A 123,552-nucleotide genomic window follows, 5' to 3' on the forward strand; every position below is an offset into this window, starting at 1 on the left:
TTGACCAAATTATCTGATCAGGATATAAATAAATTGGGAAATACACTCGATTTCAAGCATTGTCTCCAGCATGGAAAACTAAAACATAAACAGAGGTTGACTGCTTCCTGATTTGATGATGTCTGTAAGTTATCTTATGAGAGAAACTTTATCAAACGGGCAGTCAATAGATAAGGCATCAAGAATTTTATCTCTACTATTTCCCTGGGAAGGGGCATAAGTGTTCTTGTAAAACTAAATTTACAGAATTAACCAAAAAGTGCTTAGCAAATATAGGCCATTTAATTATTTAGAATATTCCCTTTTGTCTACATCTCCCAATGTACTTGGGGAAGAAGACTCAGTCATTGAGGTTCAATCAAGTTCCTATTCAGGACGTTATGATAAAAATGCTCTAGGATCTAAGTTTATATTTGGAGATTCGTAGTGGCAATTTAAATTTAATAAGCAAGTACAATTTTTTTACTAACAAATTCAAGGTTAGCTACAAGAAGCAAACAAATCAAATTGTTTTTGTCACAGGATACTTTTATTGAGAAAATTATTTTAAATGATAAATTCCTTAATGAGGATTCTTTAAATTATATAATGATCATTATATCAAATACATTTCAAATCAAATTTGACTAAACATGTTGATTTCCTTGCGCAGGTAGTAGTAGTTGTATCATTTTCATTTTGATTGGCAAATCAATCCTGAATCTCTTTATTTGCATGATAACATATATTGAATACAGTCGTTTTTTGTTTAATGGGTCCAATGCTTCTATTATTAGGCGGTATTACAAGAGCTACCATATGCAGGTTATATGATGGTGACTACACCTCTCGGACTAATCTTGTAGGAACTCCATGTTTCTCTTTGATCTGCATTACTTTATTTCTTGATTTTGATCTCAGTTGCATCCAAGATCATTCTCGTATTTCGGAATTTCTACTTAAAGTCCTCATTTATAAATATTGTGAGTTGCTAAGAGGTATTCAAGCTCTTTCGATCACTTTCCTCTGAATGGAGGGTGTGATTCTGAAGACTTATTCTTCAAGTTTTTCTCATTACAGAGGTGTCTAAATGGACCCTAATTCAATTCTAATAGTTTTATACTGGGCCTTCCCTACTCTACTGTTCGAGTGTAGGAAGTGAGCTCCATTTTTTGTTTTTTTCTTTGGCCCTTCCATTCGAGAATTTGGATCTGGAGAGTGATATAGTTTTTTCATAGCAACTCAACAACAAAGTTGAATAAGCTACGGTGTTGTGCTTTAGGTTCACAACTCAATACTACTAATTTCTGTATTCCCACGCGAAGGCTATAATTTTTATGAATGTGATTTCGATACAGAAGACTCCTTTTTTTGTTTCATAATGAATCTAATAAGAGAATAATAAATCTTTATGGTTTCAATTAAAACTTTTCATTTAGAATTGGAAATTATCAGATTAAAATTTTTTTTGACAGTTTATATTGTATAGCAATACTTATTAATTTACTCATATTTTATATTATTTTGAATTTGTTTTTATGTGAGAAGGAAGTTTGGTTACTTCATAAAATTATAAAGAAAGTAGAAGTATGTATAAAAAAAGGTAATTTTAATTCTGCAATCTCTATTTTTTTTTTTTTTTGTATTTTTATGTAATATGAAATCTAAGGCTTGATTAATGATGACCGTTTAAAACTATTCCAAAATATATGAATTTGTATTTACCATAGAAATATTCAACAAGATCAAGCTTGTGAACGGAACACAAAATTTAGACGCTTTCAAAGAAAGCATTAACCACTCAAAAATGAATTATTATGTATTAGCGTGTGTAATTGGTTCGGATATGAAATATACTCATATTTACAAAGCAACGTTTGTCTGTGGAAGACTCATTATTGACAATAGGACAATATTGCATAGGATAAGCTCATTAAAGATAAATAATATGTGGTGTTTAACATAAAAAGTGGCGATGGTGTACCCCAGTATTCAAACTAGTTTAAACATGAAAAATCTCCAAGAATATTTATTTTTTATTATTCTTTTTGCGAACGACGCACAAGAGGGTCTAAGTTAGTGGTCCCTAATTTTTCTGATGTCGTGACCCCTTGATAAAATTTGCCAAGTTGCATTGATTGGATAAAATTAATCGGGTTGATCCTCCTTTACTTAATTCTTGGAGCTAACTAGTTCAAGGATATATATTAAATTTGACTTCTAAATATCTGAAACATTATAGGCACAGTGTTTTTTTATTTACAAATTTAAATAATTGAATAATAATAATTTTATCAACACAACCATTTGTTTAATTACCAAAAAGTTTGAATTGCGTACACCAAAAAGTGTCAGTAAGAAGGCTGACCTTGTTTCTTTCTCGTCAGATCTGAAATCCTTGTTAAATTCTGTGTAAGAGCCAAATGCCGGTCATCTTCTGGAACAAGTCTGCTCCTGCATTTAGATTTGATAATCAACAAGCTTGAAAAGCCTGTTTCAAACAATTATGTTTGTGGAAAAAGAAAAATCAGGCGCAATGTAATCTCAGACAGAACATGATATGACTGCAAACTATTTTTACTCCAAAAATTGGTAACTGACATTGAAGAAAAAATAGTTTAATTGCCGGGAATGAGTTCAATGAACTCCTCTTGTCCATTCTCAGGGGTATCTTCAACTCCGACGTTTAGTAAGCTTCTACCAAAGGCAAATTGTATTTCATGTAAATTAAGAACATATCTTGAAATTTTATTTTCATGAATTTTTAATTGTTCTATATATTTTTTACAGTAAAATATCAGCTGAAATATTCAGATCTTTTTAGACAAATCTAGGCATGTTGTATTTTTTTTATAGAGACAAATTTAACTCATTTAACATTGCAAATTTCAGTATGCAATTTAGTGAAATTGATTTTTGTCGCCGAAAATGGCTTCAAACTATGTCTTAGATTTTTGATTCAAAAATGTTTATTCCATCACGAAGATCAAAAACACGTATTGAAACTTTCTCTCTGGGCAACCATCTGTCATAAGTATGAAACAACAGAACGTTATTTGATGAATTCAACTCTCTGCGAAGTTTTAAAAATAGGCAGCTGTTTGATGCACTAGTTTATACAAAATTCAAAACACTTACTACGCTTTTCATTATATTTATTAATTTTTCAGGTCATGTTTTGGTTGCTAGCACTTGTCAATGAATGACCCAATGATGTATTGATTACCACACGTTGAAATCTAGAACTACACTCTAGCATTCCTGGGAGCGCCGCCTTTGCATACATTACATAAAAGAATGTCATTATTTTTCAAAAATAAACCAATTTTGTTAAAGGCATTGCGTGCGTGCTGTAGTTGTCTTTTCAAGTCGTTTTCAAAAATATATCTCAGGTAAATCAGTAATTGAGAGCAGTTTGCCACATTTCTTGATGTATCAAGCTGAATTATAAACATTCCAAGTGCAGCTGATTTCATTTCCTGGAGTACTAGGTCCATAATATCAGTAGACATATCTTCTATTCTTTGACTGGCAGTTTTATTGGACGAATATAATGTACTCAATTTATTAGGTCCAGCTCCAAGAATAACTCGAACAATGCCTTTGGTTGCTGGCAGTAGCAACTCTTAGTACCTAGGCAATGGTGTGAGTTTTCTTCGCTTTGGCAATTCTGAGAGCAACAAATACTAATCTGCAATGGTTGTCATATTTTGCTGTTGGTACTTGCCACCAAATAATTATAATGACAGCTTTCTTCTTAAAATACTGAACGTCCTTACTTACAATGTTATTGTGGTTAGTGTCGAAAGGGCATTTCATCTAAAAAAAAATTACCAAGGTAGAAGTATCAACTGAAATATTCGGATCTTTTTAGACAAATCTAGGCATGTTGCATTTTTTTTTATAGAGACAATTTTTTGAAATAGGTAGTATTCATATTTTTTCTAAAAGTTTATCTACTAATTCTACATATTAAGTAATCATTACGTATTATTAATAATAAATTTTGTGCCTTGATCCATTAAATCGTTCATTTAATGAAAAATATGATCGTACGGTATATTAAAATTAGCAAGAATTTTAATATATCAAACAACGTAATACATTTGCACGTGTAGAGAAACGTGAATGGTTCAATACACATGTGGATTTGTACACATGCAGTTGATAACTCTTTATAAATGTATTTTCCAAGAAAAGCTTTTAATGAAGCTAATTTTACGGTATAAGGAATGGAAAAGAGTGGGTTTTTACGTTTATAAGCAATATCAATTTAATTAATTGAATGCATGATTATATATATATATAAATATCACATAAAACGGTTCACACTTATTTTTATGATTAGACTAGGACTTATGGTTGGTACTATTGTTTGTTTTAAATTAGGGTAATTTTTAGAGTTGAAAATCGTAAGCAGTTGGGGTATGAAACAAATAAAGCAAAAATTATATAAGGTCAACCTGACAATTAGAAGAATGTTTTGGAAAGGAGCAGTTTAGTTGTCATGATGTTTCACTGGATTAGCTACAAGTAGCAGCTATGAGAGGAAAGTAAATAGACACAAGTCTATCAAGCCAGTATATAAACAATAATTACACAAATGTCAATCTTTAATTCCATTCTGATTTCATTGAAAACTTACGCTTATATCTAGAATTGAATAAATAATTATCTGTACTTATCTAATAAATAAAAAATCCAATTTGAATTTAGATTAACAGATTTTCATCATTCAAGAAAAATATAAAAATGTTTTCACTGAATGGCACAATAATGATAACAGCTTTGAAAAATATAAAAAACTGTATAGAAAGCAACATAAAAATGTATCCGTTCTAAGCTATATTTCTTGCTCCTCTACAGATGATTTCCCCCTCAAAGTAATTGAAAATGCAATTATTAGTGCTGTGACTCTTGTTGAAGTGAGTGAGAACACCTGAAGTTACTATCTGGTTGATATGTTTAAATATATGATCTACTTGTTATTGACAATATATAATATTGAGTACTGTTGGAACTAACCAAAGTATTTGTATTTGTAAGTTGGGTATTTGTTCTTTCTTTTCTTCTTAAAATCAACTTTATTTAGATATTTCTCGGAACCCTTGGCATTTCTTATTATTTTAATTCATGATAAATTGTGAAAGGAACTGGAAATCTAGTTAAAGTTGTATTAAATAAATTTACTTCTGTTTAGTAAACATTAACTTCCGCAGAGCAAGTCTTGTCGCTCAGGGAAAATATTATAACGAAGAAAAATCATCAAGTTTTGACGATAATTTTAATCAATTAGTTGATCTAACTTAAAGAATTAAACCTCATTGTAGACATTGTTAAACTATTATATCTAAAACTATTTGCGAAATGTTTAATGTTTTATAAGAAAATGGATTACTTTTGTTACTCAATTGAAAAAAAAAAAAAACTTAGAATATCAAGACATTTTTAGGATTCTTGCATCTCCCAAATATAATATTATGATTTAAAATTGTAGTTTATAAACTTTTTAGTATTTGATTGATAATTTTAAAAGTGGGTTGATAGGGCTCAATGTTTGGCAAAGTCAGTTTTTGTATTGTTTCCAGCAGAGTGTTTTTAACAACAACTGCTACACCGAATGCTTGTATTATGGGGTACTGGACCTAGGCCTTGCCCTTTAACGTATAATATAGAGACCCCTAACTAAATATTTTTTTGTTTCCACTCAGTGTAAAACTAGCCCTCACAAAGGCTCCTTCTTTGATAAACAAATAAAGTAAACTTATTATTGGTACAATTTTACCATAATGAAGAATAATAATATATTGTTAGTGTAAGTGACACTTTTCTTTGAAGTTTTTTTTCAATGCAAAAAGAGTTATATAGGTATATATTTGATTTATATATAGTGCATATTATAATATTTAAATAAACGATTCTTTTTTGTTGAAATAGATACACATTTATAAAATTATTCATCCAAATACAAATAAACGTCATGTATTGAAAATCAAACTTTTTTTGGGATTCCAACAAAGATATTGATACAAGTTTTGCGAATATTTAACCATCTTTTATCAAGTCTTTGTAATATTTTGATAATGCTTCTGTCACATTTTTAAATTCTCTTTCAACAGCTTGAGTACTTGTTTGGGATGATAACTCTTTATTTTTGATGTTTTTATCAATCTTCTCACCCAATAAAGATTTTATAACGGTAGGTTCAGTTTCCTCTACTTTGGCCCAGTCAATAATTTTATAATATTCATTAAAATTAAAATTTAACTAGCTATTTTAAACACTCTAGGCACATTTTTCAATACTTAAGTATATAATTGCATATAAAGATCCAATTATCTCCCATTCAGTTTTGTCAAATCAGAAGTTATACTAAAAATAACATATTCAGGATGAAAAAATAGTTATTTTCTTATAAAACTGATTGATCAATTTTTTTGAACTATTTCTTCTTTCTCATTAATCCATTTTTTACCTTGAAAAACAAAAAAAAAAATACCTCGTTGATTCTTTAAGATATAAATTCTTTTTTTATGGTGAACCGGATTGAGGTATCGACAAATGTTACAAAATTTACCAGAAAAATACAGATATCAGAAAGATTTTCTTCAAAATATGTATATGTACAGATGTAGAATTCTATTAGTAGTAATATAATTCTTGCATGATCTATATTTCCTGGAATTTTAGATAGGTTATAAAAATGGCTGTTGAAGACTGAAACTTTTCAAACATCTTTTTTTCATCAATACAAAACAGATTAACAGATCATCCAAAATATAAGATACCGTTGAGATAATTATACAAAATCTTGATTTTATTCAATCTATTAATTTATATTTACAAAAAAAAATAATAATATAATCTATTTCGATTAACTTTGAGGGATTTTTTTAAAATTACCCGCCAATTTAATTTATAATAATTTTTGTCATGAATACGTCTACAATAATATCTTAGGAATGGCTAATGTTTGATATTTCGGCAGAATCGATCGCCTAATATCAAAAGCTCCATGCAAATAGATCAGTTGTACTCTGACAATTAAATTTCGTTTCGACTACTTTGGAGTTATTGGTGGATTACGAAGAGTGGTGAGTCTCACCAATAAACTTTCAACCTTAGAGTTGGAGACTGAGAAGCATGGGGGTATTTAACTCTTTTTTAATAATATTCTTCTATGACAGTAGCCAGGTATTTAGTTTAAATAAACCTATATCCTTTAAACTTATTTATCGTCCACGAATATTCCATCAATACTTGATAAATCCACGATAAAAATGGATACAACAGTTATAAACACACAAGATTGCAAGATAATTTACTCCTGAGGCAAAGGGGAAGGGTCGAAGTGAACACAGCACAATCTATGATTGTGATAAGTGAATGAACTATTTAGATATGCTTAATATTATATATCATATTCAGAAATGCATAAAGATTATCATGAACGAGGTCCATATCTTGATATAGATCTATAACTTTAGTACAATCCTCTTCATGGGCTTTTGATGCAGAAAGGGACTGCATATGAATGTCAAGTATTCTTCACAACTGACAGTAGCAATGGTATTCCGTGATTCCTTTCAAATGCTTTGAAACCTCCGTATTGGAGTTTGAACATTCGTGATGAGAAGGAGGAGGAGCGAGTAGTAATAGATCGATGAACAGGAGAAAGATTGTCATGAAGGGATTTACTTCTATTTCCCAGGATATAAATAATATCCACGGATCGGGATTCCATCCCTAATTACTATCAAAGGTTTATTATGACATCATTTCTAATCCATAAACACCGTAATTCATTCATATTCGTCTCCCATCCATCACTAGTCATCATTCATCTCCAGTACCGACACCCCACTGTCCATCCCTCCCTCCCTCTACAGCCCGACACAAAAACTACTAAATAATGTGGAAACATAAACCGTATGACGTTAATAAGTATCCCTCTTCAAAGTGGGAATGAAATGTCCGGGAATGAATTTGACAGAAACCTTATAACTATCCCTTTATTACCATTTGTACCATAACATCCAACAGCTACATCATAAAGTTTTTTTTGCCTTAAAAACCTAATAATTCCATCACACAAGCCACGAATTTTTCCAGTTTTGGGTAGAACGGCCAAAATATATGTTACATACCGAGTGGTCTATTAAAATCTGAACACTTTGAATCTTAAACTTCAACAAAATATATTTTATTAATCAACGATATAATTTCATCAAAGTAAATACTATAAATAAATGTGTGTATGACCTCTCTTAATCATTAATGTAGCCAACTTTAGCGGCAATGATAGCTTCCAGGCGGTGATAAGATACTGTCGATGAGGTTGGCATTAGGGCTGTAGAGGGGACCAAAACGTCAAAAAAGAGTTGAAAAGAACTCAAGAGAATCATTCAAAAGAGTCAAAAGTAGCCTCTCTATCCTCACAGGGTTCTTTCCATACACTTTTTGATAGCTCTCTGGAAAGCCTAGCGTGAGACCCCGAGATCACATGTAAGGCCCTCATAGACTTGAGGATGGTTCTTTAACACCTTGGTGTCCAATTTGCCCTTTTTGACAAAACCTTTCTTCCTTTCCAACGTTTCAGACCTGCTGACGGCGTAGACAGGGGTCCTAAAGACGCCCAACTGCTTGGACTACACGAATTTTAATTCGTTAATCACGTTCAAGTGACATTTTTCGACTTGTAGTTAAGCTAAGTTTATTTTTGTTTTAATATATCGATAAAAGAATTAATTTAAATCACTCAACCTTCATTAATTATTGAATAAGTAACTGTTCAGATTTTAATTGAGAACCCGCTAAAAATGAGATATTATAATTGAATATGAGACATTGAAATTTCAATTCAGCAGCTTAAAACATTTTATCAAGTATATGAAATTTGGCATGTAACACATGGTTTGAAAAGTCTTGGGCTTAACAAATAAAACACTTTTGTTTGTTCAAAAAATTGGTTACGGAGTGGTGTCTCCCTAACACTTTTTAAGCCATTCCTTAGCTTTTTTTTCCCCATCAAGAAGTAGTGTAAAATTAAAACAAGAAATTTTTTTGATCAATTGTTTTAGAAATAATAAGGGTAGCGTCAGACTCAGCAAAATACCTCAAAACTAAACAACAGATTGTCATGAACTTTTGGCAGCTGTCTTTTGAAGGTTCGCACTAACTGAAAATGAATTGAATAAATAAAATTTCTATCATCTTTAAATTTGAGTTTTACTTTAAGAATGTTTCTTGTCATAATTCATAATTAATAAGATAATATATTGGAGAGTTATTTGAACAATCCTATAATTCATGTAAACAATATAATAGTAAAGATAACTTTAGAAACACAAATGACTTTAGATCCTAATAATATTTAAAGCCATATATAAATGTAAGTACAATACATTTAACCTATTCCTTATAAGACTGTAAACATATTTTTGGGTATGAGTGATATTTGGTCTGATATATCAATCAAAATAGGAAAAACCGACATATCAAAAAAGGGAGAGTATGAAAGAAAGATGTTGTTCAATTTCAGTAGCCTAGGAATGCACAATACGCCCAACATCTAGATGAACGACTGAATGCATTGAAAGGTACTTTTTAAAAGATTACAACTGAAATTAAACAACATCTGTGTCTACTTTATATATATATATATTTTTTAAATACATTTTCTCTCACAAGTCAGCTAGAGATATCTTGTCACGCAAAAGCTACTTCTAAATATTTTGTTTTTGATATTTAAAAAAACTATATGAATCTCTTGAGAAACAAAACAAACTAATTGTGACAAAAAAAATACTACCAAGGATACGTGTGGAAATATTTTGATATATTGTAGGGGCGTTTGCAGGGGTGTAAGCTGGAGGGGCTTTTGATTTATACTGGAAATATTTTTCGTCATTCGGGCAAATTATGCAGCAAAGCAATAAAAATAATATTTGAATTTTTTTTTTTCCAAAAAAAATAATTTTTGTGAATAGCTACGAATTAGCTACTGGAGTCCATGGGTAAAAGTAACATGTCTTTTCAAAAATTTTAATCTAATTTGGATTCTTATTTTTTAGAAAATGAAATGCAGACTTTTCTTTTCAATGCCTTTTTTTATAATATATTTTAAATCATGCATGGGATCTAATGAAAGTCCAGGGCTTACAGACTTGATCTTTAATAATTGTAAAAGAGAAAAACTCCAACTTTTTAGATTCCAATGCACTATTTGCTTTAATTTAATTTTTTTTTTTAATTTATTTAAAAAAAAATATATTTGTAATGCTGCCTTCCCGAATAAATGATGAATATTTGCAAGATTGGTGAAAGTTTTTTTGGGGGAAAGAATTTGGAATCTTTTTCCAAATTTCCGACTAAAATATGGCATTTTTTACGATACCATATCATAAGACTTTTTTTTTAATAATCATTTTATATGCTATAGTATTGAATTATGTTTTAAAAAAAATATTTATTATTATTTTTTAAAGCACATTTTTTTAAGAAAACACCAAGCCTCCTTCTGGCCTTTTTAATAAATTGTATCCATATTTTAATGACTTATCTATAGAAAATAATATTTTATTTTACCCAAATGAAAATTCATTTTTAAGAAAAAGTATAATTCCATTTTTCTAAAAGACATCATTTATTATTATTATTATTGATTTATTTTTACTCAAGTAAAAACATTTTTTTAGGGAAGACATTCAAATTTTTAATCTGTTTTTAAATAATTAATCCAAATTTCCCTTATTTTGCCCCCCCCCAAGTGATTAAAAACCTGAATATTAATAGTTCCCACATAATTTGGGGACAATTTTTCCTTCGCGCCTCCTACGTCTATGCCAATGTATGGCAGTCAAGAGTACAAAGATATCCCCCTTTTTTTAGCTCTCATCTTTATTATAATGCCTTATTTCTGTAAGCCTTGTCAAATTATGAATCATTTATTAAATTTCTAAAGCTGTATCATGTTTTGGTGTCAAAGCATATTTATTGATCACATAAATAAATGAATAATAAAATTATATTGACAATATAAAATAATGATTTCCGTCATCCATCAATTTCGCTCGAGTATTTTCTAATGTGTTTCTATTAAATGTGGGTAGAATATAAAATTATGAATGAAATTTATTCAACCTTCTGATGTTTCTCTAAAATATCACCTCAGACGAGAACAATATTCCTTGAACTTATATTATTTTATTTTCCAAACTTGTACTCATTATTCTTATATTCTTGGAAGGAGAACATCTAATTATACAATAATCACTTGTATGTGAAATACGAAAAGGAATACCGAGGATTTGTTGCAGATTTATAAGTATTTTTGTTAATCTCCCTATTCTTCTAGCTGCTAGTCATTTAGACGTCCTGACAGCTAAGTTGCTCTTCTCAAAAATATTCTTGAAATTCACGTTGATTTTGGCTTTTTTTATTTTTTTTATTCAAACTTTCCTGGAATATATTTTCTGAAGAAAGTATTGAAAACAAGTCTGTACAACGAAATTAAAACAGAGTTCCGTTGCATACCATTAATTTCAATTAATGTTGTTTTCCTGCCTTTTACCCAAGTGATGTCATTACTAATGTAAATAAATAATGATGTTTTTTATTATAAAATGAAGTTTTTAGCTTCCATATCAGCAGTAAAGACAACTGGAGCGGAAAAACGTCAGTTTCATCCGATCATAGACTGTATTAAATCATTTCATTAAAATTAAAAATGCATTTTAGGAAGTCCCAATCTTTTGTTGAAATTTAAAATAGACTCATAATGTTTTCAATAAGATATTTATAAAATGGAAAAATTTCTTTTTAAGTTTAAAACCCTAATTTCGGAGTATTTTTGTTATAATATCATTATTGAAGTATTACTCATTATGTGTTTGTAACCCAAGCACTCAACCAATTGATTATTTATACAACATTATTATTTTTCCGATACTTGAATGTTGATGAAGGATTTCCTGAGTCAACCAAAATCTATTAATGAGAACAAATAAAATTTGGATCTAAGTATTTGATCATCAACCTTATATTTGATAAAGTATACTGTTTCCACCATTGTGAATGTTCGAAAATGATACGGAAGGAAAATAATTTATTTTTTTCCAAAACAGTTTTAATATTTATGAAAACAGAAACTACTTTTAGTTACTGTGAAATAGTTACCTTTAACCAAATGATTCATGTCTCTAAAAATTTGGTTTTTCATAGTTATATCATTATTCTTTGATGCAAATATTATTAATAGGAGATCATTGGGTATATTCGGCTGAACTGATAACAAAAAACTTTGTATTTAAAAAATATGGAAAGGATACACTCTTTACACAAAAATATTTCCTTCCCTTGAAACAATTCACTTTTTCAAGTCTCTCAGCTAAGTCGAAAAAAGTACATATTAAGATCCTTTATTAAAATTATCAACTTGATTGGTACCTACATACATTAAATCAAAGGTCATTTGAGACCATTATGGAAAATCGCCCGTCTATAAACCTCCACTAGAGGATCTTCAACACCAACAAAGAATAGTATTTTATATTATCAGATATATATCATAATCATTATCCAAAACTTTGTTTCTTTTGCAGATCTTTCTTAATATCTATCTTGGATTGTATGACTTTAAATCAAGAATGTAATTTTAAGAACCTGTAGGTGAATAAATAGTGATAAATCTAATTTTTCAATTGGCTAAGAAGAGGAAACTTCCGTTTTTCTCCGGATTGACTTAATCATTCATGCATTATGTGTAGTTAAAAACCTCAATATCAATTTTTTGGTACAAAAATTGACTTGTTTTTGTTATACTCAAAAATATATAGGGATTTTCAAGAATAAATAGTTCAATTCTGTCCAATATTGCCTGAAATATCCTCTTTAACTTGCACATTTGATTACTTTCTCTACTTGTATTTCAAAAATTAGTATCAAATTTTTCAACGTTGTGATGAAGAATTTTGGCGTTGTTTAATAATGATTAATTCAGGGCAATTATCAATACAACAGAAGCAACATTACATAACTTTTTTTTTTTGATACTATTATCATTCATTTCATTACAATAACCATTTATATATATATTCAAAATAATAAATTTCATTAAATTATTATTCATAACTAATCAAATCTTTACCATTAGTCATTACTTATCTACTCTTCAAAGAATAATATAAAAAAAACCAAGGGAAATAAAAAAAGAACGTGTAGATCTAGAAAGGAGCCAGTTGTAAAAAAAATGCTGATAAACATTTTTAATCATTTGCAATTCCAAACAGATTGTCCCTCGTCCAAAAAAACAAAAAATCGTATGTGCATCTTCACTAGCTCTTCCAAACCTCTAGGTATGCCTTACCTTGAAGACCTTACACTATACGTTATAAAGAGCAACTTTGAGATGATTGCTTCAATCTTAAATCCATCTTTGCCCCTTGGATTGGCGACCCCCAGCCAATCCTATTTTTTTGGCTCAATACCTTACACAACCCGAATAAATGTATTAATTACAGTCTTTAATATCATTTCTTTACAAAAATATTTGGAGAAGATACTTTTGAAGTCTTCATCAAAGTTCGACGGACAAATTGGGAGTTTAACGCTTCTAAATGCAGGTAAAATGGAGTTGGTGGTCCATGAACTATATCAAGGGTTACTATTTTTACTGACACTATTCTTTTCAAATAAATGAAATTTTGAGTTGTGGTCGATGTTTTAGCAATCTGGATTTGTCCAATTGTAGTCTGATGATATTCTTTAAATAAGACATCCCCCTAAAATATACAAGAGTTAAAATTTATTTTCTCATCTTGTCCTAGTAAAGGAAGTAGTACTTTAAGAGTGGAAGCCCATGAGCTTGAAATTTGTCCCCAATATTGTATGTTCAGCGTTCTTGCACATTTTAATAGTTCGTTTGGACCGTAGCTATTGAAAAAGAGTTTTAAGAGGTTTGTGTTTTATTCAGATTTCCCAAAAACTGTTACAAGCTCTCATTCTTTTTAACTATGTGAGATTCAAGTTTTTCCATTCCCTTTCAAAATTTCAGAGAAACAATCCCCACTTTCCTATGATAGTCTCCCTTCTGGTATTTAAAATAGGACTATAAATTCAAATTATAGCCACGAATTATTGCAATTGAGTTAATAATGCAGTTGGGAATGTAAATCGTCTCGAAGGTGACTGCACCATGGAAGGTTCGAAGATAGCTACTACATTGGCCCGTTAAACTTCTAATATATCTATTTTACAACTAATTTATCTGATATACAGGGTTGTTCAAAATTTATATCTAATTTTTTTTATAAAAGTCTATAAGTATATTCATATCTTTAGTTTTTATTTATGACTTATTTCAAGGTATCTAGAAATACAAGGTATGTCAATAACATACATTGGGCCAGCCCTCCTTTTCAAAAAATTCAACATACCGACCGCTGGTCAACCAAATTAGAACAATTGGTTTTGTGACGTCAGAGTCTATGTGAAGAGTTCATAATATAATATTGTTTAGTCATCTTTTTAATAGTAATTAGTAATAAATTACTAATATATTACACTCATAAATCTTCCTAGTTGTCTAAGGATTATTTTAATATGTTTACATAAACAATCATTTCATATTGTGGTAGAATGTATGTGGTGGAACTCTTCAAATGGGAATACAAATTGAGCTAAGTTGTTGAGTATTTTTGCTGTCGTGTATACTTAACCATGAATTACTAAAGTAATCCATGACTTAACTATAAATTACAATATATAAATATGTACTAGTTTTTGTTTTTTTTATAACATTTGCTTCAATGACGTTCAGTAACAACTAATCAATAACAATTATATACAATAAAAAGTAGTTCAATATATTTGCTGGTATTACAAACATTTAAAAAATAAATTATTTTTACCATAAAGTTATAAATTCAATCACCTATTCATTGAAAAAAATCCATTAATTTTTCCGGATATCATGAAAATTTATATCGATACTATATTGATGCAATATTTTATTTTTTGCAGATAAATACTACTACTTTCATTTTATGTCTCGAATTTAGGTTATACCTAATCATTCGTGGATTGATTTTTTTTTTTCGAAGAACAAGAAGACCACAAGGGCCCAGAATCTGGTAGTGAAGATGAAAATATAAACTACAATGTAGGAGATTTTGCAAGTATTCTCAACAAAATCAACTGTCAGAAAGAAAAATTTATATACGTTGTGGGGTTTGTGGCTAAAAAATAAATAGATTCAACAAACTAGTAGCGACAGATATAAATGATATGTATACAAAAAATATATACTTATTTCTTATAGAAGTATACGATGTTTCCGTCGCAGTTATAGAAAAATTTATGCATTCTTTAGCATAGAGACACTAGGTTGGAATTCACTATCCCATACCTTGCTGTGAAGATAATCTGCAGTCTGCACAATGAACAATCCTTCCATTAAAGATCCACTGAGTAAGGCACAAAGAGGCGAAATCCCTTGAACAGAACAAGGATTTGAAAAGAAGATCAGAAGAATTGTGGCTTGAATATCCCAATCCGAAAATATGAATTCAAGGAACGAGGTGTAGATGCAGATCTAATTTATTGCAAACAAGGCGTAAGGATATCTTTTAAGGTATGTCACTATTAATATTCAATATTGCACTTACGTAGACGGTTAACAACATATTTTTTTTATGAGAGAGAGACGATGATTTTGCAAATAATTAACAAAAAATAGAAAGAGCACAAGCATCAACCGTTTTTCCTTTTCTAATCGCTAAACTTCCTTTTTTCTTTACACATATCCCTTCTTTAATCATAATTCATTTGCACTTAAAGTATATTTTAAGATTTGAATCAAATATAAACGCTAATATGTAAAAATTCATCAAATCTCGCAGGTATTTTTTGATGTAGAACACAGGAAGCACTGGATTTTTAGTGAGCATTCTAGAGACTAAAGTACTCATCAGTCATCCCATAATAATAATTTATTTCTTCAAACTCTTATTATTATTTTTCTTTCTTTAGGAGAACATATATGAGTTGATTAAGTATTAAGTTGTTACGTGTGAGTATACCCATTGAAAAGCTTAGAGTAACACTGATGATTTTTTGGCGTTATGTTCTATATTATTAAAGAAAAAACTGTCTTTTAGCAGACACCTAATTACCGTCGGTAACGCTGGGTACTACCACCAGTTAAATAATAACAGAGTTTTTTCATTATTCATCGCAAGTAAAGTAGCGCACCTATTAAAGTTAGGAGTACCAATTACCAAAGCTTCATTTTTATTTAGTAGGATATTTTCGTAATAATTACTCAAACTATTTAAATTACTAAATTCATATCTTTGCTGATGATAAGGTATTTAGCATACTCTCTTCATTTGCAAATATTCGCTGATCATTTTTTTAATAATGGATTTCCATGGAGTTATCGTTCTTATAGTACTCTATTGATCTGGATATTTGAAAAAATGCATCTGTTAGGACAAGATAATTTAGCACTGACAGTTCACGATACAGTACAGATCAAGGCTAGCAATGTTGAAGAATCCCTTGTAGGCACTCTTTGTGTGTTGGTAGCTAGAAAGGAAACGAACTGGCCCATTATTTCATTTTTCAATGCAAGTGATTACATATTTATCCTAATTGACATTTTTGGATTAAAACAGCAACTGTCTACTTCCCATTCTTACCACTCGGTTGTTCTTGGTGCTTCGTAAACATGCGGCTGACTCGTATTTGAAGCGTGTGATAAATTGGGAGGGAAAACAAGATAGCGAGCGGGTGCCTTGCTGCGCAAGTTACATACAAAAGGGCGGATCTGTCTTCTCTTAGCCTCAGCCAACAAAGATATTGGTTTTACTTTTATGTAACCCGTTAAATAAGGAGTGTAGAAATTTAGTAGTACAAAGTAAAAAAAGTATATAAAAGGCTTCTGTCATATGTTAGGCATGGCACTTAATGCCTTAGCCAGCAGCTCACCTTGTTCATTCAGAACCCATTTCTCATCACAGATGTGAGGAAGTTTACAAATGAAATCACGCGGCACTTCAAGTAGGCAACAGATGGTCCTCTTCAGATGCAACTGGTGGATTTGTAATCAGATATGGCAATGAAAAAGCATTTTGTAGGAACTGCCCCTGCCACTTTCTGGTTCCAAAGGGTCTCGGAGACAGCCTTCCCGGGTCGGATATTAATAAACATCTTAACCATGTTTGGCTCCACATACAGCTGTGAGGCAGTTTTCTCCCCTTAAACATGATCCAGACCAAATATCGTTCCATGCTCACCAATGAGCATCTTCACATGTTTATTAGAATGACCCTCACACCATTCTAGTCCAGATTTTAAATCCTGGTGGAACAAGTTATATCTCACTTCCATCGCTGAAAAACACGAAGCAATTTATTGTAAATTTTTTTCTCCCTCGAATTAAACACTTTTCAAAAGCTCATTGTTAAATATTTTATTTTTAAAAACAGAAGTTATTTTGCTTGAAATAAAAAAAAAGTGTATTTATTATTTAGAAGCCCTCCAGTTCAAAGTGAACTGAAAATAAATATTTTTCAAATATCATTGTATTGCTCTTTTTTTATTTGATTTCATAATCAGTTGTTGATACATACATATGTACTAGGCTACTTTAATAAATATGGCTCTGAATCATAACACAATTTTTTAAGATTATGATACTCCGAACTTCTGCTTCAGGAAATTTTCTGTAACCGGATGTCTTTCAATTTTAATCGAATATCCCAATACTACAGTGCTAGAGATAAGAACCACATATTAAGATCCAATAACTGCATTTTAAGATCCATTACATCACTAGGATTATACAGAAATTAATTTTTTTTTTTTTTTCACAAATTAATTAAAACTTTATAAATTAAAAACTTTGTTTATTTATTTATGATGTATGTACTTATATTGAATATAAATATTTGATTTATTATTAAAATGCATTCTTACGAGTAAAATGATATAAAAAGGGAGGAAGGGAAATATTTTACTACAGCTGCCTCAAGTCGTTGCATGCAAAGAACCAAAGAGTCTCAGTACAAATTTAATCGGACCAGTACAATCCAGACTTAGGACAGGTCATTAAGACCGTCGTTTCATCGGACTGCCAGTATTATAACTTATCAAGTTGTGTGACGTCCTGAAGGACCGAACTTGATCAGTTTTTGGACAAACAGGCATGAGTGAACTTGACCGGACCAAGATTGGACTGTACCGGTGAGCAGTCTTCAGTCACAAATAAGGACTGACAAAACCCTTCCAAGGAGTGTGTTATTTATATGAAGTAGGACAATTTGTATTTTTTTTACTTGCATATTAGAGCAAAAGCTATAGACCAATTAGCAAACAAAAAAAATGTGCTCGTGAGATTATCGCTAGAAAAAAAAAACCTAGAAGGAAATTAAAATCGGTATATTCTATAAATTTTTTCCAATTTTTGTTTCATAAGAAAAAAATAACTATTCTTGTAGCACGAAACTTCATAATTTTTGATATAAAAGTCTACAACCGTGAAAGTTTGTGTCATCCCTTCAAGTTGCGAAAATGGTTACTTTAAAGGTCTAGGATGTATGTCAATTACATATTGAGGAAGCCCAGTTCTATATAGATAATTTTTTACTTTCATCGAGTAAAATAAATCAAACTCCTTTCAAATCATTTGCTGTTCTATATTATAACTCAATGAAAATTTTGTATAAATATAAAAAAACGAAAACTAATTTTGCACTCATCAAATGTAATTTTTTTTGCTATGTATTGTATATAAATTTTTTTTATACGACTTTATTGGGAATTTTTTTTTACGCTGATCAAAATTATTCAAGAAATTTTAATCTCTCATTTTTCCGAATTATGCGTAGAATTTACATAAATATTACACAAAGTAAAAGCGAAAAGAAAAATTCATTTTCAATTAGGATAGATACTTGAATTTCAAACAGAATTTCATTTTGATCTATATCTCAAAATCGATTATTTACAGGATCCATTTATAAATCTGCAAAGTATTCAATAGTACTTGATTAAATTGAGCTTTCATGAGAATTAAAGTATTTGAAAAATATAAATTTACGATTAGTATGGCTATGTTTCATTCATTAATTATCATTATAACTACATATAAATAAACTATGATTTGTTTGTAAAAAAAGAAACATTATTATTTATGAGTGTTTATACAAGTTATGTATTTCACAATTATACAAGCCCAAGCTCTACACAAAAATAATCTCATTCATTATATACTCTTTAAACTTTTTTCTTGCATTTTGGATCGGGTTATAGAATCGAAAAAGTAGGGCTCCAGCTAAAGAAACCCCACGAACATGACTGAGGAACGCGAAGTTTCTACCTATAAAATGAAGCCGAATTTATCGTTGAGTGAAAAATCCAAAACTGATCTGAGTTTTTATCTATGTCGTGAGGTTTCAGAAATATCTGAAATTATAGTAATTTGAGGGCTATTACCGTCCAGACTCATTTTTTATCATTCAGACAATCACCCCACAGAAGTACGATGAATAAAACTAATATAAAAGGGTTTTTATGATTATAAAAAAGTTTTTATTGATTCTGTCTCTTGTTCTGAACTCGACATATTTCCATTTTAGGCTAAAAAATGATGAAAAACGATGCTCTTCTTTAATCCCTTATAACTTAATATTTCATTATTTATGTTGGTAAGGAATATCATACCTTATATTATAAAAAATATTCCATGCTTAATGTCTTTTTTCGTACAAATTCAAATAAAGGAAGTACCAAATATGTTTGAAATATTGAAATTCCGTACTCATTGTGAATGGATTTCTTCATTGTTACACTCCTGGAATTTTCCTTTTCAAGGAAGGACTTGACTCTTCTCTATTATAAAGGCTGGTAGTTTTTCTTAGAGGAATTCTCCTACCTTCGTCACCCACGGAATACGGAGTTCCAAATAAGATAAACTCTTGAGATGGATGATCAAGTTAGAAGTAATTTCCTTCGATTTCCTCCAACTACCTTTGGTCCTTACTCTTAGAGAACGTATCTCCAGAGTTTTCCTCTCATCAAAAACACTGGCCCTGATTTTCAAAGTTAAGTCTGGATTTAGGAATATACATAAAATTCATATTGTTTATCCAATTTTGTGTTCGGCAATATTTCTCATCCCTCACTCTGATGAAATTCCGGTACAAATATATGATCTTCCTCTAGAAAATCAAGGGACAGAAAGAAGTGGTCCAGACTTTAAAGTTTTAAAAGATATATATTGGCACCTTAAAGAATTTGATCAGCAAGAACAGAATAGATTGAAAGGTGATTTGGGATTAGGAAAAAAACATTTGAGCTCCACTTTCACAGTTGATTCGGAAAAGATTGCTTAAACCGAAGTAAACGTCTCATACATTCGAAAAATAGAAATTAAATTCCTGGAACAGGGTGTTTTTGATGGGTGGAAAATACGAAAACTCATCTGACATGAAAAGTTGATCAATAAAATGACAGATCTTGAAAGTTATGCTTGTTTTTTGTTTTTCAAATATGTAGATAACTTCTTAGAGAATTACAAACCAACTAACTAGAAGGAGTTAGTGCATATACAGACGGAGGAATACAGAGCAACAAAATGTCAAATGAGTATCAAACTTCATTTTCTTTATAGCCATCTTACAACTTTTCATGATAATTTTGGTGATATAGGTGATTAAAAGAAAGAAAGATTTCATCAAGATTTAATAGTAATGTAAACAACTTTGTGGTGGAAGATAGGATGTGTATAAAATGACTGACAATTGCTTGAGCGTAAAAAGAGATTGTATTGAAGTTGAACATACAAAAAAAAAAAAAAATGAAATAAAATATTTCACATAAAATATTAAATAAGAATATGAATACATATTTAAATGTCTGTACTCTTTTCAAAATTATATATTTTGTTGCTATTAGTATATCTGAGATATCTCTGTGTTCATATAACGGCTTTTTCTAACCTATTAAGAAAAATTTAGTTGCTAAAGAGGATTTACAGAGTGATAAATGTTATATATATTAATAAGTGATAAAATATATTGGTCAATGTCAAGTCATACGTCCTCTTCCAGAAACTAAAATTATAAATTGATCAAATAGAGACTGTATGTATCATATGTTAATGTAATAAAGTAAAATACTAGGTGTTATCCAAACATGAATATTTTACATAAGTTATAATCATAAATTTTAATTATATTAAAAATAACAGACAAAAACATTTGAGTAAATGGAGAAACAAATTCAACATTTATAGGTGTTTTTCATTTACTTCGATAGGTGTTCATTAATTAAAGACAGAGAAATAAGAATGTTCTATAAGAATAAGGAAAAAAGAAGAGATCAGAGATTCTTTATCCTCAACAAGAGTTGTTTTTATTCCGATATTTACGGGGAGGATGACCGAATGAAAACCTATCCGAAGACAATAACTAAACCAAGCTAAGCCTCATACGAGAATAGAGTCGACTCCTTTCTTGACTTGGAATCTACCCATCCATATATAATAATGAATATATTCAAGGGTTGAAACTACGACAGGATCAAGTTTACTTTCAGATTAGGATAAAATGCTATGGATATAAAATATAAAGATGTTAATTAGATGCTACAAAAATATGAAATTATAACCAAAAAACTAAAAATATAACAATTTGAAATTTCGCTGTAATTGTTAACACCTCAGATCATTTTTTATTCGTTAAGACCGAAAGAAAAGTAAATCTATGTTTTACAAGAGTATTTTTGAAACCTCACGACCTATATAAAAACTAAGATCAGTTTTTGATTCGGGACTCAACGATAAATTATATTTCTGCCCTCATTTCATGGGTAGAAATTTTCAGACTATAATTGGTCCACTATGTAATTGAATAACAATTGACAATATATTATAAGTAGAGTTGACATTTTTGTAAGGAAAAAAAGAGTGCAAGGAAAAGGCGGGAGCGAGACATATGTTACTACTAAATTAAGACTTTTGTTAACATTGGCTCTCTGTTACATGATTTTGACAGGAAAAAGTGAGTATATTTTTAAACGTAGTGTTTTTCATTACAAAAATGTCAACCTTAATTATAGGTTAGACTAGCTTATTCGTCTTAACCAGTGGTTAACCAATCAAATGGTGTTTTCATCAATGACAAGTAATTTGAGGAATTCCTTAGGCATGAAGAGATATTTATTCATTACTAGCGGTAGTACAGAGTCATTGATTGGAGTTATTAGGCGTCGAAAACAGACAAATTTTGCTTTATTGGTATGGACAGATCCTTCCGTTTCTGCTAAGCTTTAGCTACGCACCCGTTGCTAAATGGTTATTCCTTGAATCTTTTAGTCACACAGTTCGAAAATACAAAAAACTCGGTAAATATTCACTCTTGTCTTTAAAAATCCAGACGAAGATATTTGAAAGAAACATTATCTTTGGTTTGAAGTATAAAAATAGATCCATAAATTTTATTAGTATTTATAATTTACTAACAGATTCTAAAATTCCCGGGAATTCTGTCATTTAACAAGAAAAAAGTCTCCAACACTACTCAAAGACAATTTACAAGGAAATAAAAAAAACCCTAATATGTATCTACGTAGTAGTAACATGTGAGTTTGTACCATTAAAATTTATATTGTATAGCATCAAATATGACGCATTTATTTTTGTAGGAGCATTATAAGATTACTTTTTTGACAAGTAAAAAAAAAGGTTAGCATACATATTTGTTCTATTAAATGTATAAAGATTTGAGGAACTTTTATTTATGAGTTAGTAGTAGGAATTAGTCCTGATAATATCTGAACCCGTGAACTTGTACATCTTCCGTCAATGTAAAAAAATATTAATTGCAAAAATGGATACCCAATGGTTAAAAAGCATTCGGATTTCTACTTACTGTGACGGGTACCCATTTTTACCCAGATTTAGTCATATATGTATCCCTATTGAGGGGTAATTCGGAGTATTCCCCTTCTTTTACACATGCGATGAGTCATTACTTGATATAATATTTGGGAATCTTGGGTCCCCTCCTCGTCTACTAGTAGGCTGTACCCTTAGAAGTATTTCAAGATTTCCTGGAACAAAATGTCAGTGAAGCTACTCACTCTCGGGGCAATATTCTGGATCTGGTGCTCTCCTCCTCCAATTCTACTGTTAATACTAAAGTGTTGAATGATATTAATCCATCCAATCATTATCCCATCTTAATTTCCACCACTAAAACTATCCTTCATAAAAAAATAGCAGCTCTAGAGGATACTCTTCCATTTTACCAAGGGTGACTTTCTCTCAACGAATAAAATACTTCGCACAATTGACTGGGTCGGACATTTTACGTCTTCCGTCCACTGTTGGGGGGGGGACAAAGAAGGTCATTTGATACAATTTTGGGAGTTAAAGTCTCTTAATCAATAATTTATCTGTATTTATCGGGCCATCCTTTGTCTAATTTAGTTCGGCAAATCGTTATCATTTCCAATGTTCAAAGTAAAGACACGGCACATTTTGAAGTGTATTTGATATTTATTTCAATTTAAACCGATTTGAATGATATATATCTATGTATATTGATGAAAATCACTTGTATTTTGGGTTTGTTAAAAAAATCAACATAGTAACACAAACAATTTGAAGAATATTTTGGAGGAAAGAAGTTTAGTTGTCCAAACGTTTCATTAGATCAGCTGTAACAAGAGAGGAGAAGAAAATAAACAAGGACATTGGCCAGAAATTCTATAAATATCGATCCGCAATTATACTTTGATTCCAAAAAGGACTTACAATTATTACCCTGCAACAAATCTTTAAGCCTACCCTCCTTCCTTTATGAGCACACACGAATGTTCAATCAGGGTTTGAATATAATTGAATGTAGTAAAAAGGAAATTCACTTCTCAGGAGTTAAATAATAATGACAACTGCAAAGGATAAGAAAATTCCTTCTTCAGATTATCAATTCTAGAAAAAACGGGAAAGTTAAAAAACACACCAGATTTTCATCTCTATATATGTATGCAATAGGGGATCTCTTCTGGATCCCATTTCTCGGGAATCTTGGGATTTTACTAAAACGAGAAATTGCAAGGAAATCCTGCATTTAATTTTTTCATAATTTAATCATATATAGTTAATGAAAGTTAAGCCGGGTATACTTTCACTTACGGGCTACATTGTGTCAAACAGAAATGTACATTTTCAACTTCTCAAAAATTCCCCTTTATTCATGAGCACATTCACACGTCGTTGCTTTACTCTTAGATATTTTCTCCTCAAGAATGAAATCATTAACTAGTATTTTACCCCATTGCGTGTATATTGCTCAGTTGTATTTAAGGATTGATTTTAAGGACTGGTATTAGACTGTACTAGACCGACAAAATAGGACAAATACAACACTAATGACAACAGCTTTAGAAAAAGAAAATAGCTCTTCATTTTTCTAAAAAACAACAAAAATTGCAATCTCAAACATTGCTTAGTATTTACAACTATATTTATATGGATTGATAAAGACAAATTATCAGTAAGCAAAAGGATTACATTACTCGGTTAAAAAAATATATTTGTGTAATAGGGCATTAGTAAAAAAACAAAAAAAGCTTTAGAATAAAAAATTACTTTTCATGTTGCCAGCAACAAAAAAATTTACAGGCTTAAAATCCTCAGAATTTACAACCCTAAAAATAACAATGTGATATACACACTAAAATATATTTGTGGCGTCCTTGAAGTTTAAAATATTTAAATTTAAGAATAATATTCATATTTTTCTTTCATTTTGATTATTCTTACTTCGTCAAAAAATAAACTTATACTTCTTGTTGTGATTTCTGTTTCGTAGTCGAGAGCTTCTTCCAATATATAATTTAGCAAATTTCAACATAGATTCTTTGTCTTAGGCTCATTGGCTTTTTTTTTTTTTTTTTTTTTTTTTTTTTTGGTAGGGACAAATAAATCTAGCTTTGTTGTGAGACAAAAGTCCTTTAGTATTAATTTCTTACACGTTTCTGCCTTCATATTTTCAAACGATCTTGGATTTAACATCCCATCCCTTCGAATAAGGATTCTGGACCATGACATTTTCCCTTCAGCAAAAGATAGTTCAACCCCTTAGTGGGTAAATCAGTACAGATTTGTCTACCATACATCAATAATGAGGGTAAATCATTTTCAGCAAAAGTGTGTGTTTCGATATTCTCTCAAAAGCTTTTCTCAACTTTCATCAAATTATATCCGACTTTTTTTTTTAAATAATCCATATTTTTAACTTGAAATTTGGCATGAAAATTTTACAAATTGTATGTGAAACTTATTTCAATAACAATATCATCCTTGGTACAAAATTTCTTTAAATGAAAACTAAATTGATATCTACCATCACTTTAAATTAATTTCGGATTCTTAAAAAACATGAATATATTATCCAGTCTTACTATTACTTATATATATATATGAAATGTGAATAACGATCCACTGTTTCTAGATACTGTTTCCACTACATTTGAATAAGTCTGTAAATATAATTTCCATTGCATAATTTGCCATTGTAGTGTTCAGTATGGTAGGCAGAGATTTCGAATGTATAATTTAAAACATTCTAAACAAGATTTGAAACACTGTTCAACTTCATTCGACATTCTTGGCAAGTAATAACTTTATTTTTCCAATTTTCGGCTTCTAACAATTTTTCACGTGAGCAGCATGTTATTCAGTAAGAATATTTTTCCTATAATTCCCCGAAATAATAATACGACCTTTATAAATCAATAAATCACCTTATATCATCATATTTCTTTCCAAATTATCTTCTATAGATTATCAACATGAGCTTTTGTTACTCCTTAATGAATTCAGTCTCTTTGTAAAACTTTTTACATGTTTGAAGTGTTTGGGATCTTTCAACGCGGCATCTTGTATTTCATTTAACTTTGGTATACGTAATTGCAATGATCACAGCAGTATCAGTTTTGAGATTGGTTTTCGACAAGACATCAACAATAAGATGTTCGTTTTTTGGGACCCATTTCACTTCAACATCGACGCATCTGTCAGTAATTATGTTCTTTTTCTGCAAAATAAAATGATCCAAGGCTGAAAACGATTTTTGATGACTGAATAACAATTGGTAACATATTCCTTTCTGTAAAAAGGTTCTTAACGGTTTTTTAACTTTTGTTAATTATCGGCAGATATATGGCAATTGATTAGCGAGATCAAGAAATAAGCGTACTTCTGTAAGATTCTTTGACTCTAGAAACTTTGTAACGGCTTCAGTATTCGACGAGTCAACGTAAACATCTTCAGAGGAGACCACAAAACTAGCAAGCTTCACTTTTTAGCAATTCTAATCTTTTCTTTGGTTAGCTGAATACTATATTGAAAGGATCTTATAAAAATTTGCTCGATTATTTCACACAATTATTCAATAGACTTTGCTGAAGCTAAGACATCATAAATAATGTTATTTGTAACCGAAGTACCCTTTAATGATGTGTCTGTACGTGTGCGGAATTCATGATTGTAGAAACATAGTCCCATTGGAGCTCAACAATACCCATAAATTCCATATTAAGTCATGACCACTGTTAAGTCTTGGCTTTCTTCAACATCAGCTTTAAAAAATATACTCATGGGGTTGCCCTTCCTCAGCACTGTCAAATATATAATCGTTAATTAGATCCAAAATATTGAATTTATTACAAATAATAGTTGAACAATGTACATAACAGTAGTTTATTCATTACAGCAGGTCCCACCTCCTCTACTTAAAATCCTACATGAAAAAGATCCCATAGACACTCTTATGTTAGATGAATAATTTAACTTTAATATATTAAAGTGTGAACTTTCTAACATTGACGTATTACTCCAAATTGTATGTATATAACTGAATCCATTATCGCTTAGAAAGTATTGTAATGAAATGATACACGAGCAGGGATTGAATCTCGACTGACTTTATTTGTATCACACATACTCGATATGAAATGTTGTAAGTCCTAAGCATTTTTGAGGGACGACTTTTGTTGTTGTGGTAATCAGAATTGGGTTTATATTTTCCAAAGATTGTTCTTTAATTCTTGAAGAGAAGTATATTTTCAACCCTAGGTATACTACACGGCGTTACCTCACTAACAGGAAAGTAGTATATTTTATCGTCAACTGTCGATTGTTTTACTTTTTTTCTTATTATCAGTGTAATGAACATTGGTTGGTTGAATTCAAATTAGATTTTGTTAAAGTGTGAACAATTATTAAATAAAAACTCAAAATTAAGATAGAATTGACTTTGTAACAACTGATTTTAAGTCCTTTTTTCTTTTTCTTTTTAGAAGAAAAGTTATCAAATACAATTAAAGTTACAATGTGAACTGCATAATCAGTATTTTTATGTCATCTGTTGAATTTTGCACAACCAAAAGCTTCATATTTGTGTTGTGAACAACTTTGATTACTATTTGAGCATGAACTAGCTATCATTATTAAGGAATTGTCTCACATTTAGAAAAAAATGACTAAACTAGCAATCATCTAGGCGGAAAATATTCATATTTCGAAAAGTAAAATAATTTTTCAATGGATTTATTTTGTTCAGGCCTTTAATCACAAGATCAGACCAGCCGCAATGAAATTTGTCCTTTTTAAACCAAAATATTTTAAATTATATATAAAGTATTTATACCAACATACCGGACTACTTTATCTACTTGATATCAATATCAGTTTAAAATTGATCTGTGAATAACACAAGGGAACAATTACAGAGGGAATTTTTCTAGCCATAAATTGACGACAATAATATAATTTATCTTTAAACGCAGAATCCAAAATGGATCTCATTTTTTCTCTCAGTGGTCTGAATTTTTAAATATCTGGAAGAATAGTAATTTGGGACTATTACTGTTTGAGGGCCATTTTTCACCCCTAAGACAATAACTAAATTAAAAGTACGAATAATAAAACTCAGGTAAAAGTTTTTTTTTATGATTATAAAACAGATATTTGGCAACATTATCAAAATATTGTTTACAATTTCTATGTCAATTCATTGATAGGTATCATGTTTCATAATAAATAATACCATAATATAATACCGCACTTTGTTCAAATTCCATAAATAATTACTAATTATATTTGAAATAATATTAAAACTCTCCACTCATCGTAAATTGATCTCCTCATTGTTTCGATCCTGATATCTCATTCCCAAAAAAGAAGTACACTTCACTCCCTTATTAGGTGTCTGGTAGTTTTCTTCTGATGCATTTTAACCCTATCGCCCCTTGTAGAAGTTGAAATCCGAATTCGAACATCTCTTGAGATGGGTGGTCAAGTTAGAAGAATCTTCCTTCGATTCCCTCTATCTTTTTTTGGTCCTAATTCTTGGGAAACATGTCTTAATGATTGAAGAATTATCTTAGTCCTTAGTAATTGTCTAATTAAAAAGACATCTAAATATCTCATTAGTCTTTCTTAGAATGATTTAAATGTTTATTGTTTTAATATAACAACTAGAGATGGGACGATTAATCCGAATCGGAGAATCGGGTGGTTTTCTAGAAACGGTATGGGGGAAATAACATTTTTTTTGCAATTCCCATTTCTTAGTTTTCTAAGCTATGAAAAAAAAAATGAATATATCCGTCAAGATATACAAAACGATCATGTGAATTTGTTACTTGAATCTTATAATTTTATAAATAATTTAGGATAAAAAATGCTCCAAAACTGAGAAGAAACAAATTGAACACAAACTAAAGATGAACAAAGTTTTCTAAACACATGCAGTTTGTGCAAATATTGTTCTTTTATGGGGATAACTTTTGCAAAGGGATTTAGGAAAGCTCGTCTTTGTAAAATTGGAATATACAAAGAATATTTCCTTCCAAATATATTTTAAAAACTAATTCTTGACGTTAAATGCAATGAAGAGCATATTTGCATCGGTTAGTATCATTGATAGACAGTCGAATTTGGAACTGCAAAGTAAAAAATTTAGTTTTGAAAGTAAATAACATTCACAAAAAAATAAAAAGATCTCCTATCAAAATGAAAACTGAATTGTTGGGATTAAAATGATGATTAGGAATATTAATATTGTTATTAGTTAAATATAAAAATCTCACTGGTCTAATTGTATTGTCCAATATTATTATTGGTAGATAAATTTACTACAATCCACTCTCATTTAGACTTAGGTACCTATCTTTGAAGCAAAAGCATAACTGATACCCATTTTGGATCCCTTCTTTTCAGCATTCATTAATGAATAAAATTAAAACAATAAGAATGTTTTCGGTCTACAGTCCACTTACGACGATATGTATATCTTTCCTCATTAATTATAACATCAATTCTATTTTAATTAATCAATGAACTACAAAAAAATAGATCGATCAATAAATTTGATTAATCAGCAATAAAATATATGCTTATATATCAAAATCAATTAATTAATGTAGCTGAAGATGTAAGACTCACTTTTTCTATATAAAGCTATATATATTACACCATAAACGTGTATAACTTCATTGATAAATATAAAAGCAAAGGAACGTTTTTGTATTTGAAATAATTATTTTAATGACTCACTGCTGTAATGAATGGACAATATTATTATTTTCTTTGTCATCCTTTTGCAAAAATGGTTGTATGGTTTGTTTTCCTTTTTAAAATGTCAATAAATAGTTTTAATTACTTTTTTTGCAAAATTAGTAAACACATTTTTTTTTGCAATTTCTTCGTGAATTTCAATTTCCCCATTTTTTTTTTACAAAAATAGAAAATTGACTTTTCACTTAGAATTTGTTCATCACATTGAACAAATTTTGCTAAAAGAGGTTATCATAGGTATAAGTTAGGGACGTCATCATCAGTCAATCTACATTATTTTTTATAAGTTTAATAATAATACTTTATTTCAGCCTGAATTGTGAATATGGCTAAACCATTATTGTGCTTGAAAAATTAATACAGATTTATTAAACTAATTCATAAATAGGTAAACTTAGTTAATGCTTTTCGATATTCTTCGATAAGATGGGATTTAAAATTTGGGACTTTATCCAAGGACCAATGTCATGGACTCGAAGGAACGGGACAAGGGACACGACTCATACAGTCTTTGTAATTTTTATAATCTTTTTTCTTAGATTATGTACAAATTTCCCAGTAAAGAGAACGAATATTTATTATAATTCATTATGCATTTATTTGATTATTATTCTATTCTAAAAAAAAAAAAAGAAACAACAGAAGTACTTTTTGTTTTATTAATAGTTCAAATTTAAATTAATAAATACGCATATGTTCAAAAGAATATTCTTATTTAAACAAATTTCATTAATTCATTAAACTTTTTTTAAATGATTGCTAAATAACACATGGGATAAAAACTCCAGGGATTACCAAAGAAACCACGTTATTTTTTCATTCAAAAATGTATTTTTTTAAACTATTATTATTTTATTAGCTTTACGAAGCAAAGTCCGCATACCACTTTTCCAGCCATTACTTAGCTTGAACAGTATTTTTCCGCATCAAAAAGCAGTATATAATTTTTTTTTAAATATCCATTGTTTTGTAAATAGTAAAAGTAGCGTCACACTTTGTACAATAACTTACAAACTAAAGAAGATATTATCGTGAAATTTTGACAGCTGTCTTTTGAAGGTTGTTACTAACTGAAAATGAGAGGAATTAAAAAATATCGCCATTTATGTTTGAAGCCCGGGGAATTTCCAGCCCATGTGTTATTGTTTAGCATTTAATTACGGTCAAGTTTTAATGTGGCAAAGATTCTCACCAAAACTTATCTCCAGTAAGAATAAGGTAAAACTTACCATAGCACAAGTTAAAAACTACAGTACATACATAGGTATAACCACGTACATCACACACAAACGTATAAACTATTTTAATTATTTATATAGGATATAATTTCAACAAAATTGATACCATAAATAGATGTGTGTCTGAACTCTCTTCCTCATTAATATAGTTTCCCTTTCGCAGCAACGATGGCTTCCAGGTGGCAGAGGAAGCCCTGGCACCCACTTAGGATGTAATCCTCTATCATGGTGTCCCAATGCTGCCGGACAGAGGCTTTGAGGGCCTCGGTATTTGGAGGACGGACGCAGTAGGCTGTTTCCTTTCACTCTTCCGGGTAAATTTTGCCTGTTTGACAGAGTCATTTTTCCACTCCAACGTTTCGGACTTGCTGACGGCGTGGACAGTGGTTCTAGAGTTTGGAGTTTGCGAATATAAACTCGTCGATCCGTTCAAGTATTATTTTCATTTTCTACGTTAGCCAGAGAGCTCGGGTTCATTTGGTTTTGTAACTAATTGCTTATGCTTTGATATATAGTAATATGAGTTGATTTCAATCACTCAGCCTTAATTAATTAAAGAATTAGTAAGATTCTAAATTTCAGTGGACCACCTTATATGTGAGCTAAGTATGCAGACTAAATATCGAAGGACAAAGTGGCAAATGCATTTGCAAAGAGACTTCGAAATTAAAAATAAACACAAATGGTAGTTACTTGATAATTCTTAAAATAAGTTTCTATTCTTTGGGGGAAAAATATATTAATTAAATATAAAAAGTTTTTTTTAAAATATATTACAAATATATATATTTTTAAATTTTACTTCATAAATATGTTTCAATATTTTTTTGAATGTATAAAATAAAATTAAAAATTTCGTGCAAAAGAATTAATATGTATTCTAATACGTCCATGTTTTCAATTTGAATGCAAAATTGTCTAAGCCTTTGATTATTGTTAACTTGCCCTTCCTCAACAATATGATGTTTTACTTTTAGTTCGAAAGAAATACATTATTACTAATCTAGAAATATGGCTTTAATGGCTTAAGAAAGCCAAATGAAAGAAATTGCATCACTTCAGTAGGATTCAAAACTTATGGGTACTATGGTGCATAAAAACTCTACATGATTTAATAAATGTTTTTATTTTGTTATGGCGGTATAGCGGCATAAGTGTTTTACCTCATAAAAAATGATTTTTTAAAATTTCATAAATTTTGGTTAACATTTACCAGCCTCACATCCATGTTAAAAAATGGGAATATAAATATGGCCATCAAATAAATAAAGGAGACAAAAGTAATTTAAATCACAAGAAGTATATTTTCAGTTTATACTTTCTTACACAATATATAAGACATCAAATAGTATTATTTGTTTTCGATGTCAATAAAGAAGCACTAGAATTTCGTTTTTTGATGGCCAAAGTCCAAAATAAAGAAATCAAAGGTAAATACATAATTTACAAAGTAATAATCTTTACACCTACTCCCTATAACATGAGCTTTCTCTTGCGTAATCCGATCTGTACTACTTGTAAAACATTCTGAAAATATTTTTATAATTTAGTTACACCAGTAAAGTCCGAGCTTAGCTTTACGCCTCTTTCTGCACAGTCATTAATGACGTTAATGGAATTAATCTTTGATTTGAAAGATATATCAGACGAAAAGTGTATCCACTTTATCAAGCCTATCAAGTACCTATGTGATTGAATAGGTAACAAATTCAAGTTCTTGCAATTGCAACTACTTGCGAACAAAATTCAGCTTTTGGAACGCCAGGCAGCAAAACCCCAGTTTTTTCATTAGCTATTTAAACCATAGATAACGAAAAGTTAGGCCTTTAGAGCCATTGTTAAAAAAATCACTTTTTTAGAGTACTATTTCGATTCAGATCCCTATTTGGAATGAAAATAACTATAAAGATGGAAATTAAAGGTACTAAAAATTGATAAAAATAATTTACCATTCGAAAAGTAAAGTATTTATTAAGTTATCTTGAATACAGTTCTTAAAAAAAGGTTATTTATCTTACAAAGATCAAGTGAAATGAAAAGTCTTATTTAGTAGCTAATATATTTTTTTCAATTGTATTGTTATAGTTATATCCAGCATTTCCTAATGTGGGAGATATTCGAGGGGTGGTGCTTTGATCTCGGGCGCGGTATGCGAAAAGAGCGATTGGTGCAGTAGAGCAAATAAGCGGTGATTACATATTATTACATTAAAAAAAAAAAAAAATCGACCTACAAAATTTAAGAAATGTGACTACAAAGTATCAGCAATGAATGTGTTAAAATTCTGGTAGATAGAATAGAAGTACACAATATGGAGATTGTATGAATGTACTTCATTATTGGTGCCTTTATATTTTATCCTATAGTCAGTATACTATTATTTTCAAATACAAACAGACTACTTAGAATAAATACTCATACTTAAGTTAAAAACTATATTAAAACCCAAATTATATAACCAAAAACTTCAAGCAAGTACTTAAAGGACGTCCAGTAATTATAGAACTGTATTAATATATTATTTGCATCTATAATCTTGTATTTCTTTAACTATTTAAACCAAAAGTCCTTGAGAGTCATGACACCAATTTGTTTGTAGATTTTAGAAAAGTTCAAGGCAAGAAAAACTTTTGGAAATATGGCGTTGATCACTTAAGAACAATCTAATAACGGTTTGCGTCTTTCCTACAACATATTTTTGCTACTTTCTAGATGTGGTTAGGCTTACACGATTTGGGAGTAAGACAGACATGTGCACAGTTGTACGTAAGTCACGAGACCAAATTTATACCTCACAATAATAACTCAGTTTAAGGAAGAATAATGAAATGACTGAAAATATATAACCGTACCTCGTGTACGTGCAGTGGTTTGTGTAATCTAAAAGCAGCGTCTAGTAGCATAAAAATCTTGTTGGTAGACTTTACAAATAAATTAATACTGTTATCACATTAGTAAATAAGATCAAGGCACACTTTCTCAACTCCAGACTGTTTTTACAGCTTGGTATTGAGAGTGATGAAAAGTTTTGACGTTTATTGCTACACACAGAAGTGACATGGTTATCGAGGGAAACTTCCAGAAACTTAATTACTCTTTGAGTAACTTTAAACTTGATCCTAATTCAAAAGATACGTAAAAGTTATTTTAAAATTGAATCTTGTATCAAAATGAACAACTCATGTGAATAATATTATTCACATATTATCCTCTATAGTTAGAAACAAAAAGGACTTCAGATCCTATTAAGTCTCAAACCCATTCACAAATCTATTATATATTATGTACATTTATTAGTTTTAATACTGCCAAGTATATTTTTGGGTAAGAGTGTAGCTAAATTTTAAATTTTCTATAATAATTAAATAGTCTTATTTGAAACCATATAGATTTGTTCCTCTCTCATTAAATTGGAGCTCAAATATGAAAGAAAAGAGAAAACTTTGTTTGATCGAACAACGTGGGACCCCAAACACAACGGTATCAAGTTGTGAACCCCAAACACAACGGTCCACCTTTACGGTTCCTTCAGTTACTAAGGAGATTCACCGTGCAGTAGAGTAAATTAAGGCCGGTAGAAATAATTTGAATTGAATTTGAGTCTTTTTAAAAAGAACAGTAGCCCAACCTCCACTCGAGAGGATAGATGGCTTGATGGCCTCTTAACGACTGGCGATTAAATTTGATTTTTGAAATTAATACATAACCTCCCTTACGCCTAACTCGTATAAAAATCACGCCTGAGATGTCATCCTTACTATTCATATATAAATATGGGAACTATTGAGTTGCAATAACTACGCTCACAAGTATTTTTTAGTTATGAGCAAACATTACATGAATTAAGAGTCGATGAGTAAGGATGAAAAAGTTGTCTAAATCCTCCCTAGTATAATTTAAAAAACAAAATTAAATGTTGGGAGCTTTGAAAGACGACATACGAGGTGAGGCAACTAGAAATGCCCCCTGAAGGATTTTTCCTCAAAAAGTGTGGAATGGATTTGTATTCTTCAACTAATTGTCTTCCGTTTCTTTTAAATTATTTTGATTAGCCCTAATCAGGCCCCGTTATTCCTACTTAAAGATTGCAAAAAGTTAAAGCCAAAATAAAATTGAAAAAAAAACACATGATGTCCCTGATTTAATTTTCTTTGGACATATGTGGTGCGTCAACTTACAACTAATCCCAATTTTTTTTCTTATTTTACGATAATTTTTGATAACGTAATTATACTATTTTCGCGAGTGGATGCTAGGATTTACTAATGAAGAGAGTGTTTGTGCCGCTAATCTTCAATGAAACACATAATTTGGAAATTTATATCCCCTTTAAATCATTTGAGGCTCTTAGTCGATATTAAAGCTCTTTTGACTATTGTATCGTTCAACTCATAGTTTGAAATGCAAATAGTAATAATAAAAAGTATTGACTGTTTTCTTCCGTCTATTCCCAATGCCTTCCAATATTTCTAATGAATCCCTTTCACTTCAACTTCTGCTCTAGCCTCTGACAAATATAATTGTATTAATATTCAAAGGAATATAAAATATGAGTTAGGAAGCCACAAATTGCTATTTGAAGGATGAGGAAGACATTGATTCCTTAATTCTAAGCATGTAATAAGTGTTTATTAAAACAGCTGAAAGGATGGTTCAGCTAAATATATGTAAATGCTTCCCTGTCTTCAATGTTGGATCATTTCATTACATTAGATTTTTATTTTTGACGAAAGATTTTTTTTTTTTGCAATCCTGGAATATAAAAATGATACATAACTGCTAATATTAAGGACAGAATGAACTAAAAATACGGAGTTGAAGAGAGCAAGTAAATGGATGGGACGTACAAAAGTTAACTTTTGAGTGTCTTTATTTTAGTAATTTCAAGACGCAAATAACTATACATTGGATCTTATTGATTAATTCTTCTTCTTAATCATCCCTTTGATGTTAAGAGTTCATTACTATAAACTCAATTACATATATTTTATTTGTGAGTTATCGTTTTTTGCTTAATCAAGGAAAAAATTCATTTCGAATATTATTTACTTTCTTCTGTTAAAAGTGCTTATTCACATAAATAATTTGAAGGATCCAAGTTATTAATTCCTTAGGTGAAATGCTGTTCTTTAATAGCCTTAAAAATTTAATTTCTTTATTGTTGAACCATTCATTTATTCATACAATTCCACGATGATCAGAGGAGAAGAGAAATACGTGATATTTTTGAATTAAATATTCATATATATATATATACTTCAATTGAACCATTTAACTCCATCTTTTTTGCAGACCAATTGGAGACGTATTATTGACTACTTTAATTAAGTAATCATTGAAATCTTTACATTGCTGATTTTCAAAAGATTTAGAATTCATTCCAAAGCTGCGAAAACTTGGAATGATTCTCCCCCAGAAAATGAACATAGATTTCTTCTTTCTAGCAAGTTTCATGTAATAACTATAAAGAAAGTAAGAATACAAATATATATTTTTTAAAGTACAATATATAAATTTACTTGTTTCATCAAACATGTATATGTGAGATGTCCCTGCTCCTTCATCTTCAACAGCAAATAAATTAATATAAATAAAAGAAGTGTGTCTTTCCTGTTTGAATAGATGAATATTGAATGGACTTAGCCTCCAAAAAGTCTATTGTCAACAATTAAATTTATTATATTTAGCATAACTGACTACTTGTGTGCTGTAGTCTTTTCTTTCCATTAGAACATATTTCAAATGAGTTTTTACGGAACTATCAATTTTTAATGTTCAATCGTCAAAAGGACTTTTCTTTTATGATGGACTTCCTAAACAAGGAGGCTAAAGTTTTCGAATGATCATAACATATATGGCAAACGTAACTCCGCCTTCCCATAGTTCCTATTAGTGGACATGCTTCCTTAAACTACTTTATAAACATAAAGTTTGCAAAAATATCTTGAGACGATTTGGAGATAATCTATGGAAATTGTCGCTATTTCCAAGGACTGATCCCTACGAAATGTAACTTCTTGGAGAAAAAACCAATTAGAGTATGAGCCTCCCTTTTCAAAGGATTCTTGAGGGCCTAATTTACATTTGCTTCCCATTTGGGAAAAATTAAGAACCATTTCTTGCTCTTCCTCGTTTACACAACAAAGTGTCACGTCATGATGGAAAGATCGAATATCAATAAAAGCTAGATTGGATCAACCCGTTTTATTTTAATGGCAACTTTGTTTCAATAAATAATAAAAAATATCTCAGGCTATGAATATGATCAAATATACCGTTTGCAGGGGGAAAAAATTTATACTTCGTTTTTGCTACATTAATCAAGGTTTTGTGAATGTAATAAAATTGTTCCGGGCAAATATTTAAAAAAAAAACTAGAACTTCTTAAGTGTCTTAGAAGCCAAGAAAATGTCATCTGAATGTGAACAACCGTTTGCACACTTTTGGACACTGGCGTGAAAACAACAGAGATTGCAAAGCAGTTGGGGATCTCCGACATGATCCCGGACATGAACGCAGTATTTCAGCAGAATGGTACGCCCGCACACACAAGAAAAAAGGTCTGGAAGTGATTGGAGGATGACTTGCCTTTCTGGCCAAAGAAATATGCCCCCCCCCCTTACCAGACACCCAACAACTTTTTGGATGCATTTTGAGTCCAAGGCCTGCACTATCTGTTACCCAAATATCAGCAACCTGAAGGACACCATCCACTAGCATTGGGAGATCATGTCTGATGACTACATCCACAATAGGTGTAAGGCCTTCCGTGGCTCCCTGGAAGCCATCATTGCTGACATGGGGCTGCGTCGATTATTAGGGTAGGCAAGACATCATATTAGTTATTTTTATTTTATTAAGATACCCTGTTACAACTAGTTCCTGAAGATATCTTGATAAAGTTCTAGATTGAAAGTGTAAAGATTTTTTTAAATATACAAAAGGTCTTGAGTATCTCATTCCATCACTTAAATTAGAACATAAATCCCATAACAGAACAAATATGTCTATAAACTATTTGGCCGTTAATATTTATTAAGTAAATAAATAAAAGGGGAATTTCTCAATAACTTGATTTTTACCCAAGTTTCATTTGTAGTTGACTCTCCACATATCTGCAGAGAGAGATCATTATTAAGGCATAAGTCCCTATCGATGAGGCCCCTCTCTCCATTTCTACTCACATAATTAATTAAAACCTATAATAATAATAATTTTCATTGATTTTTATTACTAACCCTTTCAAGGTGATAATTTTTTAGGGTTGGAAGGAACTCGGCGGTAAAGTTTATCCATCTATTATTCAAATGAGATAGTTATATATTTTTTTTAAATCTAAAAAGACCCATGGAGCCGCAATAGTGGCTGCTTATTTAATAAAACTATCCCTAGTATCAGTTGTATTTAGATATAATAATAGGTATACAATTTGGAGAAATTATTGTTATAAAATTAAATATACAAATTCAGATAAGTAGACTTTGTATTTACACAAATTAAATTTCATGAAAATAATTTATTTATAATATAATTATTCTTATTCGCAACAGTTATAGAACAAATCTTTACATTTTCCCTACACATTGACATTTGTCAAAGAAATAGACATGATAAAACGGATAGCATTGTGGCCTTCTGTCTACTTTCACCTCAGTTCACCCAAGGTTTGTACCCTACCTTCTCCGATTTTAATGAAACTTGGCACAATGAATGTCTGTGGGTAGAAACTAACTCTTGTGAAATTTTATGTCATTTAGATCAATAATTTAGGAGATATGCTCTTTTAGATTTTGACTTTTTCGACGAATTTGACCTGGACCACCAAAATTTAAAATCCCATATCTCCACAACCACTTGACCAGTATCAACGTATGAGCTATCACTAAAAAGGTAATAAGCTTAGAAAAACAATTCGGGTATCATTTTCAGACATGAAATATAAATGGGGTAATGCCCTTTGAAAGTATAGTTTGACTTTGAATACCTCGTGACCTTGGCATGAAAAATAACTTGTATAACAATCAATTGAGTTAATATATATAAATAGAAAATAAAAAACTAGGGATTAACTATTATCTTAATTGATTGTTTTATAAGCTAAAATTTGAACTTCAAGTCTAAATAACACGAGACATCAACCATTACTGCCCGTAGGTTAATTTTACCCAAGATGTTAATAAAATATATATGCTTTTTTTTGTATATTTTTTTCCCTTATCTTTTTAGAGGTATTCACTAAAATTATTATTATCTTGACGTATGTGTATACAAAAATAGAATACAATAGAATAAAATTTGAAAAATACATTGTGGAAAAATATAAAGAAGAAGCATTTTTTAATATCTGGGTTAAAATTTACCATTGGGGCAGAAATAAATGGTTAATAGCATATTTATACAAATTGAAGCACAGTTTATTTTCTTTCATTTGATACCCATATCAATGCTATACAATTAGCCATTGCGAATCTATAGTCAACAGAATACAATTAATAACTGTCTTTTTTGCCTTTTTTAAGAGCCCCACACAATAAATTTTCAATGCCCATGTGGCAGACTTAGCCGTAGTTTAAAATACAAATGACTGGTATATTTAGTTTCTATAGACCTTGTAAAACAGGAAAAAGTCTAATATTAAAAGGCTTGAAAAAAAAAGTTAAAATTTGAAGAGATCTAATGTACATTCATTATTATTTATGTTTTAATTCCACTGAAAGTAATGACAATTTAAAAATATTTTTCTTTATTGAAATCATTTCGTGACTCCTCCGTTATGTCCTGCGACCCCTACAAGGATCGCACCCCCCTCCTTTGGGAACCACTGGATTAGATTATTTACATCTACTCAATAAATACTAATCAACCATATTGAATATGAAACATATTTAAAAAAAAGATTAACATTTCTGCCTCTAAAATATTAGTTACAATTACTAAAATGCCCTCAAATTAGCCACAAAGATATTTTACTATTGGAAAAAAATTAAAAGATCCACCACAAAACCATTCTGTATTTGTATTGAAGAAACATTATTATTTGTGGTTTATTATATTTTGACCTCGTCATTTTGTAAAAGCAAAAATTATTTCCCCCTTGTGTTAAGAGTCAAATCATTTTTTTTTAAAGTGTTCTTTATTTGACTTGAATAAGACTTAATGAAATACTTAAATTAGAATTATTAAATAATAATATTTTTAAATATGTACATATTAAACTTCTCCCAACAAAATTTTCGGATATTCAACGAAAGGCATCTTTTGGCATAAAGATATTACAAAATAATAATTATTTGAACAAAAACGCGAACACTCCAGCAGTGATCATTTCCTTTCACTTTTCGCCCTCTCCCTCAAGAATAATTATCAGAGGTGTAGCGTGGAAAGAAAATAAACTTTTTCATAGATCCGGCACCAGGATAACAAATGCAAGGGAAATTGGTGCATCTCACATTTAAAATATGCAAACATAAAATAAATAAGAAATGCAGTCGATATTTAAAATAATAGAAAATTATCAAAAGATCAATCCCAGACCCTTTCATACACCTGTAATCTCCGACAGAACAGAGACGGATTCTAGGGTACCCATTGACTGGATTACATACTCTATGTATGTTAAAAACGTAGATGGCGCCACTACAAAAAAGTAACACTCGAATGAAGTAGTTCTGTAGTACATGTGAGGACGAGTAAAATAAACCAATATATCTGAATATAATAAGTTTGATATTGTATTTATTTATGTTCATGTTCGACCTTTTAGACTAATTCTTTTTATGTATAGAGTACTTTAAAATCCTCCCGTCTTAATAATAAAAGGTTTAATTAATAAAGAAAAAACGAAGGGAGGAAGTCAATATTTGGTGATGGAGCTTGTTCGATAAAGTTCTACCAGATTATTCTTTTTCAAACTACTTATTCAGCAATTTTTTTATTATTTTGTAACGCATTGCTTATATTTTTCGACTTCCAAGTCTCTCTGGTTGATTTGAGAAATATTTGAATAAGTCTGGGGTACTCTATAGTCTTTTATCTATTAAGTGACCAAATTTTATTATGCTACACTGAAAATGCATTAGTGTTAATGTCAACTGCAATACCAGTTTTCAGTATCTTGTACCCGATATGTGATATATTTTTCAACTTCCAAGTCTTTCTGGTTGATCTGAGGAATATTTGAATTTATTTGATGTATGTAGCTATAGTTTTTTATCTACCAAGTGGCCGAATTTTATCATGTATACTGAATTGCAATATTCTTAATATCAACTGCAAGATAAATTATTTAGTATTAATAAGTATGCCTTGTTATGACGATGTTTTGAAATTTGATGCGCCATTTAGTGCTCCATTAGACTGAAAAAAAAACAAATACTGATGAAAAGGTTAAGGATGGCGGGTGATAAAATGCAATTACTCCAATATATCCAACCAGGTTAATGTAATTTTTGCATCATTTCATTTTCACCATAAATTTCATAATAGTAAGTTTTTAAAAATATGTTGTTGTTTTTTTTTGTAAACTTACTAGGTGTAGAAAAAGTATTGAGACCTTTAAAAATACAGTTTTGAATTGGTGTTGTTGAATAAATCTTAAATTTCCGATTATTTTTTTATAGCTTAGATTCTAAGCCTTTGATTGATTTACATGTTGTAAACAAAAATTATGTACATATCGCGATGGAGGCAAGAAGAGTCACCATATGTAATTTAATCCGCGCCAGGAGGATCACCTCGTACATCTTGAAGGCCCTAAACGTCAGCAAGGCCACAGTCTGTCGGATCAGAAATCGTTTGGCTGATGGGAACAACCTTAAGGACAACTCCAAGAGTGGAAGACCCATCAAAGTGAAGACTGAAGACATCATGGAAGCCTTTAAGGTAAAACCAACGATGAAGATGTCAAAGGACGACAAGAAAAAGAAGGTGCATTGGTCTACTGTGGACAAGACCATCCAAAATAATTGAGGAATGTCTCTTAGAAGAACTGAAAGGCCACTTCTGTCCTTCGAAAAGAACCCTGTCTTCAGCGATGTCAACAACTTTTGAATGATCTTAAGCACAACAGCAATCGAGTAATTTTTTTCTCCGATGAAAATACCTTTACCGTTGAACAACAACAGGCAAAATGATATGGTGGTATACGTTGGCAAGTCTGACAACAGCATCAGGACAGTCACCAAGACCAAACATCCCGTCTCTGTGATGATATTGGGGGTTGTGGCATCAACTGGAGAAAAAGTATCTCCAATTTGGTTTCCTGTTGGATACCGATTACTTGTTTGATGGTGTTGAAGGAAAATGTGGTCCTATAGATCACTAAGACCATGAGGAAGTCCAACAATACTACGTATATATTTCAGCAAGACGGGACTCCATCCAATACTGCTAATATTGTACATGAGTGGATGGGTAGTAACATGAACTTCTGGTCCAAGAACCTTTGCCCCCTCAGAGCCCAGATCTGAATCCACTAGATTACTCCATTTGGAGGCAAATTGAAAAGAATGCCTACAAATTCCGCCACCTAAATATTGATGCCTTAAAGAACTCTATTAACCAGAACTGGAGATCATGAAAAAGTACTAAACTGTCAATGTGTGCAAGGGGTACAGGAGGCGCTTGGAAATTAATGTGATAGTTTAAATAAAAAATATTATAAAATAAAATTTTCTGTGTATAACATCATCCTGATCAATAATGAGTATTTTAATGACTACTTAGAGGCGGGTACTTTTTCACCTCCAGGTAGATAAATACACTTCCAGCCTTGGTAGAATAGGCATGAGTTTATTTTTAACATCTTATATTATGCCTTGGGCTTTGGAAATAATACATTCAATTTTCAGTCAATGACGATGCTACTATCCAGTCTGTAGTGCTGAGTTCCTGGCCGTACTTTTCACAGATCATAGACTCCACCATTTTAACAATAGGAGACACTTTCGAGAATAAGTAAATACAATGGAATAAGGTCTTGATGTTTTCTTTACAGAAAGAGCAAAGTCAACATTTTGTTTTCACTTATTAGTAAAAAGAGAGGAAGTAGCGAATTGGCATCGTAATCATTTTTGATTGGAATCTGTTAAATTGTTTTAAACTACTTTTTTAATGTCCTTTACCAGTTCTTTCAGGTCCAATCTTTCTAATATTTTCTTAACGATTAGAGTCAAATCTTGATCTGGTACTTTTTCCCAGGATATCTCCTAACGGGCATTGAAAGATTTTCTTGCTTCAGTAGCTTTCAGAAAATTTCAATTGAAACTTGACTCATGCATTCTTTGACGAGATGATGGAGCTTCATATTGCCAAGACCTTGTCTCAATTGCTTGCTTCAACTTTTTGGCTACATATTCATCAATGTTAGGAGTATGACAATGTTGATTATAAATAATAAATGAGCCATATTCAGTGAATTTACAAAATTTTAGCTTAACACATATCTGATATACTTTATATTCATTTGTTTTATTTATAAGGTGTTTAATTTAGAAGGAAAAAAAAATTCATTTATTGGAAAAAGATTATATATAAAAAAAATGTTTTAAAAACAATTTTAAGTACGAAAAGAAATTCAAGGACCTTTCAAAAAAAAGTTTTGATACTTTATTTTCGCGCAATTTTTTTATATCCTTACTATAAAAAATTATACCAAAAAAGAAAACGTTCCCTTTGATTTGTGGGAACGCTTCATCCTTGCAGACCATAGTTTAAGTAGTTACAAGTACTAGTTTTATTTCTAAAATTTGCATAAAGAACTGAATATCTCATAGACAATTTATCAAAAATGTTTTTAATATGAGAATAACAAATTATATTTTGTTAAAGCCTTAAATTCATTCTGTAAATATTACTTTAAAATAAGATTTATTATTTCTCAATGTCTCCTATTCATTCAAGTTTTTGAAAGCATTTTAATTGATATTTATGAGTGCAAAATGAATTTAAAAGTTTAATAAATGATATAAAATTGAAATGAAGTTATTAACATAATTGCCTACAGTATATCATGTCATTTATTAAGTTTTATATTGGAGTTTATTTTTACTCGGTTTTGGGGTTTCCCATTTATTTGCTCTAAAGATGAATATATATATATCTTATTCAAACTTATTTTTGATTCCCATTTATAATTGATACATTTCTCTATGTATCTTAATTTTTGTTGAGTTAACACAAAAACAGTTTTGGAGAAAATCCCATTCTACTTTTTACTTTATATATGCAATGTTTTATAAACATATTTAAGTCAGTTATAGGCTTACTACTCAAATTTGTGGGATGAGTTAAAACACTCAATAACTTTAGCTTTAGTGTAGAATGTTTATTTGAGATAAAATACTTATATTTGCCCCAATATGGTCTATCAAATAAAATCTGTTAAAATCCATCTTTTCATCAATATTGTTCTAATTTAAGAGAAAATGACGGCGCCTCTATAGAGTTGATAAGAATAATAATACAAATCTAATCCAAGCTCAATTTTGATCAAATCAATTTAAATTTTTTTTTGTGTTGACGGGCCAGATTTGTCTTCTACAAGTAAAAGTTACAAAATAGTAATACATGATTATTTAATTTTGTAATCCAACATTTCAAATTAGGTGTTGTTTTTTTCTACATAAAATTAGGTTTTGTATGTTTTTTAATCCCTTTTTTGATTACTTTTTATCATGAAGCAATTCTGGATAATTTCCCTAATGAAGGAATTAAGTTATTTACTTAAAAGTATGTTAATCTTTTGTAAACCTACTCTAAATTCCAAATACGAATTTATGCGTTCACAATACCTGTTTCATAAAAAAAAACTATTATGTATTTACAGTATTTAAGTAGACATTTAATGAGTGACAAGTTATTTCGTGTACGTAGAGTTCACCGTGTTCTTTTCGCCCCAAGGCAAGTTTATCCTAAAGTAAGTTCATCGCAAGGAAAGTTCATTCTGAGGAAAATTCCTCCCTAACAATACATATATTTTGAATATATCTTAATGAAAAAAATCATCTATGATATACTTTATTATACTTTTAATACAACGGTTTAATAATTCAGTAATATAATCATTCTCATAGTAAAAAAGTTCCTAATTGAAATAAAAATTTCTTAAGCTTATCTATAAAATTTATTTAACCCTTAACCATTGATTGCAACAGATTTGCTACATAGCTTTATGCTATTTTCCTAAAATTAATTGATATGTATTAGTAATTTAGTGACGTAATTGTTTCCAATTATCTAGAATTCTATTTTACATTTTTTAAATAGATTTTTTAATTTATTTTGGATTAATTATATTGCTTGCAAGCTCAATTATTTTTTTGGTTTTCAAATGATTCGGGGGACTTAGGGTTGAGTGTCATGTTTTGCAAAGAGTTATAAATAATTGTTACTTAGATCCTTTTAGGCAAGGGATGATTAACAACCTTCAATCCACTTTAAAAATATTAACTAGTCCAAGGTAATTAGAAATACAAGATTTGCCAATTACGTATATTTGGACTGATGACTTCCACCATGCGTTTTCATTTGTCGATGGAATGTGACGTATTAGTTGATATACTATTTAATTTATTGATTGAATTAACGCATAATTATGAAGTAATAATTAAGAATAAATGCTTTTTAGTTTATAAACTAAATATACCTTAAAAATAAAATTTTATTAAGGGAAATTATTTATATTTAGAAAATACATAAATTACTTCAAAACTTGTAATAAAAATAAATTAGAATAGGATAAAAATATCATATTGAATTACTTTTAAATTTAAAAGTCAAAATGTGTTATCTTTCTTATTTTCATAGCTAATTTATTTTTTATACGGCTCTTAAAAACATATAATATATAAATTCAATACTTTCTAACAAAAAAACGCATCAAAAGGTTTAATTTTTTTCATTGTCATTCAATAACTTAGATTATGAGTAATTTCTCTTGAAGAGTCCATAATATACTCATTATTATAATTTATAAAAAAACCTTCTGAGCATTCCTGAACTAACATTGTAAGTTTTTTTATTTCATTAAGTTTACGCACGCCAACGTATTGTTCCGTTTTTATTCAGTCAATGTTTGTTGAGGTAACCTTTTTTAATTTAATATATTTTAAGTTAATAAGTTAGAAAAATATATCAAATGAACACAAGGATATATCCGATACACTAATAGCAACGTAAAATATAATTATGAAACGAATACCAATATTTTAATATAGATATATATATTTTTACCTAATAGTTTATGTTAAAGATTGTCTTTTATAACATTTTTTTGTATGTTCAACTACAATAGAATATCTTTTTATTCTCCGGCAATAATCTATCCTCATATGCACATCCTATCCTCCATTGCTATTAAATATTAATGAAATCTTTCTTCCTGTTTATCACTTCCAACAACAAGATTATCAGGAAAGCTTGTAAGATGGCTACAAAGAAAATGAAGTTTGATACTCATTTAACATTCTATTGATCTTCATCTGTATATACAATAACTATTTGTAGTTAGTTACTTTTTACTTCCCCAGTAAGTTATCCAAATATTTGGGGGAAAAAACCCCCAAGCATTCCTTTCCAGATTTGTCATTCCATTGGTCAATCCTTTATGTCTGATATGCTTTCATATTCTCAACCCATCAGAAACACCGTATTCCAGGAAAATAATTTCTATTTTTCAAATGTATGAGACATTAACTTTGGTTTAAGCTATCTTTTTTATTCAAGTTTTATTCAAATTCTTTCAGGCGACAAGATATAAAAAATTTGATGATATATAAAATTTCAAAGTCTCAGGTTTTTTCCTTGTATTCCAACTTTTTGAAAGTTAAAAAGATGGTTAGCTGTAATAAGACCGTCACACTAAAGGCAATTTTTGCCCCTCGAACAGTCCCAATAACCCGTTCGTTTTACCTTCTCTAAAAAATTAAATCTTGAATATTATATAAATTGTAGTAGGTCGACCGACAAAATATCGAATGGACAAAACGTCGACCGACAGAAAGTCGACCGTACAAAACGTCGACCAGCAAATATTACATTTCAAAATATGGATAACTGTTTCTACGACATTTCACTCCCAAGCCCAACATATTTACCCTACCACCCCTACATAAACAAACAGTAAGGAACCCTTACACACCCATAAATACCTATAAGTTTGGGAATATATCGTGTACCGCCAGCCTCAAAATGACATGAAACACAAAACAGCCTCAAATTTCGGGGGCCCTTTCGGTGTGTAAATGGAGGTGAGGTAAATTTAAATAGTGGCGGTCAGTTTAATCCCATTTTGGGGCCAGGCCATACCCGAAAACCACTCAACTTTGGGTGGGGGTACATATGTGTTGCGAGGGACTCTTAGCGGTTGCTTAAATAGTGGGGGTGGGTTTCTTCCCATTTTAGGACACGGGGATGTGTTTCATCCGATTTTGGGACACGGCGGTGACTGAAAATAGCCCCAACATGTACAACAGGGATTTGGATGGCCCCTTACTGGTAGTTTATATAGGAATGGTGCTGCTGGGCTATGTTTTAGGGGAGAAATGTCTGAATGGGATATATTGCAACACCATTTGGAGTAACCCTTTATTTTATATTCTACGGTCGACCTCCTGTTAGTCGACGTTTTGTCTGGTCGACGTTTTGTCGGTCAACGATTTGTCCACGCACCATATAAATAGCCTGTTAGTTCCTCAAGATAAACTTGTCTTGGGATGAATTTTCGGGATGAACTTTCCTCTCGATGAACTTTCCAATGGTGAAAGAGTGCGTTGAACTTTCCTGTAACCCCACGTTGTCATGACGTCAGCTCAAAGTGAATCCAAATTTGAATGATGGGCATGGTAAACATTCTTCTCCAAGATGCCCTAAACTGGAAAGTACAGGGGGTTGAGGTAAGGCCTGGAGGAGGGCCAAAGAAGGCAGGCTCGAAGTCGGCCATATTTTTGCTGCAGAAGTTTTGGTTCTCCTCTGCTGTAATGTACTTCTTGTTGTAGGCAGTCCAAATCGAGTTGCTAACGGTCACTGCAGCCTTCTCTGCACTGATACCGTTGTGTGGAGGGAATTGCACAGGTGTTACCTTTTTGTTGTTGCTTCGACATTTTTAGACATAGAGAATGGGATAGGAACAAAACTTGTTTATTTGGGTTTAAGTGTCGTTTTGTTTTGTAATGAAACCTTGCAATTAAAAATTACAGAATAAAATCATAATTAAATGCTACTCCAAAATTTGGGTCCACCCTGAAGGAGCTCAAAATGTTTTTTTTTAAATATATTCTCTAATATTAAATTATTTATTTAATTTACAAACTTAATAAGTATTATTTTCAAGATGGCTTTCTCTTCGCGTCAGAAATTGGCGTTACTGTCTAAGTTCTTTTTTATGATTCTTCAATGTTCATCAACAAACAAATTCTCAAATCATTAATGCTCTAAATTTGCTCAATCCAATATGTGTGGTACCATATGCTGTCCACTTCATAGGTTTAGTACACAAATCCAAACATAAGTATACTTTGGTGGGCTCTTACTCAGAACCATATGTCCTCAGAGTTGTAGTCATTTAAAATCAGAGTCTTTCTTGTTCTTTTTTTAATCCAAAAGAATTAAATTAAATCAACAGTAATAAAGTACGACTAGAACAATTGTTATTGAAATGGAAAGTTGAAACACGAAAAAATTTAATAGATTTTTTTAATTTTAAAAACTTCATTATATTCTTTAGAATCACAATTTTATACAATCAACATAAATAATATGATTAGGAAATGATACATAGAATGCGTTTAAATAATTAATTACAATAAAATGATATCAATAATCTGAGTTCCACAAATTCATTTTATTTATTTTTCTACCCCCCTTCCCCTTCAAAGAGGATCAAAAACAAGTAAATAAATCTCACACTGAAAATTCTCAGAGATAGAGAAGCAGATCAAGACAAACAAACAACGCTCCTTTTATTTGTCAACACTGTTATTTAAAATTATTAAGTGGGTAGTTGCTTGTCTCTCCCTGCTACGGCGTCCATGATATTAATCAAGGTAGACACAGAGCTTTGGATTCTGAGTGGAACAATTCCATTCGTATGCTTTGCCACGTAGAGCACTTCTTTGAAATAGCTGACAAACTTGGGTAGAACACAACTTTTTGTTCAACTATACTGGATATAATTTTAATGATCAGGAACACGTATTTTTCTCATTCCGAGACGTAATTATAAATATAAAAAGTGTACAATTTATCAAAAATATCTTTAATTATCAAAATTGAACACATAGCATGAATGCTGAAGAATATTATTTGTATCACGTAAGAATACGATTCTCCATTTTTGTATAGAATCTAATTCGTATACAATCAAAAATAATAATTCCCGCTACTCAACAAAATTTAAGTTTTTTTTTGCCTTTGGTTTGAGATGAAGTATTTCTGATTGCTTTACCTCAAGAAAACATGAAAATCACCTTAGTAACCCAAAATTTCAGGTTTTGTGTCCTACATAAATTTGGTTTTTTTCTCTAAAATCTACATGGCTTAGTGTTATTTTTAGCCTTGAAAAATGAATATAAAAAACCAAAAAACATTATATATAATTCGTAGGAACATATTTCCAGATTCGAAATATATATTGAACATCATTACTTTTTAATATTTTCTGAATCGGATAATATGCCTTGTAAGTAAAAAAAAAATATGACAATAACGCACTCTTTATTTGGAATTCCTAATAAATTCCTAATTTTTTATCAGAACCTTATTTTTTTTTTTTTGTAAAGTGAAGACAAACATTTTTTTAATAAAAGAAAAAACTTATATTTAAAATATTTAAATAAGTAAATTAACTTTTTTTTATGTTTATATGAAATGTTGCTCTATGTAGGCACAAAACCACAAATTTTAAGTTAAAAAAGTCATTTTCATGTTTCTTAATGTAAAAACAATCGGATGGCAAAAATTGTTTTTATTCATGGTATCAAAGACTTTAGAGTGGACCGGACTTGATTTAGCACAGAATATGTAAACTCAAGCTCAGATATGGGCTCCTTGGTTAAAGTAGCTCATTAATAACTGAACACTTTGAATCTTAAACTTCAACAAGATATAATTTATCCGTTAACATTAGAATTTCAACAAAATTAATACTATAAATATATGTGAGTCTGAGTTCTCTTAAAAATTAATGTAGCCGCCCTTTGCGGCAATGATAGCTTCCAGGTGGCGAGGGAAGCCTTGGTACCCGCTGCAGATGTAGTTTTCTGTCTTGGCATCCCAGTGTAGGCTGTCAGTGGCTTTGATAGCTTCGGTGTTTGGATGGCGGACGCTGCAGGTCTTCCCTCGACATGTACCCAAAATGTGTAGTCGAGGGGAATGGCATCAGGGCTTTAGGGGGCTGAAAGTGTCAAGGAAGAATTCAAAAGAGTCATGCAATGGAGGAGATGGGTTTCTTGGGTTGCTTGTGTGAAAAGTGGCGCAAATGGAAATTCATCAAGTGGCGCAAATGGAAATTCATCAATCACGTTCAAGTGTCATTTTCTCGACTTGTACGTAATCTAAAGTGTTAAGGTTTGTTTTATTTTGTAACTAATTGTTTATGGTTAAATATATAGAAATAAGAATTAATTTCAATAACTCAATCTTCATTATTCATTGAATTAGTAAGATTTCAGATTTCAATCAACTACTCAATTATGTCATCCAATCTTCAGCACGTTCTCAAAATGTATTTCCTTTTTTTTTGGCTTAATGGGAATAACTATGTTATACACATTAAGCTTCTTGAAAATGCTAAAAATAGTATCTGAAGCTTCAAAGTCAATAAACAGAAGCGATTGTAGGTATTTTAATAGTACACACACATAAACAATTTTTTGATAGTTACATTGCTTTGATTTAAGATAATATAAGTTTTGAGACTCTTCCATGTCATGTTATTAGTATTTTATTTAAATTTAATTTCTTCAATTATGAGAAACATGAAAGTTTGGTTCAAAAAAGTATTTTTTTTTCTAAACAAACAATTTTCTAAATGCAAGCTTTGATTTTCCAATATTAATTAATTTAAACAAATATTTTAAAAGAAAAAAACAACTAATCCTTTGTTTTTACACTATAACTATCCTGAGGGCTCATTTTTTTATCTTACTAGTAAAAAACATCATATTTTTTAATGCAAAAAATAAATCAATTTCTTTAATATTAATTTATTTCATCCCATTCCTACTTGTACATGAATATTTACATTCAAAAACAGTTTTTCAAAATGGATGTTTGCAACTTTTCCTTAAATGCAAATAGGACACAAAGAGCTCAACTTATTGTAGGTAATGCAAAATCTTGGTTTGTTGGCCATAAATAAAGTTGTAAAATTATATGACTCTTAACGTGGTAACCATGACAATTTGAAAAATAAATAAAAAGTGAGTAGCCCAGCTGTTATTACACTTAATTCAACTACTTAAAAGTCGTTATGAGAGAGAAGATGGAAATAATCATAAATTCCACTCCTGGTTTAGCTAATACATAGACAGGAATGACTCAAATCCCAATTCTCAAATATACTACGATTTTAACAATCACGGATAACTCAACGTTATTCATAACCACACACACTTTCTAATAAAATGTTGCTTCCTCCAGAATTAAAGAATAATGATAACACCTCTGGTAAATGAATACCCCTGTTCAGATTACAACTACGAAAAGTATCACATTTTTTTTCGTACAACTCCTGTTATGATTAGGGATATTATTTTTGTAGAGTGCGAGGATATAATGGGAGCAAGACCTATTGTACTATCCAAATTAAGATCTTTGTTAACGTCAGGGTGGAATACTTATATAAAAGTTATCAAATATAATTTTTTGTCGTAAGTAACAGTAGGGACAAAGATTTTTTACCACCAAAAACGACTCTTAAGAGGATAATATCAGAAGAAATAAGGGTCCAAGTAATGATTTCAATGACAAGATAAAATCACTGTCTTCATAAGCAGAAGCCTGTGGCGGGGGGTAGGTTAGTCAGATAAAGTAGGTCCATTGCTATTTTCGTCTTTATTGGATGAAATTGTACTTATCTATAAATTTAAGACAAAACAGATATAAACAAAAATGAAGTTAAGAGAATGTGAATTAGAAGAAGAAAAGAATGTCCTGTAAATATTTTTTTGACATAAACAGGCATAAATTTTGTTACAAAGTAGGATGATTAATTTATCAATGTAAATTTAGCTGCTAATTCCACCGACAAAAAGAAATAGAAGAACATGACTTGGGAAGCGAATAAAAAGTATTTGAAATATTTTACTCCAAATACCAGGAAAGTTTGTTGCTTTTGTGATGGAATTATTAGCATTTTAAGCAAAAAAGAACATTCAATTGAAGCTGTTGGATGTGGTGGTACAAATGTTCATTGAGGATCTAAATAAGTTGTTATAAGGTCTTTGGAAAAATATCTTCAAAAACTACTTCACTGGTTTGTTTGTATACCGGATGCAAATGAACTTTCTCTGTGTCATTTAATTACAAAGATAGATGGAAAAACAGCTGACCCTTTCCTAAGGAAAGTGGCTTCTTGAAACCAAAAGTGACTCTAGTAATTGTTCTTAAAAAAGTACTGAAATGCTGCTCATCAAAATAAAGAGGAGTATTACTTAATAAAGTAAGAAAAATATTTGTTTACGGATTAATTTGTGCTTAAAAACTTTTTTAATCAAAAAAATCATATTTTATGAAAATCTATGTACTTATGAATAGGATAAGCAATAACCCATAAAAATATAACTAATCCTTTTTTATTGAATAATTTTTGATATAATAAAAGTCAGCATTTTAGAAAAATGAAAACAAAATTTAGTAAAGGGTCTGCAGTGAATAAAAATATTTTTTTAGTGATGAAATTTAGTATACTTTTTTCAACAGTACTATCAACTTTTTAATACTAGACAAAAAAAAAAGTAGTTTTACCTTATTCAAACAGCCCACTCTAATGTCGACTTACCTGTCATTCCAAAGTTTTTTTTTAGACAAAATCAAAATTTGAGTTCTTGGATCTTTTTCATGACAAGTTTGTTCAAAAACTATATTGAAGGACCATGCCTTTTGAATTGTAATTCGTAACCCACATGACTGATGGAAGGAGATAATACATCATTTGATAACTATTAAGCTATGCCTATAAATTCTTTTAGATTTTTTTTAGTTTAATTTTAAGGAAATATTTACCTCTACAATTTTTTATACCATAAATATCTCAAACATCATATATTCTTATTTGAATAATGCATCAGAACATTATAAAAACGAAATATCTCACTCAAGAAAAATAAATTACTTTGGAATGAGCGATATAAGATGTTTAATTTTTTTTCATAAATAAAATTTTATATTAAATGGTTTTTAAAAGTATAATCCTTATTAATATAAGCAAATCTTATTATTATAAATCAATTCGTGTGTAATATTAATTCTCATAAATGGTTACTAATAGTTTTTATTTTTTACCCAAAAAATAGTATAACTGAACAATTGGTTCTATTAATTAAACTAAGCTACTATCAAAATAACTAACCAATTTAAAAATAACTTTTAAATTAACTAAAAAAAAATTAAACATTAAAAATATTATAATTTTGTAAGACTCTTTCCTTTTAGAACCAAAACTGTATGTATTCTCTACAACAGTCCCATCTCATAAAGGAGCCATAAATAACGTACTTCCTCAGAATATAAAATAATACAGTTTACTTGAATGGGACTTTAAATCGATCCACCCCACACCCTGTCCTTCAAAAACGTCCCTCATATTAAAGAGGTATCATTTCCAAAATACATAACATTATCTAAGATTTTTAGTGTGTTTCATGGAGGAAAATAGTTTATCATTATTCTAAAGTTAGAGCTAATTTAAGTAAACATTGGATCATTGATTGACGGAATTGATTGATGATGTGCTTTATAGTCCAACGCCCCTTTAGTTTGAGATCTTAGTTATGGAAGTTATTACTTATGGTCTTACATATTTAAGCCAAAAATAGGAAATTATATTATGTTACTAACAATAGAAAGTTAGGCGAAAAAAATAAATCCTATGATATGCAACGGCCGAAAAATCAACTTTCAAAGCTAAAAAAAACTGGACTTGCATATTATATGACTTTAACGGTGCGATATTTCATTATCATTATTACTTAATTATTAAAGAGATAAAATCTAACTACAAAGTAACTACTATTGAGTGTGCTCATAACTGACTTAAAGTAACACTACGGATTTTTTTGGTTTGTATATAAGTAGAGTTGTAGGAAAAATGCCAAAAAGAAAAATTGGAAATTAATAAGTTAATCTTGATAATTTGAAAAAGGTTTTTGGAAAATAGCAGCTTAGCTGTCATGACGTTTTATTTGATCAGCTGCAATCAGTTTTTAGATGAAAAAAAATAAAGACAAATCCAACTCCATATCTGCAAAGACATATGTTGAGGAATTTCTACGATGTCGATTCTCAATTCGACTCTGAGTTCAACGAGAACCTATAACTCCACAACAAAAATTTAATCTTACTCTTCATCCTTCACACACAAGAGAATCCTAAATATTTAGGTGTTGTCACTTCAATAATAAGATAATCATGATACCACCTTTGGAAATTAAAGAAAAAAATTGCAACTACAAAAAGTATTACACTTGCCTAATGTCATATTTTCTACATCTTTAGTTATAAGTGTAAAATATAAGTTGTAATTAGAGTAGAATTGAGGATTGAGATCAGTGTAGTTCCTATCTATGCCCTTCGTAGAAACAGACTGGAATATGTTTTTACTCCCTTGTTCTCAAAGCTTCTTTCATTTAATCTAATACAAACTTCATAAAAGCTAACCTACTCTTCCCCAAAACATTCTTCAAATTCTCAGAGTTACATTGTTGACTTTTGGATTATTTTATTTTCAAATACCTGTATGTCATATTTTAGCTTACTCTAAAAATGATTTGATGGTAATTCGATAGATGGGAATTATTTTACGAGGTATGATGATTCAAACACAATTTTTTATAAATCAAAAAATTAAATATTATATTTCCTCCTTTAGGTTGTTTTTGTAGTTAAGGGAAAAAAATGAAAATGATTCAGAGTTTATCATCAACCACTTTGTAAGACGAAAAACGTAAAGAGAAGGCAGACTGAACGTTTTTCTTCTTTTCCGTTGCTCCTTCTCTCAAAAAAAACAAACAAAAAAAACTTTTGCTTTTTCATTGAAAGATATGATATAAGAACGTAAAGACATCTTAGACTTGACTAAGAAAATATTATTTTTTTTATTTGATTAAAATAACATATCACTAGTTCAGAAATATAATAAGGAATTAAAAGAAAATATGTTTTAATACAAGAACCATTTTGTGAATTAATAAAGTACTAAAAAGATGGATTAGAAGGTAAGTTGAATATTTATAAGAATTCCTCCAAATTGTATATAAATTTAGTCATGAAAAATTTGTGAATAAAACATCAAATATCCAAATGCAAAGAGCAATTTTCATTTTTCTGGTTATAATCTAGTATAACTTTTTTGAGCAAATAACCCGTAAAATAACAACTGGGTCGATTTGACACATTGTTTAAATTTGATTGCTTTCCTATCTTTGCCCCACATAAGCATTTGTGACTTTAAATTAAACACAGGTTTTTTATTACGTCAGTCAAAAATTATATATATACAATCACAAAAATATGGCAAATAATATCAATTAGCCGAATGGAGACATTAAAAACTTATTTACACAAGTTTAAATATATTATAGAATTATTAAAGCAATATTATAAATCACATTATTTACAAAGAATAAAGATTAACCAATTTAAAGTTGTCTCTAAATAAGCTTCAAAAAGGTCATTTCCAACTTTTATTTATGAAAATGAGCGAATTCAATTTTAGCCCCAACTTTTCTAGTAACCCCCACATATCTTGGTATTATTTTTATGAGAAAAAAACATCAACTATAAATAATACGTCTTGAATAAATTTGGAGAAAATTAACTCCTTCAAATGACGATACAAGCAAAACTTTTTGGTTCACGTCTATATTTTGTGTAAAATGATCAAATATAAAGAGAAAGGTACATTATCACAACAAAAGAGTCAACCATCATATGAATTGATTCCATGATTTATAACTCAAATCAGGACTGAAATATTGGTAAAACAATAATTAAACTGTTTTTTCTGGTAGTGTTGACTCATGGTGGTTGTGAGGAATGCGAGATGTATTTATATATATATTTTTTGTAGCCTATTTCTCAGCCAAATAAGAATTTATGTATTATTATTAGAAAGTTCCCAAAACATTGCAGCAACTATATAAATTGCAAAGAAGTGAGGGGTCATACACACCCTATGTCCCCACTGGTGGGGTGTGTCTTGTAGTATAAACTACGTCTTGATTCATCATATATATAGAACTTATCATTGAAAGAAGGAGTACTTCATAAATATGTTGAAAAAACAAACAAAAAACTACAGTAAAATTTGAACAAATGAGCATTTATGTATACGAAAAAGTTATTTTCAGAGTAGAATTTCTTTAATTAAAAATTATTTTTTCTAGAGTCCTTAAAATATCCTTTTGTATCTGCAAAAAGTAGGGCTAATATTGAATTTGATTTTAACATCTCCCTCCCCCTTACTAATAAGGAAATAAGGAATATTATATGGATTAGAAGGGAATTTTTTTGTTCTTCCGGAATGGAAATTAGTTATATCTTTGTAATCGACTTTCTTATGTATTACTAACAGGGCTCCGCCAGCAAGCCCCTATGGGCTGGGGACTTTTATTTGGATTTAACAAGCTTAAAACATACAATATTTACAATACATTAGATACATAATTTGAAATATGTTCCTCCTTCATTCATAATGAAAAAACATTCTAAGACTAAATTGATAATCCTCTATTTCTTTTTAAGTCATTTATCTAACTCCCTTTTTTTACTCGTATGTAATGTATGTATATTTGTACAATCTCTCTTTTTCGGTTACAAAAATAATTCGTTTTTTTGGATTATTTATTTTTTTGGTTCATTTTCAGATCTACAACCCATACCTTAAAAAAAAATTAAGATACTGGGGATCGATCTTGTTTTATGAAAAAAAATCAACTTCTTTGCGAAAAAAAAAACTTGTCCTCCAGAGTCAAGAAATCTGGTCTGATCATTAGTCCTCGGTACGTAATTTTAAATTATGAAACACTTTTACTTTGTTCTTAAAGTCTGTATCTGTTTCCGTTTGGGACTTTTATACTTAATGCAAGAATTTTTATTATAGAAGAGAATCATTCCTAAGGAAAATATCTTGTATTTTACAATGAATAGTTAAACAGATCCCAAAGAGTAAATATGGGTCCGATGGACAAAGGTTATAAAATATCTGGTATTTTATATACTTTCAGTAGTTTTAGATTTCTCAAACAACTTGTCTTATTTAGCGAATTAAAAGTACATTTAAAATTTTAAAAATCACTCTCATCAAGTTGCACTTTATAGTGGTTTTAGATGCTGATTTAGAGGACATTGGACAACATAAGTGCATAACTTATTAAACTTATAATAATTTTGCATCAATTTAGTTTCCTAAAGATGCGATACACAAATTAAAAAAAAATTAAGATAAAATGTCAATTTATTTCATAAACAACAACCGACTAATTTTGATTTTACATAACTTTGTTATTTTTCTTCAAAATTTGAAGAAACATATAAATGATCCAAATAATCCAAAATGTCTACCTTTTAAGCATTAAAAGTACAAGTAATGTTGTTTGTAGAAAAAATTTTGGGCTTATTTTTGTATATTATTAAATATTTTTCAATCTTTTGCGAAACCCTCTCCTCAAAATGTCCTTAAGTAGCTTGAAAATAATAATATAATTTTGTGTCGTGCTTTTATTTCAGACACTTGAATATAACCGTAATTGCTCGTTACAAAATATTTGAGATTAACATATTTCCTACTTTTTAAAAGGTGTTACATTTCAAATTGTACCTCAAGGGGGCCTGCAAGGGTTGGGCTGGAGGGGCTCTAGGCTCCTTACCCAAATTAAAGAATGTTTTGCTTTTTACTACAAAATATCTTACTTTAAATTAAATTTTCAATTTTTTTTCGAAACACTCAATTTTTGTGTATACTTAAAAAAAAAAAAAAAAGTGAACAGCTGTATATTTTTGATCTTGTTTCCCGAAAAATTGAATATTTGTAATTGTTTTCCAAAAAATTTCCTTTTTCATAAATGGCTGTAAATTTTTGAAATTTTTCGAGAATAGCTATAGATTTTTGAAATTCTTTGCGAAAAAATTTAATGTCTTAATTTTTTTGCGAAAAAATTTTAATTTTCGGATTTTTTTCCAAAAACTAAGCCCTTTGCAAAAAATAAATATATATATATATAGGTATAGTTCCGTGGACGTCCCTGTACCTCTCTGAAAAACAAATTGTCTTATTCCCATGATTGTTAACGTTTATCTATAGCAGAGTTTTCAAAGTGGGCGATACCCCCCTCCGATGGGCCGTTTTTCTTTACTGTAACTGTACTATAACAGATTAGATATCTAATTGATATTGTATGTATGCATTTATACAGTTGTGCGCGTCTAAAACTGAACACTCCTTTAAATTTTACGCCATGCACATATTCGTAATTTTATTGAGTTGAAACCGGTTTATACTTCGAGGCAAGGGACCCGCTGTAAGATTGTAAAAAATTTATTCTCCTTGTTACATTACGAGTATTTAATTGCTTAGTAAAAGTGTGTTAGACAAAATAAATACAGCCTATTCGTGTTGTTCGTGAATTTGTCCATCATTGGGTGGAGGTGAAAAATGCATGCATATTAGTACATAAAACAAGATAGCAGCATTGAGTATCTTGAATATTATCCGGTTGATACTTATTATAGAATCTCAATTATTTTACTCTTAAATGTCAACAGACTACTTAGAATACATTCTTATAATGTTTTTAATAACGCAGAACTACGGAAAAGTAAAATCCGAATTACTAAAACCAAAATTATACACCCAAAAACTTTAAACTAGGACATAATTGCGTCAAGTAACTATGAAACTGTTTTTAAATATATTTAGCATCAATTATATTTTGCTCTTTAACTCTTTGGATCATAAAACCTTCCTGAAGTATCCATTTACCCACTCTAGTAACATTTCCAGCTACTCATTTGAAAATTTTCAAAAGGAAAGTTTCCACACGATTGGGGAAATACTTCTTATGTCTGAAGTTAGAGAGATTCTGCAAACAGTTGTACATAGTTCACAGGACAAAATTATCAAATCTACACCTCTCGATAATAACTCTGGTCTAAGAAATACAAATTTAATTGGTAAAAACAATGAAAAATAGTTGTGCAAAATTGTTGAAGGAACATAATTTATCTTACAGTTAGAATAGTCAACTAGAAAATGAATCTTTGCTTCTTGTTTCTGTTCGTTTTGTCAAGGATGAAAAGTTGGTTCAAGAACTCTTTTATTTGTCAAACAACTTAAAAGAAAAACGGAAGGGGATTCGTTATTTGAAATCTTTCATAACTTTTCGAAGAGAAAATCATCCCACTTGCAATATTCTTGCGTGTGCAACATCCATAAAGGTTATCATAGTGGCTTCATCCATTTTTTTAAAGTCCAGGGGCGTGCATAGGGAGTGACTGTAGCCTCCTCCCCCAATGAAATAAGAATTTTTTTGTCTTTACCATGGAAAAATGATCGATTAGGAAGAAAAAATTTAAATTTTTGAAATTGAAAATCTCTTTTCCGAAGAAAGATCATTTTATCAAATTTTTGGGAGAGAAAATATTTTGATTTTTGAATTTGAATTATCTAAAAATAAAAAATTAAGGTAATTTTATCAAATCTTGGGGCAGAGGAAAATTGGGTACTGATGTACTTAAAGTGCACTCTGTAATCCGCAAGCAGTAACTGGTAGCAAAAGATCTTAATCGTTGACTTCACAAATCCATTCATACTGACATCACAGTAATAAATATGATCAAGGATACTCCCTCAATTCCAGATTGTTTCTACTGCTTTGGATTAATAATAATGAAGATTTTGAACGTACATAAACTGCTACTCACATGAGTTAGATGAATGTAAACAATATGTGCGTGCTTAAGTAATATTACAGAAGTATACATTGAACAAACATATCGTATAAGATTTTGAAATATCTTATCGAATTTGAGACATGCAGCATGTTGATTCGGAACATGACAATTGGTTTTTAACACTACCAAGACTTCCACGCCTGACCCAAGGGCTTGGAACTATTTTTCTATATTAGAGGGGTTCCTTGGATGTATGTCATGCTTTGACGGTGGGTTTATCTATCCCAAACTGCCCCTGGGACCCTGGCCAACCCGAAGACTTTAAACTAGTTTGTGGTATTTAAGGGGTTCATTGGATCTATTGGCGGTGGCTTTGAAGGATATAAGGGTACCCCCACGCAACCTGAGAGCTTGGAAATAGGTTTTTGGTTTTAGAGGGGTTCTTTGGAGGTATTGGATGAATTGGCGGCGGTTTTTAGCAATTTCACACTACTCCGGAGCCAATTTGAGGGAGGACGGTATTCAATCATTTTAAGAGGCCCTAAACTATTTATCCCCTCCTACCCTATCCTCTCGATCTATTTCTTAGAAGATTGGATTGAACTTAAAAAGTTGCAAGGAAATTTTATCGCAATAATATCCCTCACACTTGAAGATACTCCCTTGGGAGATAGAAAAAACAAATATGTTTATATATTTGTCATAAATAATTTATCAAATTTATAGTTCGTCATTTTCCTCCAGGGCATTTTTCCAAGGGGAAATTTTCCCTTGGCATTGTTCCGCGCACGGTTGGAAGTATATTTTTGCCCAGTTATTTCTATGGATAAACTTGTTTATAAAAAATAAATATAAAACTCTGTAGTTTTTGCCCTTGGATTGAGATGGTGTTTGATATGTTGCTTTAACCTCCAAAAAAAATTAAAAGAATCTTTATAGCACAAAATTTATATTTTTGTGGTAATATATTAAACACTATATTGCGTAGATAGCTTAATTAATAAAAAAAATTGTTTTGTAGCAACAAATCTTTAATAACTTTTAAAATATTAGGTTCTGTGGAAAAAGTAATTTCGTCTATCCCACCCCTTTTTTATAGCTAAGAACTAAGTATATCTTGTTCCTTATTGGTCACAGTAAGGGTGTGAGTGTATACTACAAACACGTTTGGAACAGTATTGCGCTTGGCCTCTTCAGGCGTAAACTATCGTGCGTCGAGTATGGAGGTCTCAAACGAAGAAATTCCAAATAATTTATATTTTTACTATCTGAAAGGGGAAAATATGTCAAAAGCAATCAAGAAAATTTGCAATGTATACGTGCCGATTCTCTTTGGGTTCCTTTTCCACAATAGTGGATCAAGTGTTTTTTATTTGTTCACTCAATTCTGCTCTTTACTGTGAACAAATTGACCGTTTGAAGCTTACGATATAACAGAAGTGGACAACATCGGTGACTGGCAGACAACAAGACATCATTAAGACTCGCTAGGTCGCAAACATCTTTGATTACGTGCCAGAAGCATTTGGCACTCTAAGGGGAAGTTATAATGTATACCCCATACAGTTCATACCTGGCAGCAAGTCAGTATTCTTGTTTATGGCCAACGCGCTTGGGGATACAAATTTGGCCTCAATTGAGGCCTCTGAAAATTATTTGTCCGAATTTTTGTCAATTATGAAATTAAATTATTGTGTACAGAATGAAGCATACTTGGATTAAGCCAAATGATTGATTGTAACACTCTTATAGAGCATTAAAAAAAAAGTGAAAAATATGAAATTACTTTTTCCCAAGCCTATTATTAATAATATGAGGTCCTATTTTTATTATTATGAAATGTCTTCTGTTTACGACAACCTAGGATTTGCATTACTGTGATCAAAAAAGAAATCTTACTGAATAGAGAGTTTTTCCGATTCAGAAAAATATACAGAAAGAATAAAAATATATTTTGAATCTACAAACTTTAATTTATGTTTTTTTTTCTTTGGAGAGAAAATATAATATTCTTTTTAAAGAGAATTTTAATATTAATATTAATCATGTATAATAATAAATAAAAAAAATCAATTTCTTTGACAACACTCAATAAATTTTAAGTTATAAAGGTAATTTTTACGTTTTTCGCCATAAAAACAATCAAGAACACATGCCATCAATCAAAGAGCAAAATATTTTGAAAGTTTGTTGACTGAAGTAATCATATGCTCATCACGGTGTTACCTTCCTAACAAAAAAATACCCTATTATATGCTGTCGATTCCCTTCTCTCGTTTGATACGTCATTACTATTTCATAGTGTTTTCTTTTTTTAAAATAAACAAAGTAATAAGTTATTCTATACTCATGCTCCGTCTCAAAAAGAACAGGAACACAATTTCTTGTCGATTATTTAACATATATATCGGCCATTTTATTATCTGTACGAATTTATATAGTATATTACTACGCAATATTATAATACAGTATAGAATAAAATACTATGTAGATTTTAATATTAAGAAATATATATACATTTTAAAAATGCTGAAGAATTAATATGACGATGAAAGAATGAAAGTAAATAATAGATATATAGCAGTTGGTATGATTGACTTATTTGGCTAACCACAATATGATTCCGAGCCTTTTTAGTTTCTTTTCGGATGAAAGGTTTCGTGATACAATAAATGTAACGACTTTCTTATGAGTAAAGATGTTCAAAATTCTCTCCACTGGTATACTAAAAAAAACCGAAAATTAATCGTATAGGCCTGACAATTTGAAGAATGTTCTGGAGAAGAGCATATAAGATGTTATGACGTTGAATTATATTAGCTGTGAGCAGGCCTGAGAGGATGGGAAAAGAAGTAAACACAAATCATTCTCCGCATTAAAGAAATTGGTAAGAATTACTTTGAATCGATCCTAAACTCTAGTTATAGTACAACAAAGACTTTTGATCATTACTTCCGTACCAATGTTGTATAGCAAAGAATGGTTACAATATTAATCCATTATCTCACACAGTTTTTACCAAGGTAGAATGACTTTTTAAAGGTTTCAATTTGAAGAAAATGATCCAGCCCTGGATCATTTGTGTCCTGAAATGGTATGGCTCTCAATAAAAGCATGGGAGGAGCTGATAATATGGCTCTTTGATTTTGCAATATTAAATTATCCTGTCATCTACATATATATTAAAATCATATTAGCCTCTTAATTACAATATTGTTATTGACAAGAATTTCATTCAATATTATGTAGGATATCTTAGAGCAATTCCTTCGTCATCATCAAGACCCAAAAGAAGACAAACCAAACTGTTTAAATGTATAATTGTGATGGAAATTTCCGAAATTTGATGTGCAATTTAAAAATAAAATTTTTTTATAGCTTGTAGTCTTCCTTAATGTAAAATAAAAAATATAAAAATATTTCCATTTGTATAAAATATAATGCGTACATTATAGGTAGTTTAACTTTTTTTAATGTATTCATTCTAACACTTATTGTTCCTACAATTCAAATATTACTTACTCTTCTTTTGATAAATTCTAATATGTTTTAAACAAGCTATTATGCATGTAACCCCAACAAATAAATATAACAATTAGAGTAAGTTACACATCGTCGGACGTTCCAAATTGTCGGACACTTAATGGTTAAGTGGCAACAATTCCTTAGTACTTCAACCTAGGATATCAAAAGAGATTGTTATGTAATCTTCACACATTTCTAAATAATCCTGTAAAAAGTAAAATCGATTGATGGTATAGTTTTCGAGAAAAAAAAATGTTTAATGCGGATAAAAGTAAAATCGATTGATGGTATAGTTTTCGAGAAAAAAAAATGTTTAAAGCTCGAGGTTCTAATGATTTGCAGTTAAAATTCAACACTTCTATATTTTCTGGTGCGTGATAAAATGAAGATATTTCGTCTCCATTTGGTTATATTATAACAAAATTGCCTTGTTTGAGTTCAATAGTAGTTTTGACATAAGTATTTTATTTATTTACTGGATTTTTCTCATATTTTTGTTGTTAAATAATCGCGGACTCTAATAATATGAACCAAATAATTGACAAATTCATATTATCGGACAGTGTTTTAAATTGAATAAAATATCAAATAGCTAACTAAATAGCCAAATAAATAGCTATATACCGAAGAGAAATTAATTCAAATAGCTGTTGATGAGGAAGAAAAAATGGATGAATACCCACGCACGGTATATAAAATAATAAAAGAAAAATTAATCACGACTCACTGTTATTAATTAATAATTAATAAAATGAATAATATTTATATCCGTGAATCCAAATTCGTCTTGGGGAAGAATACAACAGTTTCAGTTGGGTTAAAATGTTATTTATTCCATGGATTCCTCCAATACAATATATTTGAATCTCTATCCGAATTATAACTCAACCCAAATATCGTATGGAGTATCTCAGAGTTCGAGTCGCTTCACTCCAACTCATCACCTTGGGAAATTATCAACCTTTAGTTTTCAAGCATAAATAATTGTTTTGGATCCCCTAACAGATACTCATACCAATATCATTAAGTCTAACAGGATAAACAAGACGATTCCAATTGAAACAATGTCAATGTGTGGAGTTGAATCTTGAAGTCACCTTTTATTGAGGGAAAGATATGAGAAGACAGCAGAAAATTATTTATCCGATATTATGGTTGATTGTTGACGTAAAATAAGTTGGAGACAATTTCTCTTCATAATTGATCCATCATATTATCAGGATGATATAAATTTTGACATGGAAGAGTCTCAATTAATTATATGATCGTATTGGAAATGAGGATTTAACTTTCTGGAGTTGACGATAGGAAAAAACAAGACCAGATAATATATTTGAAAAGTTGATAATTAATTTACCAAGGTTCCATGATTTGAAGTGAAGCGACTAGGAATCGGAGAGACTCCATAGATACTTGGAATCTGATATTGGAGGTATCCATGGAATACATGCTATCATATCGCAGACCTGGGCCCATTATATTCCTTCCCAAGACGGAGTTGGAAGCACCAACATGATCCTTTAAAAATGTGGATTAATACGACTAAAGAAGGAAGATTCTTATTTTTCTTTTTCTAATTTGAGTATGTACGTTGTATTTTAAACTTTATCAATCCAAGAAGTAAATATTTAAAGCTGCATTTGCACTCGTATGTATATTTCTCTTCTATATTTTAGTTATTTCGTGGTGTCCAAAATTAAGAAACATGATTCGAATAACGTCCAAAATTAAAAATTATAATTTAAAACTTGTCCGAATCTATGAATTTTGGGCATTTTTTGATTGAGTTTTTATATCATTTATAATTCCTCTTAATTCTATGTTATAATAAAAATATTCTGATACAAATTTAGAACTAACATATTTCTTAATGCGTTTATATATATATCAAATATAATGTACGATGTGTCTATAATGTACATGAACGTATACACCTCTTGAATGTGTCCGACGATGCGTAACTTACCCAAAATTAATTTTTTTAACATTAAATAACATTCAATTTTATTATATATAAATACTAAGTTTAATTCCTTTTACCAATAATGAATGAAAAAAGGGTAGATTTATGGCAACGCTTCCAGAATTTTGTCATGTGCCCTTTCTGATTTTGCCTTTAAAAAAATTCGAATTTCAACAGAATAATAAAAGTCGTAGTTACTATAATAATTTAAAACTTTATTCAAAGAATTTAATTGAATCAAGTCCTGATGCTTTTAATTTTATGTCGGATATGAACAAGATGCATGTTTCCTGGAATATTCCACTCCATATTGATCGGCATCCTATTCTTGTAAAATTCATGGAACTTCTATACTGTTCCCTTCTTCCTGGCCAACACAAAGTCAATGGAGCCCCAAAGTAAATTATTGTAGTCAAAGGTTAAGAAAGAACTTGTAGGAAATGATAATAAACTTGTCTAAGATGAAACTACTAACCATGACTGCAGTGTTGATAGGTTACCCTTATTTAATAAATTTGGAAGATGTTAAGAAGGCTGAAAATAGAACGATTGAAGTAAAAAGTATTAACAACGTTTTGGGCTCCGATTTCCGTTTTGAGAGACTAAAGGTTTACATTAGCGATGATGCAGCTTATTGTATAAAAACAGTCAAAAACCTTATGCAGCATTTTCCAATTATGTCAGAACAGAATAGCAACGCTCTGTCCTAATTAGTTCGAAAATACTAACACTCATATCTTTGAGTGTAAAATTTTTTTTATCTTAATTCTGATGATCAAAAACGATTGATTGATGATAATTAAAGCAACAAGGATAACATTATCCATTCATGGCATATAAACCTCTGTTATATGGAAATTTGTAAGCACAACTTAAATGTGTACTGATGAATGAGGCTGCTACACATTTTGTCGAGGTTATCATCTATAAAACCTGCATAGGACAATCAATAAAAAATCCAAAATTAAGATACTTCTACCTATATTCATTATTTTCCTTAATTATTTTGCCTCTTCATTATAGGTCCTATTCATGTTCCATAAATAATTATTAATTTCTCACTATAAATAGTAAATACTAAATATAATTAAAGAAAATATTTAAGATCAAATATTCAGACCTGTATTTGAGTCCAACCTTTTCAATACTCAGGTAAAATCCAAGTCCTTATGCTTCGGGTCTTTCTGGTTTTGAGTCCAAGTTATCATGCTCCGGGTACATGGAAAAATAAGTAATGTCCAGATCTACATGTAAGACTCTACATTCTAACACAAGATAATTATTAAACTTAAATGTGTATGAATGCATGAGGACGCTACAATTTTCGTCGAGGTTATCATAATCCTCATTGATTATTTTGCATCTTCATCTATATCCTCTACATATTCCATTAATAATTATTAATTACTAAATATAATTAAAGAAAAGTGTAAAGATCCAATACTTAGAGCTGTATTTGGGTACACCTTTTCTGTGTTAAATTCATGCTCTGGGGTTTTCTGGTCCAGAGTCCTCAAGCTCCGAGTCCATGGAAAAATAAGTAATGTCTTTATCTACCTGTAGTCTCGTCTAAGGCAAGATATCTTTCCCATAAGTTATTATTTAATCTTAAACAACCATAATTTACTTTTGGACTCCATTGACTTTGTGATGCTGCAGTGAGGATAAAAAGGAATAAAAGAATACTAATGACAGTTTTGGTAAATAAAAATATATATTAAGACAGGGAGCACTCTCTCTGAATCAGGTAACCACTGCAAAAAGCCAGGCCCTCTTTTTTAATGAACTTTTGAACTCCTTTGCAAATGAGACTGTGCTTGCATGCCGGGTAATAAACAGTATTGTTGTGTCTGTCCTTATTTAGGACTGAAGGCTAGATTCCCATCCAGCTCAGTCTCGGTCCAGTCCTGCATATCAGTCCTAAAATTTATGAATTTCGGTCATTGTTGACGTCACTCAACTTTGTTTCTTTTTGTTTTAATCAGTTTCATTTCTGAGAGTCCGAAGGACCGACAGTCTTGTTGACCCGTCCTAAAACTAGACTGAACCGAATAAATCAGGACTGACACAACACTACACAACAGGATTCCCATAATTATTAGAATATTGAACAAATAGGTGAGGGCAGGGGAAGGGAAAGTGAATAAATTAAGTAATTTGAAATGAAATATAATTTTTTGAAGAAAAAAAAGCCATTTAATAAAATATGGAGATCCTTTTTTTAATGCCCACAAGAATAAATGAAAGGATGACATTTTCTTAAAAAAAGTAAATTTAAAAAAAAAGAGAAAATATTATTTTTCGAAAATAAGCAATTTAAAAAGAAATAAAGAAAATAATCAGATTCAAAATTTCTTTAAAGGAAAAAAAATCAAGAGAGCGCCAACCCGAAAGATGAACTGAAATTTATTTCTCTAAAAAAATGTGAGATCCCAAATCCCCTTAAAAAAAAGTCAATTATTTTAAAGTTTTTAAATTGTAAAATTTACACCTGTTCTTTTCTTTAGTAAAAATTGTGCTACTCGTCTAATAAAATATTGAATTGAAAAAACTTAAAATTTTTCATCATTATCATCACAGTTAAGTGTTGTGTATATGTTAGGTTCAAGTTGTATTTAATATACAAGTTGTAACTTTTATACAGCTTTTTGTACAAATTACGATTTCTTCGTCTTACATCCGTCATTTTAGTTACAAACTATTAATTGACCACATATATATGTAGATGAATAGAATCCGAAGTTAAAGCATAGAAAATACATGAATAAACATTCAAGTTTAATTAGTTGACTTTAGGATTTAACCACCAAAAAACATAATTTATCAAAAGCAAAATATAAAAACATGAAAATTTTAAAAAACAATTTATTAAAAAAGATCAAAAAAATAAATAAATAAACTTATGAAGAGTAGTGACGTAGCTAGTCTCTTTTTTGGTGTGAGGGATTGAACTCCAAACTCAAAGTTTCTTAAGCCCCTATACCTTGGCATTTAAAGTTATTGCTTCAGTCTCTCTTGGAACATAATGCAGTTAAAAAATTTCAAACATATATTCACCTTCTTGACCTGCTGAAAAACATGGGAAAATGTAATAATGGAGTGCCGCACTTTTGTCAAGAGAGATAGGAAATTTATGAATCATTTCCAAATTTCAACGGGCTGTATTTACTTTAACTCAGGACTGTGGAAAGATTTTTAACTTATTCATCCATGCATTTGCAAGGGGCTTAACATTATCTGCTCTTCGATCATTCTTCGAGTTGAATATTGAACTTGAACATCTTTTGATTAACAATTTTTTTTTTGAAGGTCCCTCCAATTTTGGGTTGTAGATATATATAAAATAAATCTATTTATATGACTAATTGTAAAATGGTTTGATAATTTTTGGGGATATGCCCCCTCCCAAATGATGACGCTTGCAATGTCCCTGATGAAGAGTATATCATAAATTATTTTTCATTTTGATTAAACCCCATTAAGTAAATCAATTTGACCTTCTACAAACTCAAATCAATAGTATCCCCAAAAAAACATAAGCCCATATTTGTTTTTTTGTCAGCAAATAACCCTTATTTTGTTTAATGAACTTTGTTGATTTATTGAATGGTGATCAATTCACTTTATTATTAAATGAAAAATAGTCTTAGGCATATTTGAGAAGTATTGATTAGCTGTCAATTAATTATGTGGCCTTTTTCTGCTTTTAAGGGAAAAGTTGGGAGATAAAATAAAGATTATAATGTGTCAAAGATCATATAAGATATTTGTTTTTACATAGTTATATACACACTTCATGTTCACTTTCTTTACTAAATAATATACTACAATTTTAATGAACTCCAGTCATCCTAGTGACGAAATCCAAGTTCATCTACATTTAGTAACTAAGCTAAATATTTAAGTTAATTACTTATGAACTTTCAAAGATATTAAGTCTATCATGGAAATTTAATACCTCAGCCAATGAGGTTATCAACTTATATAATGATTTTCCATTATACTTCCATTTTTTTTTATTTTTTTAAATTAGTTTATGTGTTTGTTAGTCAACAAATTATGGCAAAAGTTATGGATCAATTTTGATCAAACTTTGTACGAAGATTATTTATATTCACACTAAGGAACTATTAATTTTGAAACGTAAAACAAGGCATAATCAACAATTGAGATAAATAACTCAATTTGATTTTAAGCGGAGGTTTTGCCACCTACCGATTGCCCAGTTTAGTAATATATATTTAGTCAGCTGTGAATTTTTCCATTAAGCCCTTATTACATAGTATTATTCCTCTAACGTATGTCTTATGTCGAATTTCTACCTCTAATGCCCTTTATGAGTATTCCAACCGTTAATTGGCGGAACTCTGAACAGCTATTGTGAAGCTGTAGACGATTTCCTACTATGAAATGAAGAATATTTTCAAAGATGGAAAGTTACCGATAATTGATTTTCGGCAATTTAATCTTTCAATTCTTAGAGGAAAAAGGTTGAAAGATATTTCTTAAACGTTGATTTGTTGAATTCGAATGTATTTTTTTGAACTTTGTATATTTCAAACATATATTAAATGTAAGTTTATAATTGGGTAGAAATAAATAATGTGTCAAATTAAGTACCATAGGGCATGCCCGTTGTTTACTTATTAGTAGTTTGTATACATGCTAAAGGATAGTGGCTCCATCTTGCTTTAATTATTGATTATTTCTTTACCACCTGAAATTTATCGAATGAATTAAAAAGAAAAATTATCATTTGTATAAACTTTTATAGGCATCAGGATATAATATAAATGAAAATACATCAAAAATATTTTTTTTTGAATGAGAAAAATATATTAACAAGACTTTGAGATCCACTGGGTCATATTATTTAAAAAAAGTAAATATTTATCTAAACGACTTTTTTCGTATATGTGAGATCTGTGCAGATATTGATGTTTATTTAGTTTGCTCATGAACTATTAAATTTGATCTCCTTTTGAAGGAAAGATTGCAAGATACAAAAGGGATCACATCATATTTTACAATTTTTATTTATAAATAATAACAAAAATGTAAAAAAAAATTCTTTTATTTTTAATTTGAAAATAAAATTTACCAATTGACACGATTAACTTTTAAAAATTATAATTTAAGACCGTTTCTGCTATTCAGAAAAATATATATTATATTTTGGTACGGATTTATTAAACTAATTCGATTCTAATTTCACGGTTTGTTTCCCGTTTTTAAGACTTTATTTAGTTATTTTTTAAATATTTAACATTTTATTTCCTTCCAAATGATTCTTATTCCAAATATCCCCAGTACAATAAGATAGAAAGGGGAAAAAAATCCTTCTAATCCAAATCTAAATCCCTTAAAAAAAAATTTAGTATTATTTATCTAATTTCAAATTCAAACACTTTGGTTATTGATGTTTAAAGGATATAACATACATATAGGTTTGGGAAAAAGTAATTTCGTAGTCCCTCCTCCTTTTATTTTACAAAGTATATCTTGTTCATTATTGATCACATCGGATCATACGATGATATGTTGTTAAGGTGTGAGCTTATACTACAAACACTTTTGAACAGTATTTCGCTGTGCTGGTTCAGTCTTGAATGATCGTTTGTCAAGTATAGAGATCTCAACGAAGTAATTCGCCATATTGTACATTTTTACTACTAAAAAGGGGGGATAACCGCGTCGAAAGCGACGAAAAAAGTTTTTGATGAATACAGAGCCGATACTTTTTCGGTTCGAGCGATTTCGTTCAGGTGTAGTGAAGGCGAATTATACACCATGCACTGGGAGGCCTGGTGTCAAAAATCTTAATAAAATTATGGATAATATCGAGTTGTTAGCAGTCGTAGACTCGGCAAGGTGTTGATATTGATCATAAAGCCGTTTCAAACTATTTGCAGAAAGTCGAACAGGAGTGAAACTTTTAGTTGTATTATTTATCATATAATAATAATACGTTAGTGTACTAATAAATATTACATTTTCAAGGACAATTTCAAAGGAACTTTTTTTAGTAACTCTTATCTGATAGCTTTCAATAATAACCTTTTTTCTTTGACATTAAGTAGTATTTAATACAAATGTTAGGTATTTTTTATTATTAAAACTATTTGATGAAGTTATACGAAGCTTAAACTTGGACATTATATTCAATAGAAATCAGAGAAAAGTTGTAGAAAATATGACCAGCTGGTATGCTAAAAAAATCGCCAATGATAATTTGAAGAACGTTTTACAGAATAGCATCTTCGCTAATATAAGATTTTATTAGATTAGTTCCAAGTAGCTATGAGAGAAAGAAAAAAACAAAAAAATACGAATATCCCTCCGTATCCAGCAAGGACATGGAAGTATACTTATAACTAAATAATAGATCCTCATTATTACTATTTGTCTTTCAAGCACAAGGGATTATTTTATACTTTGATGTTCTCCCTTCAAAATATAAATAATTCTATAGAAAATAAAAAACACTTTTCAGGTGGCAACGACAAAATATCTTGCACTCGAATAATGTCATATTTTTTATAACTCTAAATATAAACCTTGAAAATGAAGCAGCTTCAAATATGATGGAATTTATTACTCCATGACTACGCTCACAAAAAAAAAATGTTCAAAAGAGTATAAAGTGGTTGTTGCTTGCTTTCATCAGTTAATCTATTAGTGTATAAATGAGAAAGTACACAAAATGCTTATGTATCCCACATCAAGAAATATTAATACACAACATAAATAAAATTACCCACCCAAATGCTTGTAACATGAGCAAATCCATCATTTGTCTTAATAAAAATACAATAGACCACTTAAAGAACCAAAATATTGTGGGATATATTTCCCATTACATGGAATGGGTTGGGGATATCTTTAAGGGAAACTCTTCATAATAGAAGAGTGATTTAAAAAAGATGTTACAAAGATATTGTCAGATTCAACCCAACAAAAAATTATGTTTCAATAAAAAATACGTGGTGTGTCAACACAGAAGTCATCATGGACAAAAATTATGAAAAGGAAAAAATCCCTATTTCATGTTTTACTTCCTAAATTTAATTGACTCATTATATAATGAGCCAATTTTTCGATCGATAATTAATGGGCTTTATGTCATAATTTGTGGGATGGATACCATGAAATATAAACAAATATATTATATGTATGATACTTAAGGGTCGTCCACATGGTAATATTTTGACAATTTTGATGTGAAATTTGCAGCGTCTCATAATGATAAATCAAACAAATTTATTAATAGAAAATGTAGGTTAATTACATTTAAAATAAAATGTAATCTGGGCCAAGGAGTACGGGAGAAAAGGATAGTAAATCTAAATAGTTAGTATACAAATTCAGGCTTATACATATTTTAAAAAAGAGAGGGAGACTCATTACAAAACCGTAGTAATTTACTGAGGATACACCGTATAAATATATCATTTTATATGAGATACCTTAAAATTTGAACAGTTTCAAGTACAAATCATGGTTAGCTGGCCCACGTCATTTCATATATATATATATTATTCAATAAAAATACTAATTACGGTGGAATAAATATTTATATTTCAATAGAGATCCAACAAAGAATTCAGACTCTCCATCTACTTATTTGATAAAAGCACAGATTAATATTGAATGATTAAATCACGTGTAAATCATTTCACTTTTATAACTAATATATTATAACTGGGAGTGTTATGAAATGCCTATGAACCAAGAATAAAAAAATAAAAAAATAGAATAATGTACTTTAGGTCTGAGTTCGTAGAAAAGAAAAAAGGAAGAACTGCACTATCCTCCCTTAAGATGTTCTTCTTCAGTCTCACTTTCTAGAAAAATCCTTCCAGCTTTCTGTTGTCTTGGCAGGCCATAAATTAGTTTACTGATACATTTGCTAAGATTAAGCCGACTTGGCCAATGTCACTATAGTGGAATCCCTAAAAGCTCACTACAAAATTAAAACAGGAAGAATAAAATGACAACATGGAGGAGAGGACCAAGTTCTTTTTAGAGGATGTTAACAGAAAGGTTATCGATAGAGAAGATACTTGAAAAAACTAATAAATCGTATTATTTTTTTTTAAACATCAAAAACAACGAAAATGGTTGATAATGCATTATGTAGGCCTAAAGCTATAAACCAACCGGCAAAATAAAACCAAATGATCAATATGAACAGAGTAGTGGTCCACGCAAACTTTTTATTTGTTTTATAGAAAGGTTTAATATTATTCTCAAACAAACTAGACAAAAACTCCATATATTCACCTTTTTAATTAAATTAATTAGTAAATTCCTCAAAGGGAAGAAAAAATTAGGAAGGTCATGAAAGAAAACAATAAAACAATGCATCTGTGTAAGTATTATTCCTTACAAAAAGTGTCATATTATAGAAAAAAGTTTATTCGTAGTTAAGAATCATGATTTTTTGCTGCATTGGTCCGATGGAGTTGCAATGGTTAGGTGTATCTGAACATTTTAGTACAACATTTAATCCATCATAGCAGGAAAATGGAAGTCAATATACACGTTATTTGTTATATTTTCTTGCCTAGGAGCAATCGATCGGGTATCGTCCTATGCACATTGATTTTTAGGATAATAACTCATTCAGAGTTACACTAAGATATGCACTGCATGAGTGTGTTCTATGAAACCTACAAAAGCTTAACTAAGATTTGAACTGATCACGACATAAATTTAGATATTAATAAGTAAGTATTTTTTGTGCAGGCATAGTTCGAAGTGATCCTTCTGGTCAAAGCGTCTGGCCAGTAATAAAACCCTTACAAAAATGTCATCAAAATTTGATGACATTTTTTTTTATTCCTTCAAGTTCATATGAAAAGAAAAACTTACTTTATAAAAAAATTAGATTGTGTAGTTAAAAATATGTTAATTTAGTTCATTCGTTTATGGAGCCCATGTACAGTAGCAAATATAGTAATACAGCGTACGTTGTGAGCATTTATTTATTTATTCTTTCTTTTTCTCTCTTGTTGTTTAGTAAAAAAAAAAATCCAATGAAACCGAGTAAAAATGGATATTTGGTCAATAAATTGTTTATTCTATTATAAAATTTTAACGGTTGTAATGTAAATAAATTCAAGAGTTAGTTTTAATTGAAATAAATGTCTATATAATGCAATTAAATTAACTAGATTTACTCATCTTGAGCTAGGGTTGTAAAGTCTGACTTTTGATTTTTTTTACATAATTTTGACCTTGAATAATAAATCATTAGCAGTCTTTGGTGTCTTTTAACTTCCTTTGCAGTTACTTTGATTTCATGAGTACCTATTACAACACATCTTTCATATTTCGTGAATGACAAAAAACATCATGTAGATCCAAATTTTCTCATTCCACAAAGTTCAAAAGTTCTTCATTCGTTATGTGAAAGGTTAATGGAGGTGTGAATAACTATTTCCAGTTAGGTTCAAGTAATCCTTGTGTCGTAATATTGTCTCTCTTCTTTTTATGTCCTTCAAGATTATGTTCACGACCGTGACCTGTATTTTTGTCGCAAACATTTTCGCCCCCTACATTATTGCCTCTGGTAATTTTTCCTCTAGGAGATTTTGTCGCATGAGATCTTCACCGCCTTTTTATGTTTTTCTATTATCGGTTCTAACTTTACCGATGTATCTCGATCAGATTAACTATATAGCTAGGAGAAAAAAAAAGAAGGTGAATAGTGATAAAGAAGTAATTTATAATCTTGTACTGTTTATATATATATTAAAACTAAGGAGAAATAGTGATTAATTACGGATCTTGGATGCTGAGTCTATTTTGAAAGGACTCATTGACTAGTTTAACCCTCGGAATATGCTATATGACTCGGATTGCAAGTTAATTTTTTTTTTTCTTTTAAAACATCTACCAAAAATCAACCGATTAAGGAATTGGAGCCACGATAAATCAGTTCCCCAATTTTTTTATAAAGTCTGTAAATGTAATTATGATCATCCACTAACTTTGAACCTCCTCTATTACTTTTTACCAAGTAGATGATTATTACTTTTTAACTTCATACACCAAGTCACAATGACACATGATAGATCATATGATGTATAGGAAGTGGATATCCTAATTCATATAATATGAACTGACATGGTCTTAGAGTTTTAGATAGTTTATATCTTTCATATATTATTCAGTCCTTTGTTTCTTCGAGACACTCCACCAATATTTCACTTTTGAACATAACTTCTTCACTCTTTTATATTAAAAACACAAATCCTTTATTTTAATACTACCCGAATAAATTCATGACAAAAAAGGACAAGAAACATACTTACACATACAAAAGTTAACTCAAGAAAATAATAAAATAAGAATAATTATTAATAAAGAATAGAGGATCCACATATACATATGTGTACTTATGTTACACATAAGTAACAATTGTAACAAATGATTTTGAGCAACAAAAAGTAGACGATAACTCAAAATTTAAAGAAAATTATTAAAATTAAAAGTGTAAAATTGCATTATCACTAAATGATCTGAAAGTTACAACATCAATATTTAGAAATGTAAATTTCATTATGGTCTTTGTATACATTTTCTAGGTCAAATTAATTACTTTAATAGTAATTTTTTTAATAAAACACAATGAAGTCAAATAGGCTTTTTGAAAAAAGTAACTTTTGTAGAAATACATATAATCTGCTATTTTATATTACTTATTTTAAAAAAAATAAAAAAATGGGGAATTACAAAACTCTATACCATGCATGCATCCAAATTTGTGAAAAATAATCAATCAATTAAGAAAGAAAAAAAAGTAATTGCTCAAAAGAAAAAAGTGGATATAGAAAGAGGTGATGGTACTTATAGAAAGACAATGTGGAAAGACATAAGTGAAAGACTCCAACGCCAAGTATCAAATTACAATATAATGGAAAAATTAAACTATATGAAAAGCATTTCCTAGAATCTTCACACATTTTACAATCAGTTATGTCTATGTACGTTATGTGTCTTCATATTTTAGTCATTAAAATCATATAGACGTAATCATTATTTTAGAAAATGAAGGATATTAAATCATCTTATTCAAATATAGGCAGACAAAATCTAGGGGCGAAAATGTTAGCGATAAAATTACCTAGAACCGTCAACTACATTTCTTCTGGTATCTTTATCCAAATCAAATAAAGCACTTAAAATTATATTTTCTGAGTGTGCAAAGAATGAATTCACTAGGAATTAAGTTTCAGCAACCTCTTTTTTTCATTTTGTTAGATGTTTATTTTCTTGACTTAAAGCAAACAAAAAGTATTTAGAACCATACTTTGTATAAGGATACTCCTTTATTTGAAAAATGTGAAAGAATAAATATAAAGAAAAATAATAAGCAATCTCGTCAGTTTTTTTGTATAGATTTCTTGTTTGGATGTAAATCCTCGAGAGAGTTGATGCTGCAGGGATCCGTCTTGTATTGTGAACAGTCCCTGGATGTTTTTGGAGAAATAAGCTAGTAACTAAATCTGGTCCATTTTTGAACAATTAAGCAAATTTCCATGTAGTACTTATGATCCCAGCTAAACTTGTTCTGTTGAGACGATCGAATGATCGAAACGCATCCTTTTATTGCTTCAAATTTTATAGGATCTTTATAACAAAAGAAATTTGATACAAGGGTTCCTAATATTCCTTTCAAAGATCCGCTTAACTTTCCATCATAAAATTCAAAAAGCTTTTTGAAAGGCAATTCATGGAATTGAAGAAGACAAATAAACTATTGTAATGGAGCATTTCATTTCTGTTCCAGAAGTCTAACAATACCACCTTTGCGGCCTGTAATAATTTCGATCCCATCATTACCAGTTGATTTACTTGAATCAAGACTTACAGATTCAGCTACTAAAGAAGAAAAAAAAACTCATTTGCAATATACTTTGTTTTTCCAGAAATAGTTGAGAAATGATACAAGTATTGAACTCCAGGCTCTACAATCTCTGTTATATGCAACCCCATAATTTCAGGCTTTTCAGATCCAGGTAGACATTTCGTAAAACCTTTGCAGCTATCAAACTTGATGCATACTAATTATTTTTTAATACATTTGGTGAATTTTAAATCTATATTCTTGAACTTACTAGCTAACCTTCTTAACTAAAAGCTAATTTTGGGGAGTTAAGAGCATCAGGTATCTTCATAACACATTGACATATGCTGCAACCGAAATAATTAAAAGTTTATATCTGATAGGAATTTGGCTTGATTCTTGGAGCTCAGTATTATTCCTCTGTTTCATAGATTTACTTTCTTCATTACTTAAAGGACCCTCATAATCTGAATGGATTTCATATTGATTAAAAAGCTCATTTTGTTGATTAGATTATTTTTGCTCTTTCTCCAAATTCGCCGTTTTTTCCTTTTCTCTTGATTTATTCTTTTAGCCTTTTGGTCCTTCTTTTCTTGATCTTCAATAAATTTGAAGACTTTTCTTTCTAAAATTGACTTATTTTCTTGTCAATGGAGGAAGCAATCCGTAGCTTCTTTGAAGAGTTCTGATACATGAAGAAAATAAATTAATCTTTTGGTATTTTTCTGAATGCCTCACAGGCACAACTTTCTTCTTCATCCAGTCTTTTGTCATCTTCACAAATTTTTCAAATTTTTCCTCCAAGTATTTGGTGTTGTTTGAAGGAATGCTTGACATTAGAGGCAATAGTTATAATAGTTTGTAGATGTTCCTTTCTTTATATTCTTGATCCATTCGGATGTTGATTTTTTTGATACAGGCAGTATATTATAGAATCTATCTTACTTGGCAAAATATAACAGGATATATCAGAGGGAATTCCAAACAAAAAGTGCTTCTGGGTAGTCCCTGTTCCTAAAGCCATGATAACAGTAACTAATTTGCATTCAATGATTGATCAATATTTTTTTAGAAATCATTGATAAGTTTCATCCAACAAAGAACTTTTAATGACGGACTAAGTAAGTTACATATGTTAGGGAGTTACACGTAACTTTGAGCTTAAAATTTGGTTGGGATCAGCATATTGGTTTATATGCAGGGATTAAAGTGGATGTTTGGGCACATTGTCCTAAACAGAAAATACTTTTTTTTGTTGGAATGCACAAGCAATCAAGCAATCTTTCAAGTTCTTATTTGCTCTTGAACGTTTTATAAATAAAAATTATTTTTTTGTTGCAACATTCTTTGCATTTTTACTCCTTTTTCTTTTTGTCAAAAATAAGAATTTGCATACAACACGAACTGTATTTCTATATTTACTACAGTACCTGGACTCCATAATAAAAAATCTAATCAAGCCAACAAACGCGTTTCCCACTTGGTTTTAGCTTTGTGGTGTAGAGAGGTGCAGGTTTTATAAAAGGGCCATACAAAAATAAGGAAAAGTATTCTCACGAAAATTATGAAATGTCTATAAATAATTATTATATCTGACATTTAACTTTATTTGAACGTCTTTCTCTGTTTTATTATATTATTTGATAAAGTACTTTCCCATTTGTACACGGCGAGAATGAAAAAATGGTAACACGTAGATTGAACAATATACATTACTTTTTATACTAAAATTTGCAAAAGCATGCTATATCAATTGAACATCAAGTCAAATTAAACACGTATAACAATTCTGTTTAGTCTCAAAATAATAATGAATGGTATTATTTCATCCATTGCTTTATTATGAATAATTTTTGTTTTTTAATATAACACTGGGAAGGAGTGGCTGTTTTTTTTCTTCTTCAAGCTTTACGACAGAGATTCTACTTTCTCCCAATTATAACCCTTTTCTGCGTGGCGTAACATATATCAATAGTGATGAAAATATATTAGGTTGATTTTTTTAAAAATTACATTTGCTCCATTTGACCTAGGAAGTCCATATACATACATGGAGTATATTTCCTTCTCTAGGAACGACCAAGGTGCGAACCTACGCACATAGAGTTCTAGAAAACAATTTCTCCGGCGAGGGTAATCCATTGAGCTACGTTATTCGATTTTGTATTTACACAATAGCAAAATATACTTTTGACTTCCATTTTCGCTACTGGTTCCTCTCAAAAACACATTGGGACTGAGTCTTTGTCTCTGCAACTTCATGATTGATTAATGTCTATTATACAATATGACGAAGGAATTATAAAATTTTTGAGCCAGCCCGTTTTTTGGAGTAGGAAAACTTCTGAGATATTTTTTTTATTAAACTGTTTTCATCATTATTTAATTCTGTATGGATGAACTTCCCTTTCTACTACATTCAATTATATTCAAAACCTTATTGAACATTTTTGTGCGCACATAAAAGACATTGAATATTTGTTGCAGAGTTATAATTGTAAGTCCTTGTTGGACAACGAGTAGAATTGAGGATCGATATCGGAGTCATACTTGTCTATGTCCTTGTTTATTTCCTTATTTTCCTCCACTCTTTTCACAGCTCATCCAATGAAACGTCATGAACGCTAAGCTGCTCTCCTCCAATACATTATTACAATTTTCAGGGTTACCATGGATACTTTTTTTAACATGCTCGAAATAAACACAATTGTCATCACTAAGCATTAATACTTATCATACAATTTTTTAACAATTTCTTGTATGAGTTTAGCCTTTTTTATGCTTGAGTTGATTAATAGTTATATAAAGACATGTAAGAACTTTGTAGCCGGATTCGTTGTCCATTTTTATTTTTAATAATAAATTTTAAAAAAAACCTTTTTTTTTAAATTTAAAATAAAATTGCGCAGTGGAGGGCAAATATATAATATGTATATTTAAGAAGATAAAAATCTCTAAAAGATATATTTCAGACTAAATTTTGTAGTAATATTTCTAGAAAGGTTTTTTTTAAAGTATAAAATGTTTAATTTTGTTTCTTTTTTGAGAGAATGATAAACTTTTACTTTTTTAATTATTTGTGTTCACATTTTATTTAATGACTTTTTTTTATAGTAAATCTTTCTATTTTTAAAATGATTCACCTTGCAGTCTACAGATTTCTTCCATGTCTGGTCATTTTTTGATCGAGTGTGTGTGAATAATTGAATAATATTTGAGGTACATTTTTTATTTTTTTATTATTATTTTAACATGCGTGTCGCCTCTTTTCATAGAGCATTTTTAATCTTCTATAATTAGTTTGGAGATATTACTCAGGCAAGGGACTAACATTATTTAATTTTGTTGAATAATTTGTTATATAATATGCCAAAGACAAAATTAAAAGAAAAAAAAATCATTGCGTGATTCAATAATTCAAAAAAACAAAACAATTATTCAATAAATTTGTGTTTTATAAAAAAAAAGGATCTAGACACTTGACAAAATAAGGAGGCAAATATTGCAAACTCGACAAGGGCCAATCATGTTGATTTTTTTTTGATAAGCCGTTATTTTTTCGTAATTAGTTAATGGGATTTTTTTATGCATTTAAATTTGTATTTTCTAATTGTTGTGTTCTATGACACGGCATTATCCCACTAACATAAATATTTTTATTGCATTTCGCTGTCAGCTGTCTATCATTCACTTATTATTTATTTTTATCTTTAATTAATTTATCCATTATGAACGTTCATGTGTGGAATTCCTCTGAGCTCATATGGAATTGTGAGCCATTCTCAATCATTAATAAATAATAATTCCATATTTTGGAAGAACTGCTGTCAACTGATTTTGAGACCTTTTTTAGATAATTTTTGAAGTGAAGGTTGTGATATTCAATAAATGAGCTTTTGTTTTGGATGGAGCAGTGCTTTTAAATATTAATGTACAATATAAATCAGTCTTTTCAATATTTGGCTTGCTGCATTGAATCGGGGTTTTGACTCAGGAATTGATCTTAATACGAGTACATGTACATATGTATAACGCAAAAATGTATTTTTTCGTACTAACTCTCACCACAAAATAATCGTCTTATTGGGTTCTATATCATCTTACAAATTTATTCAACGCATAAAACATCTCAGAGCTAAAAACTAATAAACGAGTATATATACATATATCTACGTAACGAATAAATCATTTCCAATTGTATTTGTAATGAGTTTCTTTCAAATAAATTATTGCTTATGTTAGCTCTTTGTAGTGGATCCCTAAAATGATATATTCTTAATGAGAGGAAATAAGTGTTGAACACTTTTTTTTTTAAATTTCTTATACAAATTATGAATCAAATTTTTTTTAGATAGTAAAATATTCTATAACAAAATATCGAAAAAGCTCAGTATCTTAGTAAAATATCATGTTAGGGTAAATTTGTGAAGGTAAATAAAGTGATTACTCCCCATATTCTAAATATAACCTATTTATTTATCTAATAATTAAAGCCACCTAGGATAAATACATCCCAAATCAACTCTTTTCAAATCTAAACACATTAAAGTTGACATATCTCAAAATAATACACTTAAAAATGAGTAATTTTTTCTTTCAACTTTGCTTTCTATATTTGAATTTAAAAACTGTTTTTTTAAATTCATGTAATCTCATTTCATTGAACCTAATACTTTTGAAGAAAAAATGTAACTTTGTTGGCTTGAGTTATTTTGCAAGAAGGCCCTAAATATATAGTGAAGTTTGACGATTCGGATAGTTATTTTCTAACCAATAGTGAAAGAGGTGAAATAGAGAAACAAAGTAGTAATATCGCTTATCAGTTATCAGGGAGAGGTGGGAAAAATTCCAAATATTTCAAATTCAATTAGAGTTCGAAGTCTTTTGTATCTAGTCAAGTATCAAGTATAAGTACGTAAATGTTTTAGGGAAATCTTAATTTTGTTCCTAGGGTTTCTTTGAAGCTCATTTGAAGCCATTAATGATTTCTTTCGTTGATTTAGTGTTTAGGTTTTTCTTGAGCCCAGTATAAATTAGTTATAATAAATCAAAAATAGTAATGTACGTTATATCCATAGATAAATATAAATATAGATTGTTTGAGAGCGATGATATTGCATAAGTTCATGTAACTTTTGGTCCTCCCCCCCCCCTCTCCCCCACAAACATACTTTGTGATGCACATTAAAAAATAAAATATACACAATATATAAATAATTGCTTAACAACTAAGAATAGAACTGCTTTCTTAACCTCTTTTCTCTGAATATCATTAAAGGATACAAATACAATAACAACAGAACATTAAACACCCAAAATAAAGTCGAAATAATCAAACATATTGAACAAACTAAGAGGAGAAAGGCATAAAGATTATACATAATATCGTATTGTTCTTAATTGATTATATTTTGTCCAATAAATACAAAAACAATCGCATTATTTCGTTACATTTTTAATTACTTTCTTCTATAAAACAACTTATAAAAACCACATTCTAAAAACAATTATGGAGGAAACATTGAATGATTGAAGGTCAATAATGTATTTAATTGGATGTACAATTTCCTCTGGAGAATAATATGCCAAATTAGTGACAAGCAATTTATTAAGCCTATTCCCCTTTTTCAATGGAATTATATTTAACTTAAGAAATCACAGTTTCCATCAACTATAGGTAATATATGAATATATTAACAAAATAAACTATTATATATCAAGAATAGGGGATCACTTAATCTTTGAAAGTCTATCATTGTTTCATTTTTTTTTTCAATGACAGGATATTAAAAAGTAATAATGGGGTCAGGAGTAAGGCAGGATCCATAATTATTCGAATGACTACAGACCATACAGCACGAGCTAAGTTTTATAAACTGAATAGACAACAGTTGGATGGAGATAAGGGATTTGTTCTTTTTTTGCATCCAAGACTAAAATCAATACAATTATTTTTTTTAAGTAGGAGACAAAGTGGAGTTGACTTTCGTAGTAGTCTCAATTATATATTCTTGAGTCTATGGAAGAGAATCCATGAGTTAGAAGTCGCTACCAGAGATGACCTAGATGTTAAGGGGTATCTCTACAATGAACCACTCCTCCGTTAAAGTAAATTATATCCATCGTGTGAGACATGAGAACCACGTCTTAAGGGAACAAATCCCTCAAGATAAGATTAAAGAAGGAGGCGTGATGCAAAGATATCCTAAGGAAAAGATATGAAATCTTAGTAATGATGGGTAGATGACAATACATATATTCGAATGCTTCGTAGGAAAAGATCCTTCAAAATCACTAATCCCACTAACTAATTCATAAATCTGAACGACCTGGGTATAATTAACACGGAGCTCCAACTCTTCTCCTTTTTTTTCATTCACCGTGGCATCTTTCAGTGTATGTAGCATTTTCTTCCTCAATGTTTTAGTGTTCATTCTATATATGTTGTGTACAAGTTCCAGCCTGTATATAAGCCAATTTCTCAAGTTCCAACTTCTGCGTTTTAAAATGTATTACTTAGTTATAGCATTCCCCCTTCTAATTACTAACTACTCATTGATACCATCATTTCATTTTGATCTACTTCAATTAGATGGTTATTATGAGTTCAAGAGTAATATAACTGTAGGCATTTGAACTTTATTATGTAGCACATAATACATATATATTTTGGATATTTTTATTAAAATAGTTAAAAATGACACCATTATATATGACACATATATCGATCATCCATGGAACATTCAATTATTGCATTGTCCTCATCCAAAGTAGTGTAAATCCTTCATTAGCAATTATTCATCTTATTTTTGAATTGCAACTTGTCTTATGTAAAAAGCAACTTGTGCACTACATATACGAGTATACATATATATATATATATATATATCTGAATAACGAAAGTAGCATAAATTCCCCAACAAAAGCTGACGTGAAGTTATACCACAACAGTTTTTTTGAAGTCACTTTTGAAGAGAGAACCTATAAGTATGAATTAATCACTAGTGTGTTAAAGCCAACAGTAACACTTAAGATTTGTTGAACAAATGTAATTCCTTGTTGGACTTGGAGTAGAAGTGAGGATCACCATTAGGGTGGAGCTTATTTTTCAAATTTCCGAAATGTTGGGCTTTGGAGTTTGCAAATTTTCCCTTTCAGTCGAACGACATCGTATTTTTATTTTGGGTAATTTTGAAAAATATTGAGAGTTTGTTCAAGGGCTCCAAAGTTTTGGAATTTCATAATTTTGTTTAAAAAAAAAAAAAAAAATTGACATGAATATCAACTTAACACTTAGTGTTACAACGAATCTTATAAAAAAAGAAATTTAGCTGAAAAAATTTGATAATTTTTTTACTAACGTTTGGTTCTATTTGGTCAATAAAATACAAAGATTCTCATAACTTACATTTTTTGCTAGATCCATCTGTCTGCTCGTAAAAGAAATGATATCCCTTTTTAGAATTCATGTTTCACAAATTACTAGGACTGGTCGGTTTATTACTTAAAGTAGACAGAACAGGTTAAATTATCCTAAATTTTACCCTTTTCAAATCCTTTTACTTATCTTTTTCATACAATAATCCTCGTAACCCAAATTCATCTTATATATCTAAAACCTTCGTAATAGTCATAGTTAAGAGCTATTATGGGCTAGTTTTATTTGAAAAGTATCATTTTAGAACTAAATTATTATGGGGTAATCATAAAAAATATCACAACGTGAAGAAAACACTTTTTTAATGATAAAACTTTCATATATTTTCTTAATTTATTATTAATTTAAATTTTGAATATTGAATAATAAAGTTCAAGGAATTTATATTGCAACTATGTTTCTAAATTAAAATTTTAAGAGAGTCTATTTCTTTGAATCAAGGACATACATAGACACGTCAATGACCTTCGACCACTTGAAGGAGGAATTGGAGCTGTGATTCCTCAGATGTTAGTAGACCACTCTATTCTTTAATGACACAAGCTCCATGCTCAGCAAGATCATTAAAAACTTTTAAATAAATGATAGTATAAAGAGCTTGTCGGTAGTCAAACTTTTGATAGTCATCAAGCGTCATCTGGTTACATAAATTTTATACCTCTTGGATGTGCATCACGAGGGAATATACTAGGTTAATTAATTATTTATAGTCGCGTCGATGAAGATTTGTTTCCAGGCATTTCTTCGCATGATCAAGCTACGAGACTAGCTATTTCACAATCTTTCATTCGATTATCATACTTAGCTATATTAATGGATCCATTCTCTTGAAATCTTTTAAACATCAGGAGAAGACCTGGTTCCAAAACATGACTAGAATGCTGTGCTTATGATTATATTCCCATCCCATTAGGACACCCATTCTATGGTGTCCACATGCGAAAGGTAAAAGCTTTTCCCCTAGATAATATCTGAAGAAGAACACAATCTCTAGCAGTCCTGCCTGTATTTGAAATTGTTATATCAAAGCACATGGCTTGAATTTGATCACGTATTGTTCGACATGATAAAATTGAACAGTACTCAAAAATCTTATCTCAGTTTAAAATAAAGTAAGGTTTTATTAATTTAACAGTTGATTAAAATTTGGCTATTGAGACTTGGATCGAGTAAAAGGGAGGAAAAGTATTTACTATGAGCATTTCTTAGTACTCAATTTTGATTTATTAAGAGTCTTTTTATTCGAAAAAAAGGTCAAAAAAAGGTCCAATTTATCCTAACAATATCTGTTTTTTTTATTTTGAGTAATAAATCCATAATTGCTAATGATTTGGTTTAAAAAATTGTAAATACGAGCATCAAATGGATATACATTTAAAAAAAATTAAATTATGTTAAACTTTAGTAATACAAATAATTAATATTTTCAATGTAAAATTTATTTTGCTTAATATCTTGAAGAATAAGGTTTATTGTAACATGAGATGATATTCAGGTCAAAACACTCATTTTTGAAAAAAATCGTATAATTTCGAATCTTTGGAGTCGTTGAGCTACTTCTAAATATTTTTCAAAACCGTTCAATTTTTATACAATATTTATAGCTTAAAAAGAAAAATTGGTAACCCTTGGAGCTCAACATTTCCTAAATTAAAAAAATAAGCTCCACCCAAATCACCATCTTAGTTATTTCTCCCTATACCATTTCTAGACACGGAGTGAGATTTGTGCTTATTTCTTTCGTCTAACAACTGATCCCAGCTAATATAATGAAACTTCATCATAGACAAGCTGTTTCCCTCCTAATTTTTATTGATCTTGTTAGTGTAACCACGTTAGTTTTCTTTTTCCATTTTTTAACATACCGGAAAGTCATACTTTCCATTTTTAAGAAGAAGCATATTATTCATCGTTAATATTTTATTACTTATTCAGAGTAAAATACGCTAAAGCAGACATTTCAGATTATAAATGGCATTTTCATATTTATCTTTCCAAGAAAAACAAAGTTGAAATGTTAGCTTTTGCTATATATCCATTTTTTATAGAGTACATAGCGATACACCACGAGGCACAATGACTCCGAGAAGCCTTGATTGTGTTCTATAATATATAATTAATGTTTAAATTCAATTTACCTCGTTACGCAACATTTTTCTAGAGTCAATAAAAATGTAATGTCTTGTGTACTGATGAAAGAGACCTACGTGGAATTCTAGATCTTCTTTTTGCTCTTATAAGAAAAAAATAAATCTTGTCGATACACAAGTATTAAATTGATACTCAAAATAATTTAAGTAACATTTGGTGAGCGAAGTAAGTAAAAGAACTCAATTTAAAAAAAATATATTTTATATTCATTTTGAGTTGTCAAACATTTTCTGATCTATTTTCTTTTTTTTTTTTAAGATTGTGGTACAATCCTTTCGAATCATTGTATTGTATTATCATTGAATTATTAAGATATAGGCAATACTTATAAAAACATCATACTATCTATATTGTATTCTTCATAACTCCCTCCAAAAGAGAAAGAAAAAAGTTCAGAATCAGATGATTGTTAGGCAATTATTCCTAACTTTGAGCATATTCCGTATATAAAGTAAGAAGTTTTTTACAACTAAACAAGAGTTAATTTGAGATAAATCAAGTTTATTGTTTAAAAAGACAAGACTCAGGAGTAAGGAAAGTTACAAACCGAGAATTAACAAAAATATGAAGTAATTCTTGATGTTTTTAGGATACGATTGGGATATAAAATAAAGCGATAAATCGATTATCACTTGATTAGTTTGTGAATAATTTTTATTGCTTTCCCAAAGGCTTATTGTTCCAGCAGAGTCCTTGAAAGCGCCATGAATTACCCCATAACTAACTGCACAGCCTCCATAAATTCACCTTGGCTAATGTAGGCACATCTTTTTAATATCTAGCAACCTTTTGTCAGAAAATAAGGTCAAAATTAGCTTTAGATTATTTTCATATTCTTGCAAACTGAGGATTTTTTTATTTGTTTAATAGTCGAGAATACATAGTTCAAATACAGCTCTCTGTAACAGCACCGTTCCTAAATATGTATTCTACTTCAAAAGTAACTTCTTGCTATAAAAAAGGGTGTGACGTAACCAAGGATAATTTACAAAACTAACTGTCATGCTTCCTTAGTTATATATCTTATGAAAATTGTTTCTCTTTACATAGATATAGAAGAAAAAAATGAATTATTTGAAACTAGGTATGCAAACATTAAACTAAATATTGGTTATAAAATTTTTTGTTTTGCATAACATTTTACTTACATTTTGTATAGTTTTAAAAATATTATGTAAATACTTTTTACATTTGTCTTATTGGAAAAGTTATGTACACCGGTCGAGTAAAATAGAAATGAAAGAATTCTTTCCATTGCTTTTTTTTAAAGAAACTTGTGCTGTAAAATCGTCATACAAAAATAGGTAGCTGTGGTTACGTGTCTCAGAGCCCATTAAATCAACCTTTCCTACATAAAAAAGCAGAAAAAAATGTATTAGATTTTAATCAACTTATTTGATCCATTGGTATTATGTTTCTCTGTGTTTCTATGTAAATAAAAACCCCTGTTTTATATAATATCTACCTAAATTCACAAAATTGTGGTTGTTTTGTTTTAGCAAATAGAAGAAGGAAGGTCAAAAGATTCAAATTTAAAAAATGGTTGAGGTAGACCAAGTTAGTATTCCAAGGATTATAACCTAGTCAGAAGGATTAATATCAGAATTACACATTAGATATTTTCTACTCCACATTGAAATCTTTGGAATACTCTTGAGCATTTAATGAAGAAAATCCTTAGAAATAGAATGATGTAGATAAACAAAACGATAACAAAAAAATTTAAAAACACTTTGATTGATGAATTGAAATAGTTGTAATGTACCAGAAAGTCGTAGAATAATTTTTGATACCATTATAATGGTTGTAGTAAAAATAAATCTGTTATCATTAATTGATTTTTTTTTTTTACTTTAATGTTTATCTCATTGTCAATTGAAATAATGTGTACATGTCTGTCGGACTCGACAATTTCACTTATTTTATCCAAATTTTTGACAATTGGCCTTCTTGAGTGTGGTGCATCTTTTACAACAACATTACCAGAACAGAATCGTCGAAACATAAATTTGGGTGAAGGGCTGTTAAATCATGAATTTGCCCTTTCTTTTTAAATGTACAAAAATGTTAAATGTTACAGTCACGGTCTTATCTCCTAACTTTGTGACGTCAATAAAGGACATTTACTCCCCTTTCCTTTACGAATTTTTAAAACCATGAACACATTATAAAACTGTATTCGGCTTGAAAGCCTTACTACAATTATTAAGAGTTGCAATTTGTTAGGAGTAAAAGATTTACACATTTATAATTTTAGATGAGAATATTGTATAACTTTGTTGAACGCAAAAACCACACCTGAGAGAATGTCATCTAAAATATGGTATTTTTGAGAGACGACATATTGGATGACAGACATCACTATAAAGTATATTGACCCTTGTAATTGTATAGGCTTTGAAAAAAGGGAGAAATCATTAGTAAAAACGTTTATATCACGCCTTTTACTAACGTATACTTTTTTTTTTAAATTTATGTACACTTCAATTTAGACAATTCCACATCCATAGATATAATTACAATTGCATAAAAAAAGAAGCCAAAAATCTTCATAGTAATTCTGGCAATTTGAAGAATGTTTTAGAGAAAAGTGGCTTAGTATTCATGACGTTTCATTGGAATAGTTACAATGTAGTACGACAGTAAAAACGCAAATAGTCACATGCCCCAGTCCTTATATAGTTATCAATTAAATAAAGGCTAGAAATGCTCTGATGTTAATTATGAATTCTACTCCAAGTCCAACAAAGACTTACACTTGTAACTCTGTAACAAGTTTCGAGTGTTATTTTTTTGTTTTTGAGGAAATACGGATTAATTTAATCCTAGATGTTATCTCTTCAAGAATAAAATAATAATCATATCAGCTGTTCAATTAAAACATACAATCGCATACATATATCAATAAATAATGCATCCCTTTTTGACCAAACTCCTCACATGGTCCTTAAGCAAAATGTCAGTTTGGCGAATTGACCTTAAGCAAAAATGTTTTTGGCCAATTGCCGTAAGAACCCATACTTGTCTAATATCATATTTTTTACAACTAAGACCATACTATCAAAGTTACCTGGAGACAAAGTATACTAGGGATACTTTTTTGTTGAAAAAAAATTGAAAAATATTTTTGTGACGTATTGAGTACAAACTTGACCTGTTCGGTTTCGTACGTTTTTACCCTCGATGTGGTATGTATATATAATCACATATTAAATATGTTAATAATATAAAATTTTAAAAATTATTCATTTAATTTAAAAAAATTAGATAGTGAGGTAAGATTTTTATCAATGAACATCCTTTTATATAAAAAATAATTTTGAATTTGTTAATTAAAAAAGAAATAATGAAAAAATAAATCCCAGTAGCAAGAACAACCAATAGAATGATGGAGGGATAATTTGGATAAATTTCCCAAAAGTTCGAAGTTAGCTTCAGGGTACCTCACGTTATATCAAGCAAAATAATTATTTCGACAGCTGACGATATTGAAACTGTTAATCGGTCTTCTTTATTACCGGAAAATGTAGACAAGATCATCTTTTTGTAAAAAAATAAATATACATTAATGGATAATAGTATAACCTGCATATATTATAGAAAAATTGAGTATATTTAGGAATAATTTATTTGTACAGAAAAGAAATTATTACCCATTCAAATATCGAAAAAACTTGAAAGACTGTATTAATTATATATTTTTTTAAAACTTTTTTACTATTATACCGAAGCAAACCGCGTACCTTGTAGGGTGTACTGCGTTTCGTATCGAACCGTGGGTTTAGCGTACCGTTCCATCCCTAGTATAAACCTTACAAATATATGAGAAGACCCTTGATGGTGATATCATGCAAAGATGTAACCATCATAAAATGGACATTGAAAGTTAAATACTAAGTTGTTACTATTTAAACTTTTTCAAAGTTTAAATAGTATCAAACTTCATTCATATGGAATTATTTTTCTACGAAATGTATGTTTTATTTCTTCTCTTACTTCATAAACAGTATTTCTTATGGTCCGTTGTCATACTATATGTATAGGACTAAGTTATGAGACTTATTCCATTCTATTTGGAGGTCACTACAGTGTTGCAATTGTGTGTGCCTCCAAAATAGTTCGTAGGGCTACAATTTCCATTTCTTTAAAATGAAAGGTCAAGATGATATTCTTCTATATCACTTGAGAAAAGGACCTTTATTAAGATTTTTGAAATTTAGCAACTTAACTTTAAATTTGAAATCTCGGAATCCCCTCACAAAAAGAGAATGTCGTACAAAAAAGTTAATTTGAAATAGTTCACAAAAACGACTATTGAAGATTGAATCATTTGAGACATAACTTTTTTATTGAAATACTACGAAGATGGAATTAAAAGATCACCCTAAACATGGGATACACAACTAATATACACATGCAGGACTTATAGTTAATTATTCCGCTAAAACTTGCTACAAAATTGAAGTGTTCCTATTACCCTTAGTATAACAAGCATTAGATATGGAGACTAGTATTGTTTACAATACCAATATTGCTGTACAAATACCGGTACTAAAGTTGGTATCGGTTTTTTGATATTTTTTGGCCTAATAAAGAAAAAATGTTGTTAAATGATATTTCATATGTAATAGTAATTCATAGGTATGTATTCTTACAATAACAATTTAGTATAGTACCAATTTAAATGAGTCAGTACCCGGTTTCCCTAGGGTACCGGTATACCAAACAACAAAAATGGAACTTCTAAGATTTATAAAAGGTATAATTATGCTTAACAATTTTGTAGCAATATATTTTTAAATTAAATCATGGGTTGAATGGAATGATATGAAATATTTTCTAAGGAAGATTTAAATCTAGGGATATATTAAATTTTGTTGTGTGTTTGTATTTTTGGCTTGAAATTCCTATGTTCATTTAAATAATTTCCCCCTTCTGTATACTCTTTCATTCTATCAAATTAAAGAAGTAAGATTAATTAAATAATTTCAAATTTAATAATGTCTTATCAACATTTTCTTATCTTGAAAGTTTCCTCTTGAAAATAGAAAAATAATGTATTCGGTTTTTTAACATAGGGAATTTATGCATTTGAAACATCTTAATTAGTATTCTTTGTGTGCCTTGTGTTGAAGTATATTAATTTCCTTTGGAAACAACAAATGTTTGACAATAAGAAATCATATCTGATAGTAGGTAATAATATAACAATACTTTATTCAAAAAAAAAAATTCACTGATTGAAAAATTTATAACACTATACAGTAATACCTTTAATTACGAGTGCTTCAATATACGAGGTAGGAAATGAGCATCACTTAACCTCTAGATACGAGTAAATATTTCACATACATACGAGAATTTGGTTACCCCAGCGTTCTTCCGCTCTTCCTGTTTTCATATATTATACTTGTACCAAAAAACGCATTTTTTAAATACGAGCACCGTTGTGGAACGAATTAAACTCGTTAGTAGAGGTACAACCGTACATATATTTAAGCGGTCTACATACAATTAGAAAAACACCTGGAATTACAGACAACTTTCAAATTTTCCCTTTTTATTCTTTAATTTTTCTTATGACATGATTAAATATGTCTAAACAAGATTAATCATAATAATTTACAAAATAACATTCCAAAATTAATAAGTTAAAACTACGCACTTTATACATTGAAGGCTATAGGACAAAAGCAATAAATTAAATATTAAAAACTTTTTTTTCATTCAACAAATTACATTTTCTTTTATAAAATAGCAAATAAGTTTTAATATTTTTACTAAATGTATCAAATTTTATTAGTTCTATGTAAGTCGGTAACATATATTTTTTATTCCCCAAAAATTGTTAATTAAACAATTTCAAATAAAAAATTATATATGTACAATATTATTATCTTTTGCTCATTCATAAAAGTTTGGAAAATAACCATAGAAGAAGGTGGGGTTAGTCACTACCCCCAGTTAAGTTGATGCACCCCTAAATAAAAAATTTTGAGTTGGTTACTTTTACCATATTGATGGAGACACTATTTTGACTTCTCATTAAATTTTATAAGAAGATCCAGTAAAATGGGCAAGATTTAAGGACCAAAATTTAAATTTTTGAAAAACAATTTTAAAGCCCATCAAAGACCATCCAAAAATAGCCGTTACAATGTATCATCTTCTATTCTAACAAAAACACCACCAAAATGTGAATAAGAAGGATTAATTATTATTTAAACTATGATTATTATGTATGAGCTAAGTGAAATATTTGTGTATTTGGAACGTAATATTAATAAAATTAGTATCATCTTTATAAAACCATGACAGATTTATGATATATTGACCAGGGTGTGATATATACTTAATTACGGAATAAATTTGAATAGACTTGATAATGTTCATATCACCAATATGTCGATTTTTATTAATTGTGTCTTATCTTAATTAGTCATTCAATTACATGTATCAACTTGCCCTATGACATGTATCAACTTACCCCTACGCTGAGGTAAGTTGATACATTTGGCAATTTTTATATTATTGAAAAAATAAGAAAGAATATCATATATATGTATAAGTTCATTTTGTTAGGTAACCCTTTTGGTTACTTAGTTGCAAAATATATGGTTCTGAACTTTTTGAGGACGTAAAAACCAAAACGTGTATCAACTTACCTTATCTTCCCTTACATAATTTTTTTAGTCTCTTAAAATAATTCTTTGTTATTAAAAAAATATGAAAAAGAGGAAACAAAAAACAAATAATTTTTTTTAATGTTTAACACAGATAGAAAATAAGAATGTCCCAACACTAGATATTTGTCAAATTTGTTAAAATCCTGGATTTAGCTTCAGAATATCCAACCTCAAGATTAGGCAAATGACCAGTAAAATCGAAAGAGCTGGGGGCAGAGCAATTACCCTTGTATACGTACTATAAAATATAAAAGGTAACATCGGAGGAATTATGGATAGTAACGTTTATGAGTTCTTGTCGGACTCAAAGTAGAATTGAGGATCGACATCGGAGTATTTCCTGGCCTTATCATTGCTAGATACGGAGATGGGCCTCTCATAGCTGCTTGCAGTTAACTTAATGATAGCTAAGCTAAACTCTTCTAATACATTCTTTAAATTTCCAGGGTGACCACGTTAATTTTTCTTTATTATATACATACAGGTGGATGGTAATATTTTAATCTATGATTATTTATATTGAAATCAAGATATTTTATATGCCAGATAGTACTACAATGTACAGGGTGGACATAAGTATCCGAAGGTATTTCTTATCGGGGTTTTTTAATCTGGTACGTTTAAATAGCTATGCTCGAACTTCACCTGAAATTACACTCTATAAACAAAAACTTTTGTTTTAAAGTTAATTTGTTCAGTTTCACCATGAATTAGCAAGAAGGCAAACTTAAAGTAATTACACAATTGTTTGATGGCTTAGGCAATCATTAAAGCAATCAAATATCCGAGGAGCCCCGCCTATGACGTCATTAAGCCACTGAAGCGTCGTAAGGGGATTTTCCAATGATCAAGTGGATCACACAAAGCCCAAAAGCGGACTGGTTATTCTTAGCTGGGCTCAGGAAGTCCATCAAAGCAAATCCTGGCATTTCAATAGCTGTTCATGCTCGGAGGAGGTCTATTAGTAGGAGAACGGTGACCAGGGCCATCAAAAACAACCTTGCCGTGAAGTCTTACTATAGGGGAAGGTCTCATCTTCATACACGAAGATGAAGGACAAGAAAACTCAGCCAAATTTGTAAATCAAATCCAGGTATCATAAAGGTATTCAGTGATGAGTCATACTTCCCCTTTGACGTTACCTACTACACAAAGAATGACCACTGGGTAGCAGAGGACAAGATAAATATTCCTCCTGTGATGAACAGCAAGTTCCTGTCCAATATAGTGGTGTTTGGCTTCATTATCAGTTACGCAAATATCATGCCGGTTCACATTTTTGACCTACTCAGTGTACTTGGAATTTCTTAAGAATGTTGTGAAGCCGGAAGTCTCCCGGTACAAACATGTAGATTCAAGACTAAGACCAAAACTGTCATGCATTACCTCAACAGCCATTTCTACATCGTTATCAAAGCTGATGAGTGGCACTCCAACAGCCCTCTCCTTAACCTGTGGGATTTCTAGTTGCTTTCAGAGATAAGAAGGAAGGAAAACGAACATCCCCATAGCTCCTTGATATCTTTATGAAGAGGAAAATGTCCCGGTTCAACAAAAAAAGATTTAATAAAGGCCTTCATGTCCCGTTTACAGTTGGTGATCAATGCCGAGAGTGATAATATTGAACGATATAACAGCTAATTGTTCAATTTAAATTTCATATGTAATACTTTGATCTTAAAATGCCATGTACTATTATTTCAACATACTAGAAAGTATTGTCCTGTTCTTCCTTCTGCCCACGCCTTTATACTGAGAAATTAAGCATTAAAACTAAGTGACCAAACGCAAAAGTTATTTACTTAGAAGATTCGTGATCGTACTGATATATTTTTTTTTCATACGTAAGATGTCGTATACAACTTTTCTTTCCTTCGCAGGTTGGAGCAAGGAGATAAAATTACACATCCATATGCCTAGAAGCATAACTTTTGCTCAAAGTATTCGTAAATTTGGTGGTTTCATCTTTTGAGTAATACAATTTTATACCTACGGAGATGAAATCAGGAGAGCTGTCGGCCCTGCTGCAGTATCGCTATACCAGGGTTATTAGTTTAATTGAAGTCCAATTCATCATTTATCTTATTATGGTCCCAATTCCTTCGTATCTTCTTAGATGAAGGATTTTTGACATCCGTGTTTCCTAAAAGTGATCCACCTGCTACCATTGTCTGCCAATGTATCTTTTAGATCTTCGTTTTCGATACAGATTTCCCCAATGAAATTTGATTAGTGGTGTACACGAAGTTTCCCTAGGAGAAAAGCATTGAATTGGTTATTTCCATTCTATTTGGCCAAAGAACTGTCGATTTCTTTCTCGAAACAGACTTATTAAAAAATAAACCCCCTCTCATTAGGCTTCAAATTCCAAAGCTCCACCTTTAGATCCTTCATGAAAGAATTTGTTGGGCTCTCCAGAGGTGGAAAATTTATGGCAATTCCTGAGGATAAATGGAAAATTAGGACAGCTCAATAGGGGTCTGCAAAGGGAATGATCGTTTTTGCCAGAGGGAAAATGGTGGCTCCGGAATAAGATTTATCGGACTTTCGAGAAACAAGAAGAAGAGACAGTTATTGAATTCGGAATTAATTAAGTTTTTAGACTTATCTCAGATGAAGGATATATATAAATAAATATTCCATAATAAATTTAAAAAAATAAATAAAATAAAGTACACCTATAAATTATGCAGGAATTTGTGTTCTTTCTTTCCAATTTATTCGAAGCAAAACTTTTATTTGCTCTTTTAGATTTATTTATGGGAAGATACTCACTTCACACATATATCGCCATCGGAGAGGATTGTCTCATGAAGAATCCGCCTGCTATGTACAAGATATAAAAAAATAATTGAAATAATATATTGACAATTTTAATTTATTTCTAAAGTGGTTTGCTATAATATTCCTTTAGTTTTTATTATGATGGATATCTTGTGCATCACTAGATATTGTATCAATTTGGAATTTATAATAAAAAATTATACGGTCACATTATGTATCGCGAGTTCCTTGTAAAAGAATGCTTTTAAGGTCAATTTTTCATGGAAAAAATTCTCCATACGTAGCCCCTTCTGTTTGATCTCAGTTTGCTCTGTTGTTCATAGTAGAGGGCAGAATTGAGCGTTTGGTTCATAGTAGATTATTCTATTCCAATCCTATAAACACACAGCATAACCTTCCTGGCAGTAATCCTTGGCTTTTGACCATAATTTCTGTTGCTTGACATTGATGGTAGTGATCCATTTTTCATTGCCAGTCATAATCCACTGAAGAAATTATGCGTTTTTTCTCTTTCATGTACTAAAAAAGTAAAATATGTGGAACTTCTTTGTTTGAGATCTCCATGGTCGACGCACGATAATTCAGGACTGAGCAGCCAAAGCGCAATAATGAGCATGAAAATGTTTGTAGTATGTACTCACACCTATACAACGCTTTATCGTATGATCTGCTGATATCATTAATGAACAAGATATACTTACTTAAAAAAGGGAGTACAAAAAGAAATACAAAATAAAGATTTTCCCAACCTTATATAAATTCTAGTTTCTAGCTAGTAGCTACAATTGTTATTCTTTTGAAGTTAGAAATAACAATAAAATACTGCCTGAAAAAAGACATAAATTTAGACTGTATTTAGATGTACTTTTCAGCTGCTGATCACTTTTGTTCTCGTTTCCCTACTTGGCTTAAAAGGTTTAGTATGAACAAAAGGAAAGAGCGGACACTCAGTAGAAGAAAAGCTTTTATTCCCTTCTCGCCGCTTATTGGCTTAAAATTATCAGCTACCATAATAGCTATTTGAAAAATCGAAAAGGAGTTTTTATGGGCTTAATTTATTTATTTCTTATAATTGGCCAATAAATGAAATATATCTTTCATAATGGTAATATCAAACTTGTAGTGCAGTATATTACAAAATAGATCAACTACGTATAAAAAGTATCCATGAAAATGTTTACCTTTCTAAAAGACATAAATAGAAGCAAGTTGTAGATAAATGTGATCAAACATGCTAATTGGAGTCCAACTAAAGGTTCAATTTATATATTCAACTATATTTTACTATGGAGGGATAAAAAAATTAAATTAATGGGTTGTTTTGAAAGGATGTCACAAGGCTATATATTCTAATTTTTCCAACTTTAATTATTTGTTTTAAGCTCATTCAGATAATAATGTTTCTGAGGAAGTTTACAGAAGACCGGTGGTGTACGTCACATAATGCAATTCCTACTTCATTAGAAAATAAGGGGTCGGTTAACTTTTTTTGGCCTTACTCCAAAAGAACTTATAGTAGTAAAATTAATTCAACAAAAACTCGTGAATTAATGTTTATTTCATTTATCACTAGGAAGAAGTACTCCTTTTACCCCCAAAATTTTCTAAAATACCCCATTGGGGTAATTTACCCCTTTTCCCCCGACCACTGCTCTAGTTCAACAGTAACTTTTTACTTGGGAATCTATTTCATGTTTTTAAACATTCATTTCCCAGGAGAAATTCACCTATTCTTCTCCTTGCCTAAGTTTTCCTGTTTCTAAATTAGTTTTGACAGGCTTTCATCCTCATTTAGATGGCAACGTCAAAAAAATTTCAGCTCTAATGATGAACTTTAATAGAATTATTGGCATGACAGTAATTTCAAGAAGATTTCAAGGAAAGTGGATAACATTTTTTCCCATGAAAATCAAGATAATTTATATTGATGAATTGTTATTGTCTAGCTCCTAAATAAGGGCAAAGATAACAGGCGAACACATATCAATGTTTTCTCTTCATATCATTTATATATTTTTTAAATACTATGTTTATCAAAACCCTCTGATCTCCTGTGTAATTAAATGAATTATCGATGCCTTTACAACTTGTCGTAAATTTCAAAGCATTTTTGAATTAAATCTCTTGACTCATACTTTTTATGAATTTGACTAATATTTTTTGTTTATATCTAATATATACAAATGGTCCTTTTGAATAATTTTTGTATGTTGAAATCCGTTTCAACATATTGATTTAGCTTCTTTTTCTTTTTTTCATTAAGTAAAAATTGCAATTATTTATTTTAGAATCCGTGAGTAATTTTAAATTAGTTGATTTAAATTTATTTGATCATTTGTTTGAATATTATAATAGTAAGAACAAAGATGAGGGAGAATGATCCCGACATTAATTTTGATTTTCACACCATGCATACAATTTCATAATTTAGGGAGATGAAGTGTATCTTTAAAGTGATAAATGGAATTTAAATGATAACAATCTTTAAATAAATCTCAATATATTTCTTCTAGAGTCTAAAAAAAACTCATAAAAATCTTATATAATAAAATTACACATGGACTCCTCCTTGAATCCCTTTCAATAATCGCAGAATAGTTTAAGGATCAGTCGGCAATCAAGTAAGTTGGTTAGATATGTGATGGGTTTGATGTCACTAGTTGGAGTCATGAAGATCCATGGATTTAAACGATTTATCATGGAGGACTGTACTAAGCTTAGAGACGCAACTTTTTTAAAATGGCGTTCTACGCAACCTCTCTTTTAAATTATCATATCTTTGCTTTTTCACTCATACTCTGAAACTGAACATAATGCGAACTGATCCGAGCAAATACATGACTGTATATTCAGGCTTCACTTCGACAACAAACTTGGGGATGCTTTAAAGTTTATGGATACTTTTAAACTAATTTAACTGACTCAAAAAGAAGAAATACAATTCAATGAGAAGACAGAAGATTTCAGGCTTCAATGGAAGTAGTTGAATACTGCTTATATTGACAGATTATCAATGGAGGATATCACAAGTGAGGTCTATATCGTATGGACGTTACATTAAAGCCAAAGGGCATTCTTCAGAGGTTTCAATTTGTGAACATACAATTGTTTCGCTTATTAAAATCATCGTTCTGGACTTTTTGGAATTTTTACCAATTTGATCTACCCTAATTGAATAAGTGTTCTTCAAACAAGAAATAATATCACTGATAAATTATCAATATTAGGAAATGGTGTATGTTTGCAGAAGCTTGTGGAAATATTTATCCAAGACTCTTTTTCATCATCGTTATCATTTTCAACGCTATACACATGACCTTGGACAAAAAATTTCGGATGGTTGGCTGTCAAGTTATGAAAGACCAGAGAGTGTGAACTGGATAAAATCACTACGGATTTTCTTAGTAATTTGAATTGATTCGAGGCGTGGCAGACGATATCCTTTGTCTGAATTTTAAAACAAAAGGATCTGACTCTATACGACCTTGCTGTTGTTACAAATGGAAGGCTAACTACTGCAATTGGGTTAAATTTAGTCCAATGATAGATAAATTATAGGAATCAGAGCCAAGAATAAGGAGCAACAAAATGAATCAAGAAAGTGCAGGGGATGTGGTAGTAATGGGATTTGCGAAAGGAGAATGTGCCCGAATTTTTTTGGAAGAAATGTACAAAGGGTGTGGATGATTTGATCATCTGGGAAAAGGTTGTGTGTCATGTTAGTAAAGAAGAGAAGTGATTGTTCTACGAGTAAGAATCGTCAATCACAACTAAACTTGTAAGAATCAACAAAGGGCCTTCTAATGCATAATATAACGAGATCTGTTATTTCAATGTACTTTGAAAGCGAACAAACACACTTAATGTGTATGTTCATTTAAACTAAGAAAGGTACAACATTCAAACTTTCTGCTTGTCCTGATACATAGCAGAGCAATTGATTATTGCCATGAATGTTGTTTGGACTTATGGAATGCTCATAGATGTAAACTATAAGAAAAACACTTCTACAGCAAATAATGTCTCTTTAAATTGTGTTGGGAGTACAACATTTCAAATTAAGTTTGAGACAATATACACTTGTGCGTGCTCTAGTGTCGACGACTCCAAATGATGAAATACTACTCAGATAGAAAATACTTCAGAGTTTAAAGGTTATTCCACAAAATTTAACGTGTATCCCAAATGTTTTTGTTAAGGCAACTGGAGTTGATAAAGATGTTATATGCTCTAAAAACATTTTTCATCTAAACAGAGAATCCAGAAAGCCATTGATGCTTTTAAAATTACGTTGGAACATAAAACTAATGGACAACTCAAGGAAATAAAAGGTTCTCTTAGGAAAATCATCTGGAACCGGGTCTAATCAAACCATTACACGTTTACAATGCTCGCAAAACTCCATATACATTTCAAGATGCTTCAATGAGTTAGCTTGAAACATCTAAATTCTTGGAGTAATATAGAAAGTCAATGGGGTCTCGAAGTGGTATTCTCCTATATCCGTTGTTCCAAAACATAATAGCAAGTTGAAAAAAGTGAGAAACCTTGTTGAACTCAACAAATATGTAGTTTATACTACACATCAACTCCCTCCTCCCAATGACATAATTGCTTCAATTCCTTCAGATACAAAGTGTTTTGCCGTATTGGACTGTTCACATGGATATTGGCAATTTCCCCTTGATGAAGAATCCAAACCTTAAAACTACTTTTATAACTGAATTTGGCAGGTATATTTATAATCGAGTTCCTATGGGTCTAGCCATTAGTAGCGATAAATTTTGTCATGTAACTTATAAAGAACTATCAGGCAGTCAAAAAATTAGTTGATGACATTAAAATTTAAAAGATTATGATGAATTTCTTTCAATGATCTATGATGTTTTTGCCCGATGCAAAATTTGGGGCATCACACTCTCAAAAGATAAATTTCAACTTGGTGGATCTGACAAATTTGTTAGATATATTCTTTCCCTGAAGGTACAAGACCTTCTATGAATCTACGAATTCGACTTAGTTGCATTACTTTATGGGCCTTGCAAATCAGTTCTCAGATTTTGGGTCTGATATTAAATTTGCCATGGTTCTTCTTCAAGTTCATTTATCTAAACATAATGAGTCTGTGTGGGGCAAGATCACTCAATGGATCAAGTCAATGATATTCTTACTAATCCTACTTATAATTCCTATTTCATAATCATTTGAATCCAAGTTTAACAGTTTAACTATTAACTGATACATCTTGCACAGTTGTTGGGTATATAATTCTTCTGCAAAGTTCAAATAATTTATGAAAGAATAATAAGTTTAATTAATCATCACATGTGGTTCACGTTTTTTAGGCTCTGCTGAATAGAATTATGCTGTTATCGAAATGGAATGTCTTGCTATTCAATGGGCAGTCCTCATGAGTCGCCTTCATCTGGCTATTAAGCATTTTGACATTGAAATTTATCAAATAAATCTAGGATTCAGAAAATGATGTCAAAGTTGTTGGGAATCACATGCACTATTAAATGGGCTATTGGTAAAACACACAGCATAGTGGACGCTTTTTTTCGTGCCCCTGTTTTGAACCAGAGGATAAATCTGATATACTTATATGGTCCACGAGACTACAAGCAGAAAAACAGGATCTTGCTCTGAAACCAATAAATGATGCTGCTAATTCTGATGCCGAATATCAAAATGCAATTCAAGTGATGAAGGACTGTTCAGATTTGAATAGCTTGCCAAAGAATCATATTGTTCTCCATTACCGAATATAATGGGATGGATTATATGTCAATGAAGATTATGTTCTTCTTCGTTATCACTCAAGAATGTTTGTTCCCACTGAGGTACTAGAGATATTACACATCCAACAAACTGGAATAGAAAATCCCTCAGAATACACGACAACTTTACTTTTGGAAAAAGACGAAAAATGTTGTTGGAATGATTTAATCTTGCTATGAATGTTTAGGACTATCAACTTCACAAACATTAGAGCCACGAATTCATACAATTGCTTCTCACCCTTTTGAATATGTCAATGTTACTTAGGCCTAATTATCTCCTTCTTGCCGACTGATAATCTAGAGGGGTACTGTTTACACCTTTACGTCGTCTGGATCTCTACTCTCCAAAATTGGTTTTTAGATAATGGGAAGCCTCTTAATTAAGATCTGATGGTGGTCCTGGATTCCAAGGATAATTTGAGAACTGGTGTGAGAGCAATAATATTAATCACGATCTCTCTTCTACCTACCATCATGTGTTCAATAGTAATGCTTCATTACGGGAAATGAAGCATTTATTCGAAAAACCCAAAAATTCAAATTTATTCGTTTTGCTCTTATGGAACGGAGAAACACGTCTCGTTTTGACGGGATTTAACTAGCTCAATGTTTCTCTGGAAGTCGGCAGAGAACAAAAGCTCCTCTTCTACCTAGAGTTGATGAACGTCTTAATGACTCTACAGTCTCTATTCATGAAGTTCGCCAGGAGGGGATAATGAGAAAAAAAAGTAACTAGCCATTAAACGAGTAAGACACTTGGAGTTGTATCATCTGTATTAGTGCACAATCATTTGACCAAGCGATGGAATCGAAATACTACAATAATATCAAAGCGATGGAATCGAAATACTACAATAATATCAAATTTGTATGTGATTATTTGATTATCATTCAGAGTCTATAGTTATCTATGATGTTAATCTCACAACGAAATTTTTAAACTCAATATCATTTTGAGGTGAGAAAATGTGTGACTGCTATTGCGAACTTTCAACTTAAGCTGAAGTGATTTGTATGTGATTATTTGATTATGCATCTTTTTTAATTATACAAAAAAGGGACATGAACTCATCATTCAGAGTGAATTGTTAATCTCACAACGAATTTTTTTTAAATCCATACCTTATTATTAAAGTACTTAAGAGGTGAGAAAAAATAACTGTAATATTAGACTGCTAGTGTTTCTTTTCAGTTCAACTCTTTTGAGTATTTTGATCCTTCTTATTGTTTTTAAACAACTTTTGAACAAGATAAAAAAGTACTCTCAAACTGATTATTGGGGGATATAAGAAGTATAGGAAAGAAAATAGGGATTGAGTTGTCTTCTTATTTTTTTCTTATTTGAGTTGTTTTGCTATATTTTTGTTAAGTACATTAAGTTTTAAAAATATTATAGTATGTATGTGTTTGTATTTATTGGTTTGTGTTCGTTTGATTATATTTAGGACTTTAGAAGGAAATTAATTTTTAACTACATATAATCTTGAATTATGTTTTTGGACAAACGCAAATTTCCTTTTATGTGTTTATTTTTATTGAATGACCTTTTCTTAGAAAACATTTTTTTTTTTTTTTGTTATTACTTTCATAAAATGACCTTTCTTTTTATAAAAGGTTATTACTTTTATTGTTTATTGCCGTTTTCTAGAAATTATGTTCCCTTTATGTATTAAAAACTCTACCTAGCAAAAGGGCCAGATCCCCCCCCCCATAAAACCGGACATGCATAGAAAATTCATGTTTATATATAGCTCTTTAAATATTTTACCTTATTTATTCCCACTATGTTACTCTAAAGAGACTCTATGGAAAGATGCGATGTAAACATTGAAGTAATCATGAATCAACAAAAATGTACCTCAAATATGTTCACTCATTTACACACCCTCGATCAAAAAATGAAGGACATATTTGTAGAATATAAGGACAATAAAACTGTAATATTTATCTACAAAAATCCCACCTCTAACAATTGCGCGAGTCAAAAGATGTTCATAGCACGTATAGACAACTTTATACCAAGTGATGAAAATTATGTGTAAAATGGGCTTGTTAAAAAAAAAGAGACAGAAAATAAACATTGAAACCCTCACAATTTGAAATATGATGTGGAGGAGAGAAGGAATAATGCTCATGACGTTTCATTAGATCAGGTACAATCAGTTGTGACAAGTGAGGAAGGGAGAAGGAAATAAACAAGGGCATTATCAAGAATTACTCCGATGTCAATCCTCAATTCTACTCTGAGTCCAACAAGGACTTACAATTACAACTCTACAAAAAATACTCAGGGTCTTTTAGGAGCACACACGAATCAGGTTTTGAATATAATTGAATCTATTTAGGAAAGAATGTTCACTCCTCAGGAATTAAATAATAATGGCAACTGCTAAGGAAAAGAAAATTCATTCATCCAGATTACCAATTATCTATAATAATAAAAAACTGGCTAGCTAAAACATTTAGAAGACTTACATTGGATTGACATCATTCCATTTATTGGACGGTTGACACGCATTTTCCATCTGATCCTTTTAAAATAAATATTATAATATCTACGACACTTGGTAATGTCGGAGAAGTGACTCATTTAATAGTTTTAATTAATAAAATATATATGCATAGTTAATGTCGGTTTTTTATAACTGTTACTAAAGGAATCAGATGGGAGTCTCAAAGATTTGTCTCATTCTATACATCACTATTTATACCTATCAGCATAAATATAAATAAAATGGCGTTTTGTAGTTGCTTCCGGAATAAATTTTGGTTTTTTTTTTTAAATTTCTAAAGCAGTTCTTATTATTGTTTTGTTCCTGAGAAGAGAACATATTATACAGCGTAACAATCATTCATGTTTTCACACGAATGACTGAGAGTAGCTTAAAGAAATTATAAGTGTGAGTCCTTGTTGGAGTAGAATTGAGGATCAACATTGGAGGCATTCCTGCCTATATCATTGCTAGATACTAAGTAGAGTTTGTTTTTCTTTCTTCTATCTCATAGCTACTTGCAGTTAGTCTAATGAAACGTACTGACAGCTAAGCTGTTCTCCTACAAAACATTGGTACTTATTTTCCTTTTTTCCTTTCTGAGTCAAGTCCATAGAATAAGTATTTATATTATATGTAAGAATTACCTCGTAAAGACATGTTATTTCAATAACTATGAGAATAAATATAAAAAGACGTTAGTGACTAAACTTGTTCGATATGAAGTTGAATTATTATATATATATATATATTTCATATGTAATTTCCCCTTCAAATTGTATTACAATTGACTCATATATTCTAATAATATGTTATTCTTTCTCCTTCTTTACAGTCCTATTTTATAACTCAAAATGAAGAATAATCATGCATCATCCCTACTTTGGTGGGTTGAGCTCCTTATCTCTGTTTTCCTCATCTCATCACAAGAAGTCATCTCCACAAACAAGTGTTGCCCAGAGAACCATGTACTCAACTCTGATCTAAGCGACTGTGTTCCTTACAGCTCAAATACATCTTCCATGGAGTTTCATGGACTTCGTCTTCAATATAAAGGTTCCTTTAGTCCAAGTCTCTTGCCTCTTTTGAGTCGTTGTCCCATAAAAAAACGCTTTGAGTATGCCATTCTTAACTATAATCGCCATAAAGACGTCATCGTTCTCAAGGAACCGGATGGATTTGAAGGTTTTAAAAAAACAGAGATGGATGGCAGCGAGGGAAGTGTGTGTGTGGATGTGGTCTTGGGTTATATGAACGAATTGGAAGGTAAGATACAACAATCAATATGTTCTTATTCATTACAATTACTATAAAACTATATATATATATAATCTTGTATTAGTAGTGTTGAGTCAGTCCTTATTTATACGGTCCAGTCCAGTGTTCGGACCGGTCTTTAAGACCTTCCAGACTGTCAGTACTAAAACTAATTAAAAAAGAAGAAATAAAGTAGAGTGATGTCATCAAGGACCAAATTTTATCAGTTTTAGTACGGAACTGGACGGGACTTTTACACTGGAAAGTTCAGCTCCCTCTTTTCAACCTGAGGCAAGCTCATCCAAAGACAACTTCATTCCGAGGAAAAAACATATTTTTGTATACAATAACTTTTAACTATTAGAGAAGGTAAAATGAGTGCGTTGTATAATTTGTATGTACAAGTTCAAATATATTGAAAAAATATAAAATATAAGTCTAAATAATTTTAGAGAATCGTCACAAGGAGTGATAATTAAATTAGTAAATATCTACCTATATTCATTTAGGGAGATAAGAATATCTTATAACAATGTAGCAAATGTATTGCAATCTGGTGTTAAAGATTAAATAAAGTGTTGCGTTGAGCATAATTTCTTATTCAAATTAGGAACTTCTTTAATAGGATAATGAGTATATTATTGAATGATTAAATCTTTGTATTAAAAAGTAGCATAAAATACTCTATCACAGTTGGCTTGTTTCACTTAGTTATTTTCCAAATAAATGTATTATTGGAGATGAATTTTCCTTTGGATAAACTTGTTTTGGGATGAGCTTTCATGCTTCAGGAAGACCTTATCTTGGGGTCAAAAGAAAGAGGTGAACTCTCCGTTGGTGCAAGGATTTTCCGTAAACGACAGTTAATGTTGTGTTAGTTCTTATTTATTCGGCAAAGTCCTGTTTAGTATCTGGACGGATTTTATCAGTCCTTGAGATCGGTCTTTCATTATGTCAGTCCAGTCTTAGGTCAAGATCTATCAGGTATTCAGACCGTCAGTACTTTGACTGATTAAAAAAAAAAAAAAAAAAAAAAAAAAATTGATTGAGGTCATCAAGGACAGAAGTTTTTAGAACCTATAAGTAAGACTGAACTCGACTGGACTGATACTGAGATGGAAGGGGCTGCAGTCTTCCATCCTAAATATGGACTGACAGAGCTCTAATGACAGTTGCAACAAGAACGGCAATTTTTTTTCGTTTCTTCTGAATTATTTTATATCTTTGCTAGGGCACAGTCCTGATGATGCTTTGAAGATTGAATTTAATATAAATCTTAATATACTATAATTCAATAAAATTTAATAAATCATAAAAAAAGATTATTTAATGCATTCTTTTTTTAATTTTAACTCAAATTCGATATTTTTAACTGTTGCAACTGTCCATAACTACGGGAAAGGTTGTAATATCTAACGAGTCACAGTTAAGTATAACTTTAGTACAAATTTTTAACTGATATAACCGTTAAATATATACAAATAACAGCAGCATATTTAGGTATGTTTTGTCAAAGTTTGTCGAGTCTAAATCAACCCAACTCAGAGTAATTGAGCCAAATAAAAGTGTTACAACTGTCCCTAGTTTTAAACTAACTAAACTTATAAAATATGCTCTACATTCACAAAAAAAAAAAGTGACACCATATTGAAGATAAATTAGTAGAATTTCAATTATAACATATAGGAATAGGTATAATATACCATAAAAAAATTATTCTTTTGATAAATAAAAACTATTGAGCCTTTTACTTTGTCGAGAAATTTGCCAAATTATATTTTTTTCCCTTTTATCTTTGATAAGATAAATCCAATTCATTATAGTATTTATGTATATTCCTATCGGACAATTAGAGCAGGAGTTATTAAGAGAAATAGTTTTCAAAAAAACGAAATGCCGCTATTCATGTTTATACACTGATATGCTTAATCAAACTAATGACATCATTTATATATCTTCTTTATCTAAAAATACAGACTGTTTGTAAGCAGTGGATGATGTGCTTATAAAAAACATTCGATGCTAATCAATTGAGTAACTTATTATTGAGAATGAATCAATAATAGTTATTGATGGAATAACATTCATAGCTGAGCTATTTCGATATTAATTAATATTCTAGTCAATGAGGAAAACAAACAAAAAAACCATCATGCAATCTGCTTTGATTAGTGCTGTCACGATACCATTATTTTCGTACGGATCATGGAACCAAAAATTATACCTGTATTTCGATACTTTTACATACTTCTTTGGTAAAAATCCAAAAAAAATGTTGTTAAGGGCGTTCAAATGTATTTACAAAAGTGTACTTTTGTTAAACCCTAAAGTCCATTTGACCCATTTTTTCATTTCTTTGAGCCTATTGGTCCCAGCCAACTATAGTTTTCTATATATATTTAATTAAACAAAGGGTTTTTTTTTATTTCCTCAGTATAATATTATATTTGAGTAGTATAAGTTCCCATATTTACAAGGAATAAAGATCAACTAATTCAAAAATTTGTCCAAATACGCTACAAAAGGTAACTAATGTTGCTTCTCCAACAAGTATTTAGCTACTAATAGCGAAAAAAGGAGTATTTTATTGTTGCATTATTTCTTTGCTCTTTCGGATTTGAATCGATTAATCCATAAATAGGGTGAGCGAGCCATCTATGACTTTTTTAGATAGCTTGTTCAACCTTGCACCAGTTTGAAAAATATGAAATCAATGGATGAAGCCGTTGTCCCAAAAGGAACCGAGCTCTCCTTGGAATCCGTGCAGGGAGCGACAACCCGACACACTCAGTTAGATTTTACAAGGATGTGCCCACGTCATGGTGTTTAGCTCCAAAGGCCACGCCTGCCTCCTCATGTGTTCTTCCAAGGTATCAAGTTTAACACTGATGTCTACTTGGGCGTGCTAAAGACCAAGATGAAACTCTGGATTGGCATATTTACAAATGGGAGGCCTTACATATGGAAGCAGGGCTCCACTCCCTGTCATACCTAATAAAAAGTAACAAATGGCTCCAAGACAATTTTGACGACTTTATCTTGACGGACTTTTGAGCTCCAATCTCCCCAGATCTAAATCGGATTATTTTTTGTGATGCGCAACCAACAAACCAAGGCCCGTCCAATAAAAAATACGAACTTATCAGTCGGTTTCCAGGATTTGCCAAGGTACCAAGTGGCGAAGGCCTTCCTGCACTTTCAGCCTCGTATAGAGACTATAATTGAGGCTGGAGGTAATTTATTAAATAAAATAAAACAGAATCTATCAAGCTCTATGGAGTTTCCGAGAAAGGCATAAAAATATATCGAAGAATAGATCCTGGCGCTGTTTTACGTTCAGAAAATTGTCTGAATTTGATGGGTTATAAAAGATAGTTTTGATTCTTGTTTTTTTGTTATGTCATCGATAAGGTGATATTTTTATTATTATTGGTTTTGAAAGTACTGGTTGGGAATTTAGTATAGAAGCGTTTTAAAATCGTCTGCTATACTAATATAACAGACAACACTAGTTCTGATCAAAAAAACATGCATTGAAGAGGAATTCTTGTTACTATACTGATATGAATTTTGCACAATTTTAATAAAACTGAGAATGAATTTGTTGTCATGTAATAGCTACATCACATGGTTTATTTCATCAACATTAATTTTTCGAAGAATTTACTGTTGTTATGATGCACAACAGTGTCACCTCGCTAACATAAAAATTACACGGTATTTTGTCATCAGATGTGAATTTTTTGACTCCCCCACCCTTATCCGTGTTCTAAACATTGATTTATGGAATCAAAATTAGCTTTTGTGAAGATATAAGGAAGAATCCCCAACAATTTTTAATGGTAGTTCCATAGTTGAGATTAATTGGTCAACTGATACCAGCTAATTTTGAGTTTCTTTTCTATTTCGTTTCAAAGATAAAATTGCAAAATACAATAAAGATAACAATATGACTATAAAAATTTCCTTCCATTTTATAAAAAATAATCTTCTATTTGGGAAAAATTGGTTACGTTGAGTCTCTTTTTTTTCTATTTTGGTAAAAGAGATATATTTTATAACTTGATAATTACAAAACTATTTTCCTGTGGATCACTTTGAGAACCTCGGTTTTAATACATTCAACTCACAAATTTGAGATCAGTTGTAAAAGAAAGTTGTGTTTAAATTTGAAGGAATCATTCAATGGAATATGGAATAAACAACTCTGCGTTGTTGCATTGAAAATGTCCCTTCAAAATATATGCACATATTATATGACTGTGCATGTATTATTCAATAGACATATGATTGAAATAGTGTAAATATATGTGGAGTGCGCAAATCAATCAAAATATTGATTCCTCATTCTTCAATATCAAAGATTGAAAAATGAGCGTTATATAATTTACACATATTGCAAATATTCCTGTGCCACTGAATTTTTGAATGTTCAATCTATGTTTAGGTATGTTAGTCACAAAGAGGGCGGGCGCTTTCAAAATTATTCTCATTGATTTCTATTATTTTTTTGAGTCAACTTTAATGGAAATATATTGACTATTGGATTCATTTTATTTAAAGAAAAGTGTATATTTGACTTTATTCTATTTCAATGATTTTGTAATTTAATCTTTTTTACCATTAATTGAAGTTATATAATATGAACTATGATATATTATTAAAGGAGTTATATGATTCTAAAAATATATTATAAAAACCATCATTGATTGTTAAAGTAATAAATATTAAAACTTTATCGTTAATTCAACTGTTTTCTATCAAATAACGTTAATATTAATCATATTTATTAACTTAGACCACAACGACGCCATCTACATTGAATATTCATAGAGAGGAGAAAAAATTGCTTTTCGAAAAGTGACGATTTATCTTTTTGTATCTGAAGGAACTGTTTTTTTTTTTTTTTTTTTGTTCTTTGTGATATCGTTTAAACTCTAAAAAAAAAAAATTTTTTACTAGTTATTTAGTGTTGTATGATTCTATATTTACTTGGTCCAGTCAAGTCTTAGTATCTGTCCTATCAGCCCTTGAGACCGGCCCTCCACACAGTCAGTACTAAAACTAAAATAAATAATAGATAAAGTTAAGTGACTTTCTCAAGGACCAAACTTTATCAGTTTTAAACTGATAGGTGTCTATGTTTCTTTTGATTTGCCCATAATTAGTGTTCTGAGTTTTGATTGGTTGAATTAGAAATAGCTCTTGTTAAGCTGTAGGGCTCCTATGGTACGGAGTTGTACTGCAGTTCGGTACGTTGTTACTCTCGGTGCGGTACGTATATATAATCATATATTAAATATTTTGATATTATAAAATTTTGGATATTTGAAACATCAACCCCTGATAAGGATCGTCCCCTATTAAAAAATGGCCGAAATATTCGGTGATACTTACGAATCTGCATAAAAAGAAATAAAAAATTATACCAAAAAAAATGGAAAATGAGATAATGACTTAGAAAATGATAAAATGCAGTGAGCAAGACGTAGTATTACTTATAGTGATTAATGTAAGCAAATAGGTTGTCTCTGGAAGATACCCATGTTTTTATGTCATTCTTTCTGATTTGGTTTTTACTCTCACCTCAATAAAGACAATATTCCAAATCGCACCCTTTATACTTGAAGATAAGCTATCTAATTATAAAGATTATTATGTATAATTATAATTCGAGTGCATGAGATGCTAAATGATGGAAAGTAATATATTTCGTCGACAAACTATAGGCTCTGTATTTAAATTGCTGGACGTTTTAAGATACGGAAGAATCTTAATTTTAGTTTAAATACTATATTTGAAAGGGAAGTTTCCAGGAGTTTAATAAGAATAATTTTTTGATAGAACTAGACTATAATTATTTGTTGAAGTATACAAATGTTATAGAGAGACAAGATATTTTAGCCTGCTTATGTGTTGACGCCTCAATTTTGTATCTATTTTGGATCGTAATAGCTGTCTACAAATTATTTGTATATGATTTTTAATTTTACTAAAACGAACATGTACTTTTATATTTGGTGAGTACATACATTAAATAAGTCACATGAAATAAAAGTACTCAAGGGGCTTTGAAATAAATAAAAAATGACAATTAAAAAATAAACTTTAAGCAAACTAAGTACTGAGCAATTTTTTTTTTTTTTTTTTTGGTTACCAATTAATTTAATGATTCATCTCATATTATATTTACAGGGCCCTTTCTGTATTCGTGTTCAAATGTTGGAGTGGAATATCAAGGAAGTATTCAAAAATGCTGCTCAATAGGCTACGTTGTCGATACAATGTACGGAACGTGTGTCAAAGGTCAACAAGGACTAAAGTATTTCCGTCTTCCAAATCGCCTTGTGAAACATAAAGGATCCGGAAGCTCCACTCAAAGTTACTCCATAAACGTACTTGAATCCAAAAGTAGAGGAAGCTGTCAATTTAAATCCTCGATCAAAGAGGTTTATCTCCATGGACGGATTGTTTTTGAAGATGAAGAAAAAGATTCTGAATACTCATGCATTGATTATGATTCTAAAAATGAACTTATGGCACTTGTTTGTAACGTAAAGTCCTCACCTGACTGCTCCCGGGGAAACATTTGTATTCCGAAATGTTGTGAACTAAATGAAGTATTTTACTCTTCAAACTCCCGCTGTATGAAGGTCACGAACACTTCTCTGCTCTACAAACCCGAATTTTATAAGGCTACAGGAGTTGCAGGAGAAAGAGAGGTTCAAATTCAGGCGCCGCCAACTCACATGATTCATTATAAAGAGTTTCACATGGAGACACTTATTAAGAGGGAATGCGGTGGTAATCTGTACAAAGTGAATGATAATGAAAATATCTATCTTTTGGAGGATGGAAGTTTGTACCATGAGGGCTATGGCATTTCCTCAGCAGGGTTTTGTGTTGACAACTTTATTAAAAGCATTGATTCTCAGAGCCCCCCCAAGATTTTCAGCTGTGAAATGTGTGGAATTAGAGTCTGGAAAATACTCTAATTCCTCTAACACTGCCTCTGAGTCCTTCAACAACTCCATTTCAATCTGTGAGTCAAAAATGGCTGACTTCAATGCGTATCTTCGTATTGTATATACGGCATGCGGAGCTTTTAGTCTTCTCTTCCTCATCATTACTTTTCTGCTCTACTCCATCCTACCAAATTTTCGAAACCTACATGGCAAAATAGTCATGTCCAATATCAGTGCTATTTTTCTCACTACTCTCTTCCTAATCATTGCCTACAACTCCAATCGCTCGGATAAACTCTGGTGCATTTGGACGGGGTACTCTCTTTACTATTCAGGACTAGCCATGTTTTTTTGGATGTCAGTCATGTGCTTTGATCTATGCTGGACATTCGTTCGAGCAAAAATACCAAGAAAGGGATCAGATCGACTCAAATTTGCAATTTACTCCATCATAGCCTGGACCATTCCAGGTTGTTTTTGTGGTTTTATATGGATATTGGATTCTTGGTCAACGGAGCTAGCTCCCCATGTTGGAAAGTACAACTGTTTTTTGAGCATGGAGGGAGCTCGACGATTCTTTTACTTCCCTATTTTCATTCTACTTTGCTTCAATGCAATTATGTATCTTATAACCATAGTCACGCTCTGGAAGTCGCAAAGATATTCCAAAAAAATTGGACTGACAAAATCTTCGGGTCATGGACGAAAACCCAACTCTGAAAGCTTACACTATTCCTCCAAAATCAAAGTATGTGGTATTTAACCTAACTTAGTATAGCCCCTAATCCCTCACAGTAATTTTGACTCCTAAACAATTTAATATTCTATATTTTTTATTTTATTTTTATATACTTTTAATAACAGTATTGCCCATATAATTAAACCGCCAGGATTTCGAGCCACGCTGCAATGTAATCATATTTTTACATTAATTATAGAGCCCAATTTAAAATGAAAATTTTGCATCATCATAACCCAATGATTTGTGAACACAATGAAAACTTTTTCAGCAAGTAATATTATTTTTAAATATCAAACTAGAAAAACATTTTTTCACCCCCAACTAGTCCTGATTTTTATAACAAAAAAAAAATATTTTTAATAGATAGCAAGTAATCTTCGGCATTAATGAGTTAATGTGATCTTTTATTAATATACATTTTTTTTAATATAGTCGAACCAAAGACAGGATAGCGAGCGAGGAGGAGGTCGCTTAAGTCACACCAACATCGAAATACGCGAGCAATTAATTCTCTTTACAAAGTTGTTTCTAATTATGGGTCTAACGTGGATCAGTGAGTGTATACATGTTGAAATACACGAAGATCATCAGGATTTAGAAGATTGCAACTTTTACCTAGAGGTAAGTAACATTTTCGAGTGATTACATTATTACATACAAGTCGAGTTTTGTTAAATAACAAACTTTAGGAGCTGCTAATACACAGGTAGGACGTTGTTTGTTCTTTGGGGTTACCCAAAAGTGTTTGGTGTCAGATTCAAAAGAATTACATTGATAAACGATGCTTTTTTTTTGGTTATATTTGATAATTTTCCTACGGAAATTTTGCTGCAGAACAATTTGCTTAATGTTCATTTTGTCAAAGGATTATTTTGTACATATGAATGGAAAATGATATTTAATATATTGGTATATATGATAGTATTTTTTAATTCAACTTAAAATGATTATTTTAACACAACACAATAGTATACGGTTCAAATCTTTACAGTTGTAATACTTAAATAAATTATATAATAATCAAACACGACAGCAACTTAAATAGAAGAAGTGAAAATCACTTCTCTGCTATTAATTTGTTACAATTCGAAATTAAGAATTTTCCATATTGGATTGACGAGCACGCATAAGATTTGACAAAAGCAGTGATCCCCATAAAATTGGCCCAACCCATACATACCTCAATTAACCAAATTAAATGATAGACTGGTTCTTAAAATGTTTATTTCCGAAATATTTGGTGGACATAGTCCGATTTTTTTTGGTGATAAATAAAGAAAGAAAGAAGTTTGAGAAAAAAACAATCCGGATGAATAAGCAATCTTTCAAAAGTATTGAAATAATTTTCGCATAAAATGATTATTTTTTATACAAAACAATAAATAAATATCACCATACAGCGTATAAAACGCATTTTTTTTAATCTAAACTTATTTTGATTACTATGTTTATAAGTGAAAAAGGGTATCATTGTGTTACTTATATTTGGTTTCATACAAGTAGTACATGTACACTTATTAATGAGATAAAACCATAGAAGAGATGAATTGATCATGGCGTTTATTAGCACTACCTCTGGTTTTCTTGGGCAATACTCCACCATGAAGAATACAATTTAGCCATTTCAGAGCAATGTCTTATACTAATTGGATGTCACACGGGATATATTCAATAAAAATATTCCCTTGAAACATTGGGGACTTTTTTTAATGTCCAATACAAGTAATGGATCAGGACTAATATTAATCTGAATATTGCTTATTTCCATCAAAACAAACTCCGAAACCGCCAGTCTTTTTTCAAATCTCTACAATAAGCTCCTCAATCGCAACAATAAAACGAAATTGAGCCAAAGTACAACCCTGACCACAGCACTTATTCAATATTACTGGTTTGATCTCCACTACAATTATAGAAAATGTTGATGTGTCATTATAATGCAAAGCCCAAACTGGATTAAAAATCCGCCTGGGGCACAAAATCCTGATAGCTCTAAGAATTTGCCGATGATAAATCGAATAAAAAGTTCTTTAAAACTGAGTAGGAAAAAAATAATCTATTCTATCTATTTTACTTATAGAGCAAGAAACTTCTGATATTTTTCTGTATTCAAAAACAACATTTTTGTTTAATTCCAATATTTTTGTTCAAAATGGGTTCCATTTGAAGAGTTAGAGATAATTTTATAACAGCATGCATTGAGAACTATAATAGGCTTTCAGTGATTAAAGTTCGTATCATTTTTTTTTTTTTTTTTTTTTTTAAAGAGGTCAATCTCCCCCCCCCCCTCCACATTTGGCATTTTCCTGAATCTATTCATAAAGTAATCAATTTTTGTAGATAAGGTATAATCTCATCACTAAGAAGTGAAATAAAGTTAAAGAGAAAGGACTTAAGGCTGATAATACTAAATATTAGTATTAATATTTTTTCACTATTCTTCATATCAAAATTAATGTAATAAACGAAATGTTCCCTTGTAAATATTATTCATGTTCTCGAGATAAATAGAAATTGATTTTGTTTTATGATAGTACTTGCTCTCTGTGCGTACTATTTTCTGAAATTCAGAATGAATTTATCTTCCGCCTTTGTGAAAACCTTTTATTTTTAAGTTTTATTTTCATTACTCTCTGCACTGAAAATTATATTTCCCTGACAACTTCTTAAGTTTAAAATGCACATTACTCTCCAACTTAGGCTTTGTTTACTCTATTACATCTATCTATAGAGTTAACCATTCTATGAAAAGACATTAATTATTTAAGAAATGCAATCAATTTTTTTTAAATAAATCCTTTGTTAAAACAAGTTTTTGTATTTTACAAAATAATAATCTAATATAAATATAAGTTGAACAATAATAAGTTCATAGTAAGTAATATAAATAAATAAGGATATACATATTTAGTTTATCACTTATTCGAAATGCAATCTTTAGCTATGAGGGAAGTATCAGATGGAGGGGATTATAGCTTTTTACTAAAAAAAATTAACTTTCAATTTTTTTTTTTTTAAATTAAATATTTGAATTTTTTTTCAATTAATTTAATAATTGAAATTTAATTTAATTTTTCAAATTTTTTTGTGGACAGTTGTCTTTTTTAGAAATTGTTTTCTAAAAAAAATAATTTTCTGTGAATAACTGTAGATTTTTTACATTCTTCTCTGAAAAATGTAATATTAGAATTATTATTCCAAAAATTTTATTTTTTTTGTGAACAGTAGTGGATTTTTGAAAAAAAATTCCAAACAATTTCATTTCATGAGAATAGTAATGATTTTTTTTTTCCTCAAGAAATTTAATTTTTGAAAATATTTGTAGATTTGAAGTTTTTTTAAGATTTAAAATTTAATTTTTTTGTTAATATTTGAGGACTTTAGATTTATTTTTTCGACAAATTGAATTTTTTGAGAATAACAATGATTTTTTTTTTTTTTTTCCTAAAAAGTTTTTTAAAAAAAACTTATAAAAATCTGGAACTTTTTGATTTTATTGGCATTCGATGATTCAAATCTATTTTTCCAGGATTTTATTAATAAAAAAAATTGCCTCCAAAAGATGATTTCTTATGCCTTTTCTGCAAATAAATATATTATTTACTATATAAAGCAACTGATTTTTTGACTGATTTTATCTAATTTCATTATATCCCTTAAAAATTGTATCCTTTTTTTTAATTATACCTAATTATGTAAAGGTAGGTCAGAGACACTATTTTCATGAAAATTTTATTGATACACACGCCAATTCTGTGACGTCATATATATAAAGTATCTGGATATAGAAATATAATTAATGAACTTGTAAACAGAAACAGCTGACTATATTATGTTTTATTAAGCTAAGGAGCGCTTTTATTTATCGCCTTGACGTCATATCTGTCTGACGAGGTTAAAAAATGATGACTGACCTACCTTGTCTCTAAGTATCTTGTTTTGAATAACATAAACTTAGATAGGAAGGTGGAGATGACAGATCGAACTTAGAAAGGATTAGTATAATTTCCTTGATACTTCAAATTAATTTAATTTAATTTAAAGTATATCTGACAATAAGCAATGTCCTCCTTCATGTTTTTTAGATCATCACAAAGCCCAGTTTTAGAGTCGAGCAAAGAATAAAAAAAGTTTCAGGAAGTTTCACTTTGATAGCCATGTCACTTTTAAATATTAAAAATCTTCATTATTATGAATGCCAAGCTGTAGAAAGAGTATGTAATTGCTCAGGGAATGTACCTGGATCTTATTTACTGCTGTGATAACAGTATTAATTGAGCTGTGAAGTCGGTCACTAAGACGTTTGTGCTACTGGACAAACAAGAATAACTGGTACGGCTCTTCAAGAAATGGATAAAACAATGTTGACGACATATCAAGGATTGCTCATCACCTATTGCGCCACAAGAATGTTAGCTAGTGGGATTTGTTTCTCCTGTAAAAAATTACACAGGAGAACACTTGTTTTGTACAAATGAATTCATGATATCTTTGAGCGCAGAATCAAAAACGGATCTCAGTTTGTCTCTCTTTCATTTGAAATAACTGGGATTATAGTAATTCGGGACTTCTATTGTTCAAAGTCATTTTTTACCCTTAAAACAATCGCCAAATTAATTGTAGGATTAATAAAACTTATGCAAAAGTGTATTTATTGATTGTGTAATTTGTTCTGAACTCGATAAATTTCCATTTTTAGGTTGAAAAATGATAAAAACGACAGTCTTCTTTAGACCATTAAAACTTATTCATAATACATAGTGATGACCAATATTATATCATAGAAAAATATTTAATGCACAAATTAAAAAATATCACTTAAAAAATACAAAATAGAACAAAAATCCTTGGAAATGCATATTTTTTGAATAGATCTTTTTTTAAATCATACATTAAATATTTTTCTATAATATAAGCGATGAAAATGCACATCACTATGTAATATGAATAAGTTATAATGATCTAAAGAAGAGAGTCGTTTATCATCATTTGTGTAGATGCTTGTAATAATTAATACAGGTATCCACACCCTTTTTGATTGTGAAGGGGCCAATAACTGTGGAAAGAAGCATCCTCATTTTTCTGTACATGTCCTCCTCTTTTTATATTCGGTCCCGGTTTTTTATTCGTTCAGTCGATTTTCAGGATGTAAAAAGTTGACGTGTTCGTATCAATGAGGATTGTTGGTCTCCATAATTTAATATAGAATAAAGATTTTCTGTAGTGATATAAAAAATCTAAAATAAGAGTCAATTTAGATATAAAGAAAGATCAAAATCAATTTTTATCAATTAGTTTGAAAGCTTTATGTAAAATATTATCTTATATATGTATTAAAATAGTTTACATTAACGTAGTAAGCCTAATTTAAATATTACATTTTTGTTTTTTTATCAATAAAAAAAAACAGAGTCTTAATTCTTGTTCGTTTTTAGGTATTTCTTCGAATCATCGGAGGTCTTAATGTACTTCGTGGCTTTGGATTCTTTGTGATATTTATTTGTAAACGCTCTATCTACAATAGTTTCACAAAGAAATACCCGCAAATCATTAGAATCTTCACGTGCCAATTATATTCCAATAATCCAATACCTCATAGACAATCATTTTCTCCACGAATTGAGGAGGATCGTGTCTCTCGAAAGCATGAATTATATGATGAGACTGAATTTATCAACGTGAATGATAAAAAAAATATCAAAATAATTACAAATAATGTTTATCAAAATGTAGAATGTGATTCAAGCATAAAGATGGCGAACATTTAGTCGAAATGTCAAATACAAGGAAATATTATTAATCGTTGTGAATTAATTATATACATAATATATATATTTATTTTCCTATGGATGTTCATGTTTAAAAAGTCCTTTTTTAACCGTTATGATGTAATTGATATTTGTGTAATTTATTTTTGTTATATGTATTGAGATGTTCTAATAAATGTTGATCGATGTTCTACAGTCTCATTCATTTACATACAAGAAAAGTCTCTTACTACGACGGTGGGTTAGATTTGACAATTATTTAACAACGTTGAAACAAATAAACATTTTAAGGCTTCGTTAGTCTTTAAATTAATGCACGTGTATTTCTCCTGGATTAAAGATTAAAATGGATATTTTAGCAATATGGCAAATATTTTCTTTGCCATAATAACTTTCATATGTTATTACGGGGGGAGGGGGGTCTCCACTTATTGCAATAAGCATGTTATTAACCTATACAGTGATCCTTAAACAAAATTAAGAAATTCTTATTTCTAGGAGAGAAAACGGGACCAAAAATTATATAGAAGGAATTAAAAATTTTGTTTGACATTTTATCTCTTTAAATAAAAACTCATTCAAGTGACGGAGCCTCTTTATCTTGAAAATGAGAATTCCAACTACTTCATTACTTTCTTTTATAGCTTTAAAGGAATTTCATATAATATACTTCAACTTTACATTGGCAGACTTTTGAGTTATACAGCAAAATAAATTTTTTCTATGAGTTGATCAATTCTATAAGAATCATGATAGTCAATGAAAAAACCTCTCAAGTTCATGCTTAGGAAACGTTGATTGCTCAGTTTGCTATTTAAAGATTAAAATGACCTCGAGGATACATTTCATCTATTTATGACTCAAATATGATAATTATTTGTATAAAAAAATATCAAAAGATCCCTGGGACCCCATTAATTAACCTATTGCCAGTATCAGTAGCATGAAGATGTAGGAAGATATATATGGTTTATTATTGGATTAAATATTGAAAAAGTATATATTAACATATTCAGATAGATTTATTTTGCACTTAGATGAGCAAAATTTTAGAAAAAAATCATGATTACTAGAATAATAGCTATTATTTGAAATAATTAGAGTAACAATTTAGATGCTACACAATATTACATCTGGTACACCCAAACTTGAGCGTTCCCTTACACATTGGATCTTTGCGACGTCTTAACTAAGGGATATACCTAATAAAGGGGAGGTCATTGTTGCCTCCCGGGTTTTGCTAACTGCTTATCTCAAAAATAGATGAAGACTGGAAGGATTAATAATAAACAATACAGATTTATATTTGTTCTAGTTTTGATGAGTTGACAGGCTTGAACAGCAGAGTCACTACCGATCGGTTAAATTTAAGCCACCACGCTTTCCTTCATTGAATTATCCCTCTATAGACGGTCAATGTATCCAAGAGCTCAACTCCTCTTATACCGTTGATATATTTAGAAACGCTAACATGAAATGTCAGGTACTTGGTTTCAAACTATATTCTAACCTTTTGCATTAGAGAATGAAATATCCTTGAAACTTTTGTTAATATTTCCTATAAAAAATATATTGTTATAAATTGCTATGCTTAGCACATAGCGCATTATGGGGTGCTGAAACGACAAATAAGAGAGATGAATAAATTGAAAAGATGTGTACAGCACTTGAATTGAACATATGTAACAAGGGGAGAGAGATAAATTATATTTATAGATGTAACTTTCGTCAACGACTACATGCTTCCCAATGTCTCTTTGTTGGGTGTTTCGAAAAACAATCAATGTCTGACCATAAATATTTACTGTTTAAACTTGAAATTGAAACAGAGCCCATATTATGCAGGAATCTAAGGTCAATCAAATAGCAACAGTATAATAAGAAGCTACGTCAACTGAAAAAGGTTGCTACATCTGGATTGGAAAACAAGATACATGTGAAGGTAATAGAACTTCTAGCTACCGAAATAACGAGTTCACTCGTCGAAGCTCTAAATGAATTGGCAACACTGCGTCCAAAAAAATATAAACGAGTTACACCATGGTGAACAGAGGAACTGACAAGATTGAGAAAGGAAACTAAGAGAGCTGAACAAAGAGTAAGAAAACCCCAATGGAGTAACGTAGAATTGACTATTACAAATGTAAAACAGAATACAGGAGGGTAATCGAACTGGAGAGACAAAGGCATTGGAGGGAGAGATACGCGGAGTTGGATTCTTACACAGCAATATCAGTTGCAATAAAGCGAAGTAATAAAGATGGGGGAATTTCGGGAATGGATGGCTTAAATGATTTAGTGAGAGGGCACTTTGGTGCATCAATTATACATGGGTCAGATGAAACATATGAAGAAGAAAGTCCGAATGTATTGCTTGAAAACATTAACGCAAAATGGACGAATGATAAGACTGTTTCTCTGATCCGGGATGTTTTTAAATCGTTTAGAAGTTTTAAAAAGGCTGGACCAGATGGACTGGCCCCTGTAGTTTTCCAAAATTTACTAGATGAGTATTATGAGAGAATTTCTTTGTTGTATAAATTATAATTAGATTCTTGTACCTACCAAAAACCTGGAGTAATGCTCAGGTAATTTTTCTACCAAAGCATGATAAAATTGACTCCAGTGTTTCAAAAGCCAATCACACTAACTAATACCATATTAAAAGGAATTGAGAGAGTAATTTATTGGCATATTGAGTCCCTGAAGTTGAACGTCTCTATGATAAATCAATTCGGATTTCGAAAAGGAAAGTCCACAGATTCGGCGATAGGAAAAGTGGTAGATAAGGCTGAAAGCGAGGTACTGCGTAAAAAATATCCCATAATAGTGTTTTTTGACATAGAAGTAGCTTTTGATAATCTTCCGTTTAAAGCTCTAGAAGAAGCTTTTGTTAAGTTTGGTATTGGTGATTGTACAAACAAACGGTACAAGTACTTTTAAAAAAAGAGAAGGGTTGAATGTTCTCAACAAGGATGTAAAGTCTCATTTACTCCAACAATAGGATGTCCACAAGTAGGAGTTTTATCCCCATTTGTGTAGAGCTGTGCTATTTAACATATAATTCTACCCAAGCCTGGACCAATATTAACAGTTGGATTTGCAGAGGATGTAGCTGTGATAATGACTGGAATAGATATGTCAACTATGGGTTCTATAATACAAAAAAGGGTGAATGAAATGAGCAGATCTGTAGAAGAAGTTTAGTGAAAATAAAACGAAAGCAATGTTATGCACTTGCTCTTGCAAAGTGCATACACCGATATTACATATGAACGGAAAAATTATAGAATGGATAAGCCAGTACAAGTATCTTAGTTTAGTTATCGATAGAAGATTGAATTGGAAAATGCATTTGGATTACATTATCAAAAAAGCTAAAAGGGGCTATTCTCTGCCCATAAAATGATTGGGACACAGTGGGGTTTAAACCCACTATATGCTAAATGGATACGTAAGACATATGTCGAATCTATTTTGACTTACAGAGCAGGAATATGGGCACTGCGTATAATAACGAAGGAGTTCCAGATTGAGAGGTTGAGAAGAATAAATAGATTAGCATGCCTACTGTTTCGTAGTGTGATGAGATCTACACCAACTAGAGCTATGGAAATCTTGTTCAATATTGAACCTTTACACCTAAGCATAAAACAAAGAGCACTAGCAACCCGTACGAGAATAGATGAATACATTGGTATAACCTGGATTCCAACAATTAAAACCAAAGGAGGAGCTTGGCGGATCCAAGAAGAGTTGAAATCACTTTTAAATATTTTAAAGCACCCATAATGGTTACTGAGAAAAAAAATTCGTATAATATTTCACTTGAAAGAGAAAAGCAAGGAGGAACACGATTAGTTCAAAATTTCTCACAGATGGTTCAAAAATCGATGACAAAGTTGGATATGGCTGCTGTATAACTTATGAAGATACTTGTGTCATGGAAGGCTGTGACAACTTAAAATGGTACAATACTGTGTTTCAAGCAGAACTAGAGGGTATTTTAAAGGCATTATGTTATCTCAATAGTATGAAAAAGTTCGTTCAAATGCCTATCAAAATTTTCCTGGGCAGTTCAGCAGCTATTAGTTCTATAGCTAAAAATGAAAGCTTCTTCACTGATCAACGAGTTAGGGTGAAAGAAATAAAGTGTTTGAACAGGAAT

At 30.2% G+C, this 123,552-nt stretch overlaps 1 protein-coding gene across 5 annotated transcripts; it reads left to right on the forward strand.

Annotated features, from left to right (window-relative positions):
* Positions 1-55,117: 55,117 nt before the first annotated feature.
* LOC121114850 (G-protein coupled receptor Mth2) lies at positions 55,118-119,575 on the forward strand. 5 transcript variants are annotated; one of them, XM_071887276.1, is made up of 6 exons: positions 55,118-55,301; positions 56,952-57,086; positions 105,488-105,918; positions 112,105-113,622; positions 114,049-114,237; positions 119,052-119,575. In XM_071887276.1, exons 3-4 carry the CDS (start codon positions 105,507-105,509, stop codon positions 112,902-112,904), a joined length of 1,212 nt encoding a protein of 403 aa, XP_071743377.1. In that variant the 5' UTR covers positions 55,118-55,301; positions 56,952-57,086; positions 105,488-105,506; the 3' UTR covers positions 112,905-113,622; positions 114,049-114,237; positions 119,052-119,575. The 5 variants fall into 5 exon arrangements, with proteins under 5 accessions (XP_071743377.1, XP_071743376.1, XP_071743375.1 ...); XM_071887275.1 differs by lacking the exon at positions 56,952-57,086; XM_071887274.1 differs by lacking the exon at positions 55,118-55,301 and having other exon boundaries at positions 56,417-57,086.
* Positions 119,576-123,552: the final 3,977 nt, after the last annotated feature.

This window comes from Lepeophtheirus salmonis, chromosome 3 (genome assembly GCF_016086655.4).
Source record: "Lepeophtheirus salmonis chromosome 3, UVic_Lsal_1.4, whole genome shotgun sequence".
Taxonomy (NCBI): Eukaryota; Metazoa; Arthropoda; class Copepoda; order Siphonostomatoida; family Caligidae; genus Lepeophtheirus; species Lepeophtheirus salmonis.

Excerpts from the sequence above, each read along its gene's own strand:
- LOC121114850 (XM_071887274.1), top strand. The coding sequence starts at position 112,732 with ATGATAATGAAAATATCTATCTTTTGGAGGATGGAAGTTTGTACCATG. Across the intron at positions 113,623-114,048 it reads ACTATTCCTCCAAAATCAAA|TCGAACCAAAGACAGGATAG; the intron begins GTATGTGGTATT and ends TTTTTAATATAG. Across the intron at positions 114,238-119,051 it reads ATTGCAACTTTTACCTAGAG|GTATTTCTTCGAATCATCGG; the intron begins GTAAGTAACATT and ends GTTCGTTTTTAG.